Source organism: Martes martes (genome assembly GCF_963455335.1).
Source record: "Martes martes genome assembly, chromosome: 2".
In the NCBI taxonomy this organism is placed as follows: domain Eukaryota; kingdom Metazoa; phylum Chordata; class Mammalia; order Carnivora; family Mustelidae; genus Martes; species Martes martes.
In genome coordinates this window covers 99,966,099-100,091,592 of record NC_137889.1, presented here as the reverse complement: position 1 = coordinate 100,091,592, position 125,494 = coordinate 99,966,099, and the positions used below count along the sequence as shown (strand labels likewise).

The window sequence follows — 125,494 nt, the reverse complement described above, 5'->3', positions numbered from 1 at the left end:
GACAATAATTCTTGTGAAATAGCCAAAAATTATTATTTTCCCTAAAACAGTTCCTAAAAAGAATTACATCTCTTTCTAGTTTGGTAAGTGAAGAAAAAGTGAGGAATTCTAACTGAATGATAGTTCATATATGGAAAATTAGTATTACATAAAGAAGAAATGATAATTTTGAAACTGATTTTCTTTCTTTTCTTTTCTTCTCAGTACAAAATAGTCCACCCCCTGGGCAACTTGGAAGCTGGGAAACTAGAAAAAAAATGACTCATAAATTAAACATTAAATGAGAAGTAAATCATTAACAGTCTGAAGAAGCCACAGTATATTCGATTATCTCCTTTCATTTGGGGAAGGGGGAGATTTATATAATACATTTCCAAAATTAGAAGACTGATAACACCTTGGGACCTAGCTATCATGATTACATGATGTGCATTGCTTCAGAAGTAGAAATCTCTGCAACTTTCTGGGTGAGCAAATGTCTTACAGTTCTTCCCACAAGTTAGGAAAGAAATAGGAAGGGAAGGAAGAGCTACAGTGCTTCCAAGTGGGACAAAATCTCATGACTAAAAACTCCTCCTTCCCCTGACCAATCTCCTAGATATACTGGGGTTGTTGTAGGGCCAATAGTTAATAATATTCCAGAAGAAGGAAGCACTGGCCCAAATTCTACTGCAGTCCTTAAGGTCTCTTTGTCATACTTTTGAAACTATAAAAACTGTTGGTTAAATGCTCTCCTTAAACTCCCTTATACAGGGATGCCTGGCTGGCTCAGTCAGAAGAGCATGTGACTCTTGCTCATGGATTGGAAAAACAAACGTCATTAAAATATCTATGTTGTCCAGAGCAATCTACACATTCAATGCAATCCCTACCAAAATACCATTGACATTTTTCAAAGAGCTGGAACAAACAATCCTAAAATTTGTATGGAACCAGAAAAGACCCCAAATCAACAGAGAAATGTTGAAAAAGAAAACCAAAGCTGGTGGCATCACAATGCCTAATGTCAAGCTGTATTACAAAGCTGTGGTCCTCAAGACACAATGATATTGGCACATAAACAGACATATAGATCAATGGAACAGAATAGAGAACCCAGAAATGAACCCTCAACTCTGTGGTCAACTAATCTCCAACAAAGCAAGAAATAATATCCAATGGAAAAAAGACAATCTCAATAAATGGTGCTAGGAAAATTGGACAGCCACATACAGAAGAATGAAACCAGATCATTCTCTTACACCATACACAAAAATAAACTCAAAATGCATGAAAGATCTCAATGTGTGACAGGAATCCATCAAAATCCTATAGGAGAACATGGGCAGAAACCTCTTTGACCTGCACCACAGCAACTTCTTACAAGACATGTCTCCAGAGGCAAGGGAAACAAAAGCAAAAATGAACTATTGGGACTTCATCAAGGCAAAAAGCTTCTGCACAGCAAAAGCAACTGCCAACAAAACTAAAAGACAACCTATGCAATGGTAGAAGATATTTGCAAGTGACATATCAGATAAAAGGCTGGTATCCAAGAACTATCCAAAGAACTTATCAAACTCAATACCCAAAACACAAAAAATCCAGTCAGGAAATGGGCAGAAGACATATAGACACTTCTGTTCATACATACAAATGGTCAACAGACCCATGAAAAAATGCTCAAAGTCATTCAGCATCAGGGAAATACAAATCAAAACCACAATGCAATACTACCTTATACCAGTTAGAATAGCTAAAATTAACAAGACAAGGAATATCAAATGTTGGTGAGGACATGGAAAAAGAGGAACCCTCTTATACTGTTGGTGGGAATGCCAGCCAGGGCAGCCACTCTGGAAAACAGTATGGAGGTTCCTTAAGAAGTTAAAACTAGAGCTACCTTATGACACAGCAATTGCACTACTAAGTACTTACCCCAAAGATACAGATATAGTGAAAATAAGGGACACATGCACCCCAGTTTCATAGCAGCAATGTCCACAACAGCCAAACAGTGGAAGGAGCTGAGATGTCCTTCAACAGATGAATGGATAAAGAAGATGTGGTTCGTATATACAATGGAATATTACTAAGCCATCAGAAAGGATGAATACCTACAATCTACTTTGACATGGGTGGAACTGGAGGGGATTATGCTAAGTGAAGTAAGCAGGGAAAGACAATTATCACATGGTCTCACTCACACGTGCAATATAAGAAATAGCGTAGAGGACCATAGGGAAAGGGAGGGAAAACTGAATGGCAAGAAAGCAGACATAAAGAGACAAACCATGAGAGATTCTTGAATTTGGGAAGCAAATTGAGGGTTGTGGAAGGGAGGGGGTGGGTGTATGGGGTAACCAGGCGGTAGGCATTAAGGAGAGCACATGATCTGAAGGGCACTGGACATTATATGCAACTAATGAATCATTGAACACTACATCAGAAATTAATGATGTACTGTATGTTGGCTAATTGAATTTAAATTTAAAAATAAAGAAAAGATGTCAATGTCGGGGTTGTAAGTTCAAACCCCACACTGTGTGTACAGATTACTTAAATAAATAAAACTTTTTAAAAACTCCTTTATATAAATATCAGAAGTAAAAATAAATACTTTTAGCATTTAGCCAGTTTATAAGACTTTTAAAATTATTTTAGAGCTTATTTCTATCCTTGTATCACATTTTTTCATTTTAAACTAAATTTTCCATTTTCAAAAATTTCCTAGCAAGTAATATTCTATTGTTAGTTTCCTAAATGCTTCCCCCTCTGGAGTCAAAATCTTAGCCCAAGTGACTTCCGCATCTCTACTCACCCATCTCCTTCACCCTTCATATCACTAAAAAAGTTCCATAATTTCCCGTCCTCCCTAATGCCTGTCATTATTACCTGAAAGCAATCCCTTTCTAAACATCTTCCTTGATTACACATGAAGGTTTACTCTAAATTTGAGACAATGTGCTTGAAGAATAAACGTAGTTGTAGGTGATTCATAATGGCATGAAATATTTCGCCATATGTATATCAGTTTTCTACTGCTATGTAGCAAATTATCATAAAATTAGTGGCTTGAAAGAACATCCATGTGTTATCTCATGGTTTATAGCAGCGATGTCCACAATAGCCAAACTATGGAAAGAACCTAGATGTTCATCTACAGATGAATGGTTAAAGAAGAGGTGGTGTATATATACAATGGAATACTATGCAACCACCAAAAGAAACGAAATCTTGCCTTTTGCAACAACATGGATGGAACTAGAGGGTATCATGCTAAGTGAAATAAATCAATCAGAGAAAGACAATTATCATATGATCTCTCTGATATGAGGAATTTCAGAGGCGTGGGGGTTATGGGGGGGTAGGGAAGGAAAAAAATGAAATAAGATGGGATCAGGAGGGAGACAAACCATAAGACTCAATCACACGAAACAAACTGAGGGTTGCTGGGGGGTAGGGGAGAGGGATAGGGTGGCTGGGTGATGCTCATTGGGAAGGGTGAGTGCTATGAAATGTGTAAGCCTGATGATTCACAGACCTGTACCCCTGGGGCAAATAACACATTTTATGTTAATTTTTTTAAAAAATTGGGGGACCAGTTAAACTGGTCTTTCCATTCGGGGTCTCCCAAAGTTGATATCAAGGTGTCAGCTAGGCTGAATTCCTTTCTGGAGCTTGGAGTCCTCTAAGTTCACATGGTTGTTGGCCAAATTCAGTTCCCTGTGATAAGAGAACTAAAGTGTCCACTCTTGATGGTAGTAGGCCAGGAAAAATCTTAGCCTGGTTTCTTCCATTTGTCCTTTCATGTTTACAATTTCCTAATTTTCTTTTTTTCTTTTTTATTTTTTAATATTACATTTTTTTCAGTGTTCCAAGATTCATTGTTTATGCACCACACTCAGTGCTCTTTCCAACCCTCCTCCAGTCTTGTGTAATGCAACATAATCATGGCAGTAATGATACCATCACCATTTATTATATAAAATAACCTAATCAACCAAGTGACTAGCCTAACATATTCAAAGGTGCCAACTACACTTAGGTGTAGGGGATTATGCAAAGGGTATACACAGGGTAAGGAATTCTTTGGAGTCATCTTAGAATACTGTCTACTGCAATATGACAATACAATTCAGAACTAGAAACCCTCAATATCAAGTTATTATATATTATTAAAGAATATGCTTAACAGCAATTTGTTTACCTGTCCACTCTTTAAGACTTTTAAGAATATTGGATCAGGGCACCTGTGTCCTCAGTCAATTAAGCATCTAGCTCTTGGTTTTAGCTCAGGTCACGATCTCAGGGTCATGAGATCTAGCACCCCATAGGGTTCCATGCTGGACAAGGAGCCTGCTTGCTGCTTGGGATTCTCTCTCTCTCTCCATCTGCCCCTACCCTCCCTCTAAAAAAAAAAAAAAAAAAAAAAGAATATCAGATTAAACCAACTTTTATTATGGAGAAAGTTGATTAAATAGCTCAAGTGATTATATTTATATAAAAATATGTATTCCAGCACAGAGGTTATTGGCTAGGACCATAATCGAAAATTTCCACAGAAAAGGAGAAGGCACAGGCAGATGTCATAGATATTGAAAACAGGATTTTAAGAGTAACTGAAGCATAGGGCATGGAGAGTAAAGGAGAAAATGTGTGTGGTATATAATAATCACTTTAAATCTCTGACTTCTCATGAGATATATTAATTCAAATAAAATGAGGAGTTGACTTCAATAATTTCATGAAATTATTTAATTTCATGATATTAAGTATTTAATATCAAACTTTGAGTATGTAGAAAACTTGTAATTTTTGTATAAAAAATGAAATCAAAAAGAAAATAATACACAAGGAAAATATTTACAACACATGATTAACAAAGAATTAAGATCTCTAATATCTAAGAGCTTTTTTACAAAGAAGACAAATAGTTCAATAGGAAAATGAACAACAATGAAAATTCATAACAGAAAATACAAATGGCCAGCAAGCATATGAAATGATGCAAAACCATGATAGTAGTCCACAAAAAAACAAAATAAAACAAAATGGGAGGGACATCTGGGTGGCTCAGCCAGTTAAGTGTCTGCCTTCAGCTCAGGTCATGATCCCAGAGTCCCTGGATGGAGCCTCACATCGGACTCCCTGCTCAGCGGGAGCCACTTCCCCCTCTCCTCCCTGCTTCTCCCTCTTCTCTCTATCTCTTTCTATCTCTGTCTCAAATAAATAAATAAAATGTTTATTTTATTTATTACCTCACCTCCCAGTTTATACAACTGATAAAAATGTGACTTGTTACAGGTTTCTGAAAAGCAATTGACAATATTTATGAAAATTTTAAAACATACATTTTAAAATTCCCCCAGGAATACTACACCTGGGCATCAACTCCATAGAAATAAAAGCATCTGGGTGTAAGGATATAAAAATGAGGTCATTTATTGCAGTTTTTATTGTAGAAGAAAAAAATCTTTAAACAGGATAAGGAATAATAAACCCCTATTTTGAATGTTAAGTGGGTATTTATAAATTATATTTTTAAGAGGGATGAATACGATGCATCATTACATGTAAATAACAAAGTACAGAGTAATGTATTGTGTGATCCAATTTTTGTGAAAGACAAAGTAAAAATATTCCCATTTGTTAGTACATAGGTTTATATGAACAAGGAGAAAGGTGTGGAAATGTTCAAAACCGTCTGTTTACCTCAGATACCTGTGACTGAAAGGAAGTAGGGAACTAAAATTACCTTTTTTAACTGTAACTTTTTGGTTTTACTTGTTAATTGATTTATGGCTTTATTACTTATAAAGAAATTGTGAAGAAATAAAGCTTTCAGCTGCCAACATTTATATGTAACTATAAAAGAACTTAACTATAAAAGAACTTGAAGTTACTGTGATTTTTCTTTTCATTTAAGAAAAAACCCTCTGGCCAAACAATTGTCTAAATAATGTAAGTAATTCTAAGATGTCTAAATCCTTTAAAAGTTTTCAAAACTCTGTACATTTTGCATGTACTCATAGAGTCATAGATGTGTTTTCTCACTGGATCATTTAGGAACCTGAGATTAACTAAGGCAGATATATAAGCCTAGATATAAAAAAAATTTCACAGGCCTTAAAAGAGACCATTTAAGACTTTGTAAACATGAGAAGATAAGGTCTAATAGAGTTTTGGCTTATAGTCATATGAGGTTAATGTAAACAAACTTTCTAGAGTTGCCTGCACATTCCTAGATTCTGCCTTTTCCTTCCAAGAGACTTATACTGGGATCTTCAACTGCCCTCTTGGACCCCTAAATAGTGGCAGTTGGGCATGTATAATCCACACAAAAAAATTGGAAAATTCTTCTGTGAAGGATTGGGGTATCAATCCTGAAAAAGACCAAGGAGGAAAGATTTAGACATATTGACACTGCAGATTCTCTAAAAATAAAAACCACCAGATAATTCTCTAGTAAATCCCATGGTCAGCAAACGCCACCCATGTACCCAGAGCTTCCCAGCAGCTTGTTGGTGTCCCATTCTTCAACAGAAGCAAACAATCAAAACCCACCAGATGTCAGAGGTGATTTTAGCTTTCCAACATGACAGAGAACAAAGCAAACAAAGAGAAAGAAGTTAGAAGAAATAATCCATGAAAAGAATTTAAAAACCTCCCCAAAAGCTGTTATTAATATCCTGAAGGAGACAAGATACTGTACATATGAAATAAGAAAAGGTTGCAATGGAGGAAAAAAACACTTGAGAATTGAAAGTTTTCGAAAATGGAATGAAAATCCAATAGAAACATAAAAGATCTCAAGAATTTATGCCCCTGTGTACCTTTTCTCATGAAGTTGCCTAAAGAAGTTCTACCAAAGTGACAAACTAAATCAAGAGAAAGACACTAAATTCAACCTCTTACACAAAAGAAGAAGGAGGGGCAAGGGGGAGGGAGATGGAGGAGGAGGAAGAAGAAAGAAAGGAAAAGGAAGAAGGAAGAGGAAGAAGAGGGAGAAAGGAACCAGACCAAACCGTGTACTCCTCAAGGCTAAGCAAGCTGATCAGAGTGCACACCCAGAACTTACTGCATAGTCTGGCACCAGGTACACCCAACCTTCAGTGTGTACAAGAATTTCCTGGAATTTTAAAGATCTAGACAGTCTGGAGTACAATGTGAGATTCTGGGTTTATAACAAGGTTGGTGCTGATGCTGCTGGTCTTCAGATCACACACTGAAGTAGCAAGCTCATAGAGCAGGATTCCCACATGGCTGTGCATCAGTCTCTCCTGTAGGGCTTATTAAGTGATTCCTGGGGCCACACTTAGCATTCTAAAATGGTAGGTCTGGGGAGTGCCCTGAGTATTTGTAACAAAACCCACAAGCATTGGGGCTCCCACCACATAGGGAAGCACTGAAGCCATTGATGAGAGTGCTTATTATGGGAAGATCTTACATCCACCTTTGAATGGTTTTTGTAGGAAGAAAAATGCAAGACATGCTAGGAGATACATATTTTCTCTTCCATGGGGCACAACCAGGTGGCAGACTGAGGAAGTTATTATCAGCTCCACATAAAATCTCTGTGTCAGTCAGAGTGTAGATCTTAAATGTTTGTACCACATTAAAGGAAATAACTATGTGACATGATGCAGGTGTTAGCCAATGTTGTGATGAAATCATCTGCAGTATAGAAATGTATCAAATCAACAGGTTGTACCCTTAAACCTACACAAGGTATATGCCAATTACATGTCAATAAAGCTGGGAAAAAATCTCTGAAAGAGAGAGAGAGAGAGAGAAAGACACGGGATCTAGAAGCCGATGCTCTCACCCCGGAGAAAGTAGAGTAATTTCCCCTGCACAAGGGTGGGGAAGCTCCAGGGTGGCAGGAACGCCCAGATGCAAGGCACTGCCAGCCCATGCTAGAATATGCCAAAGACTCCAGTAGGAAAGGTGCCTGGCAATAAAATTTCCTGTGCTGTATCAGCTCTTGCTTGAAAAATGTACTGTGTCTTGAGCAACTTAGATGGAAGTATAGTTGACGTGTTATGGAAAACTGACACAAAACTGAAAAAATGGTTTTAGTGATGACAAAGACATTGACCAAAAACATGCATCTCTAAAATGGGAATAATAGTGAACCTACCACACAATCATTGTGAGGATTAAATGAATTGTTAAATGTAAAGTATTTAAAATGGTACCTGGAACATATGAGAATGACAAAGATACTAGCTCTCACTGTTGTTGTTGTTGTTGTGCTATTAGGCAGGTTATTTAACTCTGGAGTTGGGTTTCCTGGAATACTGGCTCTATCTCCAGTTATTTTACCTTGAAAAATTTATGTAAACTCCTTAAGCCTCATTGTCCTCATTTGTGGTACGTGCATCACAAAGATATCTACCTCATACATTAATTTTAAGAAATAAATTAGATGCAACAATGTATGCAAAGTACTTGGCAAACTAAGCACCCCATGAATATTAGATATTGATAGTAATAATTTGTTTTTCATGAAAAATTGTATTCTTAAATTGAGGAGAAAACCCTCCACCATTAAAGGACTATTTTTAATTTGAACATATTTGTATGCTGTCACAACCATGGCATTTGTATTACTTTGTATTATTTCAAAGGATTGTGAACATTTGGTGTTTCTACATCATCTCAGTAATTTTATTTTGCCTCTGCCAAACATACCATAAAAATGATTTAAAATAAATCCCCAAAACATTTGGGGAACATTCAGATTGTTTGTCAGTTGGTTCTCGCAGAAAAATGAAGTGTACATCTTTGTGGTTTGGGATTTTGGCTTCTCCAGGATTATTTCCCAACACTTTCGGGGAAATAGGCAGACAGGAAGTTACAAATCACTCACAATGTTGTTCATGGCAAGATTCCTGGCTCCACAGCCCCAGCAATATTGGCAAGTATTTCTATTCCCTCAACATTTTTGGCTTTGGTATAAAAATCAAAATAAAATGCTAATTGTGAAGTAACTAATGGTCTTGAATGTGGCTATTTTTCAAAATTGCTCTAGGAATTTAAAATATTTACTGTTACTAAATTCCCTCCCCACTTTTTATTCTGTAACTCATCCCTCATGCTTTAAAGTTTCCAGACTATTTATGTGCATATGTGAAGGGTTACATTTTTTCTTTCTATATATTTTTAAAATAACTAATTTCATCATTTTGCCAAGCAATTTAAACTCTCAGAACTAAGAACTTGGACTGAGAACGATTTCTGCAAGCTGTAATATTCTTTCTTAGGTTCTTATAAATTACGAGCCCTCTAGGTAAAAAAGAGATAGTCCAGTCTCTTGCAAAGATGCTGATTTTTCCCTCTTAGTCTTTGGAGTCAAATCCTAGCAATGCTCATTATTAGCTGTTTGACATATTAGAGATGCCAGTCCTTGCCTTCATGGTTTGTGGTAATTTGTTGTAATAGCAACAAAAAATTAATACACCCCCTGTTGTCATATGGCCACCTGAGGACCGTGGGTAATCCTGTCACTCTCCTTGACCAAAACCTGAAAAGGTTCTTCTATTTTAAGAACTCATGTACATAGATTGGATCCACCTGAGTAATCCAGGATAATCACTTCATTTCAAGATCTTCATAGAAAACAAAAATACTAATTTTAAAAAATACATGCAGCTTTATATTTATTGTAGCATTTTACTATAGCGAAGATACAGAAACACTTTAATGTCCATTGATAGATAAATGAATAAAAAAAGATGTGGTGTGTGTATGTATAGTGTATATATGTATATGTGTATACATACATATATATGGGTTTATATATTCAGCCATTACTCAGCCATAAGGAAGAATGAAATATTGCCATTCATGACAACATGAATAGACCTATAGGGTAACATGTTAATAGCAAGTGAGACAAAGAAAGACAAAGACAGCATGATTTCACTTATATGTGGAATGTAAAAAAACAAACAAATGAATAAACAAGCAAACAAAAAACCAGAAAGAGGTTCATAAATACAGAGAACAAACTGGTGGAAGCCAGAGCAAGTGTAGGGGTGTAGGAGCGGGGAGGATGTGCAAAAATAGGTGAAGGTTATAAGGAGGTAAAATCTTCCACTTATAAAATAAGTTAAGTCATGGGGATGAAAAATCCAGTGTAGGGAATACAATCAATAATATTTTAATAATGTTGTATGGTAACTACACATCATGGCGAGCATCATATAATATATGGCATCATCAAATCACTATGTTGTACACCTGAAACTAATACAGCATTGTATGTCAACTATACTTCAGTAATAAAAAATAAAATAATAGTAATTTTGAAAGATCTTTAATTTATTTTATTTTATTTTTTCAGTGTTCTAGAAAGATCTTTAATTTAATCACATCTGCCAAATCCCTTTTGCATGCAAGGTAACATACAGTTAATCTTTAAACAACACAGGTTTGAACTACAGGTTTGAACTATAAGGCAGATTTTTTTTCAATAAATACAGTTTGGTAGTATAAACTTATTTTCCTTTCCGTATGATTTTTTAATGTTTTTTCTTTTAGTTTCCCTTATGATTTTCTTAATAATATGTTCTTTTCTTTACCTTTATTGTACAAATACAGTATATAATGCACATAACCTACAAAATACGTGTTAATGAACTGTTTGTGTTATTGGTAAGGCTTCTAGTCAACAGTAGGCCATTATTAGTTAAGTTTTGGGAGAGTCAAAAGTCATATGCAATTTTCAAATGTGCAGTGGAAAGGGGGTGTTGGTACCCCAACCCCTGAGTTGTTCAAGGGTCAACTATATTCATGCGTTCCAAGGATTAGGAATGGACATTCCTGAAGGCTATTTTCCCAACTACCTGAGAGAGCATCTGTGACCTGGTCTGAAACAATCATATCCTCTCTCTGGAGAATCTGAACTTAGAAGATGGTATTTGCATCACAATGTTATGTAGAGTTGGGCTCAGTTACAGAGAGAAGAAGGGACAGAGACAGAGAAAGAAAGAGAGAGAGAGAGAGAGAGACAGAGGTGAGGGATACCCTTTAGAAATTGATAGGATTACCTTTGAATATTCCAAACAGTGTTCCAGGTCTGTCATGGCCATTTCAATTTTGGAACACTGGTACATGTCCCCTACTCTTCTGACCTGCCAATCTAAACTTTTAGAAGGCAGGACAATGGGTAAGAGCAGGAAACTTGCCAGAGCATAAAAAAGATAGTCTGACTCTATGGAGTTTGTCCTCATGTGGTTTTGGTTTTTCCTGGGGCCATAGGTTCATGGAGTAACAGAATGTCATGATTGGGTATCAGAGTTCCAAAATCACTTAGGACTTGAAAACAAGCTGGTAATGGCTATAATTCCCTCAAACCCTCAAACCAGGTCTCTGGGTAGGGGAGATGAGTAAGCAGGAAAATGTGTATAAGAGGATATTAAGGGAAAAGATTTTAAGGTTCTCTATGTTGATCCCATCTATACCTCTCATTTCCAACTCATCTTTCTAGGTAAGACTTAATAGAATACTTTCCTTCAAAGCTTCTTTGACTCTCTAAATAGAAGTTACTCCCTCAGTTTAGTGAGCAAATATTTGAGCACTCACTATGTGCCAGACATTGAGTTAGGGGTTGAGAATGCATAAATGAAAAAACAGGGTGGCGTCTTCTTCCTCTGGATACCACTTTAGAACTCTACTGGCACTGACCACTTCCTACCTCATATGAAGTTTTCTCTGTCTTGTTGACCTCATGAATGCTGACCCCACAGCTATTTGCAAGCCCTTAAAGAAACGGCACTGGATTATATTCATTACAGATTCCTCATGGTTATTATATGCCTGCCCTAAGGTAAATGAGCACAAAAATTCATCAATTATTTATTAAACACCTATTGCATAATGCTACTAAATACAGCTGAGAACATAAATGAAATTTAAGAAGGTCCCTGACTAGACATTTCCTGTAGGATTTGAAAGATTGATCTCTATACTAAATACAAAGAGCAACAGAAGAGAATGTGTCCTAGATGCCACAGGAGGAATGCTGGTGTTGAAGGAATGACTATGAGATGGAGCTGACATATCCCCATAGTGGGGCACTTTGACCTAGGTCTCATCATTTGGGTAGGATCTGAATGAGCCAAGGGGACAGAAAAAAGAAGGAAGGTGATGAGCAAGGGCTGAATGAGGCATGGATTTCTGTTCTGGGGACAACGTAGAAGACTTTAAAGAACATACATCCTATACTGGAGAAAATGGAGAGGTAAGGTGGTTGGGAAAGTTAGAGTCAGATTATTAAGGATCTTGAATGCCAGATACAAGATTGGGCACATTCTTCTTTCCTTCAGACCTTTCCAAACTGGAAGCAACTTGAAATCATCAGACCTCCCTTGCCTCCGGTAGGTGAACGTTTTTTAGCTCCCATTCATTTCTCAATGACAACATGATTAAAACTTGCTGATACAGCCATGGACCAGTTACGAAATTATTCCATTGGCAATTCTAGGGAAAGATGTCCTTTATGTTAACTTATCCGACTGGACAAACTACATTTCATTAGATAGCTGGCTGTAAAATGGATTTCATAAGGTTGCCAAATCTGAATTTAAAAAAAAAAAAAGCAAACTTCTATTCCCTGGAAACCAAACACATACTAGTTATTCTGAATAAAGGTCAATAAGCATGGCCCAGTAAGGTTTTTTCTCTATTCTCCAAGATTATTTAAAGTCTACCTCAAATGCCTGCTCCTCTACAAAGTTCCTCTGAGTCTTTCATTCAGAATGTTGTCTCCCTCTCTGCTCCCAGAGCACTAACTCAGACCCATGATATGGCACTTCCCAGATAGGCCAACACAAGAACTGGTTGTCTATATTTCTTTTCTCCCATAGATTGTGCTCTTGCTTTCATGGATAATAATTGTAGCTAATATGTATCAAGGGTTGTTTTATCTGCCAGAATGCCTCCTAAATCCTTTAAAAGAATTACCTCATTTGTTCATCAACGCACCCTTTGTAGAGGTACTATTATTGTCCTCATTTTAGAGATGAGGAAACTAGAGTCAAGGACAGTTAAACAATAAATTTAAGTTAAACAACTAGTTGGGATAGGGTCTGCTTGAACCCAGGGCTATGCCATAACCACGGCTCCAAATTCCCTGTTGGCACAGGCAGAGGCCACCTCTTACACATCATTGCCAGCCCACTGCGCCCAGCTGAGTGCCTGGAATGGGAAGGTGCAGTCAGTGCTGGTTTCTATTGTATGGAACAGAAATGCCAGAGATGGTGAGCACTTTGCTGTGACCACCTGATGTGTATGACTTCCCTGCAGTGAAGAGGAGGAGAGTGCTGGAGCATATGTCAACCTCTCCACAGAAATATTTTGACTGAGGTTCCTGGTTGGCTCAGTCAGTTAAGCATCTGCCCTCAGCTCAGGTCTTGATCCCAGAGTCCTGGGATTTAGTCCCACATCCGTCTCCCCACTCAGTCGAGAGCCTGCTTCTCCCTCTTCCTCTGCCTGGCACTGTCCCTGCTTGTTAGGTCTCTCTCTCTCTCTCTCTCTTTCTGCATCTCAAAATTAAATAAATAAAATCTTTAAAAAATGTTTTGAATGGTAATAGTTTAATAATAATGAAAAGAGATCAATGAATGAATGTCAATTTAACTCAAGTCAATATCTAACAATTGAGTCAATATTTAACTCAATATCAACTGTAGTTCAAGACTAAAAATATCTAAGCAAATTCAATCCCTGAAAATAACTATCATTAAACTGTCCCGGGTAGAGACTCAGACCTAGTGTCCTATGTAAAAGATGAAGAGAAGGAAGAAAAGGAGAAGAAGAAGTTTTACTTTGTAGTTTTTGACTTCTGCATTTTTTTTAAGATTTTATTTATTTATTGGACAGACAGAGATCATAAGTAGGCAGAGAGGCAGGCAGAGAGAGAGGAAGAAGCAGGCTCCCTGCTGAGCAAAAAGACCGACTCAGGGCTTCATCCCAAGACCCTGAGACCATGTCCTGAGCCGAAGGTAGAGGCTTTAACCTGCTGAGCCACCCAAGTGCCCCTTGACTTCTGCATTTCTTGACCCAGCTCCAGTCTAGAAAGCAGTCCCTACACAGAAAACACAAAGCAAAAGACTGTGTGCATGCTAAATTCCAAATGAACTACAGGAACAAAAATTCCCTCTGTAGTTATATGGAGAGAGAGTTAAATAAAGGTGAAGCAAACATGTAGAGAGTGAAGGAGAACACTTGGGCTGATTCCATAATTTGGCTATTTGTCAATAATGCTGCTATGAACATAGGTGTGCATGTATTGCTTTGAATTAGTGTTTTTGTATTTTGGGGGTCAATACCCAGTGGCACAATTATTGGATCAAAGTATTTCTATTTTTAACTTTTTGAGGATGTTAACTAGAGTGGAATTAAATTTTTTTTTAAAAAAACACAGATTGGTGTGGCTGAAGCAAACAATTGAATAAGGAGGCAATAAAAATAATAAAAACACAAATATCTTTCTATCACCAAATATTGGTGATACAGAACTTCATGCACTGACCCAGAGTTGTCGTTAGATAACCACTGATAAAACTGCACTAGGAAATCAATAGGAATTAATTAAGAAACAATATGAATTAATTTTCCTATTAATTAGAGATTAATAGGCATTAACTTGGAATTAATACCTTAGGAAGAAAAAATTCAACTTCACCTGAGTATCTTACTTGGTCCAATTCCATTTCTCTCTTTTTAAAATACATTTTTGCTTTTCACATTAAAAAATTTATTTCTATAAACCAGTAATTATTCAGTCCACATCTATGAAGCACTTATTATTTTCCCAGGCATTGTGCAAAATGCTGCCATTACAAACATGCCTCATCACATGGCCTACTTCCTTTGTGTGTGTCTTTTTGTATACTCTCCTCTTCTTATAAGAACACAAGTTACATTGGATTTAGGGCCCATGCTAATCCAGTGTGACCATTTTACCTTAACATAAGTAATTACATCATCAAAGACCCTATTTCCAAATAAGGCCAAAGTCTGAAACTCCAGGTGGACATGAATTTTGGGGGAACACTATTCAACCCTGTATAGTCCTTCCTCTGGCCTCCCAAAATTTTTATCAATTCTCCATCCCATGTGCAAAATGCAGTTACCTCAGTTACCTCACCCCAATATACCCCAAAAGGCTTGACTTATTCCAGCATTAACTCTAAATTCTAAATCTCATCTAAATATCTTCAACCCAAAATTTCCAAATCTTATCATTTAAATTGTGTATGGGTCAGACTTTAGGTATGATCCATCCTGGGGCAAATTTCCTCCCTATTTGTGGACCTAGAAAACTGGAAAATTAGTTACCTGCTTCCCAAGTACAATGGTGGGACAGGCATAGGATTCCAAAAGGGAGAAAATGAAAGAAATAAAGGAATCTTTGGTCTAAAGAAAGTTATCAATCCGGCAAGACAAGTTCCATCAGGTTTCAAGGACTGAGAATAATTTTCTGTGGTGGAGACCCCTGTAGGTTCATGGAGGCTCAGATCTCTGGGTCTGTCACTGTGGACTCTGCATCCACAGCCCTACCTTCAGGGTCATTTATCTTTTGTCTTAAAGGGTAGCATATGTAAGTAGCTGCATAATTCTGTCAGCTGTTCTCCTGTTTGTAGACTCTCGGAAGTCCAGCAGCCTTCCTTCATCCTGTCTCTGGTTCTCTCAGTTCAATCTGGTAGTATTTCTGCTGTTATAATGTTTTCAAGAACCTTGTTAGTCTTTTCTGTATATCAGGGGATCCACACCATTACATAAGAGGGTCTTCCACAGATCCTTCATTGGTAGCCTCACTTTTATTCCTGCCTTCTGATGAGATAGTTGATCAGATCCACGGATAACACACCTGATCTCTTCAGTAAAGGTTGTCCAGTCACATCCTTGGATCTATTTCAGAGCTGCATTATCTAGATCATCAAGTGTTTTGTTTTGTTTTGTTTCATTTTGTTTGTTCGTTTTTTGGGTTGTTTGGTTGGTTGTTTTTTTGCTTACCACTTCCCTTTTCAATTTATCTTTTTCTTCTCCTACTTACTCTAGGCGTCAAGAGAAACAGAATACACTTTCCACACTTGGCTCAGAAATCTCAGCTAAATTACCAAGTTCATCACTTACAAGTTCTACTTTCCACACAACACTAGAATACAATTCAAATAAGTTTTCTGCCACTTCATAACAAGGACTGCCTTTCCTCCAGGGTCCAATAACAGATTTCTCATTTCCTTCTGATCCCTTTTATTTTTTTATTTTTTTTATTTTTATTTTTTTATTTTTTTAAGATTTTATTTATTTATTTGACAGATAGAGATCACAAGTAGGCAGAGAGGCAGGCAGAGAGAGAGAGAGGAGGAAGCAGGCTCCCTGCTGAGCAGAGAGCCTTATGTGGGGCTCGATCCTAGGATCCTGGAATCATGACCCAAGCCAAGGGCAGGGGCTTTAACCCACTGAGCCACCCAGGTACCCCCACAATCACCTTTTAATAACTGTATTTCTACCAACAGTCTCTTCAAAGCAATCTAAACTTTTTCTATCTTATGTCACAAAATTCTTCCATCCTCTACTCATTACCAAATCCCAAGCCACTTCCTCATTTTTAGGTATTTATTAAAGGAACACCCCACTTCTCTATACAAAAATCTGTATTTATGGGGAGCTTGAGTGGCTCAGTCAGTTAAGTGACTACTTTCAGCTCAGGTCATGATCCCAGGGTTCTGGGATCAAATCCCGTATTGGGGGGAGGGGGGTCTTTGCTCAGCGGGGAATCTGCTTCTCCCCCTCTCCCTGCTCCCGCTCTCTCTTTCACTCACTCTCTTTCAAATAAATAAATAAAATATATTTTTTTAAATCTGTATTTTTTTCCTTGGGCTACTGTAATAGATCACCATAGATTGGATAACTTGAAGCAACAAAAATTCATTCTTTCACAATTCTAAATCTACAAGTCCAAAATCAAGGGTTCAGAAGATTTAGTGACTTCTGCAGGCTTTAAGGGAGAATCTACCCTTTTCCTAGGTTTTGATGGTTCTCAGTATTCCCTCAAATTCCTTGAATTGTTGTGAGATCACTGCAAACACGGTCTGTTTCCATTTTCTCATCATCTTCTCACCTGCATGCACATCACTCTATTGTAACTTCTTATAAGGACACATGCTCATACTGAATTTAGGCCTTATCCTAATCCAGTATTACCTTGTCTTAAATATATATTTGCAAAGACCCTTGTCTTTGTCTAGGGTGCTATAACAAACACCATCAATGAGGTCGAGTTTTTTTTTTAACCTTTTTACTTAGATAAGTTTATTTTATTTTTTAAAAGATTTTATTTACTTATTTATTTATTTATTTATTTTAAAGGACGAGAAAGAGAGAACAGAGGGAGAAGCAGACTCCCTGCTGAGCAGAAAGCCCAATGTGGGGCTTAATCCCAGGACCCTGGTAATGACCCCAGTCGAAAGGCAGACACTTAACCAACTGAGCCACGCAGGCGTCCCTAGATAAATTTATTTTGAAAGACATATTTCTTTAAACATTTTTTAATTCAATTAATTAACATGTAATGTATTCTTAGTTTCAGAGGTAGAGGTCAGTGATTCATCAGTCTTATCTAATACCCAGTGCTCATTACATCACATGCCCTCCTTAATGTCCATTACCCAGTTACCCATCCCCCCAAACTCTTCCTATCCAGCAGACCTCACTTGTTTCCTATTATTAAGGGTCTCTTATGGTTTCTCTCCCTCTCTGATTTCACCTTGTTTTATTTTTTTCCTCTTTTCCCCTATGATCCTCTGTTTTGTTTCTTAAATTCCACATATTGGTAAGATCATAGATAATTATCTTTCTCTGATTGACTTATTTCACTTAGCACAATATCCTCTAGTTCCATCCATGTTGTTTCAAATGGCAAAATTTCTTTGATGGCTGCGTAATATTCCATTTTGTGTGTGTGTGTGTGTGTGTGTGTGTGTGTGTGTGTGTGTGTACCACATCTTCTTTATTCATTCATCTCTTGATGGATATCTGGGCTCTTTCCATAGTTTGGCTATTATGGACATTGCTGCTATAAACATTGGGGTGCACATGCCCCTTCAGATCACGACATTTGTATCTCTGGGGTAAATACCTCGTAGTGTAATTGCTGAGTCATAGGGTATCTCTATTTTCAACTTTTTGAGAAACCTCCATACTGTTTTCCAGAGTGCAATTCCAGAATGCACCAGCTTGCATTCCCACCAACAGCATAGGAGGGCTCCCCTTTCTCCACATCCTTGCCAACATCTGTCATTTCCTGACTTGTTCATTTTAGCCATTCTGACTGGTGTGAGGTGGTATCTTATTGTGGTTTTGATTTATACTTCATTGATACCAAGTGGTGTTGAGCACTTTTCCATGTGTCTTTTGGCCATCTGGATGTCTTATTTGCAGAAATGTCTGTTCATGTCTTTGCCCATTTCTTGATTGGATTATTTGTTCTTTGAGTGTTGAATTTGACAAGTTCTTTATAGATTTTGGATACTAGCCATTTATCAGATACTTCATTGGCAAATATCTTCTCCCATTCTGTTGGTTGTCCTTTGGTTTTGTTGACTGTTTCCTTTGCTATGCAAAAGCTTTTTATCTTGATAAAGTCCCAATAGTTCAATTTTGCCTTTGTTTCCCTTGCCTTTGGACATACATCTAGCAAGAAATTGCTGTGGCCCACGTCAAAGAGGTTGCTATCTTTGTTCTCCTCAAGGATTTTGATAGATTCCTGTCTCACATTTAGGTTTTTCATCCATTTGAGTCTACTTTTGAGTATAGTGTAAGGAAATGGTCCAGTTTCATTCTTCTGCATGTGGTTGTCCAATTTTCCCAACACCATTTGATGAAAAGACTGTCTTTCTTCCATTGTATAGTCTTTCCTGTTTTGTCAAAGATTAGCTGACCAAGAGTAGAGGGTCCATTTCTGGGTTCTCTATTCTGTTCCATCGGTCTCTGAGTCTATTTTTGTGCCAGTACCATACTATCTTGATGATGACAGCTTTGTAATAGAGCTTGAAGTCAGGCATTGTAATGCCACCAGCTTTGGTTTTCTTTTTCAACATTTCCCTGAAGATTCAGGGTCTTTTCTGGCTCCACACAAATTTTAAAAAGGTTTGTTCCAGCTCTGTGAGTAAAATTGATGTTATTTTGATAGGGATTTCATTGAATGTATAGATTGCTCTAGGTAGCATACACATTTTAACAATATTTGTTCATCCAATCCATGAGCATGGAATGTTTTTCCATTTCTTTGTTTCCTCCTCAATTTCTTTCATGAGTGTTCTATAATTTTCTGAGTATAGAACTTGCCTCTTTGATTAGGTTTATTCCTAGGTATCCTATGGTTTGGTGTGCAACTGTAAATGGGATTGACTACTTAATTTCTTATTTCTTCTGTCTCATTGTTAGTGTATGGGAATGCAACTGATTTCTGTGCATTGATTTTATATCCTGCCACTTTGCTAAATTCCTTTGTGAGTTCTAGGGGGGAAGTCTTCTAGGTTTTCCAAATAGACTATCATGTCTTCTGCAAAGAGTGAGAGTTTGACTTCTTTGCCAGTTTGGATGCCTTTATTTCTTTTTGTTTTCTGATTGCTGAGGTTAGGACATCTAATACTATGTTTAACAGCAGTGGTGATAGTGGACATCCCTGTCGTGTTCCTGACCTTAGAGAAATAGCTCTCAGGTTTTCCCAATCGAGAATGATATTGGCTGTGGACTTCTTATAGATGACTTTAATGATACAGAGGTATGTTCCCTCTATCCCTATACTGTGAAGAGTTTTAATTAAGAAGGGATGCTGTATTCTATCAAAAGTTTTTTCTGCATCTATTGAGAAGATCATATAGTTCTTGTCCTTTCTTTTATTAATGTGGTATATCACACTGGTTGATTTTCAGATGTTGAACCACACTTGCAGCCCAGGAATAAAACCCACTTGGTGGTGGTGAATAATCCTTTTAATGTACTGTTGGATCCTATTAACTAATATCTTGGTGAGAACTTTGTGTTCATTTCATCAGGGATATTGGTCTGTAAGTCTCCTTTTTAGTGGGTCTTTGTCTGGTTTTAGGATAAAGGTAATACTGGCCTCATGGGTTTGGAAGTTTTCCTTCCATTTCTCTCTTTTGGAAAAGTTTCAGAAGAATAAGTATTAATTCTTCTTTAAATGTTCAGTATAATTGCCCTGGGAACCCATCCAGCCCTAGGCTATTGTTTGTTGGAAGATTTTTTATTACTGCTTCAATTTCCTTACTGGTTATGGGTCTGTTCAGGTTTTCTATTTCTTCCTGGTTCAGTTTTGGTAATTTATATGTTTCTTATAATGCATCCATTTCTTCCAGATTGCCTAATTTTTTGGCATATAGCTGCTCATAGTATTCTCTTATAATTGTTTGTATTTCTTTGGTGTTGGTTGAGATCTCTCCTCTTTCATTCACGATTTTATTTATTTGGGTCCCTTCTGTTTTCTTTTTGATAAGTCTGGCTAAGGGTTTATCAATCTTATTAATTCTTTCAAAGAATGAGCTCCTAGTTTCATTGATCTGTTCTACTGTTCTTTTGGTTTCTCTTTCATTGATTTCTGCTCTGATCTTTATCATTTCTCTTCTCCTCCTGGCTTTAGGCCTTATTTGCTGTCCTTTCTCCAGCTCCTTTAGGTGCAGAGTTAGGTTGTGTATTTGAGGCCTTTCTTGTTTCTTGAGGAAAGTTGTATTGCTATATACTTCCCTCTTAGGACTGCCTTTGCTGTATCCAAAGATTTTGAACTGTCATGTTTTCAATTTTATTTCCATGAATTTTTAAAATTCTTCTTTAATTCCCTGGTTGACCCATTCATTCTTTAGTAGGATGCTCTTTAGTCTCTATGTATTTGAGTTCTTTCCAACTTTCCTCTTGTGATTGAGTGCCAGTTCCAAAGCATTGTGGTCCAAAAATATGATATGATTTGTGACCCAGGATGTGACCTATTATGCAGAATGTTCCAAATGCACTCAAGAATGTATATTCTGTTGCTTTAGGATGGAATGCTCTGAATATATCTGTGAAGTTCATCTGGGCCACTGTGTCATTCAAAGTCCTTATTTCCTTGTTGATCTTCTGCTTAGATGATCTGTCCATTGCAGTGAGGGGGGTGTTAAAGTCACCTACTATCATTTTACTTTATTGATGTGTTTCTTTGATTTTGTTAATAATTGGCTTATATAATTGGCTGCTCCCATGTTAGGGGCATAGATATTTACAGTTGTTAGATCTTGTTGGATAGAACCTTTAATTATGGCACAGTCCTTCCTCCTCTCTTATTACAGTCTTTGATTTAAAATCTAATTTGTCTGATTTAAGGATTGCCACCCCAGCTTTTTTTTGATGTTCATTAGCATGATAAATTGTTCTCCACCCCCACACTTTCGATCTGGAGGTGTCTTTGGGTCCAAAATGAGTCTCTTGCAGATAGCGAATGGATGGGTCTTGCTTTTTTATACAATCTGATACCCCATGTCTTCTGATTGGGGCATTTAGCCCATTACATTCAGAGTAACTATTGAAAGACATGAATTTAGTGCCATTGTATTGTCTGTAAGGTGACTGTAAGTCTCCTTTTAGTGGGGTCTTTGTATATTTTCTCTGTCCCTTTCTGGTCTATGTTACTTTGGGGCTCTCTCTTTGCCTTTTAATATTTCTTGTAAGGCTGTTTTGGTGACCACAAATTTGTTTGGTTTCTATTTGTCCTGGAAGTTTTTTATCTCTCCTTCTATTTTCAATGACGTTCAAGCTGGGTAAAGTATTCTTGGCTGCATATTTTTCACATTATCACCCTGAATATACCATGCCAATCCTTTCTGGCCTGTCACGTCTCTGTGGATAGGTCTTCTGTCAGTCTAATGTTTCTACCCTTCTAAGTTATGGACCTCTTGTTCTGAGCTGCTTTCAGAATTTTCTCTTTGTCTCTGAAACATGCAAGTGTCACTATTATATGATGGGATGTTGACCTATTTTTATTGATTTTGAGGAGGGGTCTCTGTGTCTCCTGAACTTAGATGCCTGTTTCCTTCCCCAGAGTAGGGAAGTTCTCTTCTATAATTTGCTCCAATATAATCCCCCTCTTTCCTCTTCTCCTGGAATCCAAATTATTTTAATATTGTTTCACTTCATGGTATCACGTATCTCTCAGTTTGTCTCCTTGTGATCCAGTAGTTGCTTATCTCTCTTCTTCTTGGCTTCTTTATTCTCCATCATTTTATCTTCCATATCACTAATTCTCTCTTCTGCCTCATTTATCCCAATAATTTGAGCCTCCATTTTTGATTGCATCTCATCAATAGCCTTTTTTATTTTGACTTAGATTTTAGTTCTTTTATTTCTCCAGAAAGGGATTATCTAGTGTCTTGTACTATTTTTTTCAAGCCTAGGTATTTTCTTTATAATTGTTATTCTGAACTATAGTTCTGGCATCTTACTTATGTCAATACTGATTAGTTGTCCCTGACAGTCAGTACTGCCTCTTGTTCTCTTTTTTGAGGTTTTTTTCTTGTCTTTCTTGCAGAAAGTGGTCACTTTTCTATTTGTAGAGTTGCAGCTATTCTTTTCTTAGGTCTCTGGTTGAGTTCACAGGTGTTCAGAATGATTGACAGCTATCTAGATTAATTCCTGGGGCCAGACAAAACTAAGGTCTCCTACTCTTCCGCCATCCTGGACCCTCTCAACTAAGTTATTTAAACAACACGTTTATCTCTCACAGTTCTGGAGGCCGGGAAGTCCAAGATCAGAGTGCTAGCAGATTTGGTACCTGGTTCAGGCCTGCTTCCTAATTCATAGATGGCCATTCCCCTAAAGTGTCTTCATTGCAGACAAGGTAAGAGAATTCTCTGGAGTTTCTTTTAAAAGGGGGCACCACTGTCATGACCTAAGTAGACCCCATAGGCCCTACCTCATATACCATCATATTGGAGATTAGGTCTCAATTTACAAATTTTGAGAAGACTCAAACATTCAGTATCTAGCAACCCTATTTCCAAATAAGGTTACATTCTGAGGTTCTGGATAGCCAAGAGGTTTGAATGTTATTTAAGCCAGTATATATTGTAAGTACATATTTAGTTTTATTAGAAACTGCCAAGCTTTTTTCCAGCATGGCTGTACCATTTGATGTACCCACCAGTGATGCATGTGTGATCTAGTTTTTCCACATCCTTGTTAGCACAGTATTATCACAATTTTTAGTTTTAGCTGTTCTAATGGTGTATAGTTCTAATAGGTATATATAATATGGTTTTAGCTTGCATTTCCCTAATGGCTAATGATGCTGAACTCTTCTTTAGTGAAATATCTTTTTATGTATTTTGCTCATTTACTGTTGAGTTTTGAGAGGTTTTTTTTTATGTATTCTAGATATAAGGCTATAGTCGATTATATGGTATTTTTGGTTTTTTTTTGTTTTGATGATGTCATTTTCAACCACATTCTCCCAATCTGTATCTTTTGATTCTTTTAATAAGATCTATTACAAAGAAAAAAGTTTAATTTTGATAAAGTGCAATTTACATTATTTTTCTTTTATGGATTATGATTTAATGTCATGTTTAAGAACTTTTTATCAAACCTGAAGTCCTGAAGATATTCTCCCATGTTTTCTTCTAATAGTTTTATGTTTTTGTGTTTATATCTGTGGTCCATTTTGAGTTAGTTTTCTATGCAGTATAAGGCTTAGGTTGAGGTTCACTTTTTTGCTTATTAATGTCTAATTGACCCAGGACCATTTGTTGAAAAGATTACTCTTCTTCCATTGAATTGCTTTTATACTTTGTCAAAATGGACATAGTTGTGTTGTTCTATTTCTGGATTTTCTATTCCATCTGTGTGTCTATTGACACCTGTGTGTCTATTCATCCACTAACACCATACTGTTCTGATTACTGTAGCTAGAAGGTAAGTACTAAGATCAGGTAGAGTAAAACTCCCCTCTTTAATTCTTCTTTTTCAAAATTGTTTATTCTAGTTTCATTGCTTTTTCATATAAATTTCAGAATAATTTTGTTTATGTCTACAAAAAATTGCTGGAATTTTAATAAGAATTTTGTTAAATGTGTAGATAAATTTGGAGAGAATGACATCTTTACTATATTACTTCAAAACTTTTAAAATTCAATTTTCATCCCACAATGCCTGCCCAAAAATTACTCCTAGAAATGGAGGCTTTTATAGACATTTTTGTATTCTTTTTCCTCGACTCCCTTTTTTACTGCCTTTGCATATGACATTTAAAATGAAAGTTTAAAAAAAGCATACTCATCATAGTAAATCTAAGCATATTGTTTTCAAAAAGCCAATGACTTCTGTTCATAATAACTAAAATTATTATTTCCATATAATCCAAATCAACACAAAATGCCAGATTGGTTCAATAACTATTAGAACTTAGGCAATCCATCTCGAACTTCAATAGCAAAAAACTAATCCTGAAATACTTTGAGAACATTTCAGATTTGTTTAATTAAAGATTAACTGAAATATGATCAAAGTTTTTAGCATAGATCATGGCTTATAATAACCATTTAAAAATTATAGCTATAAATAGCAGAAGAAAAAACATTATTATGTACAGTATGGAGATCACATGAAGTGATGTATATAAGAGTACCTTATATATGTAAAGTATGTAAGAGTATGTAAGAGTACTGTACATGCATCACATCATGTGATCTCCATAATACTGAGAGGTATTACTTTGGTATTTTAGAGAAGAGATAACCTAGACCTGGATATATAATGGATTGCCAAGTTAATGAAGCTAATAAGCAGAGCAGCCAGAATTGAGACCTATGTCTACTGACACCAAAGACAATACTTTTATACTATACCATAGTATATCATACCAAAGGCTAATATATACAAATTACTTAAAACTATTAGATAGTTAAACTATCATCATTAGCATCACCATCACTACATTGTGATCAGGAAGAATTATTGCTCTCAATTGCAACACTGAACAGCAAAGGAAATGTTGAAATATTGTTAAACTCTCACTCTAAAGTTTACTGTGCATAAGTAAGTACAATAAACCCTACAACATGAGAAATATATAAAATGATACAATATTCAATGATAGTGAAATTATATAAATTTGCACTTCTGTTTAATCCTTCTAGGAATATAAACTGCTCCACATTTTCTGGAAGCAAAAATCTTCATCAGGAACTCCATGAAAATCACATTGTGGTGAAACCCAATTACTACCATGATGGAGCATTTATATGAGGCTGAAGCTCCAAATGATGATAACTATAAAAACTGAACAACATATATAATACAACCATACAATCTTAACTTTGAAAAAAATAAAATTTATATTTGTAGAAAAAAGTTCTAAAATATTTATGGTGATTAATAAGTAATGTGGTTATAAGGATTTTTATTTTTTCCTTTATGCTTCCTATATTTTCTAAATTTTTGAAAATGAGCACATGTCACTTATAATAAGAAAAAATATTGCTTTAATAAAGACACATGATAAGCCTCTTGTCTAAACATCAACTATACTGAAGATGATGGCTTAGGAAGAGAATGAAGCATAAAAGAACAGTTCCATAGTAAACATTTCATTTCCAATCTCCTGAAGCTGAAGAGCTAACCATAGCTCAGTATCAAGTCTACGATTATTGCAGGGTAGCAGAGAGAGAGGAGGCTGAATTCTCAAGCTCAGCAAGTCGGCTCTGCCAAAGTCAGGAACATTGGCATGAATACTTAATTGTTAAGAAGAGGAGGATGAAGCTTTAAAAAAAATGTCAGAAAAGGAACCACCAAATATTATGGGGGAAAAAAACAGAAGAGGTTTGAACCAAGAAATCAAAGGAAGAAAGAGTCTCAAGGAGGACGTGACCAGTGGCACTGAACTGTCAGGGTAACTGCTGAAAAATGCCATTGGCTTTACTGAAATGGAGATCATGAACAAAGTTCAATATGGATGTTTAGTGGAGTGCTGGGAGTATAAAACAGGATGTTGTGTGTGAAGGAGTGAAAGGAAGATGAAGAAAGAGTGAATGTAAAACATCTTTTCTTAAATTGTGTCTGCAATGATATGACTCTGGTTTATTGTTATCTTTGCCGTCACTACCAAACACCTACTGAAACACTGTAGAAACTCCCTGAAGCAATAGAGTCCAAATTACAAAGTCAAATTATACATTGGCATCCTCTTACTAAGATTATGAAGTGAAACTAAAATTATTCAAATATAAAAATCCACCCACCAATTGGTCAAATTGCAAAGTCCCAATTACACCCAGGATAATTAAAATTTCTCAAAGCTAATAACCAGAAGCCCAGATTAATAGTATTTGGCTTATAACTCTTAACCCTCAATTCAGAGAGCCACATAAACATCCATCTTGATTCCCAGTAGCAGTTGGAAAGAGATGTGGGAAATGGAAAGTTTGTTTCTGCTTTTCTTCTTAGTGGGAGAGGGATGACTATGTTAAAAAGCTGATAAGTTGGGGCGCCTGGCTGGCTCAATCAGTGGAGTGTGTGACTGTTGGTCTCAGGGTTGTGAGATCGTGTCCCATGTTGGGTGTAGAAATTACTTAAAAAATAAGATCACAAAAAAAAAGCTGACAAGTTACACTGACAAAAGAAATCAGTAACAATGAATTTCCCAAGCCGAGACAAGTGATAGGGAAGAACAAGATGAGTAGGGATGACCATGTTATACATAGATTACATAATAGACATCCAAGGAAGTTCTTTTCTGATGACTTCACTTTAATTCATTAATTCGATACTTATTGAGTTCCTACTGTGTATCTAGCATCATTCCAGTTACTTTGAGGAGAGGCAAAAATATTGAGATTCAAGGTCCCAAGTCTTATAGAAATTATTCTAGAATAGGGAGTAAGATATTAAACACTAGCAAATTTGGGAGATATATCAGAGGTAGATTTGGCAGGAATTGTCAATGAAGTGAATATAGAAAGGGGAGGGTTTTGTCCAGAACAACTAGGTGAATTTTCAGTGTGCTGTAAGTTCATCTCTAGAGGGAAAGGAGGATGGAAAAAGATGGGGAATGGGATAATGGTAAGATATTTGACACAAGTGTTGAAAGACTGATATTTATTTCAGGAAATTGGGCAGCAATTTGGCTAGGAAAATGATATATTGCCAAGCACTACTGAGACTTCATTTCATCTTCGTGATCCAAAATTTACAATGGAGCCAATCAGCCCTGTGATCTTCCCCAGCAACCTTCAGCTATTCATCAACATGGCTGTGAAAACAACTACCAAATTCTTCCACATCTGCACAGCGTGGGCTAGGTTTCATTGGTCCAAGAGTGAGCACCTGACCCAAACTGAACAAGGAGAGATTCCCTTACATTTTTAAACTTAAGGGGACAGACAGATGTGAACTCTCTCATTGCAATTGTTAGATTTAAGAATTAAGTGGGTTTTTTTGTTTTTGTTGGCCATATTTCCCACTATATGGCAAAAGAAAGACAGTGTTGAAAAGAGGCAATAAATGTGCTCAGAGACACCATAATAAAAATAATAATAATAATAGATAATACCTATATATAGGCCATGCTATGTACTTGGCACAGTTCTAAACAACCGTCATTTGTTAATTAATGCTTATAACAAACCGATGAGGTAGAAACTGTTACAGTCATCCTCACCTTATTGATGGGGAAACTGAAGTACAGAGATGTTGTATTTCTTGCCTTATGTCCCAGCACATAAGAGATGGAGCTAAGATTGAATGCAGGATTGCTAGTGCTAGTATCCATGTTTTTAACCATTTTGTTGCATTGCCTCACATAAGGAAGAGGGAAAATCCTACTGAAGTTGAACTGATTCTAGTTGCTGTTCCCAGTTGCATTCCTGCCCTTGACCTTGTTTGTTCATTCCTTTCATGATTTCTGTGAAGTCAACATTTTCCTCCTTTGCCCTAAGTTTGCTCATGTTGGGTTTCAGTAATTTGGAAATAAACGAGCCCTAATACAAAAATTGGACTCCAGAAGGGAAATGGTTCACTGATACTCCAGAACTATGGAACTCACTGAGTGGAGGGGATTGAGAAGCAATGAAGATCCCACCATCCTTGATTTGGAAGATAGATCTTGCAGAAAAGCAATTACATTGTAAGTTATCACCTGTCATCTCAGGATTCAGACCACATGCCCACTGCAGCTCTAAATTTAGGCAACTTGGAAGAAAAAAAAAAAAACTTCCTCATGTTTTAGCCTTTAGCAAGATGCTATGGGAGAGACAAACCCAAACTGGTCCTTCTGAAAAAAAAATCATTCACATCAGAGCATTCATTCACTTCAAGTCACAGTCAATCTTCTCAGACAATATTGAAATCGCATCATCCGAGCATTGCTGAACAGGTACAATGTGTAGTTTCCACAAGTAGTGCATGAATGCAGAAAGCTTCGTGATGAGGGTATTGTAGAGAAAGTTTATTTAAGGAGAGAGAAGAATGTACAATCTTAAATTCCTTCAACCCCATCCAAGAACCTCCATTCTTGTACCATCTTGCCCAGAAAGGTGATACTTCCCTATATAAAGCATAGTCACTTGACATGCCTCTGTAGAGCATTTTCCTGGCCAGGTTTCAGAACAAAGAAGCTGAGTCTCTCCACCCTAGTCCAGTTTCTGATCCAAGTTTTACAGCAAGAGCTTCAGAATATCTTTAGGGGAATGGCAAGTCCCTACACTGCATGATAAGACAGTTGTTTTAGGGCCAGGACCCTGAGAGGATTTCTGAATCATCAGGAAATATAAAACCCTTCAAATGAAACTTACAAACAACTAACTAGGGGGTTAAGAGAGTTCTGCTGCCAGAAAAACTCCAAACTAGGGAGCTACTAATTATTGAAGCTCGTCCCAAATTACTCTCACATCCATTCCTACCCAAACTATAGTAGCCGTGAACTGTGAAGGTAGTATGTTTGCAGCAGAGAAACTGCTACATTTTTGTAGTACTTTGTATCATTATTTATGCTTTTCCATCTTTTTTGACTCCCAGAGACCCTGTGTTATACTTTCATTGCCTGGCTCTAGCAAATACCTTTCATGTAACTGACATTCCTTAGTCAGTCTTATTGTTAACTAATTAGTAATTGATCTTCCTTTTACTTACTATCACTTGATTCACATTTTAATAGTCTCTTCATTGCTTTCTCATGCATTGCTACCTTTCAAGCTCTCCTTATTCAGCATCCTTGTTTCAATCCACTACCTCCCTAATCACTCTCCCATGTTCCTTTCTGACCTTCACCTTCACCTATTTGCTAACCACTTTGCCTGTCTGGTTTTCCTCAAGTTGATGTGTGATTATGTAATTATTTTTAATGACTTGTGGTATGCAAACAGTATAAATACTGTGTCTAGGTTGTCCAGGAGCAGTCAAAGAAGTGCATTTCTCTCGGGTATACCTGTAAGGCACCAAGGAAAGAAAATTCACCATGGACACTTCAGGCAAAGTAAGTGCTACCTTTCAAATAGATCTATGTCATTTTCACTAGTTATCTAAAAAACGTACACTGAAACAAAATTAAGACACCATTTTCTCCAATTAGATTAGCAAAGATTTTTAGTGACAATACCTACTGTCTCCCACCTGTGGAAACTCAAATATCACTGGTGGGAAAATAACTTGCTAGAAATTTCTTAGGTGATAGTTTGACAGTATTGTATCAAGTATCTTAAAAACACGTCTATTATTTGATCCAGAGATTTATTTAAAAGAAATAATAATGTTGTTTCTATAAACAAGTTAACTGTGGCATTGTTTTAAAGAGTATAATGCTGGAGGGACAACTGGATGGCTCAGTCAGTTAAGTCTCTATTGATTTCGGCTCATGTCATGATCTTGGGGTAGTGGGTTTGAGCCCCATGTTGGGCTCTTCACTCCACATGGAGCCTGCGTGTCCCTCTCCCTCTGCTCCTCCCAACACTTGTGCTTACTCTCTCTCTCTTTAAATATCTCTCAAAAAAACTCAAAAAGTATAACACTGGAAGCAGATGTGTCAAATACTAGGAATCTGATTAAATAAATTATGATATATTAGTCAATAAAGTCCTAAGTGATCATTTTAAATTACCTGGAAAACATTTATAAAGCAAACTGCAAGAACAGAGTATAAAACAGTATCCTTAGTATGATTACACAGACAGACATGGAATTCAATTGGAAAGACTTACCCTAAAATGTTACAAATAGTAATAGCTGGGTGCCAGACCTGCATTTTTTCCTTTTTACATTTGTCTGAGTTTTCCAAGTTTTTTGCCTTGAGTGTGTATTACTTCGAAATTACAAAAGATTTTTCATAAATTTTTAATTGAGTTCAGTAGGTAAAAGCAGAATTATTTCATCCTGAAACAAGTAATGTTTTTTCCTTTTTTTTTTTTTAAGATTTATTTATTTATTTTGAGAGAGAGAGCAAGCATGAAGTGGGGAGATGCGGGCAGAAGGAGAAAATCTTTCAAGCAGACTTCTGGCTGAGCAAGAAGCCAGACTCGGGGCTCCATCCCACAACCCATGATATCATGACCTGAGCCAAAACCAAGAAGAGGACACTTAACAAACTGAGCTAACCAGGCATCCCAGAAGTAATTTTTTTTTTATATCCTTTTATTTGAATTTCTCTTCTGGCATTTGTCCCTTTTCTTTGTATTTTGTATTTTGTATTTTGTTTTGTTTGTTTTTTTTTAAAGAAAGTTTTCTCTTTTCTTTTCTTTTTTTTTTTTTAAGATTTTATTTATTTATTTGACAGAGAGAGAGAACCTGGATGGCTCAGTGGGTTAAGCCTCTGCCTTCAGTTCAGGTCATGATCTCAGTGTCCTGGGATCAAGTCAGCAGGGAGCCTGCTTCCCCCGCCTCTCTGCCTGCTGCTCTTTGTATTATAAGATATATATTAACTCCTCTAGTGGCATCCAAATTTCTTGAGGACATAACAGATTTAGTCAGCTCAGTATATCTTAAAATTACTAGTACAGTAAACTTCCAAATGGAACATATATAAAATTATAAAGGGTACTAGTCCCACCAGATATTAAAGTATATTAAAAAGTTAAAGTATTCAAATCATCAAGATACTGTTGCAGGAACTGGCACAAAGAGAAATGGGACAATAGAAACAGCTTCCAAAGAGCAGCCTAACCTGTAAATGTAAGAACTTCTGTAGTAAAGGGGCTAATTTAAGCAGAAATGAGAGAAACAATCAAGAGTTCATAGTAGGACAATTCATTTAGATTCTATAACTGCACATCACACACACACAAAATTTTAAGTTGGACTTAAGAGTTAAATGTTTAAAAATCAAACTATAAAAATCCAGAAAGAAGATTAATATTTAGTCTCTATATGGGGAGAATTTCCAAAGCATAAAAATGGAACAAATAGCAAAGGAAAAATATATTTCAACTAACCAAAATTTTTAAATGTGTGTGTGTATGCATGCATGTATGTAACTTCATAAAAATTAAGTTTCAAATATCAACCAGGGAAAATCATGTCTGACAAGCTGACAGACAATAACTCACTCCTTTAATGTGTAAAGAGGTCTAATGTTTAATAAGAAAAACTCCAAGATGCCAGTAGATACCTGTATTAACTATATGTCCAAACACTCCACAAGACAGAAAAATACAGATGACTAACAAAAACATAGAAAATAATTAACATGATTAGCATTCAAAAAAATACTAGCGAAGGGGTGCCTGAGTGGCTCAGTGGGTTAAGCCTCTGCCTTCAGCTCAAGTCATGATCTCAGGGTCCTGGGATCGAGCCCTGCATTGGGCCCTCTGCTCGGTGGGGAGCCTGCTTCCCTCTCTCTCTGCCTGCCTCTCTGCCTACTTGTGATCTCTGTCAAATAAATAAATAAAATCTTTTAAAAAAAATACTAGGGAAAAAAAAAAGAGAGTTTTTTGTACCTATTAGATACTTTGGTTTGGATGACTGCTGTCAATGCTAAAGAGGGCGGAATAAACGATGATACAGATATCCTTTAATACTTTTAGGAATTATGCCAAGTTACTCAAGATTTCTGTAAAGAAATTTGGAAATCAATTTAGCGCTAACAAGGTCTGTATCTTTTCCAAAGTAATTGTTACTTTAGAAACCAGGCAAGTCAAAATTATGAACAAAGTTGTTTATCAAAATATACTTTAGTCAAAACAATGGAAATAATTATATGTCTAGATAGTTATTAAGCAAATTAGGACATATTCAAATGATGAAATATAAAGTAGCCATTTAAATGTCTGATTACAAAGCATTTGAAGTCATGAGAAAATACCTACTTACAAGTAAATGACAAATGCTCACTATATGGTGGCTGTTACTAGCAAAAAAGCAGAATATAAAAAGCTTATAGACACAATCTCAACTATACCAAAATTATTGTTAAACTAGAAGGGACTATGCTTAAATTTCAACAGGTTGTATCTGAAGTTGCAAGGATCTTTCTTTTATTTCTTTTTGATTTTTGTATTTTTACTAATTATAGCAAATAACTGTCATTTGTATGATCAGAATGAAAGTTAATTTTTTTCACTCAATGATGTCATTTTATCGTCATGTCAACAGACAATTACATGCCGGGCAGCCATTGCCTGGGCAGCAAATTCTTCTCTTTCAATTGAGGAAGTACAAGTTGAACCACCAAAGGCTGGGGAAGTTCGTATTAAGGTAAATTTCAGTCTTTTAACTTTTACCTATGAAGGTAAATGTAAGGAAATCCTGTTTTGTTTCATGTATATATTACATATATAAATAATGTGCATAAAATTTGCATTTGGGGTCAGTTCACTTTTCTTAGTAAAGGAAGAAATTTTAAAACTAAGATAAATGAATAGAGGTAATGAATGTTTAAGATATTCTTAATAATTATAAAATACTAGTAGTTCACTCATCCACCATATTTATTTTTTCAGGATTGAAAATTTTACTTAAATTATATAATATCATAGGCCCATATACCTCACAATGTGACCTAGAAGGTGTTTTAAGTAGTAACTTTTTTTTCATTTTTGAGGGAAAGAAAACAAGAAGTATATTCCCCTCTACTTCTATGATACAAAATTGATATCAACAAATGAATATGCAGTGACTAACAGACTAATTTTCCATCTCTATTGTTTTGGACTCATACATCATAGTGATCTCAGAGTTTGTCTGAAAAAAGTCTAGAAATGCACACTAGGATGCCATGATATTCTCCAAAGTGATTTGGAAGGGTTAATGATTATTGAACAGAACTGAGACAAGGGATGGGAAAATACTGACCTGTCAAAGGCTCCTTGCCACTCTCAAATCTCCTCTCAATCAATACATGTCAAATTTTACAAAATCATTAAATACCCAGTTTTAGGAGTATTACTGCTTTAAATCTTATTAAACATTAAATTCACCTACCTTTAAATTTGAGACCAGGAAATTCAACACCTGATTTAATGAACACAACAAATACTGAAATCCATATGCTTCTAGTCCATATTATATCTAATCAAAGTAGAAGGTATAGGAGGCTGGTTACAGAAGAAAAGGAATGAAGGGAATTGGAAAGAAGACAAAGGGAAAGGCAGTGAAGGGAAGGAGAAAAGTAGAAAAAGACAGATGGGCAGTGAAAGACAAAACAGGAGAATATGGGAACTAGCACTAAATAAATCATCAACTCCATGTCTGCTGTTACGCTAGAGATTTTATATCACCAGTGAGAGATGGTAAAGAACAAAATGAAAAGTGATCAGAATGTACACAGAGAAAGGAGTTTAGTAACTGACTGCTCTTCCAAAGTTATATTTTTCTATTTATCATCCATTCAAACAGCTTTTAATTAGGGCTTATTGTATACTGGGTCACCATCTGCTGAAATGTTTCCTAGTTAATTAGCCAATATTCTCTGATCTTACACTGACAGGCTCCTTCACCACAAAAGCTAAACCCTAAACAGTAAATCCACAGTCCACCAAATTAGAAGTTGCATCAGCAAGAACCTGATCAATATCACACTGAACCCTAGACAAAATCAAGCTTAAGGACTGGATTTGTTCATAAGCACAGACAATTCCACCTCCAGCTTAGGCCATGGACAACTTCCCAAAAATAACTGCATGTTCTTTTCTGATAGAGCAAACCTAATGAGGGGGTTCTAGCCTGCTGCTTATCTAAAACACTTCTAGCCTTTGATAGCATCTCAAAGCCATTTTAGCTCTATGGAAACCAAAACCACAGCATATTTCTTATGAGTTATCTTCTTAGCCATTTGCCACAATCATATACCATGGTTGTTCCCAGTGTTCCAGTTATAAATGCTGCCATTCCCACTATGCATACTGGAAAACTAGTCAATATGCTCGGGCATATGCTTTTCTGGCTGTATTCCAGGCAGAGCAGTAACTTAGGGATCGTGGTACATGAACTGTTTCATTTTCATGATCAATGCAGTTGGGTTGAGTCTATTAACGGAAAGAAAACTCAGTCCATCAAGTAAGAAGTTTCAAAACTCAATATCAACTGAATTTTGCAATGGTTAATTTTAACTGAAACTCATTTTTACATTATTTATTTGAAGAATGTTTTCAACATACTAGTTTAAAATGCTAAAAACAGATTTTCCCAGGGATGCCTGGGTGGCTCAGTCGGTTAGGCGTCTGCCTTCCGCTCAGGGTCCTGGGATTGGGTCCCACTTTGGGCTCCCTGCTCAATGGGAAGCCTTCTTGCTTCTCCCTCTGCCTGCTTCTCTCTCTGCTTGTGCTGTCTCTCTCTGACAAATAAATAAATAAAATCTTAAAAAAAAATAAATAAATAAAAACAGGTTTTCCCAGAGCAGGGGAAAAACATTCCATGGTATGAGCCTAAAATTCTTTGTTTCTCAATGGCAGTGCTGTTGATAATGTGGACAAAAAGTCCTTCATTGTATGCAACTGTCCCTCATACTTGAAAACTATTTGATGACATAAATGTACAGAGTAGATTTCAAAAAACCTAAATTTATTTCCAGAGCTGAACATGTGCCATGCGAATTTGGACAAGTCATTCTCAGTCGTCGAATCTCCCTTTCCTCATCTCTAAATTGGAAATGATAAGACCTGCCCTGTATTCCTCTGCGCAATGGTATAGGGATCAAATGGCATAATTCGTGTAAAAAAATTTTTAATAATCAGTCTCAGATTTAAAAAAAAAACAAGAAGGAAAGAAAAATTCCAAACGAGGTGATCCTTGTTCACTTAATTCCTCTGCAGATGGCATCTACAGGAATCTGCGGTACTGATGATCACACAATAAAAGGATTACTCTCAGCAGTCTTTCCTTTCATCCCAGGCCATGAAGGAGCTGGGATTGTGGAGAGTATTGGCAAAGGAGTGTGCTCGGTGAAACCAGGTAGGAGGTGGGGCCATAAAACGCTTCCCACAAACAGCCTCCCAAAGAGCAACTATTGCACAGAGGGGGAACTTAAAACGCATTAACGTATATTTGAGAAGAAAAAATTGCTTTGCCTCTAGACTCTTCTGACTAATCACATATCATTATATTAAGTGTATCCAGTGACAGGTTTCCCTACCGCCTTCTCTAGCAATCCAGAGGGGCAGTAGCTGAGCCAAACATATATCCGTAGCTAAAAGAGGTTTGAGATAGGACCAGTGTACTTCTAAATAGATTAGAAGCTATTGAGACTGTTTCTTATATATATTTGTACCCCAACATGCTTAGCACAGTGCCTGTCCCAGGGTGAGAAAGCATTAGAATGTTTGACAAATGAATGTTCTAATCAACTGGAATATAGAATTTGAATTTTCATTGACAGGATGATAATGATATTTCAAAGAATCAAAGAAAGCAAGTATATGCTCTTCACCAGACCATCAAAACAGATCTTCACATCGCTATTCTTAACATGTCTGAAATGCACAGAAAGAGTAAGGGCAATCATGCAGACTAAGATATCACAGAACCTCACAGCTTGGAGCCAGGCCCACAAAGAGACTTAAGAGCATGCATGGCCAGGACACTTGCAAAGCTCTTACCAGGGAATTCATTTAGCAAACAATTATGGAGTAGTTACCATGCATCTGACACTAGGCATAGCAGGGGGACAAAAGTAAAAGGCGTGGTCTCTATGTCTCTAAGAACATAATGCAAACAGGTGAGATACTTGCTCTAACTCCTCTTAGCTAGAGGAAATGTCAGTGAAAGTTTTGTGGAAAACAATGAGCATTTGGAGGGAAAGGATAAAAGAGCAAACGTTCTCCTGAATTTGAGATGCAGGACCTTTGAAATTTTTAAGGGCCTGTGAAGCTAAGTTGCATCTTATTTAAATTTACAAGAGATTTTAATGCCATCTAAACTCTGCAAAAGGCCAAAGTGAGGGTTGTTTCCTTGTTAAGAAAATTGTAAGGGTTATCAGAAACAATGTTGTAGACTTCTGACCAGGCCTTTGTAAGTCTGTGATGACTGTGTTAATTAATTTTCTTCGCAGACTCTATCCAGCCAGTCACCCTAAGGCCCAGGAGGACTAATTAATGACTGGATCCAAATATAATCAATATTCTCTCCAGAACTCTCTCTGCAGAGGGAGAATGATTCCTTTTATTCTCTGGAATTAGCATACCTAGGAATTTAACCCCACTAAAGAAAGTATGTCAGAGGCTGCTATGGGTCAGTGTGCCATCGTGGGGCAAGAAGACTCAATGGAAAGTGCTCTGTTATAACCTAGCTGGGTCACTTTAGGCAAGTGACTACACTATGGGGCTTAAATCCTTCAAATGGAAAACAAAGGGGTTAAATCAGATAACATCTCTAAGGTTTGTTCTTAGTTTCATTATTCTATTTCCAGAGCAGAGGAAAGCAAACCTACAACTATCCACCTCATAAAAATATCCCCAAATTTCCATTATTTGCCCAAAAGAATAATGTAATTTCTAAAACCAGGCTACATGGTTTCTCCTTCAAAACAGCAATGTGCAACACAGGAAACAACAGGTGTTGGGGAGGATGTAGAAAAAGGAGAACCCTCTTGTACTATTGGTGGGAATGCAAACTAGTGCAGCTACTCTGGAGAACAGTATGGAGACTCCTCAAAAGGTTAAAAATGAGAGACTGTGGACTCCAGGAATCAAACCGAGGGTTTTAGAGGGGAGGGGGGTGAGGGGATGGGTTGGCCTGGTGATGGGTATTAAGGAGGGCACGGATTGTATGGAGCACTGGGTGTTATATGCAAACTATGAATCATGGAACCCACCATCAAAAACTAATGATGTACTGTGTGGTGACTCACATAACAATAAAAAAATTATTTAAAAAAGTTAAAAATAAAACTACCCTATAATCCAGCAATTGTGCACTACTAGGTATTTACCCAAAGGATACAAAAATACTAATTCAAAAGGACGTGTGCATCCCAATGTTTATAGGAGCATTATTAACAATAGCCAAGCTATGGAAATAGCCCAAAGGAATGGATAAAGAAGACGTGGTATATGTACATACATAATGGAATATTGCTCAGCCATGAAAAAGGATGAAATCTTGCCATTTGCAATGACATGGATGGAGCTAGAGGGTCTTATGCTAAGTGAAATAAGTCAATCAGAGATAGACAAATATCGTTATGATTTAAATTTTATGTGGAATGTAAGAAACAAAATAAACAAGCAAAGAGAAAGAGAGGAAAAAAAAAAAAAACAGAGAGGGGCAAACCAAGAAGCCGACTCTTAACTATAGAGAACAAGCTGATGGTTACCAGAGGGGAGGTGGGCAGTGGGACGGGTTAAATAGGTGATGGGGATGAAGGAGGACACTTGCTGTGATGAGCACTGGGTGTTATATGAAGTGTTGCATCAGTATATTGTACACTTGAAACTAATATAACACTGTATGTTAACTAACTGGAATTTAAATAAAAACTTAAAAAGAAAAAAAAACAACAATGGTCAGTGTTATCCTGGCTGCCATAATCTGCCCGCAGCAAGTTTTCAAACCATCCAATGAAACTTTTATAAACATACTATTGTATTTCAGTTCCAATAGTATTTTAAACTAATGCTTGTATTATTATTTTTGTATATACAGGAGATAAAGTCCTCACACTCATTATTCCACAGTGTAGAGAATGCAGTTCCTGCTTGCATCCCAAGGGAAACTTCTGTGAGAAGCAAGAGTTAGTAACTTACTCCTTACTCTTTTATTAAATTGCTGATATTGTATAAGCACTAACCTGTAACTAAAGGGGCTCACTTCTGTCTTTACAACTCCATGTGTTTGTGCCACTGCCTGCACCTGTGTCTATGTCACTGCAAAACAGTGTTCTGCCTTCTTCTGGATTAATGCTGGACGGGACAAGCAGATTCATCTGCAAAGGAAAAAAGATTCACCATTCTTTCCGTGCAAGCACATTCACTGAATATACTGTTGTACCTGAGATTGCAGTAGCAAAAATTGATGATGCTGCTCCCCTGGATAAAGTCAGTCTCATAAGCTGTGAGGTGCCCACAGGTTATGGGGCTGCTGTGCACTCAGCCAAGGTGAGGAAGCTACCTGTGTTAGTATGTGTCATAGTGATTTGCCTGGAAAACATCAAAATTATGCCAATCAGTCTAAATGTTCAACTGTTATGCACAGTTTCAAAAGTTTCAATGGTTGTTTTTGTTTGTTTTCTTGATTACATGTGCACCCAGGTTTGATTCCTAATACCTGTCTTGTGAATTTGTAGGTCACTCGTGGTTCCACCTGCGTGGTCTATGGACTTGGTGGAATCGGTTCAGCCATTGTCATGGGCTGTAAAGCATCTGGTGCTTCTAGAATCATTGGGGTTGACATCAATGAGGAGAAGTTTCCCCGGGCCAAAGCGTTAGGAGTCACTGATTGTCTCAACCCTCAAAAACTCAAGAAGCCTGTCCAGCAGGTGGTCAGGGAAATGACAGGAGTTGGTGTTGACTTTGCCTTTGAGGCCATTGGACTCAGTGATGTCATGGTACGTGGGCTTGGGGCACAGTGATTAGATGCTTAATCTTGGGGGTAGGTGGGACATGCTAAATATCTTCATGTAGATAATATAAACTCTTCTGAACATATGTTTTGGACCTGTGGACCCCAAGTGTAAAAGCAGAATGTAAATTCACTCTAAAATATTTATTTTAAAAATAAAAGCAATATATACTTAAAAATATGTCATTGTAGCACACAAAGTTTAAACATTCGAAAGGCCACAATACCAGTAGTCCCTTTACTTTATTCCTAGCTCTGCATATATGCTTTTATATTTAAGTATAAACATTATTTAACTCACGTGGTAATTATGGGTGCTATATTAGAACCATTCATTCATTCATTTGAAAAATGAATTCCTATGCACCAATGTGTTATGTTCTAGGGATACAAGGGTGAATAAAATATGTACCTTTCAGATCTTACAGTTTAGAGGACAGAATGTAGACAATTCATATGTACCTAATGTACATAACTGAAAAATAAAGGAAGTAAAGGTAGTGATAGAGATAACAGGAAAGAGAAAATAAGGCAAAACAGAGGAAATGTGAAAGACAGAAAGATTCAGTCAAACTTTTCTGGTGCAAACTGGAGAAAAAAAGTAAAATAAATAAATGTGAAGAAGTATACTGAACATCCCTACAAAACTGAATTTAAAAAAATAATAAAACGTCAAACACCCATATGTATATATTTGTCTTATTTTAATACAAATGGGTTAGACAGAGAACCAAGGCTAGAGGACAATTTTATTTAACAAATACACAATCCTTATTATATCCCAGATAGTGTTCTAAATGTTTTAAGAATGATAAATCCCTTAAACCTCATAACCACTCTATGAAGTAAGGTAGTATTATTCTTCTTTTTACAAATGAAGAAACTGAGGCATAGGGAGGTTAAGTAACTTAACTAAGGTCATACAGCAAGCACAGTCTGTACTCTTTCCCACTAAACTCTGCTGATTTTCTAATGAGATCCCATCACTGGCAGTGTTGAAGCTGAGATTGAGGTAGTATCTGGCCAGGAAGAGATGCAAGATTTAGGAACTTGATTCCTTCCACTTCTGGTGGTAGTTGTCACTTACTCGTGGGAGGGTGCTTATGGTCATTATTATCATTATCAGCTTGCTGCTTGGGATTCCTGCCACCTGAGCCATGGTGTCTGTCTGATCGTTGGGGTGGCTCCAGTAAATTCAAAGCTTTCCCTGGATGCACCGATGATTGTCTCTGGACGGACATTGAAGGGTGTATGCTTAGGAGGTAGGTCAATGACTAGGAGAGGCTGGTTGGTTGCTCTCATGAAATCCCTTTGACTTTGTAGAAACATAGAATTCAAAATTCCTCTCCTTGAGGAAACAGAACTATAATGGTAGAAAAGATTTCTCCAATGAGTTGGGAAATTTTGTTAAATTGATTTTAGTTAATTTAATTAAATAGGTTTTTTAAGTTCAAATGTAATTTTTATCTCCTGCAAAATAGTTTTTGGGTTTTTCCAGTGTTTCAAATAATTTAGTCAGTCTCAGTTCCATGCCAGTGGGTTTCTTGTGCTTTTTAGCAGCAAAGCTTCTCGATTGTATAACACTATATAAACAATATATATATTTATTTACGTGTATATAAACTATATAAGCTCTCTCTATATATATATTTATATATATAAATTATTTATAAATATATAACATCAACCTAGTGTTTTGGCACCAGCTCTTATCTTTTAAGAAGAGACTTTATTTATGAGCAATATCAACCAACAGCTTTAATCAATTAATATTCCCATCTTTCCCCATTGCTCTGATACTAAGTTTCCAATGTCATCTCCATGCGTGTGAATACACAAAGGATGAAATGTTTATGCCATGGTAAGCCCCGGAACTGAGCTAGAGAATTCTAGTTTAAAAGGACCATTTTTCAACTGAGTAACTTGTGAATATTGACCCAGTTTTTCTCCAAAGGAATTCTACGTAACAGAATTTCTGGAGCAGCACACTTAATAACAGTAGTCAATGGTTTCTGATGTACAAATGACTTATTTTCCATGTTTAATGTTAATTTTTCAGAAGAAAATCTCCATGACATAATTTTTTTTTTGCAGATTATAAAACCAGAGACTGTATTCCCCAGCTAGTGACTAGTTACCTGCAAAATAAAATTAATATAGATCCATTAGTAACCCATCAGTTGCCTTTTGACCAACTCCACAAAGCTTTCGAGTTGTACCATGCTGGAAAAACGTGAGTGCTTTATTTGATGATCTCATATACCCTGAATTCACAGTGAAAATGACTACTCAAACATTTCCAAGTGATTCTGTGACAAAGAGATGGCTATTTGGATCTTTAATATCTTTCACATGCTCAATCCTATTCCTGACTGTCACCAGAATAAGAAAAGGTTTACCTGTAGGTCCCTCTTTAGGAAATATCCTCATCAACCTATTTTAAAGAAATGTTCAAGAATTCAATATAATACTAAGAACCACTCCACACTACATTGGTCAATTATGTTTTTTTTTTTCTGGTTAGAGACATGATCTAGAATGAATGAGTTGACATGATTGGAGTCATACAATCTTGCGAGGAGTCTTAGAGGCCAAGGTTTAGACTCCACCTAGAGCACAATTCCTTCTAAGTCATTTCTGACAAATAGACACTCTGCTTTAGCTAGCAGAAATGGAGGGTTCACTCAGTGTGTTCATTTATTCAATGTTTATTTAGTGATAGTATAATATTAGCCAGGACTTTCCTAAGTGCTGGATACACGGAAGAGAACAATAATAAATAAATGGGGAATTAATCCTGTAATGAATGCTTTGATTTTCTCATTCTGATTCTAAACACATCTCCTTTTCATATTCTTTTCCCTAACTCTACCTACAGATTTTCTGTTTAAGTGATTTTTTAAAAATTTTCTCTAGGTCTTTAAGTTTTACCTTGCTATACTGCTTTCTTGGTTTTGACCCAGCATGTCAGCCCATCTAAATCAGGAATGAAGAATCAAGAAACCTCATCTGAAATTTTATAATCAGATTACAGAGAATGCAGAGAGGGGATCTATCAGGCAGAAGAAAGACTGCAAAAGAAAAGGAATCTCCCCAAAATGCATTTTTTCTTTCCTCATCAGACACAGTGCTAGATCTTGGGATTGACAGATGCTTATCAGAAGCTATAGCAGAGGATTTGGATGTCTTCATGGTCATGCAGCCTGAGGGAGCAGGGCTCAAAGCTGAGGTCTTCCTTTCTGATGTTGGATCCTGATGTTGATCCTGCTTTCACCATATCCAGGTGGTGATATTAATGATGATCCCAAGCAGATGATCAGTCAATATTTCATACAGGTGTACTGGGTTGAAGGTGGTCAGGAGGGGCTGCAGGGAAGAAAGTAGGCAATGCAACCTCACATGATACTGTGCAAAATTGCCTTGCTGAAATCACTGTTTCTTAAGCAAATCAATCATTTTATTACTGCACTTTTTGTTTCAGCATCCGCTGTATCCTGCTGTTCTGAGATCCCAGATGATAAAAGGTGCAGGGACCTCCTTGGGGATTTCATTCCTTCCTGTATCACCTCTCTGATTGTTCCAGTACAGAGGAAGAGTATCAAAGATGGAAATGTAGTGTAACTGTGCAAAATAAAATAATGCATCTTGAATATAGCTGTCATAAAATAACTTCTTAGAGAACAGATGTTATATAATTCATTCTATGACTTTAAGAAGAGAGATGATGGGATTTAGTGGTGACATTGTTGATAATGCCCATCAACCCAACTGACCTCTGTCACTAGTCCATAAAAGTGTCATTGAGTTATCCCTTGTTCCCATCTACAGAGTACCTCCGTAATACACAAATTTCTCTGTATCTTTCATGCCATAAAAGAGTTTGTATGATTTTGCTGCTTCTTCAACATGCTGGGGTGTCATAAATCTTTGGAAGTCTAACTCAGGACACAGTAAGCCATTTTCTATACTAATCCTAATTATCATATGCCTTTACCCATGAAATGTCAAGCCACAGTTCCCATCTGCTTTCAAACACGAAAAAACATTTGGAAAATCTTGCCAACTTCACCCCTAGGTAGCAGGCATAGGACCCTCTCAGAAGAATTCCTTCATATTTACAACCTCCTAACTTCCTTTTAAAGTCTTTGAGTCAGTATAATCATTTCTTCATTGGGATTGAGAGATTGGGAGCGGAAGGAAAAACTTAGGTCCTCTTATCATACTGCTTCTTTTCTTATATTTTTCATCTGTCCTTGAGTCATTTCCACTCTCCTTAATCCTTCAGCTTTTGAAACACAAAAGCCAAGAGTATAATTTCTCTTATAATCATTTTAGTTGCAATATCCCTTTTTGATATTTGGGCACAGAATGGCCAGTTGACATAAAGGGGAAAGGTCCAAGAATTAAAGAAAAAACATGAAAAAAATGTTTTCCAAAGGTGACTATGTTAAATATGATCCTGACAGGCTAGTTCTGTCACCTTCACAAGTCCTTTCCTCTCTGTGTATCAACTGCCACACTATAAAATGGGAAAAATAAGATTAAAGTTGTTGGATAATTTTTAAGACTGGAGATCATGTGTATAAACATACAAATAAAATGGAAAACTCTAAAAAGTTTAAAGAATAAGATAATTGGGATTTTAAAAAGAGGAAGAAGATAAAGCCTAGAATATTTTAAACTAATCAGTCATAAATAAAAATTTATTATAGAATCAAAACATCCTACAGAATAAAATAATAATTAAGACTAGGAAGAATTCAATTTCAAAAGAATACAATGAAAACTGTTTTATTTTTAAAGAATTTACTTATTTATTTGTCAGAGGGAAAGAGAGAGAGCACAAGCAGGCAGAGTGGTAGGCAGAGGCAGAGAGAGAAGCAGGCTCCCTGCTGGACACAGAGCCTGATGTGGGACTCAATCCCAGGACCCTGGGATCACAACCCAAGCCAAAGGCAGTGACTTAACTGACTGAGCCACCCAGGCCTCCCCAGTGAAAACTGTTTTAAATAAAATATAAAAGCTATCAAAGTGACCTAAAATATGAGAAAGAAAATAAAACAGTAATAGAACACATTCTTAATAAATTACAAATAGAAAAAAACTGGTAGCATTGTTGCATCCCAGAATAGCCCACTAACAACACAGAGACCAAACCCTGCTCACAACAGGCAAAGAGAGCCATCACAGATGACTGGACTGAAGGCAAACACAACTCAGCCACAATAGTAGTGTGCATGCAATACACATAGGAGGTCATCCCTGATGTGCTGGCTTCTGGTGAACAGGGGACATTGCACTGCAGGACACTATAAGACATCTTCATTAGGCCACTACTTTCAAAAGCAGGGGACATACCTGCCTTTGCTAAGACAGAGAAACAAACACAGAGAATTGAACAAAATGAGGAAATAGAGGAATATGTCCCAAAGGAAAGAATAGGATAAAATCACAGCAAGAGAACTAAACAAGGTGGAGATAACTAATAAGCCTGTTAGAGAATTTAAAGTAATGGTCATAAGGATAGTCATTGAACTTGAAAAAAGAGTGGAGGACCTCAGTGAAACCCTCAACAAAGAGAAAGAAAAAATTAAAAACAACCAATCAGTGATGAAGAACTCAATCACTGAAATTAAAAATAAGCTAAAGGAAGCAGAAGAATGGATCAATGACCTAGAGAACAAAGTAATGGAAAGCAATCAAGCTGTACAGGAGAAAGATGAAAGAATAATTTAAAAAATGCAAATAGATTAAGCGACTTCAACAACACCTTCAAGAATAAAAACATTTGGGGCACCTGGGTGGCTCCGTGGGTTAAAGCCTCTGCCTTCAGCTCAGGTCATGATCCTAGGGTCCTGGGATCAAGCCCCACATCAGGCTCTTTGCTCAGCGAGGGGGGGGGGGCTGCTTCCTCCTCTCTCTCTGCCTGACTCTCTGCCTACTTGTGATCTCTGTCTGTCAAATAAATAAAATCTTTTTAAAAAATTGCATTATAGGGATTCCAGGAGGAGAAAAAAGGAGAAATAGGGCAGAATATTTATTTGAAGAAATAATAGCTGAAAGCTTCCCAAATCTGAGGAAGGAAATAGATATCCAGATGCAGAAGTTATAGAGATTCCCCCAACAAAATCAACCCAAAGACATCCACACCAAGACACACAGTAATTAAAATGGCAAGGAGTAGAGATAAAGAGAGAATTTTAAAATCAACAAGTGAAGAGACAGTTACAAACATGGGAAACCCCAAAGGCTATCAGCAGATTTTTCAGCAGAAATTTTGCTGGACAGAAGAGAGAGGCACAATATATTCATAGTGCTGAAAGACAAAAACCTGCAACCAAGAGTATTCTATCCAGCAAGACTATCACTCAGAATAGAAGGAAAGATAAAGAGTGTCTGAGACAAACAAAAACTAAAGGAGTTCATGACCACTAAACCAGTCCTACCAAATGTTAAAATGAACTCATTGAGTGGAAAGGAAACCACAAGGAACATTTTAAAAAAAGTAAGAAACACAAAAGCAGTAAATATAAATAAGCATATCTGCAAAAATCAGTCAAGGAAATCACAGAATAAAAGGGTATAAAGTATGACACCATATACCTAAAACATGGTGGGGAGGGGGAGTAAAGAATGGGTTCATATGTAAGCAAACATCAACTCAATATAGATGGCCATATGCAGAAGATGTTATATACAAACATAATGGTAACAAATCAAAAACTGGTAACAGGTATGCAAAAGAGAGAGAGAGAGAGAGAGAAAGAGAGAGAGAGAAAGAAATCCAAGTATATCCCTAAGAAAGCCAGCAAACTGAGAAGAGAGCGAGAGATGAAAGGATAAGAGAAGAAATACAAAAACAACCACAAAGCAAGTAACAAAATGGCAATAAACACATACCTATTAATAATTACTTCAATGTAAATGGAATAAATGCTTCAATCGAAAGATATAGGGTGACCGAATGGATAAAAAAGCAAGAGCCATCTATATGCTGCCAACAAGAGACTCAGTTCAGACCTAAAGACACATGCAGATTGAAAGTGAGGGAATGGAGAAATGTTTCATGCAAATGGATGTCAAAAAAAAGCCAGGGTAGCAATACTTATACAGGATAAAAATAGACTGTAACAAGAGACAAAGAAGGACACAATATAATCATAAAGGAGACAATCCAAGAAGATATAACAACTATAAATATGTATGCACCAAACATGGGAGCACCCAAATACATAAAACTGTTAAGAACAAACAAAAAGGAACTAAATGATAAAAACACAAAAAGAGTAGGGGAACTTAACACCATACTTAACATCAATGGACAGATCATCCCAATAGAAAATCAACAAGGAAAGAGTGAATTTGAATTACAGTCTAGGCCAGATGGATTCAACAGGTATATACAGAATATTCCATTCTAAAAGAGCAGAATACAAATTCATTTCAAGTGCAAATGGATCGTTCTCCAAAATAAATCACATATTAGGCCACAAAACAAGTCTTAAAAAATATAGAGATCAAAGTCACATCATGCATCTTTTCTGACACAGTGCTATCAAACTAGAAATCGATCACAAGAAAAAAAATCTGGAAAGACCACAAATATATAAAGGTTAAATAAGATTCTACTAAACAATGAATGGGTCAACCAGAAAATCGAAGAAGAAGTAAAAAATTAGATGGAAACGAAAATGAAAACAGATGGTTGAAAATCTTTGGGATACAGCAACAGTGGTTCTGAGATGGAACTTGGTAGCAGTACAGGCCTACCTCAAGAAGCAAGGAAAACCTCAAATAAACAAGGTAATCTTTATGTTCATTAAAGCTAAATGTAAAGCTTTACATTTATCCCTGTTACATTTAACTTCATTAGTTCGGGCCAATTATTGCAACACATTAACAGCTTTTTGAATCTTGACTTTGCTAATGTACTAATGTGATTCATGGATTTGATGATATTAATTAAAGCATTGAAATGACAGACTCTAGGACAGAAACTTTAAGAGGTATATGTGCCAAAAGGTAGGCAATAGCATGTTCCCAAAGTAGCATTACCCATGGTATTTTCAATCTAGTAACAGCCCAAATGTTTATCAGTTGTAGAACAGACAAATTAATTATGGTATATTTATAGAACAGAGGACTGTACAGGAAGGAAAATAAATGAACTACACTGGAACAATTACTTTAATGAATCTCGCAAACTGATGTTAAACAAAAGAACCCAGATATAAAAGAATATATAGTATATTTTTAAAAATTTAAAAAACAGATGAAACTCATTTATGATTAGGTATCAATATACTGGTTATCTTTAGGCAGAAGTTAGTGGTTGAGAAAGTGTGCAAGGTGGGCCCTTGAGATGTTAATGAAGTGTTTGACTGCTTGCCCTGGATGATTCTATGAAAGTGTTCACTTGGTGATAATTCTTCAAGCTGCATACTAAGGGTTTGTGAGTTTTTCTGTATGTTTCTTACATGTCAATGAAAAGTTTATTTTATTAAAAAAAAAAAAACCTAACCTAGAGGAGCTAGAAAAGAACAAACAAAACTCAAAACCAGCATATGGAAGGAAATAATAAAGATTAGAGCAGAAATAAGTGATACAGAAATTTAAAAAAAAATAGAATAGCTCAAGAAACTAGAAGCCAGTTCTTTGAAATTGACAAAATTGATAAACCTCTCACAGACTCATGAAAGAGGAAAAAAAACTCAAATAAAATCAGAAAAGAAAGAGAAGAAATGACTGACCACAAAAATACAAAAGATTTTAAGAGAATATTATGAAAAATTGTATGCCAACAAATTGGGCCTCTAGAAGAAATGAGTATGTTCCTAGAAACATATAACCTACAAAAACTGAAAGAGGTAGAAATAGAAAATTTGAAGAGACACCCATTACCAGAAATCAAATTTAATCAGTAATCAAAAAATGGCCAACAAAAAAGTCCAGAACCAGACGGCTTCACAGATGAATTCTACCAAATTTTTTAAAGATTTATTTATTTGAGAGAGACAGCATGCGATGGGGGAAGGCAGAGGGAGAGGGAAAAACAGAAACTTTTTTTTTTTAAGATTTTATTTACTCATTTGAGAGAGAGAGAGAGTGAGAAAGAGCATGAGAGGAAGAAGAAAGGGAGAAGCAGACTCCCCACAGAGCTGGGAGCCCAATGCGGGACTAGATCCCAGGACTCTGGGATCACGACCTGAGCCAAAGGCGGTAGCTTAACCAACTAAGCCACCCAGGAGCCCCAACAGAGAGAATCTTAAGCAGATTCCCTTTGAGCCCAAAGTCCAGAGCTGGAAGCAGCGCTGGATCTCGCAACCCTGGGATCACAAGCTAAGCCAAAACCAAGAGTTGGATGCCCAACCAACTGCACCATCCAGACACCCCTCTACCAAATACTTAAAGAAAAGTTAATACTTGTTCTTTTCAAAATTTTCCAAAAAATAGAACAGGAAGAAAACTTCCTAATTCATTCTATGAGGCCAGCATTACTCTAATATCAAAACTAGATAAAGATACCACACAGAGAAGAGAACTATAGGCCAGTACCTCTGATGAATATAAGTGCAAAACTCCACAACAAAATATTAGCGAACAGAATCCAACAAAAAAATCATTCACCACAATCAAGTGGGATTTATTCCTAGGATGTGAAGATGGTTCAATATTCACAAATCAATCAATGTGCTATATCACATCAATAACAGAAAGAATAAAAACCACATGATCATTTCAAGAGATGCAGAAATAGATATAGAAAAAGCTTTTGACAAAGTACAACATCCATTCATGATTTTTTAAAAAAACCCTCAACACAATAGCTTTAGAGGGAATAAATCTCAAAATAATAAAGGCCATATATGAAAAGCCTACAGCTAACATCATACTCAATGGGGAAAAACTGAGCACTTTTTCCTTAAGGTCAGGAACAAGGCAAGGATGTCCACTCTCACCACTTTCATTCTATATACAAATTGTTAACCGTTTTGAATACTTTATGAGGTTTCTTTTTTTTAAGTATTCTATACCTTCGGATCTGAGAAATACTCTATTTCTTTATAATTTTTGGACTTTTTGTTTCTTCTCTCTTTAAAATTACAATTAGTTGCCTAATATCCTTGTTGCTCCCCTTAATTTTTTTCCTGTCATAATTTCTAGGGGCTTTGTTTGTTTTTTTCCCCCTTTATTAGATGATTTTCAAGGATTTTCATTGCCATCATAATTGTTATTATTTTGTAATTTTAGAAGTCATGTTTTAACTTTCCAAGAATGCTTTCTTCTTTGTTCCCTTTTCATAGCATCCTCCTGTTTCAAAAAATTAATACCATCTGTATCCTCTCTAAGCACATACATTAGGTTATTAAAAACTCAGTCTTCTTCTGTTTGCTGTACCTTTTTTTTGTGTTTGTATTATTGTTCCTTGAAAATGATACTGCTAGATATGTATTTTTAAAAGATGTTTATTTATTTAATTCCAGTATAATTAACATATAGTATTATATTAGTTTCAGGTGTACAATATAGTGATGCAACAGTTCTATACATTACTCAGTGCTCATCAAGAGAAGTGTAGTCTTAATTCCCTTCACCTATTTCACCCACCCACCCCCACAGTTTGTTCTCTATAGTTTGTCTGTTCTCTATAGTTAAGAGTCTGTTTCTTGGTTTGTTTCTTTTTTTTCTTTGTTCATTTGTTTTGTTTTTTAAACTCCACATATAAGTGAAATCATATGGTATTTGTCTTTCTGTAACTGACTTATTTTATTAGCATAATACCCTCTAGATCCATGCATGTTGTAAATGGAAAGATTTCATTCTTCTTAATAGCTGCATAATACTCCATTGTGTATATATATGCTGCTAGTTATGTATTTTATGTGCAGTGCATTCTAGTTCAAGAATGAATGACTACGCTAATTATAGGTAGATGTTTTTCTTAGCTTTTCTCCTGAGTGAAAGGCTGACCAGAGCTCTATGTAAATGTGTATGTGTATGTGCATTGTGTATGTACACTGTATGTGTGCATCGTATGTGCATTGCTTTCATATCCATTTCCAAGGAGGGATCTCTTGCAAACCTTGGAGGAATCTCCAAGCCTAACTCCAGAGGAAAACTTGGTGGTTTTGTACCTCCCAATATACTAAGGGGAGAAAACAGAAGGGCTTGTAGAAGGGCATTTGGCATTATTTTTCTATCACTGCTTTTCTAATACTACAAAGTTACTCTGAGGTTTATTCTACCTAATGTGATGGCTAATTTGAGGCTTAGCTTTACCTGTGTTCTTCATGGTGTGAGATCAAGAGAAGCCAGCTAGAGAAGGGACAACCCCACAATCTCAACTAAGGTCTCTGAGAGAGGAGAGGTTGTTCACTGAAGAGACTTTTACAAATTGTCTCAAATATATATTCACTGAGAATGGTGAACTTAAGAAGATGAGATACCCCTTGACACCAAAAGTGAGATCTATCCCTTCAGAAGTTTTAAAGCTCTGAAAGATGGCTGAGGCAAATGTCCATCAACAGGTGGATGGATAAGGAAGATTACACATACACACACACACAGACACACACACACACATACACACATTATTCAGTTGTAAAAAAAGAATGAAACTAGCCATTTGCAACAACATGGATAGAGCTAGAGAGTATAGTGGGACTTACTTCTGGGATGCAAGGGTGGGTCAACATTCAAAACATAATCAACATGATATATCACATCAATACAAAAAAGCATAAAACCATATGATCATTTCACTAGATGCAGAAAAAGCATTTCACAAGGTACATCCATTCAGTACAAAAACAACAACAACAACACCCTGCAATTCAGGTCTAGAGGGAACATACCTAACCCTAATAAAGGCTTTACATGAAGAATTCACAGCCAACATCATACTCAATGATAAAAAACTGAGATCTTTTCCCCTAAGGTCAGGAATAAGACAAGGATGTCCACTCTCACCCCTTCTATTCAACATAGTACTGGAAGTCCTAGCCACAGCAGTGAACAACAAAAAGATATAAAAGACATCCAAACTGGTAAGGAAGAAGTAAAACTCTCACTATTTGCAAATGACATGACACTATATATTAAAAAACCCTAAAGATGTCACAAAAAAATAACTACTAGAACTGATAAATTAATTCAGTAATGGATACAAAATCAATGTACAGAAATCTGTTGCATCCCTATAAACTAATAATGAAGCAGGAGAAGGTGAAATAAAGAAAATAAACTCACTTATTATTACACCAAAAACAACAAAATACCTAGGAATAAGCTTAACCAAAGAGTCAAAAAAAAATCTGTACTCTGAAAACTATAAAACACTGATAGAAGAAACTGAAGATGGCACACACAAAAAAATGGAAAGATATCCCATGGTCACGGATTGGAAGAATAAATATTGTTAAAATGTCTATACTGCCCAGAGGAGTCTACATATTTAATGAAATCCCTATCAAAATACCAACAGCATTTTTCACAGAGCTAGAACAAACAATTTTCAAATTTCTGTGGAACCAAAGAAGACCCCAAATAGCCAAAGCAATCTTGAAAAAGAGAAGCAAAGCTGTAGCCACCACAATTCTGGACTTCAAGCTACATTACAATGCTGTAATGATTAAAACAGTACAGGTACTAGCACAAAAACAGACACATAAATCAACAGAACAGAATAGAAAATCAAGAAATAAATCCACAATTATATGGTCAATTAATCTTTGACAAAGAAGGAAAAAAAAATCCAATCGGAAAAAGTCTCTTCAACAAACGGTATTAGAAAACAGGACAGCAACATGTAAAAGAATGAAACTGGACCACTTCCTTACACAACACACAAAAGCAAATTCAAAATGGATTAAAATCCTGAATGTGACACCTGAAACCATAAAAATCCTAGAGGAGAATACAGGCAATAAATTCTTCGACATAGGCCATAACAACTTCTTTCTAGATATGTCTCCTGAGGCAAGGGAAAGAAAAGCAAAAATAAACTATCAAGACTACAGCAAAATAAAAAGCCTCTGCACAATGGAAGAAACAATCAACAAAACTCAAAAGCAACCTACAGAATGGGAGAAGATATTTGCAAATGACATATCCGATAAAGGGTTTTAGTATCCAAAATATAGGTATATAGGTATATACATATGTCAAAATGTCACTCTTCCCTTCAGATTAACTAGCAAAGTGTGCAGCAACCCATACAAAAATTAAAATGTTGACTAAAAATGGAAAAGTAGCCCAATTTTAACTGGTTATTTTTGTCCATATCTTAATTAATAGGTAAAATGATGAGACCTAATGACGCCATACACCAAAGAGAAACTGAAAAATTTTATTACTCATATAATGAGGTTTTCTGGCAGGAAGAGAGCAGACTCTCAACCAGAACCAAAAATGACACAAGAGAGCAAGTTGTGGTGATTATCTTTGGCTTTTATTGTGGTTAAGGCATGAGGCTAGTGTAAGAGTTCCATAGGGCTTCTGTTCGTTTAATCTAGTTGAATTTGAACTTAAGTCATTATGGAATCCTACATGACCAGAAAGTCTGAGGCTGGTAAGAGAGGTAAAATTTCTACTGACTGACATCTTCAAGAGTCTAATATTGTGTATTATAAGAAGAGAAATCAGTGATTTGGTTACTACCAATAATGTCTGTAAACCTGGGTGATAGGGAATGTCTGAATAAGTCCTTCATTATGGCTTTTGCATGTATACATTCATATGGGGCCTTGATTTATATTTTTGCACATCTGTGAGGCAGGAAATTCTCACAGTCCTTTTCCTCAGAGGAAGCAATCTTGGATAAGGAATAGTTGCTGCCATTAGTCAGGCCAGATGGTCACATCATTGACAAGAGCATGCAAATCTGTAAGAAAGTGCATATGGAGCCAACTGCTACCCAGGACATCCTCTGTTACAAAGATGACAATCTGAAGTTCAGCCAATTGTGCTGACCCTTTATAGGGATGTTCAGTGTACGAAATGAAAATCAACAACTCTCCTTGGAGCTGTATGTGTGATGGTGGCACAGCCATCTGCAAAATGAACAAACTCCTTTTGCTGTTCGTTCAGTTGATTCCTAGGGGCTCCCCATGTAGCCAAGGGGTCCAGGAGATGGATGAATTCCCCCATCACCATGGCATTTGTCAAGGGACTAAGGATAGAAGGCCACCCCCTCTTGCAGGTGGCATATGTCAGAGGACCCAGATCTGGCCCTATCCTGCATAATGCCCATTTTCATTTTAGCAAGGAGGATTTAGAGGTCATGCCATGCTTGTAGGGTACTGCTTTCATGACACAGGCTTAATAGGCAATTTGGTATGGAAGGTCATAGACTCAGGGCCTCTAAAAATTTCCCAAAAGAAAACAGTATGTGTCTAGCAGTTATCACTCTAATGGCATACAGTATGGGATTTAAGAGGGCAGTCTCTTGTATCAAAAGACACTATTACGTAAACCATTACGGTATATTGTGTGGCCTGCAGCTTGAGGCTGGTCATGGAGGTGGACAATTTATGGCCATCACAGGCAGACCAGAGACTCCAGGAGGCAAGAAAGGAGGTTGTTAAGGCCTCTGCAGAAGGAATCTTATTGGGTATTGATGGAAATGCCTTTTGTACTACAATTTAAACAGATTCTAGAGCTTTGCTATGGAGGGTCCTATTCAAAGTGGGCTGATTTTTCAAGTAACAGTGTAAATTAGCTTAAACAAAACTTGTGAATGAGGAATATATTGCCTCTAAAGTCCAAAATGGCCTAAAAGATGTTCAGCTTGTTTTGACATTATGGGTGCTGAAAGGGTAACTCTTTCTTGACAGTATGAGGAATGGAGAGGCCCTTGACTGATCAAATAACACCCAAAAATGTTACTGAAGTGGTGGGGTCTGTTACTATGTGTGGGGCAATGACCCATTCCTCTTTGTGTGCAAATTGGTGAATATTTGGATATCCTTAATGAGTATCTCAAATGAATCTCAGAGGAGAATGTCATTAATGTAATACCATACCCATGTTCTTAGAGAAAGGTGGATGTAGGTAAGAATTTGCAGGGGGGCACCTGGGTGGTTCAGTCAGATAAGAATCTGCCTTCAGCTTAGGTCATGATCCCAGGGTCCTAGCATGGAGTCCTGCATAGGGTTTCCTGCTCAGCGAGGAATCTGCTTTTCCCTCTTCCTCTGCTTCTCTCCCTGCTTCTCTCCCTGCTTGTACTCTCTTTCTCTCTTTCTCAAATAAAATCTTTAAAAAAAAAAAAAAAGGGATTTACCTACAGGGATTGTGAGCAATGGCAGGACTATTAAAGATAGAATAGACAGCTCAAGGCTAGTAAAGGGATATTGTGTCCCTTCAAAGGGGAAGGTAAACCACAACTAAAGGGCTGTTGAAATGCATGGAACAGAATGCACTAGTCAAATCTATAAGACCAAAATATTTTCCAGTTACTAATTGCATGTAGTCTTTAATTTCAATGATATTGGTACAGGGACCTTAATGGGTATGCCCACAGCATTCAGGTTGTAGTAATCTGCCATGAAAACCTATTCATTCCTGCCAGGTTTGAGAGTAGGCCAAATGGAACTATTAAATATAGAAATAGTGGGAATAATCATCCTTTCTCTACATAGGTCTTTTATAATGGGTTTCAATCCTTAAAAGCCCTGTTCTAATTTATATTGTGCCATATTAAGTATTTCAAGTAGGGGTATAAAAGGTTATTTTTTCAGGGCAATTTTAAGTACCAAAGATTTAACTTAATTTAATTTAATTTATTACTTGTTAGGCCAGAGTGTCTATGCCTGATACCTCCATACCCAAGAGATATTTGAGGACAAGGAGCTATATAACCATGGGAAATTACACAAGACAAAACTCTGATAGTTAAAGTGAAAAATACTTAACTTTCATCTGTTTTATATTTGCCAACTCCCCTAAGAGTATAGGGTGTGTTTTATTTCAATTTAGTGAGATCCCCGTGAATAGGGAACCTTGTTTAAATTCAGTACAATCCACCTTGAGCTTTAGTATTAAGTTCAGAAAAGTTTGCCATCTGGTGCATCTCAGCACAAAAACTTTTTGGTATTATTTCCTGTTGTATAAACTTTTTAGGAATTTTAGATTTCTAATCAGGTCAAATTGTAGATGTCTTTTTTTGGTAGTGATTGGCTATACTTTGAAGGAGTTCTCTATATTCTGTTGATATTTATAGGTTTCTTCCTCTAGAGTCTCAAATCTGCATTATTAGGGTTAGGGGCCTTGCTCATTACAATGGCTGCTCTGTAGGGGTTAAAGACACCCTGACTTAAGGTTCAGCTGACACCTTGGCTAAGCCATGAGTATCCTTCCCTATAACCCTGAGAAACAGGATCTTTGTTAAGGACAGAGGAGTAAGCAACAGCCACCACATAGGGTCTTAGTGAGTAATCTGTTTTAGGAGTGTGGACCTCACATACCACACAGTGACTATTCTTCCTCCACATAAGCAACCACCCAAATGACCTGTACATTGAACAGAGCATCAGTCTTTCTCCTGAGTTCTCTACACAATGGCATCAACACCTGGCTGAGATACACAGTCATCATCACAGAATAAGAATCATTTCCCTGATCCTAGCATCTGCCATGGCTTATCCTGGAATTGAAATGCATGATTCAATCTGAGATATACAGGTAGGTCTGGGCCAAGATGCACAATTCAGGGCCAAGTTAAGGAGGACTCCAATTTCATATCCTCTCCCCAAATGGAAGTTATCAAAGCTTCTGACTTAGGACAGTTAAATCTATGACAGAGACTCCATAGGACTCAGCAAATGCAACACTAGGCAGTAACTCAAAGTATAAGCTTGCCAGCATAGTTCAAAAAGCATGCTAGGAAGCAAGCAGCAGCTCAAAGCATGTACTCACACGCTGGCAGCAGAACAAATCAGCAAGCCAAAGCAAGAAAAGATCTCCCAGTGGTGGTGGCCATTGCTGAGAAATGTTGCTTGCTGCAGAACTGCTGTTGTTACACACCTTATTGAGATGAGATGGACTTCTTGCCCAAAATCCCATCAAGTATGGACAGATGATGTCACATGTATGCCCAGAAGGTATGAAAGGAATTTTTTTTAATTTTTTTATTTTTTATTAATATATAATATATTATTAGCCCCAGGGGTACAGGTCTGTGAATCGCCAGGTTTACACACTTCACAGCACTCACCATAGCACGTACCTGCCCCAATGTCCATAAGGTATGAAAAGATTTATTACTGGGGCACCTGGGTGGCTTAGTTGGTTAAGTGACTGCCTTCGGCTCAGGTCGTGATCCTCGAGTCCCAGGATTGAGTCCCGCATCAGGCTCCCTGTTCAGCAGGGAGTCTGCTTCTCCCTCTGATTCTCCACTTCTCCTGCTCTCTCTAATAAAAAATTAAAAAAAAAAAAGAAAGAAAGAAAAGATTTATTATTAACATAATGAGGCTTCCCGGGGAGAGCAGGCATGCTTTCAAGCAGGATCAACAATGGCTTGAGAGAACACATTTTTGACTGGCTTTGACCTTTATTGGGATTAAGGGGTGGGTCAAGATAAGGGCAGACCAGGACATGTGGTCTGAACCTTCCCCCATCACCAAAGGAGAGAGTGTGCAGCATTTCTGATAATATGTGGGGCAAGAAGGGAAAACAGATGGGTAAGGGCTTAAAAGCAGTCAGCAGCCAAACATGAAAAATGGAATCAGACTCTCTTACCAAGATTAAAAGCAGAATGTCTAGAGGGGAGTGTATGTCAGCATTCGTTGGGGTGGCAGCCGGAGGCCTTCCATCTACTACGCTTCCCACAGCAGGTTCTCTTGAGGTGATCTGAAAATTCACCTCCACAGCCACCTAGTCGACCCCTTGCACCATATCTATTTCTCTTTGCATGATCAGAAGCACCTCCTCCGTGGTTCCCACGTCTTTCTTCTTGAGGAGAAATTAAGAAAAGAGATGACAGTTGGATGACCAGAGGCCCCATCTCAGGGCTGCAACTACCGCTCACTGTGTCCCTCTTCTCCATCCATTCTAAATGTCCTTCTCCCTTAGCTATGGCTTTAGCAAGTCTTAGTGAGTTACCTGGTGGAGGAACCTGTCATTATCTATGAAGGATCTGAGCACTTGTTTGTAATTCTTGATGAAAAATTATTTTCTGAGAAAACAGAAATTATTTAAAGTTGACTCAAGAAATAGAAAACTGAAGTAACCAATTATCCAGGGAAAACTTTTTGCCTAGAATGCTTTCCTCCCAGTATGCTGCAGTGCTGCCTCCTTCTGGTCAGTCAGGTCTCCGTGTAGTTACCATCTACAAAGAAGCCTTCCCTGACACAGTATCAAACACTTCATCCTCAAGTGCTACCCCAACACCGGGTTTCATAGCACTTACCTCTACACAAGATTATTGATCTACGTACTGACTGAGGCACTTAGGCGCCCCTACATGAAAAGCCTTCTGTTTTGGCTTCATTGATTGGTGGAATAAGGGAACAAAGAACAATGCAGGGAAAGAAGCATAAATATATTATTTTCAAGAGACACCATAAAATTTGGATTGTTTGCTTTATCACATCCTGTAGAACACAGGGCTTTTATTCTGATTTTGTGTTCTTTAAATACCAGTATAAATAACACAGTGTTATAGTACATACACTGCCAAAGAGAGTAGTTAACATACAGTGTTATATTAATTTCAGGTATATATAGTAATTCAACGATTCTGTACAGTATTCAGTGCTCACCAGGATAATTGTATTCTTTTTTAAATTTTTTAAAATTTTTTATTAATATATAATGTGTTATTAGCCCCAGGGGTACAGGTCTGTGAATCGCCAGGTTTACATACTTCATAGCACATACCTTCTCCAATGTCCATGGATAATTGTATTCTTAATCCCTTTCATCTATTTCACTCACTCACCTTCCCTCTGGTCACCAGTTTGATTGATTGATTGATTGATTGATTGATTTTAGAGAGAGCACAAGTGGGAGGGGCAGAGAGAGAATGAGAATCTCAAGCAGATTTGTGCTGAGAGCAGAGTCAGCGGACATGGGGCTCCATCCTACAACCCTGAAACCAACCTGAGCTGAAACCAAAAGGTGGACACTCAAGTGACTACACCACCCAGGCACCCCTTCTTTATATATTTAAAAAGTCTAAATCTTTTTCTTCTTTGTTCATTTGGTTCATTTCTTAAATTCCACATAAGAGTTTCTTCAATTCCATAATACGGTATTTGTCTTTCTCGAACTTATTTTGCTTAGCACTATACCCTCTAGATCCCTCCATGTTATTGTAAAGGCAAGATTTCATTCCCTTGGCTGAGTGATATTCCATTGTATATAGAAACCAGTTCCTTATCCATGCATCTATCAATGGACACTTGAGTTGCTTCCACAGTTTGACTATTATAAATAATACTATAATGAACATAGGGATGCACGTATTCCCTTGAATTAGTGTTTTTGTTTTCTTTTGATAAATACCCAGTAGTGGAATTACTGGATCATTAGGTAATTCTATTTAAAATTTTTTGAGGAATATCCATACCGTCAGCGACAGTGGCTGCACCAGTTTGCACTCTCACCAAGATCACCCAAGGAGATCTTTAAAAAACAAAGGAGACTCTCTGACTCCCTTGCTTAAAATTTTTACTGGCCTCCTGTTACTTTTGGAACCCAATCCAAGTTTCTCACCATAAGGTTTTCATCCTTATCTCCTCCCTCCCCCCCCCACCCCCGCAATCTAGCCTCAGTTTGTGGCAACCACAGCTGCCTTCTACTAGTTCTTAATCATGCAAACTCCTTCTGTCTGGGTGTTTTTGCTCTGCTGCTGTTCCTTACACCTGAAACAAAGAATTTCTGTTAGTCACTGTTATTCTTTCAATCTCAGTATAAAAGTCCCTTCTTCAGTAACACCTTTGCTCACCACTCTATCTAAAGTAGGTTCCTCCAACTATTCCTTCTTCCTGTATTTTTTTCCCTCACAGTAATTAACAAAGGCTATATTTTCTTTGTTTATCTGCTTACTTGGTTATTACCCTTCCCCCTCATTGAAGTCCCACTGGAGCGAGGACCCTGCCTCTTACTCATCTTTATCCCCACTTTCTAGTACAATGGCTGGCATACAATAGGTGCTCAGTAAATGTTTGTTTTAAGAAATAAAGAAAAAGAATGGACATTTTTTTTTTTTTAAGAATGGACATTATAAATGTTTCTTCCATTTCCAACTACCTTTCCACGTTTGTCAATTCTATTACCTCAATCTTTTGTTTCCTTTTGCCTGGATTTTCTTCTATTTCCTGTTTTCATAGAATATATTATATTGGAGTAGAACATCCATTTTTGCCTTTTCATTTCAGCTTTTTCTTACTGCTCTTTCTCTTCTTACTGTTTTTTACATATAAGAATCAGTGATGAGATTAAGCTTTCTGGCACGCTTCTTTTTCTTTTCTGAAACTTTCTCAATAGCAACTCAACACTGAGCTCTCCTAGTTTTTCTTGGGTTTTCATATGATGAATAAGACTTCCCCCGAAGGAAGATGTAGGCTCTATAATGATAGAATTTCTTTTCTAACTCAGAGAGTGGTTTGTTGAGTTCTGGGCAAGTAAATCTTCAAAAAACTGAAGGACGTGATCGGCAGTACTTTTTTTTTTTTTTTAAGATTTTATTTATTTATTTGACAGACAGAGATCACGAGAAGGCAGAGAGGCAGGCAGAGAGAGAGAGGAGAAAGCAGGCTCTCCACGGAGCAGAGAGCCCGATGCGGGGCTCGATCCCAGACCCTGGGACCATGACCTGAGCCTAAGGCAGAGGCTTTAACCCACTGAGCCACCCAGGCACCCCACTTTTTTTTCCAAAAGATTTTATTTGTTATTTATTTGATAGGTAGAGAGAGAACACAAGCAGGGGGAGCAGCAGACAGAGGGAGAGGGAGAAAGAAAGCAGGCTCCCTGCTGAGCAAGGAGTCCTATGTGGGACTCAATCCCAGGACCCTGGGATCATGACCTGCGCCAAAGGCAGCCACTTAACCGACTGAGTCACCCATGTGTCCGGATCGGCACTGTCATGCCCAAGTTTTTGTGTCCAAGAGACCACCAAGGAGCCAACACCGATGCAATCACACGAGGGTTTATTTGACAAGCTTAAGCTTGGGCCCAAGTATACCCGACAGTGGAGTAGGGACTTGGACCCGGAACCAGATTACAGTCAGAGTTTTTAAAGGCAGAGTAGGGGTGGACTTGGCAGTAGGTGATTGGGCCACGACTGCTAGCCCTATGTTCCCGTTTTTTTTCTGACATGATTTATTACAACATTAAGCTATCCTATTCCTGATTGATCTTTGGTATGGTGTGTTGTGTTTGAAACCTTTGGTCAGCCTTCCTTGAACCTGGGGTAAATGAGTTGCGTAGGTGAGGACAAAGGGGATGTTAAGAAGGGCTGTCACAGTAAAGAAGACTGTCAGGATACTGGAGGCCTGGTATTTGTCAAGCCAAGGCTGTTTTTCCCTCTAATGAGGTACTAACATGAAGACAATTGGGAGTTTCCTGGTGGAATGTCACATATCAAACATCCTTGTCAGTGAGTTTTAGGTTTAGAAGAAATTTAACTTTATTTACATTTCCTTCTGCCTCAGCCTTCTTCAGTTTTATGGAGGGGAGGGCGACATTAGAGCTTGAGGAACTGAGTTATTTGTCTCTGGAAGTTGGGCTATTGATAAGATAGCTTCTTTGTTGTAAATCTCTAGGACATTTGTAGACCAAGGGAGACTCCTGTCTTGCAGGATTGTGATCTCTGCAAGTTAACTATTTGTTTTTCTTTTAGGGCAGCCAGGGGTGCCTGAGGAATGTCACACATATTACCCAGGAGAGTGGATGGAGAGGGGGTGCAAGGTGCCAGCTTTTGCTTTGTCCTCAGCCAGCCTTCTGCTCCCTCATCAGGCACCACTTTTTAAAAACACAGTAAGACTCAGGTATGCCGTGATTAAAATATCAAAAAATTCCAAGTCAGTGGATCCTGAAACTGTTACAACCCTACAGCATTCCAAATTTAATTAACCATATACTTTTTGTGTAGAAATTCTATAAGAATAACGTATGTTCTCAAAATCATGCAGAATAATTTCCTACAGAGAACTCCCTGTTTAGATAGAGGAACTGGGATCATTTATTTGGTAACATATCTCTGCACACATTTCTGTTTCATAACAATTCAATAAGATTATAATTATGAAAAGGGAATACAATTTCATCTTAACATTAAGCTCTATTCCGCCTGGTAACAGAAATCCTTTTGATGAAGACTATAGCCAAAAATATGGTTAAATATTTTCAAAGACCATTTCACCAGAAAGACTCACATTGTGGATTTTGTTTGCTATCTTGTTTATAACTTACAGATATCCAAATACCTGAGAAATGAGCCCAAAAGATGACTGAAACCTTTGATTCAAGACTGAGCACATTTGTTTTGCTTTGCTCTAATCTTCAGAGCTATGTATCATGTTAACAAGTCCCAGATTTCTTATTTGTTCTTTTAGCATTAATAATAATTTATTTGTTGCCATGCTTGGAGCTAAGAATAATGTACGTCTTTTTTTTTTTTTTTCCTTTCATCATGATTAGTGTACTCTTTAATCCACATCACCTATTTCACCCATTCCCACACCCACCTGCACTTGGGTAACCATCAATTTATTTTCTATACTTGAGTTTGTTTCTTGTTTTTTCTCTCACTTTTCTCCCTTTATGTTCTTTCATTTTTCAATTTCAATTATTTTCAAATAATTTTCAATTATTTTTTTAATTTAAATTCAATTAATTAACATGTAATATATATTTGTCTCAGGTTACAGGTCTGTGATTCATCAGTCTTACATAATACCCAGTGCTCATTACACCACATACCTTTCCCCAATGTCCCATCACCCAGTTACACCATTTCTCTACCCCTTATCCCCTTCAGCAACCCTCAGTTTGTTTCCTATGATTAAGAGTCTTTTATGATTTGTCTCCCTCTCTGGTTTTTTCTTGTTTCATTTTTATTTCCTCTCTTCCCCTATGATCCTGTCTTGTTTCTTAAATTCCACCTATCGGTGAGATCATATGGTAATTGTCTTTCTCTGACTGACTTATTATTTTGCTCAGCATAATACCCTCTAGTTCCATCTTCATCACTGTAAATGGCAAGATTTCATTTTTTTAATGGCTCCTAGTTTTGTTATCTCCTCCAATGTTTTTTTGTTTTTGTTTTTGTTTTGTTTTAAATTTCTATGTCATTGATTACTGCTCTGATCTTTATTATATCTCTTCTCCTGCTGCCTTTAGGCTTTATTTGCTGTCCTTCTCCAGCTCCTTTAGGTGTAGTGTTGGGTTGTGTATTTGAGACCATTCTTGTTTCTTGAGAAAGTCTTGTATTGCTATATACTTTCCTCTTAGTACCATCTTTGAAGCACCCCAAAAATTGTGAACTGTCGTGTTTTCAATTTTTATTTGTTTCCATGATTTTTTTAAATTCTTCTTTAATTTCCTGATTGACCCATTCATTCTTTAGTAGGATGATCTTTAACCTCCATGTATTTGAGTTCTTTCCAACTTTCCTCTTGTGATTGAGTGCCAGTGTCTAAGGACTGTGGTCCAAAAATATGCAAGGAATGATCTCAATCTTTTGGTGCCAGTTGAGACCTGATCTGTGACCCAGGATGTGATCTATTCTAGAGTGTTTCATGTGCACTAGAGAAGAATGTGTATTTTGTTGCTTTAGGATGGAATGATCTGAATATATCTTGTGAAGTCCATCTGGTCCAGTGTGACATTCAAAGCCCTTATTTCCTTATTGATCTTCTGCTTAGATGATCTGTCTATTGCAGTGAGTGGGGAGTTAAAGTCACCTACTATTATTGTATTATTATCAATGTATTTATTTGATTTTGTTATATAATTAGCTGCTGCATGTTAGGGGCATAAATATTTACAATTGTTAGATCTTCTGGTTGGACAGACCTTTTAATTATTACAGTGTCCTTCTTCATCTCTTAATACAGTTTTTGGTTTAAAATCTAATTTGTCTGATACAAGGATTACCACCTCCACTGTCTTTTGATGTCCATTAGGATGGCAAATTTTTCTCCACCCTTCACTTTCAATCTGGAGGTGTCTTTGGGTCTAAAATGAGTCTCTTGCAGACAGCGTATCAGTGGGTCTTGCTTTTTTACCCAATCTGATACCTTGTGTCTTTTGATTGGGGCATTTAGCCCATTTATATTCAGAGTGACTATTGAAAGATATGAATTTAGTGTCATTGTATTGCCTGTAAAGTGACTGTTCTTGTATATTGTCTGTTTCTTTCTGGTCTAAGTTAATTTTGGGCTCTCTCTTTGCTTAGAGAACCCCTTTTAATATTTTTTGTAGGATTGGTTTGGCGATCACAAATTCTTTTTGTTTCTGTTTGTCCTGGAAGCTTTTTATCACTCCTTCTATTTTCAATGACATCCTAGCTGCATAAAGTATTCTTGGCTGCATGTTTTTCTCGTTTAGCTCCCTGAATGTACCATGCCAGTCCTTTCTGGCCTGCTAGGTTCCTGTGGATAGGTCTGCTGCCAATCTAATGTTTCTACCCTTGTAGGTTATGGACCGAGCTTCTAGGATTTTCTCTGTCTCTGAGATATGTAAGTGTCACTATTATATGATGGGCTGTTGACCTATTTTTATTGACTTTGAGGGGGATTCTCTGTGCCTTCTTGATTTTGATGCTTGTTTCCTTCCCCAGAGTAGAGAAGTTCTCCACTATAACTTGCTCCAATATCCCTTCTCTCTCTCTCTCTGTCTTTTTTCTTCTTCTGGAATCCAAATTATTTTAATATTGTTTCACTTTATGGTATCACTTATCTCTCGAATTCTCCCCTCATGATCCAGCAGTTGTTTATGTCTCTTTTTCTTGGCTTCCTTATTCTCCATCTTTAGTCTTCTATATCATTAATTCTCTCTTCTGCCTCATTTATCCTAGCAGTTAGAGCCTCCATTTTTTGTTGCATCTCATTAATAGCCTTTTTTATTTTGACTTGGTTAGGTTTTAATTCTTTTATTTCTTCAGAAAGGGATTTTCTAGTCTTCTATGCCTTCTTCAAGCACAGCCAATATCTTTATAATTATTATTCTGTACTCTAATTCTAACATCTTACTAATGTCCATATTGATTAGGACTCTGACAGTCAGTACTACCCCTTGTTCTTTTTTGAGGCGAGTTTTTCGTCATTCTGCCCAATGAAGAATAGATGAACAAGAGAACAAAATACTAAAATGGTAATAACAACCCCAGATAAATATACACTAAAGAAATCAGAAGAGACCTGAAACCAGGGAGGAAAAAAAAAAAAAAAAAGGAGTGAAAGCATATAATCGGGGGTGGGGAGGAGTAGAATAGAGTAACACACTGGATTCCGTGTGTATTTTGGTCTGTTTTTTAGAAAACTAGATCCCAAAACTATAAAGAAATATATATATATATATATATATATATATATATATATGGAATAAATACAATGAAAAGATAGAACGTAACTGTAAAAATGGCTATTAAAAGACAAGAAAAAAATAAAAGAGAAAGGAAACAAAACAACAGCAACAAAAAAAGGGAGGTATATAAACAGACACATGAACAGAACAGAGCAATACTCTATCTCCTGTGTGTACTTTGGTCAGTTTGTTAGAGGAAACTACACCTCAGAATTACAAGAAGGAAAAACTTATATATACAAAAATAAAATTAAATACATTGAAAGGACAGAATGTAACTGTAAAAATGAAAATTTAAAAAGTCTTAACAAAATAAAACAAAAAGAGAGAATATGATCCAATGGGTGAATAGAACATATTTTCTAGATTTTCTTTTCTAGCCATACACTAGAATTTGGGTGTATTTTGGTCTGTTAGAAGAAACAGCATCCCGGGCGCCTGGGTGGCTCAGTGAGTTGGGGCCTCTGCCTTCGGCTCGGGTCATGGTCCCAGGGTCCTGGGATCGAGCCCCACGTCGGGCTCTCTGCTCAGTGGGGAGCCTGCTTCTCCCTCTCTCTCTGCCTGCCTCTCTGCCTACTTGTGATCTCTGTCTGTCAAATTAAAAAAAAAAATCTTTAAAAAAAAAAAAGAAGAAGAAACAGCATCCCAAAATTTTAAAGAAAGTAAAACATATACAAAAATAAGATTAAATACAATAGAATGTAACTGTAAAAATTATAATTAAAAAAGATTTGAAAAAGGGATTGATAAAATAATACATTGGTTGAAAAAGAAAAGAATAAAATTTTAAAAAAAAAAAATTTTTTAATTAACATTGAAAGACTAAAGAATCATGGTGAAAAAGCCTCACCTGCAACTGAGTGTTTCTGTCTCAGGCACATGACCCTGTTTGAATCTCCAAACCCTGCAGATCCCTGGCATGCTCCTCCACTGCTCCTCCCAGGGGGATGAAGTAGGGTCTTGCCTCGTCTGCCACTAGTTGGGCCCCTGCTCAGACAGCAGTGACCTGACTGTGCCACAGTTCTTGGTTTATGGTAACCCTGAGCTGAGAGCCCACTCCTGGATTCACTCTTTACAGCCAGCCTCCCCACTCCAATGCCTGGGAGCTCTGCTGCACTCAGGCACCCCTGAGCTTCCTGTGACCCCAAGGATCCTGAGACCACACTGTCCCAGCTGGGCTTCTGTCCCCACTTAGCAGCTTAAGTGACCTCCCTCACTGTAGCCAACTTCTAAAAGTTCTGTTTGTACTCCACTGCTATATCACTTGCCAGTAGCCAGCTGAAGGAGGCTCCCTCCCGCTCCACAGTCTGTCTTCATATATCGCCTCAGATTCACTTCACACCTCCTACCTTGCAGAAAGTGGTCCTTTTTCTCTTCACAGAGTGGCAGCTATTCTTTTCTTTGATCTCCAGTTGAGTTCGCAGCTGTTCAGAATGATTTGATAGCTATCTAGCTAAATTCCTGGGACCATACAAAATTAAGGTCTCCTATTCCTCCACCATCTTGGATTCCCCCATTTGTTTTGTTTCCTAAATTGCACATATGAATGAAATTAAATGATATTTGTCTTTCTCTGACATATCACTTACGATTACACTCTCTAGCTCAATCCATGTTGTTACAAATAGCAAGATTTCATTATTTTTAATGGCTGAATAATATTCAATTGTATTATATACATCACATCTTCTTTATCCGTTCAGTTTTTGATGGACACTTGAGCTGATTCCAAATTTTGGCTATCCTAAATAAAGCTGCAGTAAACACAGAGGTGCATGTATCCCTTTGGTGTTTTTGTATTTTCCCAACAAGAGCCCACAGGGTTATTTTTTCCTCCATAACTTCACCAACACTTGTTTCTTGTGTTTTTTATTGTAACCGTTCTGACAGGTGTGAGGTGACATCTCACTGTAGTTTTTTCTTTTCCCTGTTGATTAGTGATGTTGAGCATCTTTTCATGTGTCTTGGCCGTCTGTATAGTTTTCAAAGTACAGATCTTTCATATTCTTGGTTAAGTTTATTTCGAGGTACTTTATTCTTTTGGTGGAATTTGAAATGGGACTGTTTCCTTAATTTCACTTTCTTCTACTTCATTATTACTGTACAGAAATGTAACAGATTTCTTTATATTGATTGTGTAACCTGTGCCTTTACTGAATTCATTTATCTGTTTTAGTAGTTTTTTGGTGGAATCTTTTGGGTTTTCTACCACACTTCATAGTATTTGTAAATAGTAAAACTTTTACTTCTTCCTTACCAATTTGGATGTTGTTTGTTTTTTTTTCCTTGTCTGACTGTATGGCTAAAACTTCCAGTATTGTGTTAAGTAAAAGTGGTGAAATGAACATCCTTGTCTTGTTTCTCATCTTAGAGGAAATGTTCTGTTTTTCACCACTGAGTTTTTCACCACTGAGGAAAGGTTCTGTTTTTACTTGTGGGTTTTCCCATAGATGGGCTTTATTATGTTATGTTCCTTTATTTACTGAGATTAATAAATCAATTTTCCCATATACCCAAGGTATTTTTCAAATTTCTGCTTCTACGCTATATCTCAATGGGCTTATGTGCTATGCTGCATCTTTAAGGGCAGGGACTTGGTTTCCTATTACCCTCTGGCTCTTCCAAAGCCAAGCCAGCTGATTTTAAAGTTCCTAATCCCTAATCCCCACTGATTGTAAAAATTCACAGAGTTAAGCACCCCTGGTTTTCAAAGCCAAATGTTATGGGGATTCTTCTTGTGAGTGTGGGTCCTCCCTTCCTGGGGTGTTAGGTGGAGTCTGCTCCTCTCTCTTCTCCATACTGACTGGAGTGGTGTCCCTCCCTTTTGTGGTTTATCTCATGGCTTTGTTTCCCAACCATGTCTCCGCCATTTCTACCGCTTTCAGTTAGCTATGGAGACTGTTCTGCTAGTCCTCAGGTGTTTTCTGGGTTATATACACTAATATGGGTATTATGCAGGTGCATCTGTAGGTCAAGGTGAGCTTAGGATCCTTTACCATCTTCCCCAGAAACCCACAGAGCAGTTCTTGGCAAAGAGCTAGAAAATACTTTAATAGTGTTTGGGATATTACAGAGGCCTTGGGAAAATTATAAAGACAGAGACAAACTAAGTGTTTTGGTCCTTTTTCTGAAATAGCTATACTATATGGACATAATCATAATATGTCAAATTTATAGCCCAGGCTTTAAAGAATATATTCTACCTCTAGTGTAGGAAATACTTACTGCACTTCTCTGAAGGATCCAATTTTATGACAAGGCATTTCATCTCCAATTATCTAATTGCCATTCAGATTCTGTCTTCTGGGTTCTGTGGTTCTAACAGGCACATCCTGAAAAGTGAAAAGACAATAGCTTTCCCTATGATTTGGAGCAATGGGGAAGGTGGAGTCATAGAGAGTAGTAGAGAAAGTGTAACCAGTGTGAAACCACATAGGCAACTGGGCAAGCTACAGTGTCAACCCAGTAAATTCTCCCTCCCTAACGCTCCCTGACATTTCCCTCAAACCACCATAAACAGAACCAAACTCATCACATATTCACTAAAAATTTAAATGTATTCACACACTACATATAAAAAATAAGCAAACTAAGATTCAGGATCTTCTAATTTTGTATTTGACTAAAAGGGCCCAAAGAAAAAGAATCGTTCTCCACTCATTTCCATAGAGATTATCTCTAGTTTACTTATTCCAAATCAAACTAAAAATTACAAATATCTACAACATATTAAAAGTATGTACGATTAAGAGCTTTTTTTCTACATCCACACACATCATACACTTACTCCCGTACATATATACGACAATTCTTTAAGTTGCCTAAAGTAAGCATCATCGATAACAAAGTTTCCTCTAGAATTTATAGTTACTTCTTCTGCATTGGACACAATTAATATTTCAAACACCTTTCTAGCTGCTTCACATTATCACATGTTATTCTAACAACAAGCATATGTCATAGATAATCCCATTTTGTGTATGAGAAAATAGAAGCTTCAGCAAATTAATTAACTGTGGTGAGCCCTGCGCCTGAAAGGGGTTAATCTGATTGAGCAAAAGGCTCTCAGGTCACCAACCTGATTGAGCAAAGGCTCTCAGAGCCCCTTCAGCCAGGACACTGCATCAGGTGCACAGTCTATAAACGGCTGCCTGCATCTTTTCCCCATTGGCAGAAGAACAAGGTCTGTGGTTTGGCATTGCCAACAACATGGCTGTGTTTATCTTACAGTAACACAGCCGTGTTTATCCTATGCAACTATGAACCAGGTCACTCTGACTTTTTAGCACAAGCTCAGCAGCCCAGAGATGGTAGTCAAGGTCAAGTCACATTGCTGTGACTAAGTAAGCTTACAAAAGAATGAACTAATAAACGCTATGTGGCACTCTGTGGATAATCATCCTGGTGTCCCTCTCGTCTTCTTTAGCATTCCCTTGCCCCTCGGCCATGACACCCTTGCCGTGCCAGCCGCGACAATTAACTTAATCACTTGATTTAACTACTTAATGGCATGGCTAGTATTAAAACATAGGCTGCCTTCCCTCAAATTCTGGGCTCTTTATAATACCTCAGAATGAGTATTAATTCTAACATTAACACCAGAGTATTAATTAGTTCTTTCAACAACTACTTCTTAAGCACATACTAGAAGCAATGTTCCACTAGGCTCCCCGGATAGGACACACCCAAACAGACAAGTCTCATACCACAGATAGTGGTGTCATTCTGAAACTTAGCTAGCTCTCGATTACATTTGAATGTCAATGTTATTAGAGACAAATGTTCAATTTTTATTCTGTATTTTGAAGGTCCATTGCATTGACATTGATTTTTTTCCATTCCATTGTGAGATGATAATTAACTTCAAAAAATAAGTACTATCATTACAAGAAAATGGTAACATTTATTACAAATAATTTCCTATCAATAAATACAGAGTTCATTGCATTCAATGCCTCCCCCAACCTGGTAATCACTTTCTTGTTCTTCTTTTCTCAGGAGATATAGTCTAAATGTTCCTTCCTCCAGAGTGTAGAGAATAAGGCTCCAGGTTGCTCCATAAGGGCAATTTATGCTTGAAGAAAAAGTTCTGATTTCTCTGACCTCTTTTCACCCAATTTGCTTTCGTTGGTACAGGTATTGACTAGGAGCTAAAATCTGATATTTCTCTGCTTATCATATTACCTATCTGTGAAACAGTATTCTTTCTCCTACTGGACTAATGTTAGATGGAACCACCAGACTTACCTGCAGAGGAAGGAAGATTTATCATCTCTATGGCACTAGCACACTCACTGACTATACTGTCATGTGTGAAATTGCAGTGGGGAAAACGGATGCTGCTGTTCCCATGGATAAAGGCTGGATCACAAGCAGTGAGGTGCCTAAAGGCTTTGGAGCTATGTTTAACACTACAAAGGTTAAAATGTGCTTTTGTGTAGTTTTTCAGTGACTCTAACTACATTCTGGGAGCAATACTGTCAGACTGCTTCTTCCATATGAGATAACACTACAGTGGCTTTTTTCTTTTCCTATTAAACACAGGTGCACCACCTTTGAATAACTTATAGAGGTTTATCTTCTGAATTTGAAGGTCACCCTCAGTCCCACCTGCATTGTCTTTGGGCTTAGAGGAATTGGCTCAGCCATAGTCATCCAAGCAAGACCTCTACTGCATCTAGGATCATCAGGGTGGACATAAATGATAGGAAATTTCCCTGGAAAAGAGCATTAGTGGTCACTGATTGTCTTAACCCTTAGACCTTCAAGAAGCCCATCCAGCAGGTGGTGGTGGAAATGACAGGTTTGGGTGTATACTTTGCCTCTGAGGCCACTGGAATCACTGACAGTATGGTATGTGGTTTCCCCCAGTAAGAGGGAGCTGCCTATCAACATATGAGTACACATTAAATTAACTTTATGAAGACATGAAATCACTATTGTTTTGTTTGAAATTACTATTGTTTTTAACGAGTATTTCTGAGCACATTTTTTTAAGATTTTATTTATTTATATGACAGAGATCACAAGTAGGCAGAGAGGCAGGCAGAGAGAGATGGGGAGAAGCAGGCCTCCAGCCAAGCAGAGATTCCGATGCGGGACTCAATCCCAGGACCCTGAGATCATGACCCAAGCCAAAGGCAGAGGCCCAACCCACTGAGCCACCCAGGCACCCTTTCTGAGAGCATATTATGCACCTTGCATGGTGTGAAGATATTTACATACTCTAGCCCATTTAGTATTCACATCATTTTACAAGTTAAATACTGACATCCTCATTTTAAAGACTGAAAAACTTCATTGTAATTAAACTAAAACAGCTTGCCTAAAATCTGACGGGGGGTGTGCAACATGTTTATTCTATATTGTTTTTCCCATATAGCTACCCTGAAATTATGTTTTAAGATTGTGAGTTAGAAGAGTTATAATTAGGGGTTACTGAGATGCTAATCAGGTTCATTTCCGAAATTAGGCCATGGAGTCCTGCCATCTGTGCTATAGAGTATGTATGATTACTGGAGTAGCGTCCTCAAATTCACAACTCTCCTTGACCTGATGCTGATTCTCTCTGGGAGAATCCCAAAAGGTAACATTATGGGAGGCAGGTCTTTGACTTTACATTGCCTTTTCCAGAAATCTGGACCTGCTGCATTCCCCTTGGCAAAAAAAAAAAAAAAAAAAAGGAGAGGTTGAAGAGGTTGGAAAAATACTCCTCTATGAAAGGAAATAGAAGACAATGTGTTAAAATAGGAAAACACATCTTTACCTTCCCACAGGCATTTATTACCTATAGAAGCAAAAACAGATTAATATTTTGACATTATTTGTGAGATATAGAGTAGTTGCATTTCAGAAAGCTGACATTCCATAATTGGTGGGAGTCATCTCCTGCCCCAGTGTCACTCTCCAGCACAGGATAAGACTAGAAGATAATCCCACTGTGTTGACTGCAATTCTTATCTTAGCAATCATCCTTATTTGCTATTTAAGAATAAAATAGACAACTCTAATGTGGTATATAACTTGAATCTCTCTTCCCCAAACAACTCCTCCAAATTCCTTTCACAAAATCTCACACTTACATCCAGTATTCTTCAGACCGGCACTTTCCATCTTGGAAAATTTTCTGTGGTGATGAATATGTTCTACAGCTGTATTGCACACTTCAGTAGCCACAAGCTGTATGTAGCTACTGAACATGTGAAGTATGTCTAGTACAACTGGAAAACAGACTTTTAAATTCTATTTAATTTTAATCAATTTGAACTTCAATAGCCACATATTGCTAGTGGATACCTTATTAGAGAGCACAGTTGAGATTCTTTTGTTCTTGGACTCTTGGCAGAATGCTTTGGTAAGATTAAATTGAGAAAACTGGCATAGAGCTACATAACACTGGCTATGCTATCAGATCACTTACTAGACTTGTGACCTGAGCAAGTTATTTAAACTTGTTGGCAGTCCTATCATCTGAAAAACAGGGTAAATAATAGTTCCCTTCTTACCTACTATAGTAAGAACTACATGAGAAAATGTAGGTAAAGCACTTGACAAACAAGCTGATGCATATTCAGCAAAAAATTAATGTTTAACTGTGGCAATTACAACAATAACAGTAGCTTATCAGCCCAGACAAAAGATGAGGAGGAAAACACATATATTGCAAAAAATAACTGGAGGATTTTTTGCTGTTTTAAAATATCTGGGAGCTCTTTCCTTTTTTCCTTTGTGCAACTTTGCATGGGTTGATTGAATGTAGATAAAACTGAATTAGTATCTAGATGTCAAATACTAGAGAAAACGTTGCCATTGGCCAACCTCCCATTATAGAAGTTTCTTTTTCCAAGACTCTAGATGTCTGAATTTTCAAATTTGGATAAAAATTCAATTTAAAATTTAAACTATTTCAAAAGTGATTAAGCTGGTATTTGAAATGACTAAGCATAACCAAAACTATTTCTTTCAATGTTAACCATTCTCAGCTTCATTAGAGGAATTTATTTACATTTTCTAAAATTCTTCATTATATATAAGGCTGATGAATCACAGACCTGTACCCCTTAAACAAATAATACATTTTATGTTAATTAACTGAATTTAAATTTTTTTAAAAAGCTATGATGCTCAAATTCTCAATGAATAATTATGGATGTGAAAGCTAAAATTGTTATCCTGACATGGGGCATTATGTTTTTTAAATCTTATCAATATTAACTGAATAAAAAAATATTAACTGAATAAAACATTTTAAAATTAAAAGTAAATAAATAAATCTCCTCATTATGTATCTGTCATGTCTTCTTCCTCCCTACTACATGGAAACACTGTCAGGAAACCACCCTTAATAAGATTCTCATTCTGAATAGAAAGATCTGGAATGGTTTTTACCTTTCATTCTTGCCATGCTGACAAGTTTCTAAGTTACTCAAAATCCTGTATATCAATTACATAATACCCAGATATTTTAGCATAAATTGTCCTAATAGGTAACAAAATATTTGTAATCAGGACTCTGATAAAGAGTACCAATTGTCTTCTTAAAAAAGAACTCAACCTTTCTGGTTTTTTTAACCATATCTTAACATTTCCTAATATCTTAAGAGCAATTTTACATGACATTTAAAAAGAATATAAAGTTGTAGAACTTTATATTCAGTACTATATAGTACTAGCAGAACTCTGCTAGTAATATAAAGACCTGGGTCCTAGATTCAGCTTTGCAACTTTGTAGACAGGCATCACTGATTTAAAATGTACCGAGGGGGGCACCTGGGTGGCTCAGTCTCAGGTCATGCTCCCAGCGTCCTGGAATCAAGCCCCACATCAGGCTCCCTGCTCAGCGGGAAGCCTGCTTCTCCCTCTTCCACTCCCTGACTCCCCCTACTTGTGTTCCTTCTCTCACTGTCTCTCTCTCTGTCAAGTAAATAAATAAAATCTTTTAAAAAATAAAAAATGAAATGTACCCAGGATTTAGTATAGTCAGATATGGTAAAATGACAGATACAGAAACAACTGCCTTGAAAGAAGAATTTATTACTCATATTTCCCAAGAGAAGGGAATATCCCACACCTTACAGGCCATATGGGGAACAACCAGGACCAGGTAGGTGGCAGAAAGAGCTAGAGGACAGCACAAGTCAGTGCCTTTATTGTGGTTTTCATAAGGAACAGGTAAGGCCAGGTGGGCAAGGTAAATAAATTACAACAGGTCCTGGGCCATAGGGGTGGTCACTAATTGTTTGGTAACAGACTCTTGGGTGACTTAGGACAGGGAATAGTGTCTCAGACTGTTGGCACCTGATAAAAGGACCAAGATAATACATTTACACATGCTTATTATTTATATGAATAAACTATTTAAACAAATTACTAAGAAAAAAAAAGGAGGTGGATGAGGGTTGCGGACTTGCAATTGCTTGGCTGCATACCAAAGACTTGCTGACGTAAGCTGTTCGTTATCTCTAGAAATTAGCTAACTCCAGGAGGAGCAGTCCCTCCCCAGGTCCACATGTTTTCAAGATATCAAAGCATCATAAAATGTAGAAAATAAAAAACATAATAAATGCAATCAATGAAAGATATTTCACCTGTCTAAACCTCAATGCCCTCAAAGTTAAAAACGGGAAAAATAATGTCTGCATCTAACTTACTCAAGGTGATCAAATAATAAATGGGTTCCAGGCAGGGCACCACAAGTACCTTCTGCAACTACTCAGGTACACTACACCCCAAACACTATTAAAGGAGCAGAGGAAGTTATTTCTGAGGTTGAAATGTTAGGTTTGGGAAGGAGCTATATCGAGAGCTTCAGATGGAGGGAGAACATGGCAAATCAAGCCAGCTGAAGGGTAAACAGTTACAGGAAATCATTAGTGCCCTGAAGGCAGAGGAGAGCAGTAGGCTGAAGGTCTGTGATCATGATGAAATGGGGTTCAGTCATCAGTCCACTACTGCTCTCACAGGACTCACCTACAATCTTACTCCTGCACATTAAATGGATTCTGCTATGGAATAAATTTTACACATCAGCAGTTCATTTGATCTTTTTGTTAGCTTCGATTTTTTTTTTCAGGTCTTGTTTTATTATTAACCTTTCCTTATACAGAGTTTAAAACCAGAGACCCTACTTCTAAAATGGTAACTACCCACAAAACAAAGCCAAAACATAGATCTGCTTACAACCTGTAATTTGCCTTTTTACTAATTAATAAGGTAGATGAATTTCTCTGAGATAGAAATATGTGGGTTCTTATGCATAAGTGGTGTGTGTGTGAGTGGTGTGTGTATGTGCATAAGATGTATCTGTGTGAAATATTTTATACACGTGACTCTTGAATGCAAAATTTTGTGAAAAATGAGGTCTCAGAGCAAGTATAAAAGAAAGCAATTATGAGAAACAGCTCAGAGAACCACAATAAAAGATCTTTAAGACAGTTGTGAGGAGCCCTCAACCCTTTATTCAGTCTCTGTGTGACCCCAAATGGCTACCTTTACCCATGTCATCCATGTTACCCATGATGCCTCAAATATCTAACGGGAATAATAATAACATATACATTTTCAAGAATTTTTAAAAATATTTTTATTTATTTATTTATTTATTTGAGAGAGAGAGCAAGCAGGCAGAGAAGCAGAGGGAGAGAGAAAAGCAGACTCCGCACTGAACAGGGGCCCAACGTGGGGCTCAATCCCAGGACCCTGAGTTCATGACCTGAGTTAAAGGCAGACTGTTAACCAACTGAGCCACCCAGGCACCCCAAGATTGTCAAGATTTTTTTATAGTATTCTCAAAAAATGTTAAAGACCAAGGTCACCAAAATTTTAAGGAAAAATTAAAAGGGTGAATCTAATTTCCTGAGGTGGTGAGATGGGCACTGATGCTAATTTGATGGATAACATGCTTTATTTATAAGGTGGATGGCTCTTTTGCAGAGTTTACAAGCACATAAAAAGATCAGAGAAGTTGCCATTTCTGCCATTCACATTAACTATGACTAATGGGCAGTGATTACAAATAAGCCCAAGATATTAATTTAAAGCAATTATATTGCCTACCTTAAAACCTAATTTCAGAACTTGACGATAAAAGAAGGCAATTTTCATCAACTTATTTACAAAGTCTTCAAGCAATTTACATTGCTGAACTGGGCTATCAGGAAATGCTACTTCTGTTTAAATTTACTTTATTGGAATTGGCTTGAAAATCATTTGTCATTTAAGAACATTAGAGTTTGGCACCAATGGTAAAATAAATAAATATTACCCCATTGTAATTATAGCAGTGTATATGGTAATAGAACAAAATGGGTGCAAAGAATTTGAAATGAACTTTAATGAGGAAAAAAAATGCAGACTAAGCCCCTGGGGTTTTTCTGTTTTGTTTAAAGATTTTATTTATTTATTTATTTATTTGAGAGAGAGAGAGAGGGCATGAGCTGGGGGCAGGAGCAGTGGACAGGGGCAGAGGGGAGAAGCAGAGGAGGCTTGATCCCAGCATCATGACATGACCCGAAGGCAGACACTTAACCAACTGAGCCACCCAGGCGTCCGTACCCCTGGGTTTTATACAAAGATTCCTGGACTAGAATATTATTAGCTTTCCCCAACCCCACTAACAGAAGCTATCTGTAGGAACCTCATACGAAGGGACCTTTTGAACTTAGCTTTTATAGGGTATGAGTAAATATAACCCCTGAGGCCATTTGCCTGTTTCCTACATTTTATGGGAAAGAAAATAAGGACCCAGGGAAGTGCAGTATAGTAATTTCCTAGAATCACATAGCAAATTACCAGGTGAATAAATTCTCCTGTATTCTTCTCCTCTCTCTATATGAATCTTCCATGTTACTCACATCTATTTATTTCACCCCTTACACGCAATAACTCAATCACACTGAGCTTCTTTCGATTTTCCCACAGACCCCACCCCTCAAAGGATGATGCCAGGCTCTCATCTCTCAGCCTTCACACATGTAGTTCTCCTTGTTCTAGAACCCATCCATGCACAAAACGCATCCCCACCAAGCTCCATGTTCCTTAACTCCCAGCCATCATCCAAACCACAGTTTACCAAGGCCTCCGAGCACCCAGAAATTTAAGTTACATATACGTATCTGTTCAATTCACCCTCCACTTCCTCCTAGACATATTACAACAGGTCAAACGCTGTATGGTAACTGTCGATTAATTATTTGTTTGCACTATTAGACTATGGACTCTCTGAATATCTAATTCAGAATCATTACCTCAGCATCAAGTATAATGCTTGAAACATGAAAGCTGCTCAGTAAAAAAAAAATTTTGCTTAAATGAATGAATAAATAAGAACATGAATTAATGAGCCAAGGCCCCTAAAACAAATACATTTAGAACAGAAAAATTAGACTACTGCACACATCTAGGGAATCTGCTAATATACAATGTACAATGTATATTATTCTTCCTAATAAAGAACTACTTCACAGCTATTAAAAATGGGGATGTTACATCACAGGAGATGAGGAACAAAAGAAAGAAGCTAACATCTGAAGTGGATCATACTGTGATGATCCTCATGTAGCCACTGGCAATTAGAAAATAGAGAGAGGCTGTGAGAATTCTCCCTTTCCCACCAGACCACCTCATGGCCAGCAGAAAGGTGATTAGAAATTATGGGGTGAAGTGGACCCTGTAATTGTGGATCCAAATGAAATGATAACTCAAGGCTCACAACTCTCTCTTGCTTTATTGTCTTTGCCTCCCATTACTAAAGTCAGATCCCATGGTTGCTACCTATCCACTGCATTCAATTCAAGAGACATTTTCTGGTGTCCATAAGGGAAAGGAGGAGATAAATGTAGAGATAACAAATATAAGTATATATATATACATACATATATATGCATATATATATGTGTGTGTGTATATATGTATATATACACATCTATATATACATATATATATGTCACTATAACAACATTAAACTCGAATAACTTATCTAATTGAAAGACAGAGATTGTCACACTAAATAAAAAACAAGATCCAAATATATGCTGCCTACATTTATATATTCAAAGATATAAGTAGATTGAAAGGAAAGGCTGGTGCAAACAGCAACCACATGTTAGCTGGATAGACTATACTGATATTAAACAAAACAGACTTCTAAAAGGGCACCAGAGACTTTAGACTTCTAGAGGGGCACCTGAGTGACTCAGTCAGTTAAATGTTTCTTGGGGCATGATCTCAGGGTCCTGGGATCGAGCCACATCAGGCCCACTGCTAAACAAGAAGCCTGCTTCTTCTCTGTCTGCCCATGCCCCTGCCTCACTCATGCTCTCTCTCTCAAATAAACAAAATCTTTAAAAAAATAAAAAGAAAAAAGATCTTAAATCAAGAACTAACTTTCTACCTTACAACACTGGAAATCAAAAAGAAAACTAAACCTGTATCAGGCAGAAGGCGGGGAATAATAAAGATTAGAAGAGAAATTAAGGAAATAGAAAATAGAAAAACAATGGAGAATATTAATGAAGCCAAAGCTGGTTCTTTTGAAATGACCAACAAAATTAAGAAACCTTTAGCTAGACTGACCAAGAAAGAAAATTCAAATTACCAGATTCAGAAATGAAAGAGCGGACATTACTACCAACCTCATAGAAATAAAAAATATTATAAAGGAATGCTACAGAATAAGGAAAGGGTTAAGGTATAGACAAGGAGAGATAGGGGGCCCCTGGCTGGTCTCTGAATCTATTCCTGACAGGCAGAAGTGCTAAGCCAGAGTGAATAAGAGATAAGGAAACAGACCAGCTGGCCCTGAATGGTTACGGAGCATTTTTCTTTGATGGCTACAGTATATCATAGAAAGTGTCACACCTCAAAGAATTAAGTCATTAAGGTTGTTATCAATAATCCATGCTCAAACCAAGACAGCAGAAGAATCTCAAGGCCACAAGTCTCCCAGTCAATTCTCAATAAAAGACTACCACTAAAAACCTTCAGTAGCAACCCTTTCAGGACCACTCTCACTCTAGAGAGCTGCTTCTTTGCTTTCTGCTCTCACCTTCATTTAATAAACTTTCACTTCACCTCACCCTTTTGTGTCCACGAGATTCATTCTTCAACTCCAAGAGACAAGAACCCTGCAGTCCTATAACACTATGAACAATTGCATGCCATTAAGTTAGATAACTTAGATAAATGGGAAAAATCTCAGAGTCATAAACTACCAAAACCAGGGTGCCTGGGTGGCTCAGTGGGTTAAGCCTCTGCCTTCGGCTCAGGTCATGATCTCAGGGTCCTGGGATTGAGCCCCGCATTGGGCTCTCTGCTCAGTGGGGAGCCTGCTTCCTCCTCTCTCTCTCTGCCTGCCTATCTGCCTACTACTTGTGATCTCTCTCTCTCTCTCTCTCTCTGTTAAATAAATAAAATCTTTAAAAAAAAAAAAAACCTACCAAAACTAACTCAAGAAGAAACAGACATTCTGAACACACCCATAACAAATGAAGAGATTGAACTTGTGATCAACTTGTCACAGAAAAGAAGCTCAATGAGCACCTGGTATCATACGGAAGTGTTGCATCAGTATGTGGTACACCTGAAACTAGTATTACACTCTGTGTGAACTAACGAATTAAAAAAAAAAAAAAAACTTAAAAAAAAAAAAAAAAGAAGAAGAAGAAGAAGAAGAACCCTGAGCTCAGATGGCTTCACTGGTGAACCCTAGCATACATTTAGAGAAAAATTAATGCCACATTTTCACAAATTCTTCCAAAAATGTAAAAGGAGAGAACAAGCACTTCCCAACTCTTCTTATGAGGCCAGTATTATCCTGATGCCAAACCAGACAAAGACATCACAAGAAAAAAACATAATAGTATAATGAAACTAAAAATAAAAATAGGATGAAAAAAATCCACAATTTTGAAGGTTTTGACATCCCTGTCTGAAAAATGGATAGAAAAATTAAACAGAAAGAAGACAAAGGTATAAAAGAACTCACAACATCACCAACTAATGGAACATAACATTTATTTATTGAACACTCCTCACTAAGGGAGCAGAATACATCTTCATTTCAAGCGCCCACAAAACATGTCTCAAGTGAAACCATTTCCTGGGCCACAAAACAAACCTTAACAAATATAAAAGAATTATAAATCATGAAAAGTGCATTATAAAACTACAATGGAGTTGAACTAGAAATTAATAACAGAAACTGAATGTGAAATCAGTAACAGAAATAAAAAGAAAATTTCTAAACATTCAGAAGCAAAGGAACACACTTCTTTTAGGTTAAAGAATACTCAAGGAAAAATTTTCAAAACACACTGAACTTAGTGAAAATGAAAAAATAACATCAAAAATCTGTGCGACACAGGGGCTCCTTGGTGGCTCATTTGGTTAAGTGACTGCCTTCGGCTCAGGTCATGATCCCAGATTCCTGGGATCAAGTCCCACATCAGGTTCCCAGTTCCACAGGAAGTCTGGTTCTCCCTCTGACCTCTCCCCTCTCATGCTCTCTCTCTCTCTCTCTCTGGCTCTCTCTCTCTCAAATAAATACAATCTTTAAAAAAAATAGAATTCACTGAAAAAAAATTTTTTTAATTTGTGTGATACAGCAAAACTACACTGATCCAATATTTATGGCATTAAACACCTGCTTTAGAAAAGAGGAAAAGTTGCAAATCATTTTCACACATACCTCATGATCCCAGAAATAAAAGAGCAAAATAAACTCAAAACAAGCAGAAGGAATAAAATAACATAATAGTAAAAATCAATGAAATAAAAAGAGAAAAACAATAAGAAAGAGCTGTTCTTTTAAAATATCAATAAAATTAATAAATCTCTGGCAACAATGACAAAGAAAAATAGATGCAAATTATCAATACCCAGAATAAAATGGGATATCCTTACAAACACTGCAGACATCAAAAGAATAATAAGCTAAGTGTGTCTGGGTGGCTCGTTAAGCATCTGCTTTCTGCTCAGGTCATGATCCCAGGGTCCTGGGATTGAGCCCCACATCGGGCTCCCAGCTCGGCAGGAGGCCTGCTTTTCCCTCTCCTCCTGCTTGTGTTCCCTCTCTTGCTCTGTTTCTCTCTGTCAAAATAAATAAAATCTTTAAAATCTTAAAAAAAAACAAGAATAATAAGCTAAGATTATACTCAATGGTGAAAAACTGAGAGCTCTTCCTCTAAGGTCAGGAACAAGATACATGTAGCCCTATGTTTACGGCAACATTACTTATAATAGCCAAGATATGGAAGCAACCCAAGTGTCCATCAAGAGATGAATAGATAAAGATATAAATACATGTATATAGATAAAGAACAAATATAGATATAATATATATACACAATAGAATATTATTCAGCTATAAAAAAGAATGAGATCTTGACATTTGCAATAATATGGATAACCTAGAGAATATAATGCTAAGTGAAATAAGTCAGAGAAAGACAAATACCATATGATTTCAATTATATGTGGAGCTTAAGAAACAAAATAAAACAAAGAGACAAATGGAAAAAAAAAAAAAACCAGACTCTTAAATACAGAGAAAAACTAGTAGTTGTCATTGGTGACAACTACTAGTGTAGGTGGGAGGATGGGTGAAACAGATAAGGGGGATTCAGAGTTCACTTTTTTTGATGAGCAGTGAAAAAGTTATATAATTGTTTAATCATTATATTGTATACCTAAAACTAATATAACACTGTATGTAATTATACTTCAACACAAAAAAAGGAGAAGGGAATACTATTAACTCTACAAACATAAATTTGACAGCTTAGATAAAATGAACTAATTGCTTAAAAAACTATCACAACTCACCAGATATGAAATCGATCATTTGCATACCCTACAAATATTAAAGTAGTTGAATTCATGATATAGAAATCCCAAAAAAGAAATCTGTAGACCCAAATAGCTTCACTGCAGAATTCTACCAAATACTTAAAGAATTAACACTTATTTTACACAATCTCTCCCAGAAAACAGAAGAGGACGGATCAATTTCTCAAAATTACAGTTGACCTTCGAACAACACATGAGGTAGGGGCACAGACTCCCCACCACCACAGTGCAGCTGAAAATCTGCAGATAACTTTTGGCTCCCCAAAAACTTAACTCCAGTTGACCAGAAGCCTTACTGATAATATAAAGTCAGTTAACACATATTACGTATGCTATGTGTATTACAGGCTATATTCTTACAATAAAGCCAGAAAAAAGAAAGTGTTATTAAGAACGTCATAAGAAAAAGAAAATACATTTACACTATTATACTACATTTATCAAAAAAATTTGTGTCTAAGTGGACCCACACAGTTCAAACCTCTGCAGTGAAAGGGTCAATGCAGTATTACTCTGATACTATAATCAGACAAAGACAGTACACAGAAAGAAAAACTAACACCAGTAACTCTCATGAATAGAGACACAGAAATCTTTAACAAACATTAGCAAAATAAATCCAGGATTATAGAAAAGGAATTGCATGCCCAGTGCAGTTTGTTCTGGGTAGGTAAAGCTGGTTCAATATCAAGAAATTAATCAGTGTAAATCACCATATCAACATGATAAAAAAAAAATCTTATAATCACAGCAGTTGACACAGAACAGCATTTACTCTTCTCTTCCCTTCCCAAGAAATGTATTTACAGAACGTCATTGTTTACCAAGTTCCTGGGTCTTGGTCAAGACTCTCCTAGTCCACATACAGAGGTTTTTCTTAAATTCAAATCTGACTGCCAGGATCCTATGCAAATTGGGTTCACTTTCTCTGAATAATCAGTTCAGCATACCAAAAAGTGGGGAGTTTATGCTAAACTACCAGATAAAACTGTCTAGTCACACACTCAACAATGTGACACATGTTTGGAAAATCAAAAGGATTACTCAAATTTAGAGACAGAGATAATCATATTTGCATTTGAAAAGCAACATAAAAGAAACAATTTTGTAAGCTCTATTAGAAATGCTAAACTTGGATATTTAAAAGACCAAATTTAAAATTCAACAGGTATACTAAGAGAGGAGCTTCATGACTGTGAAAACAAAAAAAGTTTGTGTAATTTCACATTTTATGTACTTTCACTGAGCTAAATCTATTTAGATTATACTTAGGAAAACCTCCCTCAAGGAAATGGAAAAATCTGTTTCCAGGCATTGGGCATAATGATAGCCTTACTATTTAAAAAAACAAAACAAAACAAAAAAACTCATGACCCAACCTCTTGGTTAACCAGTGACCTGTATAATACTGACCTTTTCACTGTGAAAAGTGTAGCCAGAATCCCTCCTTTCTCAATACATTCACTTGTGGAGAGAAGAACCCCAAAACGGGCAGCATGAGTACTGCAGGGAAAGTAAGTACAGTCTTCTCTTTATATTGTGTCATGATTGTGTCAGCTTCTGCGCTTGCTTATTTATCTACACCTCATCACCCAAACAGTATTCTATATTTTTCAAAGTGGGAGACTATCTTGATCTTAGTATTGCTCCTCTACTCCCTTTTATTTTATGCCTTTTAAGCACTTGTCTTTCTTCATTTTTTCATTTCTTCAGTAAGCAATATACCAAGCCCTATATCAAACTTTCCAGAGTCAGAGACATCCCCTCTTTCAGTGATCTCTCAGGGAGATAGAGTAATTATAAAAGAATCATTATAAAAGAGTGGGCAAGGGTAGAAAAAGGGAGAACAAAGTGCTCCTAACCTAGCATTGCTTCCCAGAGACAGTGACAACTAAGAGGAAACCTGCAGAAGAATGTGCCACATACAGGAGAAGACAGTTGTGCAGGCAGATAAAGCATGAGGAACAACACAGAAGTGAGAAATATATCCCACATAAGAATCTCCAGAATATTTTCCTGTGCTTGGAGGGTAAAATCTAAGGCAGGAAGTGACCAGAGGAAAGGTTTGAGAGACCGATAGGAAGATCATGGAGAGCCCTGTAGATCATGTCAATGGATCCTGATAAAGAATCAGAGTATCACTTTTAGGCAGAAGATTAGCACGATCAGGATTATAGTGCAGATGGCAAATAACATAGAGGATGGGTTTGAAATTGATGAACTCAAGCTAGGTGACAGGCAATGAGGACGTGGACCACACAGTGGTGGCGAGAATAGAGAAAAGGAAAAAGTTCCCAGAAAATGTTAGATTGTGGAGGTTGAGGGAGAGAGATAAACTAAGGATACTTCCCAGGTTTCTTTCTTACATAAATGAATAGGTTACATGGCCACTCATTGAAACAGAGAATACAGAGGGAGGAATAGATTATATGTTGTGTCCTCCACTCATTGAGGAGGGGAAAGGGAAGGGAAGGTGAAAAGAGGACAGAAGGAAGGAAAAAGAAATAATGTGTTCGTGTTTTGTTTTTGTTTTTCTAAAGATTTATTTATTTATTTGAGAGAGAGTAAGTGGGGGGGGGGCGCAGAGGGAGAGGGGAGTGAGAATCTCAAGCAGACTCTGCACTGAGCATGGAGCCCGACGCAGGGTTGATCCCATGACCCTGAGATCATGACCTGAGTTGAAATCAAGAGTCAGATGCTCAACCAACTGAGCCACCCAGGCACCCCTAATGTGTTCATGTTTAAATGTTTCTATAGGACATGCTTCCTCCTCTCTCTCTGCCTGCCTCTATGCCTACTTGTGATCTCTGCCTGTCAAATGAATAAATAAAATGTTTTTTAAAAAAAATTAAAAAAAATAAAAAATAAAAAATAAAAAAAAGGGGGCACCTGGGTGGCTCAGTGGGTTAAGGCCTCTGCCTTCGGCTCAGGTCATGATCCCAGGGTCCTGGGATTGAGCCCCGCGTCGGGCTCTCTGCTCAGCGGGGAGCCTGCTTCCTCCTCTCTCTCTGCCTGCCTCTCTGCCTACTTGTGATCTCTGTCTGTCAAATGAATAAATAAAATCTTTAAAAAAAATGTTTCTATAGGACATTCAAATAGGAGATGAATAAATAAGTCTAAAGCTTAGGGACAAGTTTATCTATAGATACAGATTGTCAAAGTCATCTCCAAAAAGGTAGGGGTTGAATCTATAAAAAGAAAGGTAAAAGAACATAGGAAGAGGTTTTATAGCAAGTAAAGGGATAGGCTGAAATGAGAACCCCTAGATACTACTTTGCCACCAACAACTTTTCTGACCTTAGACTGCCAGTGACCACCACCATTTGATGAACTACCACAACTCATGGTCTCCATTCCCTGCTCCATAATTGACCCCTCTACCCGAAAACTGATTATCTCCCATACCTAGGATCACATAAAACTCCCACAATGCAAATGCCATCCTCGTGCCGAAACAGCCACTGCACAACTTCATTCTTGATAACATCAAAAATAGGACATCTACCCTCTTGCTGTATAGCATTATATAATTAGTATTGTGAAAATAACTACAATATAGAAACTGATAGCACAAGAAAAGTTGAATTGGTATTTAGAAGCTACATACAGCATATATTTAAGCAATTTTTTTTTTTCAGTTCTGAGTGTAGAACTGAACTAAACCTTCTAATAATCATTAATATAGGAACTTTCCAGCTCCTAGGCCTAAGAAGTTTTGCTTTCTGCCCCCATATTCTATTTCCCAGGTCATTAGGTGCAGAGCAGCCAAACTCTGGAAGCCTGGTGCACCATTTTCCATCGAGGAGGTAGAAGTTGCCCCACCAAAGGCAAAGGAAGTTCGCATAAAGGTAAAAAAGAAAAAAAATTCATATTTCCACCCAAAAATCAAAGCTGTTAACAGTAAGTTACACATTCTTTTCACAATGCTCAACTACATACTCAACTACATACTCTGCTATTTCTTTTTTATTTCCACCAGCCTATTTTTCTTTTTAAGATTTTATTTATTTATTTAATTGACAGAAAGAGAGAGAGAAAGAGGGAACAAAAGCAGGGGGAGTGGGAGAGGGATAAGCAGGCTTCCCACTGAGCAGGGAGCCCAAAGCGGGGCTCAATCCCAGGACCCTGGGATCATGACCCAAGCCAAAGGCAGATGCCCCTCCATCAGTCTTTTAATCCAGCCAGACAAAAGATCAGGAAGATATAACATAGGCTAAATGCATAAAGGATACTTATTTACACTGTAATACTAATTACTAATTAAAAGAAGCATCTACCCATAAACCATATGGTATGATTAATACAACTCTAAAGTGCCCCCCCATGAAATAAATTAAGTCTTCAATTATAATAGGAAACATCCCTTGCTTTTCTGTGTTCCAATTATTTCATTTCTATAATTGGTCTTCCTCCTCCATACTCCTACCCACAAGCTTCAATGAAGGACAAGTGAGACCTCTGATGTACAGTAGAGTTGTACAGATGTCTTTTCTGAACCTACGTAAGTCTTAAATCATCATTTTGCTTCTGAAATTAGCTAATGAAAACCACTGAATGGATTTAAACAAATTATTATTGACCCCTCTCTAAAATTAAATCTAAGAAATAAATGCATTAATATTATAAAGTGTATCAAACTCATAAAAAGTTTTAAAAGATTAATAATTCCTTTCTTCCCCGATGATCCTCTGCTTGTTTCCTAAATTCCAAATATCAGTGAGATCATATTATAATTGTCTTTCTCTGACTGATTTATTTTGCTTAGTGTAATACCCTCTAGCTCCAACCACATCATTGCAAATGGTAAGATTTCATTTTTTGATGTCTGCATAATATTCCATTGTATATATATACCACATCTTCTCTATCCATTCATATGTCAATTGACATCCAGACTCTTTCCATAGTTTGGCTACTGTGGACATTGCTACTATAAACATTGGGGTGCACGTGCCCCTTCGGATCACTACATTTGTATCTTTAGGTTAAAGACCCAGTAGTGCAATTGCTGGGTTGTAGGATAGCTCTATTTTCAACTTTTTGAGGAACCTCCATGCTGTTTTCCAGAGTGGCTGCACCAGCTTGCATTCCCACCAATGGTGTAGGAGGGTTCCCCTTTCTCCACAACCTCACTAACATCTGTCATTTCCTAACTTGTTCATTTTAGCCATTCTGACTGGTGTGAGGTGGTATCTCATTGTGGTTTTGATTTGTATTTCCCTGATTTTGATTTGGGTAGGGGGATGGAGTAAGTGGGTGATGGACATTGGGGAGGGTATGTGTTGTAATGAGCACTGGGTATTATATAAAACTTATGAATCACAGACCTGTACCCCTGAAACAAATAATACATTATATGTTAATCAATTGAATTTAAATTTTTAGAAAAACATTTTAAAAAAAGATTAACAATTCTAAAACTCCTTTGTTTGACACTGAGAAAACCATGTTACTCTTTGCCTTCCACACAGATTGTGGCCACGGGGCTCTGTGGTTCAGAGATGAAAATGTTGGAGAATACAACCTTTAACAACCGTTATCCTGTCATTATGGGCCATGAAGCAGCTGGAATAGTTGAGAGTGTGGGAGAAGGAGTGAGCACAGTGAAAACAGGTATGAATTAGCACCTGGAGCTAGGAAATTGCAGCAACTTGGAACCCCCATCAGGAAAATAACAAGCATCTCTTAAATGTTAAGCTCAATTGGAAACAAAATGTGAAAAGTTGCCCATTTCGTAGGAAAGGAGGGATCATTATTTACAGGTTACACAAAAACATAAATGTATCTTTGCATTCCTATTTTGATATTAATAAAAACAAGAAGTAGAATGCACTAAAACTGATCATGAAAGAAAGTACAAATGAGGCAAAAATTTATAAAAAGGAAACTGAGGAAAACTGTTGAAAATTATTAAAATGAGGCATATAATAAATAGCTGAACACAGTAGTGGAACAAAAGGGAGAAGGAGTCCAGAATTAGATCAAATATATAAAGAAATTTTTTTAATTTTTTAAATTTTGTTTTATTTTTTCAGTGTTCCAAAATTCATTGCTTATTCACCACACCCAGTGCTCCATGTAATATGTGCCCTCTTTAATACCCACCACCTTAATACCTACCCACCCATCGCTCCACCCCCTCCAAAACCCAATTTAACACAGGGTTTGGTTTGGTTTGGCTTTCAAATTTGAGGGGGAGAATGTGGATTACTCAGTAAATGATGTTGAAACAACTGGATAGTCATCTGGGGAAAAAGTAAGTTGAGTTGCTGTTACATTCTTTATGTCAAGGAAATACGCATTATGAATCCAAGAATTAGATGTGAAAAGTGAAACCACAGAAGTGCTATAAAATGCCATGAGAGAGGGGCGCCTGGGTGGCTCAGTTGTTAAGCATCTGCCTTCAGCTCAGATCATGAACTCAGGGTCCTGGGATGGAGCCTCCCCACCCAGCTCTCTGCTCAGCGGGGAGCCTGCTTTTCCTTCCTCTCCCTCTGTGCTCTCTCTCTCTCTCTTAAATAAATAAATGGAGTCTTAAAAACAAAAAAAAAAAAAAAAGGAAAAAAAACCACAAGAGAACACTGTATTACCTCAGGGAAAGGAAGGAAATTTTAATCAACACACAAAGTCTAGAAGATATGAAATAATACATAGATTAAATTAACACCATAAAAAGTTCTTAAAATTTTGTTTATAAAAAATAACCCTTGGGGCGCCTGGGTGGCTCCATGGGTTAAGCCTCTGCCTTCAGCTCAGGTCATGGTCTCAGGGTCCTGGGATCGAGCCCCTCATTGGCCTCTCTGCTCGGCAGGGAGACTGCTTCTCCCTCTCTCTCTGCCTGCATCTCTGCCTACTTGTGATCTCTCTGTCAAATAAATAAATAAAATCTTAAAAAAAAAAATCAACAACAAATATGACAATGGGCAAATTCCCCTAATATATAAAGAATTTTTTAAAAGCCATTTGATAAAAAGAGCCCAGTAGAAAAATAGCCAAAGGAAATATATATTTCCTTTGGAGAAAATACATATATACACATGAAAAGCTCCCTAAACTCAAACATACTGAATAAAAATTTAAAATACAATGGGCACTGGGTATTATATAAGACTGATGAATCACAGGCCTATACCTCTGAAACTAATAATATATTATATGTTAATTAATCGAATTTAAATTTTAAAATGTTTAAAACAAAATACAATGGTAAAATACTGGGTTTTTTTGTTTTTGTTTTTGCCTTTTTTATTAACAGATAAGGTATTATTTGTTTCAGGGGTACAGGTTTGTGAATTATCAGTCTTACACAATTCACAGCACTCACCATAGCACATGCCCTTCCCAATGTCCATCACCCAGCCACCCTATCCCTTCCCCACCCCTCCAGCAACCCTCAGTTTGCTTCCTGAGATTAAGAGTTTCTTATGGTTTATCTCCCTCCCTGGCCCCATCTTGTTTCATTTTTCCCTCCCTTCCCCACACGACCTCCTGCCCTGCCTCTCAAATTCCTCATATCAGAGAGATCATAAGATAATTATCCTTCTCTGATTGACTTATTTTGCTTAGCATAATACCCTCAGTCCCATCCACAGCGTTGCAAATGGCAAGATTTCGATTTTTGATGGTTGCATAGTATTCCATTGTATATATATACCACATCTGATGTGTATATATATACATTTACCCATTCATCTGATGGACATCTAGGCTCTTTCCATGATCTCGCTATTGTGGACACTGCTGCTATAAACATTCGGATGCATGTGCCCCTTTGGATCACTCCATTTTATGTTTAGGGTAAATACCCAGTAGTGTGATTGCTGGGTTGTAGGGTAGTTCTATTTTCAACTTTTTGAGGAACTCTATACTGTTTTCCAGAGTGGTTACACCAGCTTACATTCCCACCAACAATGTAGGAGGAAAACACCGTTTATCTAACAAATAAGCAAAGATTTAAAATTCTGATAATATGTAGGGCTGACAGAGTGCAGGCAAATAGCTACCTCAAACATTATTATCTAGAAAGTAAATTTGTACAACTCTGAATTTGGCAATATGTAACCTCGTTTAAATGTGTATATTTTGGATCCAATACTCCCAATTCTAGAAAGTCATTCTATAGTTCTATACTCATGTATTAGCTTTCTATTACTGATGTTAAAAAAAAAAAAATCACCACAACAAGCAGCTTAAAGCAAAACAACTTTATTATCTCACAGTTTCTGTGGGTCCAAAGTCTGGGTGGTTGACTGAGTTCTCTGCTTAGGGTTTCCCAAGACTGAAATCAAGGTGTTGATCAGCTGGGTTCTCATCTGGAGATTCTGGAGAAAAATCCACTTCCAAGCCCATTAAAGTTGTTGTCAGTATGCATTTCCTGGAGGTTGTAAAACTGACGTCTTCAACCTCAGCCAAGCAGCTGTTGGCTAGGGCCACTGTCAGCTCCTTGAAGCTGCTCACATTCCTTCTCATGTGGCCCTTTTGCCCACTTTCAGTCTCAAGGCAGCACTGGCATATCTAATCCTACTCAACCTTGCAATCACTTTGTCTTCTTCTGATTTCTCCTCTTGTCTCCTTTCAAAGGCTCATGTGATTATTTTGGGTCCACCTAAATAACCTAGGATGATCTCCCTATTTTCATGTCAGATGTTCAATAAACTTAATTACATTTGCAAAGCCCCCTTTGCCCTGTAACATATTCATGGGCATGATAACACATTCAGTTTCTGGGGATTCGAATGGGACCTCTTGGGGGGGCACATTGTTTTTAAGGTTTTTTTTTTTATTTTTATTTTTTATAAACATATAATGTATTTTTATCCCCAGGGGTACAGGTCTGTGAATCGCCAGGTTTACACACTTCACAGCACTCACCATAGCACATACCCTCCCCAATGTCCATAACACCACCCCCCTCTCCCGACCGCCCTCTCCCCAGCAACCCTCAGTTTGTTTTGTGAAATTAAGAGTCACTTATGGTTTGTCTCCCTCCTGATCCCATCTTCTTTCATTTTTTCTTCTCCTACTCCCCTAACCCATGTTGTATCTCCACTTCCTCATATCAGGGAGATCATATGATAGTTGTCTTTCTCCGACTGACTTATTTCACTAAGCATGATACCCCCTAGTTCCATCCACGTCGTCACAAATGGCAAGATTTCATTTCTTTTGATGCCTGCATAGTATTCCATTGTGTATATATACCACCTCTTCTTTATCCATTCATCTATTGATGGACATCTAGGTTCTTCCCATAGTTTGGCTATTGAAGACATTGCTGCTATAAACATTCGGGTGCATGTGCCCCTTCAGATCACTATGTTTGTATCTTTAGGGTAAATACCCAGTAGTACAATTGCTGGGTCATAGGGTAGTTCTATTTTCAACTTTTTGAGGAACCACCATTCCCAGAGTGGTTGCACCAGCTTGCATTCCCACCAACAGTGCAGGGGGGTTCCCCTTTCTCCACATCCTCGCCAGCATCTGTCATTTCCTGACTTGTTAATTTTAGCCATTCTGGCTGGTGTGAGGTGGTATCTCATTGTGGTTTTGATTTGTATTTCCCTAATGCCGAGTGATGTGGAGCACTTTTTCATGTGTCTGTTGGCCATCTGGATGTCTTCTTTGCAGAAATGTCTGTTCATGTCTTCTGCTCATTTCTTGATTGGGTTATTTGTTCTTCGGGTGTTGAGTTTGCTAAGTTCTTTATATATTTTGGACACTAGCCCTTTATCTGATATGTCGTTTGCAAATATCTTCTCCCATTCTGTCAGTTGTCTTTTGGTTTTGTTAACTGTTTCCTTTGCTGTGCAAAAGCTTTTGATCTTGATGAAGTCCCAATAGTTCATTTTTGCCCTGCTTCCCTTGCCTTTGGCGATGTTCCTAGGAAGAAGTTGCTGCGGTTGAGGTCAAAGAGGTTGCTGCCTGCATTCTCCTCAAGGATTTTGATGGATTTCTTTCTCACATTGAGGTCCTTCATCCATTTTGAGTCTATTTTCGTGTGTGGTGTAAGGAAATGGTCCAATTTCATTTTTCTGCATGTGGCCGTCCAATTTTCCCAACACCATTTATTGAAGAGGCTGTCTTTTTTCCATTGGACATTCTTTCCTGCTTTGTCGAAGATTAGTTGACTATAGAGTTGAGGGTTTATTTCTGGGCTCTGTATTCTGTTCCATTGATCTATGTGTCTGTTTTTTTGCCAGTACCATGCTGTCTTTATGATGACAGCTTTGTAATAGAGCTTGAAGTCCGGAATTGTGATGCTACCAACTTTGACTTTCTTTTTCAATATTCCTTTGGCTATTCGAGGTCTTTTCTGGTTCCACATAAATTTTAGGATTATTTGTTCCATTTCTTTGAAAAAAATGGGTGGGATTTTGATAGGGATTGCATTAAATGTGTAGTTTGCTTTAGGTAGCATAGACATTTTCACAATATTTGTTCTTCCAATCCAGGAGCATGGAACATTTTTCCATTTCTTTGTGTCTTCCTCAATTTCTTTCATGACTACTTTATAGTTTTCTGAGAATAGATTCTTTGCCTCTTTGGTTAGGTTTATTCCTAGGTATCCTATGGTTTTGGGTGCAACTGTAAATAGGATTGACTCCTTAACTTCTCTTTCTTCTGTCTTGTTGTGGTGTAGAGAAATACAACTGATTTCTGTGCATTGATTTTATATCCTGACACTTTACTGAATTCCTGTACAAGTTCTAGCAGTTTTGGAGTGGAGCCTTTTGGGTTTTCCACATGTAGGATCATATCATCTGCAAAGAGTGATAGTTTGACTTCTTCTTTGTCAATTTGGATGCCATTAATTTCTTTTTGTTGTCTGATTGCTGAGGCTAGGACTTCTAGTACTATGTTGAACAGCAGTGGTGATAATGGACATCCCTGCCGTGTTCCTGACCTTAGCGGAAAAGCTTTCAGTTCTTCTCCATTGAGAATGATATTTGCGGTGGGTTTTTCATAGATAGCTTTGATAATATTGAGGTATGTGCCCTCTATGCCCACACTTTGAAGAGTTTTGATCAGGAAGGAATGCTGTACTTTGTCAAATGCTTTTTCAGCATCTATTGAGAGTATCATATGGTTCTTGTTCTTTCGTTTATTAATGTGTTGTATCACATTGATTGATTTGCAGATATTGAACCAACCTTGCAGCCCTGGAATAAATCCCACTTGGTCGTGGTGAATAATCCTTTTAATGTACTGTTGAATCCTATTGGCTAGTATTTTGGTGAGAATTTTCGCATCTGTGTTCATCAAGGATATTGGTCTGTAATTCTCTATTTTGATGGGATCCTTGTCTGGTTTTGGGATCAAGGTGATGCTGGCCTCATAAAATGAGTTTGGAAGTTTTCCTTCCATTTCTATTTTTTGGAACAGTTTCAGGAGAATAGGAATTATTTCTTCTTTAAATGTTTGGTAGAATTCCCCTGGGAAGCCATCTGGTCCTGGCCTTTTGCTTGTTTGGAGATTTTTGATGACTGTTTCAATCTCCTTGCTGGTTATGGGTCTGTTCAGGCTTTCTATTTCTTCCTGGTTCAGTCATGGTAGTTTATATGTCTCTAGGAATGCATCCATTTCTTTCAGGTTGTCAAATTTGTTGGCGTAGAGTTGCTCATAGTATATTCTTATAATTGTTTGTATTTCTTTGGTGTTAGTTGTGATCTCTCCTCTTTCATTCATGATTTTATTTATTTGGGTCCTTTCTCTTTTCTTTTTGATAAGTCTGGCCAGGGGTTTATCAATCTTATTAATTCTTTCAAAGAACCAGCTCCTAGTTTCGTTGATTTGTTCTATCGTTTTTTTTGGTTTCTTTCTTTCCTTTTTTTTTTTAATTTTTTATTTCTTTTCAGCATAACAGTATTTATTCTTTTTGCACCACACCCAGTGCTCCATGCAATACGCACCCTCCCTAATACCCACCACCTGGTTCCCCCAACCTCCCACCCCCCCGCCCCTTCAAAACCCTCAGGTTGTTTTTCAGAGTCCATAGTCTCTCATGGTTCACCTCCCCTTCCAATTTCCCTCAACTCCCTTCTCCTCTCCATCTCCCCTTGTCCTCCGTGTTATTTGTTATGCTCCACAAATAGGTGAAACTATATGATAATTGACTCTCTCTGCTTGACTTTTTTCACTCAGCATAATCTCTTCCAGTTTCTTTTCTATTTCATTGATTTCTGCTCTGATCTTTATGATTTCTCTTCTCCTGCTGGTTTTAGGCTTTCTTTCTTGTTCTTTCTCCAACTTCTTTAGGTGTAGGGTTAGGTTGTGTATTTGAGACCTTTCTTGTTTCTTGAGAAAGGCTTGTACCACTATCTATTTTCCTCTCAGGACTGCCTTTGCTGTGTCCCACAGATTTTGAACCGTTGTGTTTTCATTATCATTTGTTTCCATGAATTTTTTCAATTCTTCTGTAATTTCCAGGTTGACCCATTCATTCTTTAGAAGGATGCTGTTTAGTCTCCATGTATTTGTGTTCTTTCCAAATTTCCTCTTGTGATTGAGTTCTAGCATTGTGGTCTGAAAATATGCAGGGAATGATTCCAATCTTTTGATACTGGTTGAGACCTGATTTGTGACCCAGGAGGTGATCTATTCTGGAGAATGTTCCATGTGCACTAGAGAAGAATGTGTATTCTATTGCTTTGGGATGAAATGTTCTGAATATATCTGTGATGTCCATCTGGTCCAGTGTGTCATTTAAGGCCTTTATTTCCTTATTGATCTTTTGCTTGGATGATCTGTCCATTTCAGGGAGGGGAGTGTTAAAGTCCCCTACTATTATTGTATTATTGTCGATGTGTTTCTTTGATTTTCTTATTAATTGGTTTATATAGTTGGCTGCTCCCATGTTAGGGGCATAGATACTTAAAATTGTTAGATCTTCGTGTTGGACAGACCCTTTGAGTATGATATAGTGTCCTTCCTCATCTCTTATTATAGTCTTTGGCTTAAAATCTAATTGATCTGATATAAGGATTGCCACCCTAGCTTTCTTCTGATGTCCATTAGCATGGTACATTGTTTTCCACCCCCTCACTTTAAATCTGGAGGTGTCTTTGGGTCTAAAATGAGTTTCTTGTAGGCAACATATTGATGGGTTTTGTTTTTTTATCCATTCTGATACCCTGTGTCTTTTGATTGGGGCATTTAGCCCATTAGCATTCAGGGTAACTATCGAGAGAGATGAATTTAGTGCCATTATATTGCCTGTAAGGTGACTGTTACTGTATATTGTCTCTGTTCCTTTCTGGTCTGTTACTTTTTGGCTCTCTCTTTGCTTAGAGGACCCCTTTCAATATTTCCTGTAGAGCTGGTTTGGTGTTTGCAAATTCTTTCAGTTTTTGTTTATCCTGGAAGCTTTTTATCTCTCCTTCTAATTTCAATGATAGCCTAGCTGGATATAGTATTCTTGGCTGCATGTTTTTCTCATTTAGTGCTCTGAATATATCATGACAGTTCTTTCTGGCCTGCCAGGTCTCTGTGGATAAGTCCACTGCCAATCTAATATTTTTACCCTTGTATGTTACAGACTTCTTTTCCCGGGTTGCTTTCAGGATTTTCTCTTTGTCGCTAAGACTTGTAAATTTTACTATTAGGTGACGGGGTGTGGACCTATTCCTGTTGATTTTGAGGGGGGTTCTCTGCACCTCCTGGATTTTTATGCTTGTTCCCTTTGCCATATTAGGAAAATTCTCTCCAATAATTCTCTCCAATATACCTTCTGCTCCCCTCTCTCTTTCTCCTTCTTCTGGAATCCCAATTATTCTAATGTTGTTTCGTCTTATGGTGTCACTTATCTCTCGAATTCTCCCCTCGTGGTCCAGTAGCTCTTTGTCCCTCTTTTGCTCAGCTTCTTTATTCTCTGTCATTTGGTCTTCTATATCACTAATTCTTTCTTCTGCCTCATTTATCCTAGCAGTAAGAGCCTCCATTTTTGATTGCACCTCATTAATAGCTTTTTTGATTTCAACTTGGTTATATTTTAGTTCTTTTATTTCTCCAGAAAGGGCTTTTATCTCTCCGGAGAGGGTTTCTCTAATATCTTCTATGCCTTTTTCGAGCCTGGCTAGAACCCTGAGAATCGTCATTCTTAACTCTAGATCTGACATACTACCAATGTCTGTATTGATTAGGTCCCTAGCCTTCAGTACTGCTTCTCGTTCTTTTTTTTTGTGGTGAGTTTTTCCACCTTGTCATTTTGTCCAGATAAGAGTATATGAAGGAGCAAAGAAAATACTGAAAGCCTGCAAAGACCCCAGGAAAATGCACTTTAACCAAATCAGAAGAGACCCCAAATTGTGGGGGGGAGAAAGCAGAGAAAAAGAAGTTCAGAAAAAAAAAAATTTTTAAAAAGAAAACAAATAAAGAAAAAATATAAAAAAGAGAAAAATATATATATATTAGATAAACTAGTTTAAAAACGCTAAAAAAGGGGCACCTGGGTGGCTCAGTGGGTTAAGCCTCTGCCTTCGGCTCAGGTCATGATCCCAGGGTCCTGGGATTGAGCCCCACATCGGGCTCTCTGCTCAGCTGGGAGCCTGCTTCCCCCTCTTTCTCTGCCTGCCTCTCTGCCTACTTGTGATCTCTCTCTCTGTGTCAAATAAATAAATAAAATCTTAAAAAAAAAATTAAAAAAAAAACGTTAAAAAAGAAAAGGGTAAAAGTTAAAAAAAATTAGCAGAAGAAAAAAAAATTAAATTAAAAAAAATTAAATTAGCCACAAGACTAAAGAATCATGGGGAGAAAGCCATGAGTTCCGTGCTTTGCTTTCTCTTCCTCTGGAATTCTGCTGCTGTCCTTGGTAGGTGAACTTGGTCTTGGCTGGATTTCTTGTTGATCTTCTGGCGGAGGGGCCTGTTGTAGTGATTCTCAAGTGTCTTTGCCCCAGGCGGAATTGCACCGCCCTTGCCAGGGGCCGGGCTAAGTAATCTGCTCGGGTTCACTTTCGGGAGCTTTTGTCCCCTGAACGCTTTCCATAGAGTTCCGGAGGACGGGAATGAAAATGGCGGCCTCCCAGTCTCCGGCCAGGAGGAGACGAGAGCTCAGGGACCCACTCCTCAGTGCACCCTCAGAGAAAAGAGCCCAATCAGTCCCGTCTCCCTGGCCTCTGGCCACACTCCGAGCTCACCCAGCCTGTGACTGGTTCAAGGTAACCCCCAGCTGAGAGCTCACTCCTCGGCTCTGTCTCTGTAGCTGGCTTCCCCTGTCTAATACCTGCGAGCTCTGTAACACTCAGACACCCCCAATCCTTCTGTGACCCTGCGGGACCTGGGGCCACACTGGCCCCGCGTGGGCTTCACCCCGGTTTAGCCTCTGGAGCAATGTCCCTCAGTGGAGCCGACTTTTAAAAGTCCCGATTTTGTGCTCCGTTGCTCCACCACTTGCCGGGAGCCGGCCCCTCCCCCCACGGTCTATCTTCCCTTCGCTTTGGATTCGCTTCTCCGCCAGTCCTACCTTTCAGAAAGTGGTCAATTTTCTGTTTCTAGAATTGCTGTTCTTCTTCTCTTCGATCTCCTGTTGGATTTGTAGGTGTTTGCAATGGTTTGATAAGCTATCTAGCTGATCTCCTGCCACCTGATGTAGTGTCAGCCTGCTACTCCTCTGCCGTCTTGACTCCTCCCCCCGGGGGGGGCACATTTAAAATTTCTGCCTACCACAGCTCATGTATGCACAAAATATTCATTGCATTGTTATTTTTCATGACTGTTTAGGAAACAACCTAAATGTCTATCAGTGTCCAAAGAACTGGTTAAATAAATAATGTTATATCTATACAACAGAAAAACTATGTAACTATTAAAAAAAATCACTAAATCTCCAAGATCTATTGTTAGGTAAAAAAGTAAGACCTACAAAGAGGGTAAACCATATGTTAGCCTTTATATTTTGAAATGGGTTACATCTCTGAGAGATACCATTGATAAGAACATAAACTACATTTTTGTGAAATTTAAATGTTTTGCCATATGTATGTATACTTTTTAAAAACTAAAAGTAAATTTAAAAAGTCCAAATCCTATAAGCGTTCTTGACTAAAAACATGAAACAAATTCCTCTACAATAATAGATAATGGGGTTGTATGATTACAAGTCAGTAAGTCCATTAAAGCAAGTTATTCTAATTTTTTTCTTGTACTTTGAACATTACTAGAGGAACCTGCCTACCTTTGGTCTCACAGCCAAGAAGGACTGATTTAAAACACAGAGGAGAGTAAAGAGACACTCTTTGCTTATTCTCTGAACTAGAATCCATTCTATTTTACATCCAATCCTTCACAGCAGAAGTTGAGTAGAAAATACAAAATAAGGCTTGGCTCAATGACTACATAACAAAATCATTTGGCTTCAAGAGGAATTTACAGGATGGCAAGTTCCTTGACATTCATTTGCTGAGCCCAGGGTTAGACACAGATGAAGACATCCCCTCTTTTCATAAGTATTTGATATTTTCCACAAAACTGAGCACCATTAAATGCAGAAATAATTCACAGTTACCATATTTTCTTGGGTGTCTTGTTGGTGAAGACCTGAAAGCCAGCTATCTCTTTACTTAGAAAAATAATAACCTAATAAATGCTTTTCCTCTTTAGGAGATAAAGTTATCACACTCTTTCTACCACAGTGTGGAGAATGTGCCTCTTGCCTTAATCCTGGGGATAATTTTTGCATACAAACCAAGTAAGGTTTTACTAATATTCTTTTTGAAAAATTCAATTTCCTTAGAAGGAAACTAAGCTTTCTAATTCAAAAGAAAAATTTGGTTTTGTGTTTTGTTTTGTTTTTGTCCATAACAGACAGTCAGAGTCCAGCCTGATGTCTGATGGTACCAGTAGGTTTGCCTGCAAGGGAAAACCAGTGTATCACTTTGCAAATACAAGCACCTTCTCTGAATATACAGTGATAAAAGAAATCTCGGTTGCCAAGATTGATGCAGTTGCTCCTCTGGAGAAAGTATGCCTAGTGAGCTGTGGTTTTTCCACTGGGTATGGTGCTGCAATCAATACTGCCAAGGTGAGGAGCATTTATACCAGGTATGAACGGAATTCTTGGTCAATGGAAATGAAAATCCTCATGCATCTGGGCATGTTTAATCATACAACCTGAGGAAGAATCACAAACCTCCCTCTAAACATCCTTGAGTTCTTTACTGTCTAGTCATCCTCTTACCCCCTTCAATATCTTTCCCATTCCCTTTTGGTCAGTGGTAAGTAGCAAATCAAGTCTGGATGACAGTCACAAGTGGAGATACCAGGAATTCCTGGGAGTTAAACATAAAACAGTTGCAAAATTACTGTGTTCTTCCACATTCCAGTTCATCCTTTTTGTTTTGTTTTGTTTTTATTCAACAAATATTTACGGAGTCATTCACTGCTCCAGGTGCTGACATTCAGCAGCTAACAAAACTCACTGAGCTGCTATTCTGTTGTATAATGTATCAGGTGAAAGTCAAGTGCTCATAAAAATAAATGGCTAGTAAAAAGACCAGGTGGCAGAGGAGATACTGCTATATGACAAAATGGTCAGGTAGTCCCCTTCTGAACGAATGGGAACTACTCAGTAGTGGGAACTATTGTTTCTGAGACATCCCCCAAACCTTCCCAGCTACCTTTTGTATATAGCTGTTGAATTTCATTACTTTGTTTTTCCCCAAAGTCCATTAGTCCCAATCCTAGAGAAATAGGACAGAAGGGGTTCTATTTGAATTAGTCTCATTTTGGACCCCCCCAAAAATAAGCCTTTGCTTCATAAGGCATTGACATTTTAAGTGATGCAGAGTTTTCTTTTCCAAAGGAAAAGAGAAAGGAAGGGCTGCATGAAGATGAGGATGGTTTTTAAAAACTAAAAAATAACTGGAATCAAACAAATATTCTGGTAAGTAAGTCTTAAGATTCAATGAAATTTCATTAAACTGCTTCTACTCATGTTAACTCCCAGAACTTAAAATTGTATTTACAGGCAGTTTTTTGCTCCTCTAGCAAATAGTATTCCACGTCTAGAAATACCCTCAGAAACTAAAACTCTCAGTTACAATGAGTTTTATCTGAAAATGTCCTTTGCTTATATCTCATAAAAAGTATATACAGATTTAGGTCTTTCCAACTGAGTAAAGACATGTGTTCCCTTTGCTTTTGTTTTCTGCCTTCATGTGCTTAGGTGACCCCAGGCTCCACATGTGCGGTGTTTGGCCTTGGAGGAGTCGGCCTGTCTGTGATCATAGGCTGTAAATCAGCAGGAGCAGCCAGGATCATTGGGGTGGACATCAACAAAGACAAATTTGAGAAGGCAAATGAAGTGGGTGCCACCGAGTGCATCAACCCACAGGACTTCAAGAAGCCCATCCAAGAAGTTTTATTTGATATGACAGGTGCTGGTGTGGAATTTTGCTTTGAGGTCATCGGAAATCCAGAAACTGTGGTATGTGATTTTTTCCCGAGGGAAAATAACCAATATTTTTGCCTGTCGTAAGTTTCGATTTTAATTGAATGAAAATTCTAAAATTCCCTCCACTTTTCCTCTAAATTATTTAATTTTCCTTGTGTCCCATGACATCCCAGCTGGTATCCTCTGTCCACTCCTACAAATCTATTCACTACTCCAACACTGAACTCTGATACTGAGATTTCTCCCTCTCTTCCATCATACCATTCCTTCAAATAAGAAGACAACCTCCAACAGGCAGTACAGAAAAGCTTTGTAAAGAATTCTCACTGAATTATTTCATAAACAACAACCTGGTAACTACAAATTCCAAGCCAGAAGATTTAAGAAAGATAAGGGTAGTATTGGATTAACCACTGTATAAAGGAATGAGCTTTGCACTTTGAGCAGTCTTTCACGGTAGATCTGAGTAAGCTTCCAAAGAAAATATTAGCCAATTTGATTAGATGGATTCATTTCAAAAGTGAAGCAAGCAGTAGTTGTTTTTACAGCTGAACATGGTTTATATAAGAATATAAATGTAGAGGGAGTTATTTCACAATCTCATGCTTTCCTTGAGGATTTGTAGAAATAACATACTATTGAATTGCATGACTCTGTGTTCTAGTTAGCTGTTTGAAAACCCAATCACCATCTCTTTCAATCTCAGTGCTTTCCTCAGCTTACAAAATGTTTTCAGTCCTCACTACACATGAACTCCCTCATGTGTAAAATGTATAACCAAATCTTTCTCACAGTCTTTCCCACAGATAGTCTTGCTCTGAGAAACAGACTTTGAAAATAACTAATGGGAACATGTCTGTTTATCACTTGGTTAATACAAATGTTACACAACTCTCCAGCTGTACTCATCAATGTCTAAAAGAAAAAGTCAATTCTAACAAATCAGTCATATTAGTAATGGTTCTCATAAAAATTATTACTATCATTGCTGTTGTTGTTACCAACACGGGTGTGTTTAGTATTTTCACTTTTTAATTTCCATTTACTGAGTCTTAAAGTGCCAGGTATTATACTAGGCAGCACGCAATGTCATTTCAGTAAATCCCTGTGAGATAAATGTTATTTCAAATGAGGTCATGGAGCATCAGAAAAGATCACAGACCATTTAGCAGTTAATCTGAAATTAGGTCCAACTCTCAAGTACATCTTTTAACTCTTGCATCGTCTTGCATTGCTTCACAACAGGAAGCTGCCCTGGCCTCCTGCCACGAAAGCCACGGGGTCTGTGTGATTGTTGGGTTCTTGGCAGGCGTCCATCTCAACATCAGTGGCTTATTGTTTCTTTCAGGACGTTCTTTGAAGGGAACCGTTTTTGGAGGTATGGATGAAACAGGGGAGAGTGGAAATGCATGAGGTTTTAGAGGTGATAAGTAAAGAAATGTGTCATAAATGCTTAAGAAGGAAATAAAACAAGAACTTTAGATTACAGTTTTTGTTTCAACACAAATATCCAAGATAAGGAGATAGATATTTGATGTATACAGTTATTTTTTTAATTTTATTGAAATTTACAGTTACTTCTTGGTAAGCTTTTTGTTGATAATAAAGAAACCGGTGTCCAAAGTTTAATACAAATTATAAGTTGAAAAGAAAAGGCAATATTGTGATCAATAACTATACTTCAATTGAATTATATATCTGCCAGGTGAGATTCTTTGAAGAATATACTGAACTACTGTTCAACTAATGTAAGTCTTATCTGAGACAACTGAGTTTTCATTATATCAACTCAAAGATATTAAACATAATGGATTAGTGACTGAAAAGAAATACTACCAATAAAAAGCAAATGAGAATTATTCCCAGAAAAAAAATTTTTTTCATAGAATCCTTTGATTTTCCATTTTTTAAACCTGTCCTAGAACTTGCATTCTAATAGACTTTAAAAGAGTATTTTATTGAGAAAATTAAGAAAGTAGAAAACTAAATAAATCTGCTTAGGATTCTGGCCTCATAAGCAAGTAATCTATTATTTAAGAAGAAATGTTTTATCCAGAGATTTGTGACGATCTGAATTTGGGGGCAGAAGAGATAAGGATTAGGAGCCATCTGAATTATTTGGACCAGTTGAGCTATCTGTGGTCTCCAAATTGGCTATGGCAATGTATTGTTATACACACTAGGAGTCTTACCCAATTTATTTATGAAGAGTAGATAAATGGCAGGGCTAGCAAAAGCAAACAAACAAATACATAAATAATCCAGTTTAAATTATAAATTTCAGTTCTTCCATTTGTAATAATTGGATATAACCACTGCATTATCCCCCTTTTACAGATGAAAACTATTGATTCCAAATACACATACTCAGCTAACTCTTATAAAATAAGATCACCAATATTTTAAATAATTCCCATAAAACTATTTCACTGGCCACTTAAGCATTCATATAGCTAATATTACATGAATCCTACCTTCTGCAGGCAGTATAATCCTCTGGGTCAATAGTTTTCTAATAATGACAATATTTAAGAAAGGGAGGATACAAGATGGCAGTATAGGGAGATCCTAAACTCATCCCCTCCCACAGATACACCAAGCCTACAGCCACACATGGATCACTTCCCTCTGGAAAAGATCTAAAAACTGAAAACTAGATGAAATGCTCTATACAACAAAGGATAAAAGGATCATATTGCCATGGGGAGAAGAGGCAGAGACATGGTCTTGCAAAAACCCCACCCCTGCTTCAGTGATACACAATAAGGATGGATCTCAGCAGATAGGCACTTGTTCCAGAAGAGCAAAAGATTGGTGCCCTACAACAGGCACCCTGGCCCCTGAGATTTGCACAAGGATGAGATGAGACCCCAGAATGTCTGGCTTGGAAAACCCACCAGGGCTGACATTAGGTGGGGGTCCCAAGTGCTATAGGAAACTGAGATTCCTCTCTTAGAAGGCTCATGTATGGTCTTGCTCAACACAAGACCCAGTGAAAAATCAGCAGTTTGAAAACTGTCTAAACTATATGTGAGGGAGACACATTTGCTAATCTGGGGTCATCAGCTGGAAGGGCAGGGGCCAGATGAGAAGCTCCCCAGTGATGGAGGTACTAGCCGAAGCCATTGTTGTACTCTCCACAAAACTGCTAGCATAGGTAAGCAAGCTTAGATACAGCACACTCCCATGGCACTCAGTGAGGCCAGAGGGCACAAGTGGTTGTAGTGCTCTGCTGTTCCCTCTGTGGGGCAGGAAATCATGAATGGAGTTCTCCTGGTACCTAGCTAAAGTCTGTGAGCATGGGCGGTTGCAATGCTCCCTTGCCCCTGACTGAAACTGTCAAGCACAAGCAGTCCAGCATTTGCCTGCTTTCAGCCTAAAGGCTGCATACACACATACTGAATAGGAGAAAATATTTGCAAATCATACGCCTGATAATAATATCCAAAATATATAAAGAACTTATACAACTCAGTAACAAAAAATCAAGCAATTCCATTAAAAAAAAAATGGGAGAGAAACTAAATACACATTTTTTCCACTGGAGACAAACAGCTGGCCAACAGGAACACGAAAAGATGCTCAACATCACTCATCATCAGAGAAATGAAAATCAAAACCACAATGAGATACCAGCTCACATGAGTCAGAATGGCTAGTGTCAAAAAGACAAAAATAACAAGTGTTCATAAGGATGGGGAAGAAAGGGAACCCTCGTGGCACTGCTGGTGGGAATGTAAATTAGTACAGCCACTGTGGAAAACAGTAGGGAAGGTCCTCAAAAAATTAAACTAGAACTACCATATGACACAGCAATTCCAGCAATGAAAACACTAACAAAAAAGATACAGACACACTTATATTCATTGCAGCATTATTTATAATAGCTGAGATATGGAAACAACCTAAGTGCCTGTCAGTGAACGGATACATAAAGATGTATATATATATATATAAAAAATAGAATGTTGTTCAGCCAAAAAAAAGAATGAAATCTTGACATTTGCAATATCAAGTATGAACCTTGAGGCTATTTTACTAAGTGAAATAAGTCAGAGAGAAAAAAACAAATACCACGTGACAAATGAAACAAAGCAAAACCCAGACTCATAGATACGGAGAACAGATTTGTGGTTGTCGGAGGGGATGGAGATTGGGGGTGCAAAATGGGTAAAGGGGTTTATGAAGTACAACATTCCAGTTATAAAATGAGTAAGTCCTGCTGATATAATGCATTACATGCAGAATATAGTCAATAATAGCATATTAACTTTGTAAGGCAGTACATAGTAACTAGACTTGGGGTAACTATTTCACAGTGTATACAGATGTCAAATCACTATGTTGTACAACTGAAACCAATACTGTATGTCAGTTTTACCTCAAAAAACTTAGAAAGTGGGAGGGACAGTGTTGTCCAGGAGGCTAAACCTCCTATAATGTACACAATGAAGCACAAAACGCCATGCCATTGACAGAAACACTTCCTCACCTAGTGTATGGTCTTGGACCCTTTCCTTGTTTAAAAAGCAACTGGAAGTATTTCTCATATAGATATGAAACTGCTTTATAGATCACCAAGAACAAGATAATAACTAAGAACAGATCTTCAAAGTAGGCATCAGAAGAAATAAAAAAATTTGTAACTGTGTACAGTGAGGGATATTCACTATCTTAGTAGTGATCATTTCATAATATATACAGGCACTGAATCATTACGTTTTATGCCCAAACCCGTTATTTTTATATGTTAATTACATCTCAATTTTTTTTAAAAAAGATAAAAACAAATAGAAAAAAATACACTAGCTATTTGTGTCATGAATAGAGGAATAGTTAAGAATTGATCACATGTAACAGAAGCCAACTTAATAGACAATGAAGTTTTAGGTAGTTTTGAGAATAAGTAAGAAGGTTAGAGAAGCCAGCCCAGGATGGAATCAAGAAAAGTAAGTAACTGGCAAGATCCTGTCACAGGATAAGCTGCTTCTGACACTGCTGCTTCCCTGCACCATTACACTACACTCACCCTTTGCAGGAATGAGCAGGCCACCAAATTCTGGGTTGTGACCCAGCAGGCATGTTACTTAACACAATACTAAATATAAGGATGCATAAATGCTAAATATAAAGGTAGTATTTTCTTGAAAATCATGAGAATAAAGAAAAGAGAACAGCAAGCTTACATAACCTTAACTGACCCCCTCTTTCCCTGTGCAACTCAGTTCCATAAAGCACATCTCATTCTTACCTTGCTTTGCACGAATTCTTTTCCTCAAAGCTTGACTGAAATCACTGCCATGAAGAAAGTTCTTAAGATATTTGGCTTTTTCAGGAAGCTGCAGATCAAAACACACACACACACAAACTTTGCACTACTTCCTTTCACAGTTCCCAAGACTTTGGTCTTTGTTATACATTAGATATGGATTTACAGCTCCCCAAATAGTACAGCCCGACACCAAAAACATCTAAGATGAAACCCATGTTCTACTTGCTTTGAGTAAATCCTCTTAGTATCAGAGGTCTTCTTCAACAGAAAAGCCTTCTCCATAGGTGTATGGTTGGGACAGTCATTCCCAGGATGACTGAGATAATTAATGGGAAATCCTTAGATTTCCTCAAAGCCAGGACCTCCAGGAGTTACCTTATACTGCCTTTCCTGTATGATGAGTCTCATACATAAAATCTATTGTTTATCTGTGTATTTCCAGGCTGGAAAAGCAGAAAGAGCATCCCTAAACTGGTTTCTGATTATTCTGATTACCTGGCAAAGAAATTTAATCTAGATCCACTAATTACTCACACTCTGAATCTGGATAAAAATCAATGAAGCAGTTGAATTAATGAGAACCGGAAAATGGCAAGTTGCTCATATAATTTTTATGTCTGAGTGTTTGGGACAAAGAAATAGAAGTGTGGGGACTAGGGGAGGCAGTAAACAGGAAGTAAGGGCTGGAATTTATGGTTTCAGGAATTTGTAAAACACTTCCGTCTGCTTTATATTTTATTTTATTCCCAGTTTATAAAATATGTAAGCCTGAATATACTTAAGTGTTCACCTACCCTTACCAATAGCATTTAATTTACAATCTAGTGGGTTTCTTTTTTTTTTTTTTTACATGACAGATTACCTAGTGAAGTTAGCTCACAAAATTCTAGCCCAAGTTCAAGTTCATAGTTTATAAAGAGGCCACTATTGTTTTTGTTTATATCAAAGGGGAAATTATCTTCAGAATTCTAAATTCTGATGTCTATCTTTGGCCCACAAACCAGACACTAGTCATAAACTGGAGCACTGGTATTCCCCACAAGAGACTAAGCCTGCATCCATATTCTTTACCCTTGGAGTTTCATGACATTTTGAAAGATCTCACAACTGATTTAATCCGCCCATTTTCAGCTCACTTAAGAGAATCCAACTTACTTGTCTACAAAGTTAAAAAATTGAAATCCAAAACAGACGTTTTAGAAACATTTCAACTTTTTTTTTTCCAGTATCCGCTGTATCCTGCTACTTTAAGGACAATGTGATATAACCAAGATCTGCAGCTTCTTTCACCAACTAGATTGTGTTCTGCATCATTTTCATGGTCTAGAAGAATTATCCACACAACACTGTTTTCTAATTTCTTGCCTCTGATACATTCAGCAGTAAGCTCATATCTGGCTTCTACCTACCCTCACTACCCTCATCAACATTGTTCTTATGTGACCCAATGTCCCCCAGTAACATCCTCCCCTTTAGAGCTAAGTTAAGTTTGATCTGAATCACTCAATTCCAGACCCTTTAAACAAGTCACTCCAAGATATTCCCACTTTCATCTCTACCTCAGGGCCCATGTTTCCTTGAATACTTTTTCTCTCCCACCCCATGAAGCTCTGCTCATTTCACACCAAAGAAACAAAACTCACCATTCATGAGTTTATAAAACATTCCGGCTAAAGCAAGCTGATGGAAGGCGGGGGCAGTCTTCATTACATCATCAACTTAAATAAATCCCCACTGAACATTAAGTATTTCATTCTTAATATCAGAGAAACTTCTAGTGGTATTTAATCTTATATAACCTAGCCTCAAGCCATCACATATATCTATGGGACTCCCCTCTTCTCTCCAATCAAAGCAATTTCAAGGTCTTCTTCAATTGTCCAGGACAGTTTAGCCCGCAGCAGTTCAAATTACCTGACCTTATAACTAAGTCATCTAGGGATTCAACAGGAAAAAAAAAGAGGGGGTGTAGGGAGGAGTGGGCTGGGGAGAGTCTTGTTATTTATCAGGATCCACACTTCCTGGGAGATAGTTGTGGTATTAAACAACAAAACTAGTTTTAATTCCACTCTCCACAGAAAGGGGGTAATTGTGTAGTGCCTTCCTAATGTGTCTCACAGATTCTTTCCCCCAGGAAGTGGATGAGGGGAAGACAAGATCCAGTAATGGTTGGTGGCATCCAATCCCTCTATCCGGGCTCCCTGACACCCTGCCTAAACCCCCTCTTAATTCTCCTAGAACCAGGATTATCAGTCCTCTTGGGACAGGACTTCCTTTCCTATCTCCTAGATACAGAATCTCTTTCCCAACTCTCTCCCCACCATACACACAACAGGAGCTCTCTTCCTAGTTCAAGTCTCTTCTGCCCCAGCCTGGGCTTCCCTAGATCTGGAATCACTGAATTAGACAGGAGCCTGCACATCAGGAGACCTTGAGAGACCAGGAAATAAAATACATTTTTTTTTAATCCTAAACCCACTAGCTTCATGATTTAAGATTGGTCAGGAATATAGGCTACATCCTTAGTATCTCTCTCTGATAGGATATCAGGGCTATCACATGATGTCAAGGGACTCTTGTGAGACTCTACTTTCCAAACAGAGTAAGCATCATGAGGTGAACATCCTGCCTTTCGTTCAGGGTGCCTGTTCCCTGCAGATGGAGGGGATGGGTGCTAACAAACCTATTCACTCTGGGCCTTGGGACGACTCTTCACCATCTTCCCAAGTCTGAACTGGAATTTCCATGTCCAACACACTGCTGTGCTCTCCTCTTCCCAGAGGGCAGCTGTGGTGTCCTCCTGCTCTGCCTCCCAAATTAACCTTACTAAGAGTGAGATGTTGGAGGAATCTTCAGTTCTTGCAAAGTCTGAATCTGTCCAAATGTTTGGCTGTAAACAAGTCCATATTCCTTGCTCTAATAAAGCCCAATTCTTGAAGCTACTTTGAATGTCTCTTTATATTATACCTTATTGTGAAATCCTCTCTAATTTGATAAAAAAACGCAGATTTTTTTTCTTTCTGTTGATACATGTCCAAAAGTATTACACAAGTACTGATGACTATCCACATCACTACCTACTCCTTCACTGCCGTTGCTCACTTGGAGGCTACACCGGACTCCTAACATTGGCGCCATGAACTTTCTGTGAAGAGACTCTGAGTTCTGGATTTCGGGTCTAAACCCTACCACGTCGGCCACATTTAAATGTCCTGTTCCAATCACAAAACAAAATCCTTCTTTCCATTCTTGGGTGCTGCACTTCCCTGGACAGTCACTCTCATAGGGCAGTTTATGGATCTCTAGTCCCAGACCTACAGTGGAATTCTAGTCTTCAGAGAGAACTACAGTCCAGACCTCTTGCCTGCATAATGAGAAACCTTGAGAATTTTCAGAGCTTTGGGGTGCCTGGATGGCACAGTTGGTTGGGCATCCAACTCTTGATTTCAGCTCAGGTCATGGTTTCAGGTCATGGGATCAAGCCCTGCATCAGGCTCCATGCTCAGCGGGGAGTCTGCTTAAGATTCTTTCCCTCTCCCTCTGCTCCTCACCCCCCTCTTTCAAATAAATAAATAAATATTTTTTTAAAAAAGAATTTTTAGACTTCGACCTCAAAACAAAAATAATCACATTCTAAGCTATCACTCAAACAATAATTAAAGTGTGTCCTTACAACAGAAGCCTTCTATTAATACATGATGTGCATCCAGATGCCAAATTACAACACCACTGATAGTTAATGTTCCATGACAAGTTGCAAGTGATAACCATATGCTTCTGCATAGTCACAAGGAAGGCTTTATACTAGTGTTGGCACAAACTGCTGAAATGTTTTCATATCCTATACATGAACCTCAATTTCTTAATAAATGTTGTAAGGTAACACTAGAATTCTCTCCAGCAGAGTATTTGATACTAACCTGCATTATAATTTCAGAAGAATTATATCGCTCCCCCTCATTTCTCACTGACATTCTTACACTAGATAACCAACCACAACTGACAAGATACTGAAGAAATTCACTAGCTTTTCTTTGCCTTTTTGAGGCACACTGATAGTCATTTAACTAATCATTTATTCATACAACAAACATTTCTTCAGTAAATGTACATGATGTTGGAGACATAAAAATGCCTGGTACAGCTTGATGTCTAGAAGAGAGATATGCTAACAATTAAAACACAATTTAGGGGCACTTGGGTGGCTCAGTTGGTTAAGACTCCAACTCTTGATTTTGGCTGGGTCATGATCTCGGGGTCGTGGGATAGAGCCCCATGTTGAGCTCCACACTCAATACGGAGTCTGCTTATTCCTCTCCCTCTGCTCCTCCCACTGCTCATGCTTTCTCTCTCTCCCAAATAAATAAATGAAATATTTTTCTAATGGAAAAACATTCCATGCTCATGAATTAGAAGAACAACTATTGTGAGAATGTCTACGCTACCTAGACCAATCTACACATTTAATGCAGTCCCTATTAAAATACTATCAACTTTTTTCAAGGAAATGGAACAAATAATCCTAAAATTTATATGGAACCAGAAAAGACCCTGAATCAACAGAGGAATGTTGAAAAAGAAAACCAAAGCTGGTGGCATCACAATTCCAGACTTCAGGCTCTAATACAAAGCTGTCATCATCAAGACAGTATGGTACCGGCACAAAAACAGACACATAGATCAATGGAACAGAATAGAGACCCCAGAAATAGACCCTCAACTCCATGGTCAACTCATCTTCAACAAAGCAGGAAAGAATGTTCAATGGAAAAAAGACGGCCTCTTCAACAATTGGTGTTGGGAAAATCGGACAACCACATGCAGAATGAAACTGGACCATTTCCTTACACCACTCACAAAAATAGACTCAAAATGGATGAAAGACCCAAATGTGAGGTAGGAACCCATCAAAATCCTTGAGGAGAACACAGGCAGCAACCTCTTCGACGTCAACACAGCAACTTCTTCCTAGAAACATCACTAAAGGCAAGGGAAACAAGGGCAAAAATGAACTATTGGGACTTTATCAAGATAAAAAGCTTTTGCACAGCAAAGGAAGTAGTCAACAAAACTGAAAGACAACCAACAGAATGGAAGAAGATATTTGCAAATGACATATCAGATAAAGGGCTAGTATCCAAAATCTATAAAGAACTTATCAAACTCAACACACAAAGAACAAATAATCCAAACAAGAAATGGGCAGAAGACATGAACAGACATTTCTCCAAAGAAGACATACGAATGGCCAACAGACACATGAAAAAGTGCTCAACATCACTCAGCATCAAGGAAATACAATACACCTCAAACCAGTCAGAATGGCTAAAATTAACAAGTCAGGAAACAACAAATGTTGGCAAGGATGTGGAAAAGTGGAATCCTCCCATAGTGTTGGTGGGAATGCAAGCTGCTGCAGCCACTCTGGAAAACAGTATGGAGGTTCCTCAAAAACTTGAAAATAGAGCTACCTTATGACCCAGCAATTGCACTACTGGGTATTTACCCTAAAGATACAAATGTAGTCATCTGAAGGGGCACATGCACCCCAATATTTATAGTAGCAATGTCCTAATAGCCAAACTATGGAAAGAACCTAGATGTCCATCAACAGGTGAATGGATAAAGAAGATGTGGTATATATATACAATGGAATATTATGCAACCATCAAAAAAGAAAGCTTGCCATTTGCAATGACATGGATAGAACTAGAGGGTATTATGCTAAACAAAATAAGTTAATCAGAGAAAGACAATTATCATATGATCTTACTGATATGAGGAATTTGAGAAACAAGACAAAGGATCACAGGGAAGGGAGGGGAAAATAAAATAAGTCAAAACCAGAGAGGGAGACAAGCCATAAGACACTCTTAATCTCAGGAAACCAACTGAAGGTTGCTGGAGTGGAGGGGGGCGGGAGGGATGGGTTGGCTGGATGATAGACACTGGGAAGGGTATGTGCTATGGTGAGTGCTGTGAATTGTGTAAGACTGATGAATCACAGACCAGTACCCCTGAAACAAATAATACATTATATGTTATATATATATATATATATATATATATATATATATATAGTAAGCACCAAAACCTGTAACCTTTCCTCTTTCCCTTCCTGCTTCGCCTTCTTATCTTTTTTTCTAAGGACTGATAGGAAGAGGAAGTAAAAAAGTGTGTTGGCCACAATACCATGCTTCTTTTCTACATTTGTTGTTGCTGCTATTGTTGCTAACTGATCTTTGGGTAAGAACGTTTTATAGAAAATAACTTGGTCAATGCAATAAAATGATATTAAAGATCAAAAAAAATTTTTTTTAAAACATACAATTTAATAACCATTATGGCAGAGAAATATGCAATCAAGAAATAGGAGGGAAAAATTAGTCTTGCCTGGGAGAAACTAGAGAACATGCCACAGAGCACATCACCTTTGAGCTGAACCTTGACAGGTGTACTTGATTTTTCCAAGTAGAAAACAAGTACTGAGAGCCTAGATAAAAGCATGAACAAAAGTTCAAGGTGGTAAAAGAGTACGGTCTATCATGGGAGGAGGCTTGAGATTCCCTCCCTTGAGAGATGGTGTATACAAGATGGTGGGAGAGAGGTGCAACTAGACAGAGCAGTGATAAGAAGGAAGAATTTCATCCAAGAAATCAAGCACTGACATAAAAGGGGTCCAAGGAAACAAATGGCGTGTTATATTTTTGGTTTTTTAAGATTTTATTTATTTATTTAAGAGTGAGCAAGCAAGAGAGTCTGAACAGGGGCAAAGGCAGAGGGAGAAGCAGCCATCCCGCTGAACAGGGAGTGCGACGCAGGGCTTAATCCCAGAACCTCGGGATCATGACCAGAGCCAAAGGCAGATAAGTGCTTAACTGACTGAACCACCCAGCCTCCCAACAACTAGCATGTTTAAAACCCGTGTTTCAGAAAAGCATTACTTTGGCAGCACTGTGGAAGATCCTGTGGATAGGAGAGACCGGAAGTAGGAAGAACAATTAGAGAAATTGTGGATTAAAACAGACTAGAGAAAAACTTTGGAACTAAAACCAAAAGATGTAGTTATGATCGACATGGACGGTTCCTGGGGCTGCTGCCCTCAGGGCTTCATCCAGATCCTTGGGACCTTACCACTTTCCTTGTGCCCTGTTGGCTTCCAGCTGCCAGGATCAGGATTCCCATGCCTGAGGGCTTTTGCCAAAATAGCAGAAGGTTTCTCTGCCCACTTTCAGGTTAGGCAAGCCAGAAATTCCAGAGAATTTATACCTCCCCCAAGCAGCCCTTAACTAATGACTGACAGAAGTTGCTATAAAATATACAATCCACAGAGTACCCCTAGGGGATTAAACTCCTGGTGCCCATTTTGGTAACTGGCTTTAAACATGCACTCTTACACCCATGTTAATGGCGGCATTATTGGCAACAGGCAAATGAAAGAAGCAACTCAAGTGTCCATTGACAGATGAATGAATACACAAAATATGGTATATACATGTGGGGGAATATTATTCAGCCCTTAAAAGGAAGGAAATCCTGACACGTTACAACATGGGTGAGCCCTGAAGACAAATACACCGAGTGAAATAAGCCAGTCATAAAAGTACACTGAATGAATGATTCCACTTATATGAGGTACCTAGAGAAGTCAAATTCATAAAAGACCACAGGTAGAATGGTGTTTGCCCAGGAATAGGAGGAGGGAGGAATAGGCAGGTAGTGTTGAATGGGCAGGGAGTTTCAATTTGTAAAGAGGGGAAAGTGCTGGACATAGATGTGAATGTAAGTACAATGTGCATGTACTTAATGCCACTGGACTGTATGCTCAAAATTTTATGATATGCATATGTTATCACAATAAAAAAAAATACTCTCTTTATTGGCAGCTTTCCCTACCTTGTATCATCTCCCTGCTTTCCTATTAGTGTCCCATTCATCTTGTTAATCAAACTACTAGAAATCTAATTTTCATCTCAAGGTCTACTTCTGGGGTTCCCAAACAAAGACCGTTGCTACCAGAACTAGTCCTAGGAAGCCGATCTTAAGGATGGGATTCTGAAGTGGATCACTTACCAACAAGATGGCAAAAGACCACCACTGTGGTCTGTTCTTAAGATGGGCCCCCAGGATCCCTGCCTCCTGGTATTCAACCCCCTGTGTAATCCTCTCTCCTTAAATGTAGGCTAGACTTATTGACTCAATTTTGAAAGCAGAAATGGTAAGATGTCACTTCTGAAATGGGTTCCAAAAAGACCATGGCTTCCATTTGGGGATCTTCTCTCTTGGATTGCCTGTTCTGAGAGAGGCCAGCTGTCACAGCATGAAGCACCCTTGTGGAGAAGACCCAAGTTAATTTGAAAATAGATCTGCTGAGGTCTGTCAACACCCATGTGAATACAACTAAAAGAGGATTCCTCCTGAGTCAAGCTTTGAGATGATTACAGCCCTAGCCAACACCTCCATTAGAGCTTTGTGGGATCCTGAAACAAAACACCCAGCTAAGTATCTCCCAAATTCCTGACCAATAAAAACGTAGAGAGCATAAATGTCTGTGTTTTAAGCTGCTAAACAATAGATAACTAACACACTGGTGTTGAGTGGGTAATAATCCCCCTTGGCATGCTCTTGTAATACAATTACTAAGAGTCTTCTGTGGTGAATTGGGAGCGGATACTGATTGCAGGATATGCACGGCTTGTGCAACATCACTGGCACCTGAGAGATAAAATGGGAATGGTAATTATAAGAACTGTGGGTTTAGTTAGTTTTTGTTAAATGTCATCAATATGCTGAAGGAAAAACAAAATGACAAGTTGAGTCAAGCAACCACCAACTAAGAGCCCAACTGAAAACCACAGAACTTCTCTAACAGCACTTAAACTGTCCCTTTATCTCCTCTGATTACTCTAGTCGTAACCGCTGGCTATAACCAGAGGATGGATTAGGCTAAAAAATCAGGCCTAGGATTTGATTATTAGTCAAATTGCAGAGAAGTTTTTTTCTAAAGTTCTTCCTTTAATCTCCAACATTAAAATCAGGGCCCTGATAGGGAAGGATTAAGGTCTTAAAACTCTTTGGGGGAATATCTTCAGAAACTTGAGCCACAGATTCTGCTAACCCTAAATGCCTAAAGAAGTGGCCCACTGCCCACTTCCGCGTGAGACCAGGTTCTCCCTGCCTGGACACCACAGGAGCTTTACTAAGGCAAATGCCTCATAAGATGATACCCACCTTCCTTCCCTCATGACTTCTACACCAATAAACAAGTTCAAGTCTCAGCCTGACTAGGAAAATAATTCACCAAAATAACCACAGGATGTGGCTCACATGTACCAGAAAGAACTGGAAAAACATGTTGAAAATCAATCATAAGCAGACTGGACTAAAGGAATAGAATATAAGGGAGAGGTCATTGATATGGATACAATCTATAACTCAGGATTGAATTCCTGAGGAGGACACCTAGAGTCAGTTCTGTGCTGTTGGGATGGTTCCTCGAAGCTTGCGGGGTCGGCGGTGGGGGGGGGGGGTGGTTAATGGCCTACAACAAGCGAAGTGGAGATGCCAGAACTACTTTGGCAATGCACCAGAAGTCAAGAGGCTCAGAGAGGTTGGCATGTTATAGTAGGTCTGACATAAAAATTTGAAAATCTACCAGATGACCATGGTCCTCAGTAGAATCCAGAGGGAGCACCCCTTTCACTATAGCAGAAAGAAATGCACCAGTGGTTCAGAAAGAATCTACCACACAGTAAATATATACACTGCCAATTCCCCTAATCCTCTCCCATGCAGACAAACTAAAATAATTAGACACAGGGAGAGAGGGAATGCCCAGATCTTTCAAGAACTGTCAGATACAGAGTCTGAGCTGACACTAATACTGGGATAACCAAAACGCTAGCGTGTTCCCCTATTAAAGTTTTGTGAAAGATGAGGCATTCCAGTTTATTGAAGAATTTACTGGGGGAAGAAGGGAATCAGTAATTTGAAGTTCTTCAAGACATCTTGTTTGGAAGCCTTTTATCTGACCCTACCTATTGTTGGTTGCTTCTCCAAACCTGAAGAACATGAATTCAGGAATCTAGCCCCTTGGTTAAAGTTGTAGAATCGGCTAGAGAAACTAAAGTGCCCTTAACCTGTAGAACTTCATACAGAAAATGTGCTTGGTTGTTTCCACGTACAAAGAAATAAATACTTCCCTTTCTCTGATTATTTTGCAATTAACAAGTCATTTACATCAGGCTTACAGAATACATGAAAACTTGCATTGTGGCAGGCTGTCTTCGGCAGAGCTATTACTTTATCAGTGTCTTTACCACAACTTGTATTCTACCTCAATCATAACACTCGTCACCAAGACCAAAGTTATATACCGACTAATGTAATGCTCTGTGTTTGGCATCTATTTGGTCCATAACAAATTACTTCAAAACTTATGTCCCAAACAACCACATTTATTATCTCACCATTTCTGGGGGTGAGCTTTTTGAGGAAAGCTGAGCTAGATGGAGCCACCTCACAGTCTATCCTACGGTTGCAGTGAAGATGGGAACTGGGACTACTGCCATCTGAAGCTTGCCTGGGGCTCGATGAACTGCCTTCCAGGGCCTCATTCCTATGGTTGGCAAATGAGCACTGGCTACTCTCTCGTTCCACCACCTGGACCTATCCATATGGCTGTGTGGGCGTCCTCGCGGTATGGAAGCTGACTTCTCCCAGAGCCAGTGATCCAGAAAGAGTGAGACAGATGTCACAGTGTCTTTTATGACCTAGCCTTAGAAGTCACATCCCATCATCTCTACAATATTCCATTAATAACGCAGGTTGGCCCTACTCAGAGTGGGAGGTGACTACATGAATACTGGGTGGCAAGGAGCGCTATGGGCCATTTGAAATCTGGTTTATGACACGGCTCTACCCCTCTACTAGTGCAATTAAGGGTGGCCCTGGATTTACTTTAGCATCTGTAAAAAGTGTTCTAGTTGGATACAATAAGGACTGTTGAGTTTAACTGAGATAGATTATGTAAAATGGCAAAAATAAGTAAGAAGGTTAAAGTGGGGTAGGAATCAGGGAAAGAGTGCAATCTAGGAAAATAGCCATCAACTCAACAAATGTACTGACTTTCCCAGGTCAGGAATGCCAAAACCAGTTTCACTCTATTTTATTGCCTTCTTGGATACAAAACTTAGTTCAACCTCAAGTTCAAATAAGCATTATTGAGCATACTCAAAGCATACAAATTTAAACAGTCAAAGGTCCCTGCCATTGTTTTTTGCTATGCTTCAGTCAGGATTCAGCCAAGAGACAGAAACCATACCAGTTAAGAAATTGTTAGGTGGCAAGAGAGTTGGTTTACTAGTTGATTAAAAAGCCAAGAAGAGAAGACTGCCATGTAATAAAGGTAGCAATTCCAATAAACTGCTACAATCTTTAGGGTTGAGAGAATAAAAGGACAATGTTGGAATTATTAAAACAGAAGGCTGAGAAAGGGGCCCAGCCAACCTGAGACTCAGACCTCTGAGGAGGGGGCTCTGGCTAGCTGAGGTCTCTGCAGATGCATCATGGGTGACTTTTACAAGGGCTGGGAAAACTTCTAACTGGATTTAGCTGCTGCTACAAGAGGACCTTGCTGCTACTGGGGTGAAGAAATGATGCTGGGGTGATATTCACAGGAAATGTAAGCATCAAAGAATAAAACAGGAAGCTCTCTGTGCATAAACAACAAAGGGCAAGTCCCTCTTCCTTCTCCACCCTCCTAGTCCCCTCTCCTCCACAACCCCAGTGTTCCCTGTTGGCAGAGAATAAAATGGATTCAGCCAACAAAGCAGAACAGTGGTTTACAAGAGTCCCAGCATCACAGAACCAAGTGTACAAGGGTATTTGGAGTTGAGAGAACCTGTACACTGGGGGAACAAACAGTAAACAAGACAGACACCAACGATGTTGTCCACCATGTGTTATGCTCTTGTAATCTTTGCATTTTTGTGTATATCCAGAGATACTCTTGTCATATCCCTTTGGGTTTATAAGTAAGAGGCTATGTTCTATCAGACAAGGTTATGTCCAAGTAGCCAAAATATATAAAGAACTTATACAACTCAACACCAAAAAATAAATAATCCAATTAAAAGTGGCATAAGACATGAACAGACTTTCTCCAAAAAAAGACATTCAGATGACCAACAGACACATGAAAATGTACCCAACATCATTGTCATCAGAAAAATACAAATCAAAAACTACAGTGAGATATCACCTCACACCTGTCAGAATGGCTAAAATCAACAACACAAGAAACAACAGGTGTTGGTGAGGATGTGGAGAAAAAGGAACCCTCTCGTGCACTGATGGTGAGAAAGCAAACTAGAGCGGCCACTCCGGAAAACAGTATGGAGGTTCTTCAAAAAGTTAAAAATAGAACTACCAGTAATCACATTACTGGGTATTTACCCAAAGAATACAAAAAAACACTAATTCTTTTCTTTTTTTAAATTATTTTCTATTTAAATTCAATTAATTAAACATTTGGTGTATTATCGGTTTCAGATGTAGAGTTCAGTGATTCATTAGTTGTATATAACACCCAGTTCTCATTACATCACATGCCCTCCTTAATGGTCATCACCCAGTCACCCCAGACCCCCAACCCCCACCCCTCTAGGAACCCTAAAAAAATTTAATTCAAAAGGACATATACACCCCTATGTTTATTATAGCATTATTTATAATAGCTGAATTATGGAAATAGCCCAAGTCCCCATTGATAGATGAATGGATAAAGAAGATGTGGTGTGTGTCTGTATATTATATATATATACACACACACACATATATATATATGTATTTTATATATATATTGAAAAAAACAATGAAATCCTACTCAGCCATTTAAAAAAAATGAATCTTGCTATTTGTAACAACATGGATGGAACTACACAGTATAATACTAAGTAAAATAAATCAGAGAAGGACAAATACCATATGATCTCATTCATATATGGAAAAAAGAGAAAGAGGCAAACCAAGAAACAGACTTTTAACTATAGAGAACAAACTGATGGTTACCAGAGGGGAGGTTGGAGGGGAAGGGTGAGTGAAATAGGTGAAGAAGATTAAAAAGTACACTTACCATCATGAGCACTGATAATGTACGGAATTGCTGAATCACTGTATTATATGTCTGAAATTAATATAACACTGTATGATGATACTAGAATTAAAATTAAAAACTTAATAAAATTTTAAAGGAAAAGAAAAGGCTATGTCCAGGCATGAGCAACTACAGGTGCAGCATGTGATAAGCCCCTGGCATTCCCAAAGAATGTGCAGGAGTAGAGCCATGCTGTTGGAAAACACTGTTGGAGGTTCCACTGAAAGTGAAGTAATCAGACCAAAGAGAAGATAGTGGGGAAAGAAAACAACTATCACCACCGCTCCATGTATGCACAGACACACACACACACAAACACACACACACACACACACACACAGAAATACATAAAGTAGGAACACAGGTAATGTCTCCAAACACAAACACATTCCAAAAATATGTGGCAACGGTCTCAGAGCAAAAGCCTTAACCAGTCACTCAAAGCATGGACAGTGGACTAGTACAGGTCAAGGAAATGTTTGCTCTCAGCCCATAACAAAGTAAATACCAAAGTTAATAGTAAACATTTAGAAACCTCCGTAGCACATTAACAGAGTACTTTTATGTCTTTTCAATATAATAATGAAAATCAAGGCTTATTTTTGTCTTTGGGTTTGTATTTCCCATCTCATTTTTCTAACAATTTGATTTTTATATTTTTTACCAAAAAAGCACCAGCCCACAATGGACAGAGAATATAAACAGAAGTCATCCTTCACTATCGATAACTTGAGAGACACTATCCTAAACCAGAGACTTACTGCAAATTAAATGCAAGACACAGTAACTGGCACAGCTTGGCCGCCAGGCATCATCAGCTAGTGCTCTGTGTGCATCATGGCCCAGGGGACATCCTGGGAGACACAGTAGCTAGACAAGTTGAGGCCAGAGGATAGGCTCTAGCACCAGGAAGCAGTGGCATCTCTGTCCAGGCAGTCTACCAAAAGGAGAAGATGCTGAAATTAAGCAGGGAAAGTCAAAGGGCTCATGACTACTGGCAGAACCTTTACCAGGAAATCTTCCAAGCCAGCTACTCTACATTTTCAAGTGTTCAGCCATTGCTTGCCATGAACACCCTGAAGACCTCAAAAACTAGGGACATTTTTATATCTTATATATAAAATATATATATATAATATATTTATATTTTATTTTTATAAATGTGTCCTTTCCAGCATCCCAGGTTTTTCTCATGATGTTCTGATGGCTACAGTGCCAGATACAAACAGAGATAACCCACATATCGGGAAGAAAAGACCTGAAGGCTATAAAGGCCATAATCAAAAGATAAACTATATACAGTGACTCATCTGGTAAACAAGGGATTGAAACAACCCCAACTCATGTTTACAACAAATATGTAAATACTCTGGTTTTTCTTCAGATCTTATAAATCTTTTGCCTTTTACAACAAACATGTATTATTTATATAATTTTTAAGAACAAAATAATTAAAAATTTAAGCCTTTAAGACTCAACAACAACATGCTCTTGCCTAATATCTACAAGTGTTAAGGTACCTCATAAGTGTTTTCCAGATGAGATTCAAATCCTCTGGACTACAGCATCCCTCCTTGAATATAATATTTTTAGTAGCAATTATCTTCACCAATCCAATAGACATTCTTTCCAGTTACCTGTCTTAATGCACAGAACGAGCCTCTGGGAGTTTCTGGAAGTCTGACAAATTATATTTAACCCCATAATTGGCCATGAATCTACAAAATGCACAGTGACTATATAAAGATCTAAGGTCAAAAGTTTTTAACAGGAGGGGAGCCTGGGTGGCTCAGGTGGTTAAACCTTCGGCTCAGGTAATGATCCTGGGGTTCTGGGATCAAGTCTTGCAACAAGCTCTCTGCTCAGTGGGGCATCCTCCTCTCCCTCTCTCTCTGCCTTTCCCCCCCACCCCAGCTCATGCTTTCTTTCTCCCTCTCTCTCAAATAAATAAATAAAATCTTTTTTTAAAAAAAAGGAATTTTTAACAAGAAATGTTTTTTAGTGATATTAACCCTCATGGTACTAAGGCCAAATTGACCCTTCCCTATTTAAAGATGGCTCGGAGTACAGACAGCACTAAACCCAGCCACTGAACATTCTAGAAACAAACTGTCTGTATATGAACTGTCTGTTAGGCATGTTGGCGTGATCTGAACAAATCAGACACAGGCCTTTACCTTTATTGAGCCTATAGTCTTAGACACTAAATGTGTAAACACACAAATAAATACATAATTACAAACTGTGATAAATATTTTGAGGATAACTGGCTGCTATGAACCAGAAGGAAAAGAATAGGATGAATCTATTTTGAAATTGGAATCTAAGGTGAGCTGTGAATACTAATACAGCAATGTGTGTACATAATAGGTTTGTGTTTATCCTGAGCCTTCTAGAAAATACAGCATTTACTGTCTTTTTTGGTATGTTCTCTGATTTTTAGGTTTTTATTATGTGGTTTGGCAGCCACACTTTGCTTCTAACATTAGCAGGACATGAAAGTGCTTGAGATACCATTCTCACTTTCCATTTCATTAATATTCAATAAAACATTTGTAACATTTAACAACTCAGTATCTCCTTCCATGATCCCTTCAGGCTTCTGACCTTTTTTTTCCCTGGAGGAAAAATACATCATGCTGATTCTGTTTCAGAGCAGTTCAGTTTATTCTGAGAATGTTCTTCTGCCATAATGTACGATCACCTAGAGCTTGGGTGGTCAGCTGATGGTGAAGAATTACTGTAAGTCCATTTAAATCCTGCACGCTATATATTCTTCCTAATCACTAGGTGAAAAAGAGACACTACTCAACAATATCAAATTTAAAAGTGTACGTTAAAACTGCCGTGAAGGAAAAGGAAAGGGTGTTGTGAGAGTAAAGCACAAGGGGCCCTGACCCAATCTGAGGGATTTGGGGAGGACTAACTGGAACAAAGGATGCTTATGCTAAAATCTGAAAAACAAGAGTTATTTTCCTGATCTCCCATTGCTAAATGTATTATGTTATTATAAATTACCTTACAGACACTCATCTAAAGATGGAAAAATAATTCTTTTTTTCTAACTAGGACCTATTAGTGCTATACATGTTTACTAATTTAACAACAATGAAAGTAAAATGAACACCATCCTGGAAGTCACAATTCTATATACAAGTCATGGCAAGAGAAGGGAAACCACAGAGCCCAAATTGTACTGAGTAAGCTAAAACTTTCCAGAGCACCAGCTTAACTAGGGGGGGGAAAAAAAAAAACATGAACTTTGGATTCAAACAGACTTCAAATCAAATCCTCACTTTCTTTTTTTTTTTTTTAAGTTTTTTTTTGGGGGGGGGGAGGCATAGAGAGAGATCACAAGTAGGCAGAGAGGCAGGCAGAGAGAGAGAGAAGGAAACAGGTGCCCTGCTGAGCAGAGAGCCCGATGCGGGACTCGATCCCCGGACCCTGAGATCATGACCTGAGCCAAAGGCAGAGGCTTTAACCCACTGAGCCACCCAGGTGCCCCAGATCCTCACTTTCTTAACAGAATCAAACAGCTATATATGCAATTAGCTAATAGGAAACATACTATCTACTTCCCAGGACTGCAAGAGCGGATGAAACTAGTAACAAAGTGCCTAATAGTCACTAGGCATTCAATAAGTGTTCCTTTCTTCCCACTACATAAAACCAACGACAGTTTTAATTTAGTTAATAATTTATATACTAAACAAGAATTATAACAGGAACAAACCCCTGTGACTTTTTCTGACATGTCTGATTTAGTTTTCTTGGGCCCACAATCAGACAGAGCTTGGCTATAAGATTAAGTAACCAGAAACTAGGAAGCTATTTGAATCCATCGATGAAGCTCCCAACGTTTTGGGAGGAACCAAGGCTCACAGAGGTACTCTGGGGCTTCATGTGTTTTGCTTGCTGCTGCAGCTTTTGGCATCTTTGGACAAAACCAGCTGTGTTCTAATTGCTACTAATTGGAAAGTGGGAAAATGACTAATTAATGGATTATAAATTATAATGCTATCTTGCAATTAGATTTGTTTTGTAAAAGAGAAATATTTAGAATTGGGGCCTTTAATGTCCTCTCCACAAACATTAGTGAAACAAAGGCTAAATTTTGTTTGCATTTTGTTTGTGTGTATGTGTCCACATGTGTTATAAATATGAGATATTTTCTCTACCCCCAGATGGTTTTGCTGAAATTAATTTGTAAAAGAGCTTTATTTAATTGGTTTAAAAGCAAGTGTTTGTGAAAATTGGGCACTCTGAAACTCAAAAAGATAAGAACTAACCCAAATGTTTTTCAAGTTCCTGTGATCCGGGATAATCTTTGGTAAATTAAAATTTGATCGCTGGTTTAATTAAAATAGATGTACTTAGAGTTATCAGCATTAAATATAAAGTGTTTATTCTACCAAGATTTCCTATAGGTCAAATAAGTTCATGTTATCTCTGTTGCAATCTGTCAGCAAAAATTACTTAAAATGATTACTTTTTTCCTGTCTCAAAGTTTTCATGAGTAATTATTTAAGAGCAAACAGGTTAAATAAATAAAAAGGTTTCCAGGTAAACTTCTAATAGCTTTCAAAATCTTTGGTAACCTGAAACTTTGAAGTTTTGCTAGGTTAAATGATATATTGGGTTAAATTCATTGAATATGTAAGTCTTTTCCAAGTAGGATAAAATATTAAAACAATTAAAAAACACAGGTTTGACAGCTTTTGTCCTATTGCAGATAAATTGTAGATACTTGGGTCTATGAGTAAATATGTTTTATACTTTGTTGAAAGTTACACTATGAAAAAACACGTTTCTAGAAGTTATGAAATATACTCACTAATTTGTTATCTAAAGATGTCTGATGTAATAGTTCACAATGGGTTACTACTTAGTTTTCACTGGAAGCTGAAGTTTCTAAAAGTTAAAATTCTGATAAATGTAATTGAGACTGCTAGAAATGATAAAGATAGCAACTTTATACATAGGAAAGTAAGAGAAATGTAAAAAGAAATGGTATAAGAAATGACAAGTAATTTTGTCATGAAATGAGACAGGTTATTTAGAGAGAAAAATTTAAGACAAAATCTAAATGAAAAAAAGAAAGTTGTAAAGGAGAATATTTAGAAAAGAATTTTTTTTTTAAGATTTTATTTATTCATTTGACAGAGAGAGAGAGAGATCACAAGTAGGCAGAGAGGCAGGCAGAGAGAGAGGGGGGAAGCAGGCTCCCTGCTGGGCAGAGAGCCTGATGTGGGGCTCGATCCCAGGACGCTGAGATTATGACCTGAGCTGAAGGCAGAGGCTTTAACCCACTGAGCCACCCAGGTGCCCCTAGAAAAGAATTTTAAGTGTGGCCAGGACTTAGAGTAATGAATAAGTTTTAAAAGTATACTAGTATAAGACTAGAATTCAGGTTTTCTCTCTGTTAGAAAGGCAAAGTTTTCTTGGATTGTTGGTCTGCTCTTGATAAAAAATCATGAACAAAGGTGTTTCTTTATCTGCCCCAAAAAACAGTTTTTATATTTTGCCTTTATCGGATCTTCAATTGCTTAAGAAGTTTAAATTTTCTCAATGTTAAAATAGCTAAGTTTTTCTAACAACTGTGTAACCATCTGTATTTGTCCAGAATCTCTTACAGAGTGGCTACCTTGGTTAAACGGATAATTAAATTTTAAGTTTTGTAATGATCTGTGTTCCTATTTAGGCATATGCTTTAAAATCTTTTGATTGTTGGGTGCCTGGGTGGCTCAGTGAGTTAAAGCCTCTGCCTTCAGCTTAGGTCATGATTCCAGGGTCCTGGGATGGAGTCCCGCATCCGGCTCTCTGCTCAGCAGGGAGCCTGCTTCCCCCTCTCTCTCTGCCTGCCTCTCTGCCTGCTTGTGATCTCTGTCAAATAAATAAATAAAATATTTTTTAAAAAATCTTTTGATTGTTACAAACTTCTCAAATATTCAAATCATAAAATGAAGTCTTTTTGACTAATTAGCTTATCTATTTGATATGTTAAAACTACATGGGAAGCATTGTCAGTTAAGGGATGATAAATCTTCTTGGGTTATATTGTATGAGTGAATGTTGTAACTGTAATAGAAAGTATATAAAATTCCTGAAGTTCTAATATGTTCTGGTGCAATGTTATCACTTAAAATTCTAATTATTAAAATGTTATGTGTCACAAAAATAACGAAATTTTCTTGTGGACTGCATTAAAATGAACTCTCATTAGATTTTAAACCATGGCCATTTTGAGTCTTTTGCCATTTATGATTATTGTTAGACCCTGATGCTCTCACAAATGTGTTTCAGTTTCAAGGAGGTTCATTAAAAGGACTTTTGAGGGACACTTGGGTGGCTCACTTAGTTATGCATCTGCCTTTGGCTCAGGCCAAGATCCCAGGGTTCTGGGATCGAGTCCCACATTGGGCTCCTTGCTCAGTGCAGAGCCTGCTTCTCCCTCTGCCAGCCACTCCCCCTGCTTGCTCTCTCTCTCTCTCTCTCTCTCTCTACAAATAAATATATAAAAACCCTTAAAAAATAAGGACTTTTCAGGAAATGACAGATGCTGGCGAGGATGCGGAGAAAGGAGAACCCTCCTACACTGTTGGTGGGAATGCAAGCTGGTGCAACCACTCTGGAAAACACCGTGCAGTTTCCTCAAAAAGCTGAAAATAGAGCTACCCTATGACCCAGCAATTGCACTACTGGGTATATACCCTAAAGATACAAATGTGGTGCTCCGAAGAGGCATGTGCACCCGAAAGTTTATAGCAGCAATGTCCACAATAGCCAAACTATGGAAAGAACCTAGATGTCCATCAACAGATGAATGGATAAAGAAGAGGTGGTATATATATACGATGGAATACTATGCAGCCATCAAAATAAATGAAATCTTGCCATTTGCGACGATGTGGATGGAGCTAGAGGGTATTATGCTTAGCAAAATAAGTCAATCAGAGAAAGACAACTATCATATGATCTCCCTGATATGAGGAAGTGGAGATGCAATGTGGGGGTTTGGGGGGTAGGAAAAGAAAAAATGAAAGAAGATGGGATCAGGAGGGAGACAAACCATAAAAGACTCAATCTCACAAAACAGGCTGAGGGTTGCTGGGGAGAGGGGGGTCGGGAGAGGGTGGTGGTGTTATGGACATTGGGGAGGGTATGTGCTATGGTGAGTGCTGTGAAATGTGTAAACCTGGCGATTCATAGACCTGTACCCCTGGGGATAAAAATACATTATATGTTTATTTTAAAATTTAAAAAATAATTAAAAATAAATAAATAAA

The 125,494-nt window shown here is 37.7% G+C and overlaps 2 protein-coding genes and 1 long non-coding RNA gene across 5 annotated transcripts; 2 read left to right on the top strand and 1 right to left on the bottom strand.

The window, feature by feature from the left end:
• Positions 1-28,571: 28,571 nt before the first annotated feature.
• LOC308338145 (alcohol dehydrogenase 1-like) lies at positions 28,572-44,583 on the top strand. 2 transcript variants are annotated; one of them, XM_080796139.1, is made up of 10 exons: positions 29,434-29,512; positions 30,445-30,641; positions 32,620-32,721; positions 35,277-35,415; positions 38,104-38,191; positions 38,336-38,555; positions 38,744-39,004; positions 40,145-40,280; positions 41,113-41,251; positions 42,500-43,631. In XM_080796139.1, the coding sequence occupies exons 4-10, from the start codon at positions 35,277-35,279 to the stop codon at positions 42,522-42,524; spliced, it is 1,008 nt and encodes a 335-aa protein (XP_080652265.1). In that variant the 5' UTR covers positions 29,434-29,512; positions 30,445-30,641; positions 32,620-32,721; the 3' UTR covers positions 42,525-43,631. The 2 variants fall into 2 exon arrangements, with proteins under 2 accessions (XP_080652264.1, XP_080652265.1); XM_080796138.1 differs by lacking the exon at positions 30,445-30,641 and having other exon boundaries at positions 28,572-29,512; positions 42,500-44,583.
• On the bottom strand, positions 40,329-118,547 carry LOC308338146. 2 transcript variants are annotated; one of them, XR_013966385.1, is made up of 5 exons: positions 118,188-118,547; positions 67,774-67,880; positions 56,755-56,967; positions 56,231-56,426; positions 40,329-42,384 (listed from the first exon to the last, which is right to left on the bottom strand). It is a non-coding gene; the product is annotated as an uncharacterized lncRNA (long non-coding RNA). The 2 variants fall into 2 exon arrangements; XR_013966386.1 differs by having other exon boundaries at positions 41,237-42,384; positions 56,243-56,426.
• Positions 82,890-105,764, top strand: ADH6 (alcohol dehydrogenase 6 (class V); the record flags this gene model as incomplete). Its single annotated transcript, XM_080797370.1, is given in 9 exon segments — positions 82,890-82,907; positions 85,140-85,241; positions 86,865-87,006; positions 97,989-98,076; positions 98,193-98,409; positions 99,553-99,813; positions 101,026-101,158; positions 105,495-105,601; positions 105,603-105,764. Coding segments are annotated over 9 exon segments (1,230 nt in total).
• Positions 118,548-125,494: the final 6,947 nt, after the last annotated feature.

Coding starts and splice junctions, on each gene's coding strand:
- LOC308338145 (XM_080796138.1), top strand. Junction 40,281..41,112: donor GAAGGGTGTATGCTTAGGAG/GTAGGTCAATGA, acceptor TTTTTTTTGCAG/ATTATAAAACCAGAGACTGT. Junction 41,252..42,499: donor TTGTACCATGCTGGAAAAAC/GTGAGTGCTTTA, acceptor TTTTTGTTTCAG/CATCCGCTGTATCCTGCTGT.